The sequence below is a fragment of the Tauraco erythrolophus genome, chromosome Z (genome assembly GCF_009769465.1).
Source record: "Tauraco erythrolophus isolate bTauEry1 chromosome Z, bTauEry1.pri, whole genome shotgun sequence".
In the NCBI taxonomy this organism is placed as follows: Eukaryota; Metazoa; Chordata; class Aves; order Musophagiformes; family Musophagidae; genus Tauraco; species Tauraco erythrolophus.
The window spans coordinates 15,027,334-15,171,512 of NC_141496.1; the positions used below are offsets into that span (position 1 = coordinate 15,027,334).

A 144,179-nucleotide genomic window follows, 5' to 3' on the forward strand; every position below is an offset into this window, starting at 1 on the left:
TAACTGGGGAAACTAGGGTCTCCTTGTTTAGAGATAAATCCACATCATTCCCCAGGTTTTGTATTTAGATGATGTCTCACTCTGTTTTAGCCATCAGTCAAAGAACAATAAATGTATTTGTTTCCACATTTTGACTTAGTGCACAGCAGCTAACATACCTATGAGCTTGGGTGAAGTCCGTAAACGTCCCTAGATCAAAGACACAGTTACTAGCAACCCTTCAACAACTGGCACAACACGCTATACTTTTGCACTAATGAACTACAAGTAAAATCCCATCTGCATATTTGACTGTGTTGGAAAACATAAAAGTCCCAAGAAATACCTGGCAGAAATGCAGACTCCAGCTGCTGTAACTAATTAAACTGCTTGCCCAGCCAAAAGAACTTGCTGCGAGACAGAGAGACCCAGAGGGGCACAGAACACCTGGCAGAAAATCACTGACCACTGAAACAGAAGCTCCAGTCTGTTCAGGTCTGTTTGATACCAAACTGACATTTGAGACTGAACTGACATCACAGAGATTAAATGAGCTCAGATACCACAGCACGTTAGCCACGGACATGTTGTTGGTTTTTAACAAGTGCCACAACTTGCCAGTGGTGCAGCAGCCACAGCGCAGCCCAGCAGAGAAGCTGTGCTCGTCAGCATAATGGTTTCTCGTGCAGCCTTCCAGTCCCTCAGCAGGGCACAGCGTGATCCGGGTGAAAAGCCCAGGTGGGCTGGATTCACCCGAGGGCCACCTAGTTAGAGGGGAAAATGTGAGTGATCGTGGGGACACTGGGGCTTGTGCTTTTTTGCTCACAGGCTTCCTTTAAGGAGTGCAGATCCTCTGTGGCACTGAGGCTACGTTCATGGGTTCGGATTATCTTAGCAAATTACTGCCCGTTGTCTGACCCATGCGCCCGACTGCTGCGTTTCAAACTGGTTTGTAACTTGTTTAGTAATATTTACCACAATTTAAAAAACAGAATAACAGCATTATGGTATGCAGTGTATTGTGGACGAGATGGCCTGAGATCCACCTGAACATTTTTTTCCATATTTGAGTCATTTTCAATGATGCTGTTACACTTTTTAGATAATATTTGGTATTTCTGTATAAAGTATGATAATTACTTCAAAGTAAGCTACAAAACACCCAGTAATAAATCGCAATTCCTGCCATAGGAAGGTGAACAGAAAGCTTTCGGACCAAGACTCAAAGCCAGACACTGTACTTCCTGTCTTTTAGATCTTCTAACATGTAAATCAATCGTTACAAAGAGGATTAACTACTAGTAGTGTACCGCTGAAGCCCAACATTCAGCCCAGCTCTTTATTCATCACCAGAGCAGACCAGGTGTCCAGAATCCTAATGCTCAGCTCTGCAGTTAGGGTTTATATGATCTGCATACTAAGCACAAGTCACCATTGTTTTCCAGCTTTAATTTATTGGTGGCCTTAACAACTGGCTATTTTACTGCTAATTGTACTTTAAATTGCTGGTACAAAATCAAACAGCAATTGGTACTCTAAACACGCACTTTCATGATGCATGATGATTTTAAAAACCTGTTTATTTTATCAGAGAACTAGATTTATGCCCAGAACCGTCAAACTTTCTCACAGAAAATTACCTTTCGTGGTATTTTAGATATGTTAATGGCTTAAGCTTGTCATTATTTCTTAGGTAAGCTTTATAGTATGTACTAGAAATGGGATGATGGTGTAAGAAAGCGTTTTCAAAGGTTGTAGTAATTTAATCACAGGCGTACCTGTGTCATTGCAAAATGAAACCTCAGGCATTTGAGAATCTTCCCTCTCAGCACTTCTTGCAAAACCAAGCTAAGTATGTCAACAAATTCCATTTTGGAAAATCTGTCTTATTTACCAAAAGTCACCACATGGCTTCAGTTTGTAGTTCAAAATATTTCTTGTCCTGGTGGTTGTGGGCCAGAGCTGAGGGCTGGCAGGGAACATGAAGTCCACCATGCCTGACCACAGATCTGGATGTTCTTCTGGTACAGTCTAGTCTGTATCTTCTAAGAAGTAATTTCCACTTGGAGGAAGTGAATTTAAACTATATGGCTTGCCAAGTATTTTGGGATCTGTCTTGCTGAAAACCCCCGTGAAATAATAATAGCTAGCTTCTCTCCCTGGAGCTTAGAGCATTTTACAGATCTAGAAAGAGGTGTCTCTTATTAGCCTTTTTCAGTAAAGGAAAAAACCCTCAGGTTTAAAGATAGTAAGTAAGTACCTTATCCTGGGTCACACTAAGCACCCCTTGCAAAGCTGGAGGGACTCAATCTCTCATTTCTATCCTGTGCTCCAATAACAAGAACATTATTTTGCAGTAAAAACTGAGGGTCATCTTGACCCAAACAAAATACAGGGGTTGGCACATAACACCAAAACAAGATCCACCCTACAGAATGCTAGCCTGCATGCCTACTTTTCAGGACCTGGCTTCATTTCTCCACTTCAAAATACTATCCAGGCAGATTTGACAGAGATTTTGTATTTCATAGAATCATAGAATGGTTTGGGTTGGAAGGGACCTCAAAGATCATCTAGTTCCAACCCCAGGCCATGGGCAGGGACACCTTCCACTAGACCAAGTTACCCAAAGCCTCATTCAACCTGGCCTGTACAACTTCTCTGGGCAACCTGTTCCAGTGCATCGTCACCATCAAAGTGAAAAATTTCTTTCTTATATCTAATCTAAATCTACCCTCTTTCAGTTTAAATCCATTGCTCTATGTTTACCAAATGGGCAGTTGCCGTGATGAAAGTAAAATCTCTAATGTTACGGGACTGCAAGGTAAGAAAAAAATGTAGCAAGAACTATGGCAGCCGCATAGTCAACTCTTGTTTTGTGAGAGTAGTTACCTGGGTTGCTCTGTACTCAACCTTGTCAAGTGAGCTTGAGTCCTTCTGCTATCAGAATGTCAAACAGATGTGTTTCCATCCTGTGAAATATGGTCCTCGTGTTGGCAGCCATGGAATAGCCTGTGATGCTTCTAACAGCAATTAAGTGGCTTAAAGTGCTTGGAATAGAAGAATGTTCAAAATAAAAATATAAACAAAATGTAACACCGAGTTAAAAAAAAATACTAAAACCAAATTGTATCTCAAACTCACATAATAAAAGTAAATTCCTGGTTGCAAATAACACTTGTAAAATTATAAATTCCTTACAAAATATTTTAGAAGGATATTTTAGTGAAATTCTTAAAACATTAAACATGGGTTGAAATCTGTAAACTTTTGATGGTTTTTAATATGTGATAAGCAGTAGACATAAAATTCTCTGGGGAATATGTAAGCTCAAGTATACACTGCTTTTTAACTCCCAGAACTGGAATCCTCCCCAACCACGTTGGAATCTGTAATTTACTTGAATGAACACACCCACTGCTGAAATGCAGACTTCTCTCCTCAGCCCCCATCCTGTGAAGAGGCACACAGTAGTTTCTTCATGCTGTGCAGCAACTCAGCAGAGAGGGGAAAAAAATGTAGGGTTGCTTCAACAGATAGTAACTAGGCTGGATTTTCTTTTCTTTTTTTTTTTTTTTTCCTTTTAACCTTGGCAAAGACACAAAGGTAATAACCATACTTTTAAGAAGAGTGCTGTAAATATTTTCACTATTCATATGAGGGCAAGGGCTTGATTTCATACTTCATTCAAGTGGTACCAGCAGCTAGTGTGCTATAACATTGCTGAGACAGTATATAAGATAATAACTAGCACAGAGAAACTACTATGATCTGAAATGCTAATGTGGTAAAAACAGAAGCAATGCTTTTTTTCAAGCTATAACATACAACTATTGAACCTATCAGAATAATTTGAGACACCTGTTTAGATTACAAACTGACATAGGATTTGGTTGGTCTATGTAATGCCTACAGCATTTTCTCCAATGAGAAAGGGTTGAGCAGCTGCAAGGTGATGCTTTAAACTGTGCTATTGGAAAATCAGCATTAGGCTTGAAAAGAGTTACTAATCATTCTTGCTGCTGTTCCACTTTCAAAGCAAGAATTAAACCATCATTATTTATAAATCCTAACAAATGTAAACAAAGTACTGAAACTTTACTGAACTTTTAAGTTTTTAATATTCTTGGTTATTTTTCTTCAGAAATGTGATACAGTCATGTGACAGAGGCTTGGCAGAGCTCTACTTTCCACAGTCATTCTTTTGTTGAATATCTAGAGCTGATTTAAGTTGTAAACACCATCCTATGATTCTTTCTGATATGTTTGGAGTGTGTTGTGTGTAAATTGAAATCAGGAAAAAGGCCTGCACCATGGATACAGTGATTCAACCTGCTAAGATTAAAAGACACATTTATTTTGCAAGTGCTTAACTTTAAAGGTCATATCCATATATCATATCTGTACATTATATGTCAAGAATTGTACTCTTTGTCAGCCTGTTCTACAGATTTGGGAAAAAAAGGCTAGATTGTCACTCTGACAGATATACATACACTTGTTTCTATTTTGACTGTCTTGTCACTTTTCCTGTTCTGTGTTCCTTACTTTCACTCTGAAAACCTTATAAGTAACTCAGCTAGTGTTTGGATTACTTGCTAATAATTCATGCGTCTCCCTTATGTAGAAGATACTTCTGTCTTTATAATTTAGAGTAATACATATCTATGTGGCACTTCCCACTGGAGAAGAACTCAGTGCTTTTCAAAGATTTGAGAGCCAAGGTGAAAAGACTTTTCACTTTCATTTTGTTAAAGGATACAGTACAGAAAGAGTGTATTTTCAAAACTTTCCCCAAAAGCTGTGATGGTTCATTTTACCGAAAAACTCACTTGAAATATTTATAGTGAGACCTTGATGCTGAGACTCTGTCTCATTGCTTTGTTTGGGCGATAACTATAGACGCTTCGTCCTTTTGAAAATCAGAGAAACAGCTCTCTCAAACAATCTACAAAAATGGTGGGCACTTTTGAAAATTTTGAGCTACATGGTATCTCAAAAAATACACAGGAGTTCTGTGAAATATTCAGGATCAGTACATAACTATTCTGAGTATGACTCCAGCCCCAGAATTATCCTCTACTGCCTGTTGATTGCTGTCAAGGAGCTTTTAAATTTGCTCTGTGGTGGTTAACAACACACTTGGCATATGCAGCCCAGCTGCTTTAGCAGACGGAGTAACTCCTTTCCATTGTGACTTAGGCATTTTACTGCTGAATGGGTTGGGTGAAGGACTTTTTCATGAAAAGCTATTTAGCTAAAGGAGTCAAACGAAAGAACAGGAAGTATATTTTTCTGAATCTCTAGATGCACTTTTGAAGTTCTAGTGCTTAATAGTCATTTACTAAATGATATTCTTTCATATCTCCTTTTTCAAGCCTGGCAAAAAAAAACAAGTCTATGAATATGGGAATTTTATTAGCACGTTTGATAGTGGTCTGAAATAACTTCATTAGGAAAGCGTCTAACTCCTGTTTATGTTAGTGAGACCCATATGCATGTCCCAAGTGATTTATATTGTTTGGCTTGCTTCATATCTCAAAGAAAAAATAAAGAGATTCTCACTGAGTAAGAGACTTTTACAATGGAAAATTTACTCTCTACTCAACCAACACTGACAGATTTCAGTGGGAATCATGCATTCATCCTGTGACCACATGCACCTCCCCGCGGTTCCCCCATCATAGAATCATAGAATCATAGAATGGTTTGGGTTGGAAGGGGCCTCAAAGATCATCTAGTTCCAATCCCCCTGTCACGGGCAGGGAAATCCTCCACTACACCAGGTTGCCCAAAGCCTCATCCAGCCTGGTCTTGAGCACTTCCAGGGATGGGGCATTTACAACTTCTCTGAACAACTGTTCCACTGCGTCACCACCCTCACAGTGAAAAATTTCTTCCTTATATCCAGTCTAAATCTCCCCTCTTTCAGTTTAAATCCATTGCCCCTTGTCCTATCACTACATGTCCTTGTCAAAAGTCCCTCCCCAGCTTTCCTGTAGGCCCCCTTTAAGTACTGGAAGGCTGCAATAAGACCCCGGAGCCTTCTCTTCTGCAGGCTGAACAGCCCCAACTCTCTCAGACTGTCTTCATAGCAGAGGTGTTCCAGCCCTTGGAGCATCTTTGTGGCCCTCTTCTGACCCACTGCAGCAGCTCCATGTCCCTCTTGTGTTGGGGACTGCAGACCTGAATGCAGTATTCCAGGTGGAGTCTCATGAGAGCTGAGTAGCGGGGCAGAATCCCCTCCCTCAACCTGCTGGCCAATTGATCCTGTTTGGGTTGTGGCTACCAATAGGGGTTGTGATGGCTGTGTCCCCCTTCTGCTGGACTTTGGGGACAAATGGCAAGGGCTGTCTGGATCGGTGATCCAGATGTCCTGCTGGTATGCAAATATAACTATAAGTCAATCATCTTACTCTATGAGCAGTGGACAGCCCAGGGCCCGTTGAGCTCTGCTTGCACAGCAGCAGCCTGCACACCAGGATCTCCTCTTGAGTGGGGACGCTTCTCAAGGTTACTCCTCAGGGTTGAGACATTCCTTACTGAAACAGATCCTTGATAAGTGACTAACAGCATGCTAAACTGAAGTCTTAGCTAACTGATATAAAGGACTGATTGCACATATATAACCCTTTATACATAAGCCGTTGACCAAGTCTGAGACTAGGATTGGATCCAGCCGCACCTAGACTCCTCCCTGAGAAGTTTAGAAAGCAAAGGGGTCCTTTCTAAACCTTGTGACTCAATAGGACAGGTCTCCCCAACAGTTTTGTCTGATCCTGTCCTCTATACAGTAAGTAATCCAGTGTTTCTTGCCATCAAATCTTATTAAATCACTGTTGCATTTACCATTGAACTTCGTTAACTGTTTTATATCAATAAAGTTTATTGCTGCTTCTCTCTCTCTCTCTGCGACACATCCACACATGGAAGAGTGAGAAATGGAGAAGAAAGCCCAGAAACATAAACACTCACTCTATGGGTCTCTGTTTACTTAAGTACAAAGAATTCTATTAGATACTGGTCATCTAACTAGAACACTGGAGTGAGGAATAACTTTATATAATTGATAAGCAAATTAGAAATAAATAAAATTAAGATTGCAGCGATTAAATTTAATTTTGTTATGGCCCTGTTGGATCCTAAGCTATGTACTGATTTGTATTATAGCCATAGCTTCTATTTCAGAACAAACTAAGCTGCTTATAGACGTGCAAGAATGTTATACTTTAAAAATTATGAAACACTCAGTTTCTCCTATTTAAAAGCCTGTACCTCAGTACTAGAACTCTGAAAATCTGTAGCGGTGTCTTTACTTAGGAGGAATAACTCGAAGAAGATTCATTCAAAAAAATCCACAAAGTTCTGGGTTACGACATCTGTAGGGGCTAAAAATGCCGCAGATTATCTAGTCCCTTCTGTACCCTGGTGGTTCTTTAGATTATTCTGCTTAAATGGCTGCAACTCAAGCAAACCACCTTTATTTAACAAAAAATTAAGTTTTTAATTTTGGTTAGACCACATATTCAAAATCTTTGCCGTCTTGGGATTTTACATCTGTTCATTATCAGTCCAGAGATCCTCAAAATGTTCGTGGTTTAACTCGGATAAATACAGCTTACAAAGAAACAAGAAGACAGCTATGCTCTGTCAAGATACTCTGTTTTAATCCTGCCCATTCCCTACTCTACCCATACATTTAGCTTTTTACTTAATTTAGCACCAAAGTTAGCTTACCAGCACTGTACACCCCGTTATGCTCTATTTACTGAAGTCATAATTTTGAAAGGGGAATTCCTCAATTCCCTCATGTAAATACTGTTTGGGATAGGTTATTCATTAAGTTGAAACACGTTCTTCTGTTTACACAGGAAAAACGGCGTTTGTGGCATAAAATAATTGAAGCCACCTATGCTAGAGAACATAAAGAAATGCTAAGAAATAATTGTCCCCACGTCCTTTCTCCTCTCTTCACTATGGTTTATCCAGCTCTAAAATGAGTAAAAGATACTGAGTTGTTTGTGAAATTCTTCAAATCTACAGATGGGAAGCATGACATAAGAACTAGGTATTACTTTTTATTATAACTAATCTTAGTAATATTGAGTAAAATCTGTGGTTTGGGACACTAGCTTACACAAAAAAGTTCTGCTAATTTAGACACCGTACAGAGATCCAGGTAGCTGTAAATATATATTTACTTTAATGTCTCCTTTCACATATAACCTGTTCAAACAACTTTACAGTAAGTGAGTATTTGACAAACTGAGCTTACAGCAGCATTCTTTCAAACTCCAATAAGAGACAGAATTCTGGATGTGTGATTAAAGACATTAGACAGACTGAAAAGACATACTTGAAAATTTGAAACCTGAGGAAAATATTTACAATAATCTGAATAATAACATGCAATACACATATCCTTTTTCACTGCACACGTATCCCCCGATGTCACTCTTTGCCTTAAGAATTGAAAATGAATGCCTAACAAAAGATTCCAGATTTCCATATATAGTGACACCTTCCACTAGACATGGGTTTTACAGTACTTACAACATGCCATGAAAACTATTTTTCTGCTTTTTTCCTTTGTTTAGATATTAAAACTCTTTATTTAGTCCAACCTACCTTTCACTAGAAGCAATTTGTGGTTTTGTGTCTGACCTGTGAAATAAAATACATGCTATAGCAGTGAAATGAGTAATACTGACCTCTACAGCAGAATATAAAACAAAATCATAGAATCATAGAATCATAGAATCATAGAATGGTTAGGGTTAGAAGGAACCTCAAAGATCATCTAGTTCCAACCCCTCAGCCATGGACAGGGAAACCGTCCACCGCACCAGGTTGCCCAAAGCCGTATCCCACCTGGCCTTGAACACCTCCAGGAATGGGGCATCCACAACTTCGCTGGGCAATCTGTTCCACTGCCTCACCACCCTCAATGTAAAGAATTTCTTTCTTATATCTAACCTAAATCTGCCCTCTTTCAGTTTAAATCCATTGCCCCTTGTCCTATCACTACACGCCCTTGTAAAAAGTCCCTCTCCAGCATTCCTGTAGGCCCCCTTTAGGTAGTGGAAAGCTGCTATAAGATCACCCCGGAGCCTTCTCTTCTCCAGGCTGAACAGCCCCATCTCTCTCAGACTGCCTTCATAGCAGAGGTGCTCCAGGTCTCTGATCATCTTCGTGGCCCTCCTCTGGACTCGTTCCAGTAGCTCCATGTCCTTCTTGTGCTGGGGACTCCAGAGCTGAACACAGTATTCCAGGTGGGGTCTCATGAGAGCTGACTAGAGGGGCAGAATCACTTCCCTCAACCTGCTGGCTGTGCTCCTTTTGATGCAGCCCAGGATACAGTTGGCTTTCTGGGCTGCCAGCGCACATTTCCGGCTCATTTTGAGCTTCTCATCCACCAACCCTCCCAAGTCCTTTTCCTCAGGGCTGCTCTCAATCCATTCTCCGCCCAGCCAGTACTTGTGCTTGGGATTGCCCTGACCCACGTGCAGGACCTTGCACTTGGCCTTGTTGAACTTCATGAGGTTCTCACAGGCCCATCTCTCCAGCCTCTCAAGGTCCGTCTGGATGGCATCCCTTCCCTCCAGTGTGTCCACAACACCACACAACTTGGTGTCATCTGCAAACTTGCTGAGGGTTCACTCAATCCCACTGTCCATGTCTCCAACAAAGATGTTAAATAGCACTGGTCCCTGTACCGACCTCTGAGGAACACCACTCGTAATTGTTCATTTACTCGTAAAACTGTAATATCTCTTCATATGAATGTTAATTTATGAAGATTAACTAATTTTAAAATATCATCATTCTTCAAGTTGTAAATATCTTCCATAATACATTTTCCTAGGGGGTTAATTTTTTTGTTTTGATGTCTTACTTTTACGTATTTGGGCAAAAGAAATGTAGTAATCACTGGAGTCGTAAGTGATGTGCAGTCCATTCTCTTGCCTAATTCCACCAGGATGACACTAATCCATAGATTTCATAAATTTCATAGATTTCATAGATTTCTAGGTTGGAAAAGACCTTAGAGATCATCGAGTCCAACCGTCCATAATCCCCATTAAACCATATCCCTAAGTAGATCATCCACCCTTTTCTTAAACACATCCAGGGATGGGGACTCAACCACCTCCCTGGGCAGCCTATTCCGGTGGCTGACAACCCTTTCAGAGAAGAAATACTTCCTAACATCCAACCTGAATCTCCCCTGACTAAGCTTATACCCATTTCCTCTTGTTCTATCACCCATCACTAATGTAAAGAGCCCTTGCCCCACCTCCCCACAATCCCTTCTCAAGTATTCATAGGCTGTAATCAGGTCTTCCCTCAGCCTCCTCTTCTCCAGGCTAAACAGCCCCAACTCCCTCAGCCGCTCCTCATAAGTTTTATTTTCCAGCCCCTTGACCAGTTTAGTTGCCCTTCTTTGGACTCGCTCCAGGAGCTCAATATCTCTCTTAAAGCAAGGGGCCCAAAACTGGACACAATATTCCAGGTGCGGCCTCACCAGTGCCGAGTACAGGGGCAGGATCACTTTCCTGTTCCTGCTGGTCACACTATTCTTGATACATGCCAGTATCCCATTGGTCTTTTTGGCCACCTGGGCACACTGCTGGCTCATATCAAGCCGGTACCCCCAGGTCCTTCTCTGCCAGGCAGCTCTCCAGCCACTCTTCCCCGAGCCTATAGCGATGCTTGGGGTTTTTATACCCCAAGTGAAGGACTCTGCACTTGGCCTTATTAAAGCTCACGCCATTGGCCTCAGCCCAACGATCCAGTCTGTTCAAATCCCTCTGAAGGGCCTCCCTACCCTCAAGCAGATCGACACAGCCTCCCAGCTTGGTGTCGTCCGCAAATTTGCTGAGGGTACATTCAATCCCCTCATCCAGGTCATTGATAAAGATGTTGAACAGAACCGGACCCAGCACTGAGCCCTGGGGAACCCCACTGGTGACCAGCCTCCAGCCGGATTTTGTCCCATTTACCACCACTCTTTGGGCCCGGCCATCCAGCCAGTTTTTAAGCCAAAGGAGGGTGTGCCTATCCAGGCCAGCAGTTATTAGTTTCTCAACCAGAACACTATGAGAAACTGTATCAAAGGCTTTACTGAGGTCAAGGAAAACTACATCCACAGCCCTTCCCTCCTCAACCAGGTGGGTCACCCTGTCATAGAAGGTGATCAGGTTTGATTGGCAAGACCTGCCTTTCATAAACCCATGTTGACTGGGCCTGATCACTCGGTTAACCTGTATGTGCTCATTAATCGCACGTTAGACAGTGCACGGGAAAATGTAGCCCATCAACGTGATGAATAAAACAGAAACCAAACTGTACCCCTTACTGGAACTGGAAACTACAAATTTCTGTGAAGACTCAATTGTGACTTTGTAATATGTTTCAAATAGTTGGCTACTGTGCAGGTATACTGCCTCAGGATCACATCTGAAACCAAAATATAAATCAAAATGTTGTAAGTCAATCACTAGGTTTCCTCCCTTCCATCTCTTTACAGATGTTAAAACCACTACCCTTGCCTTAAGCATTTTTTGAGCCATTCTATAAATTTGCTGAACATACTTTTGTCTGAATGCACATGAACTGTTCTCTCTAAATTAAATGAGAAACTATAAATAACATACACCTCATCCTAGATTCAGATTTAATTGCAGATTCAGATTGCAATTAAATTTAGATTTACTTCATCACACGTTTTTGATTAACATAACAGTTTGTGCTTTGTTCTTTCTAAAGATCAGGAAGATTTTTTCCATTTGAGAAGGCAATATTTCTGACTGGCTAGGTGAAGAACCTACAGCAAAAACCACAATGCAATTCAGACATTTCCTGCTAAGAATTATCTGTGAATGATAAGATATTAACAGATTTGTCTGTTGTTTCTGATTTTAGTTGCTTAGTTATTCGTAAAATTACAGATTTCAAACTGATCTTCCACATGCTTCTAGTATTTCTTCAGTAGAATGATTTTTATTATTGACTGGTACACAAACTCACAGTTAATCATTTCTGGATAGATACCTATTCTACAGAAATGCCTTTAGCAAGCTTCATTAATATTCTGGGGAAAAAATAAACTGATCTGAGTCTTCACATTACTGTCTTTTCTTCAGAAATTTTCTGATGAACAAAGCAAAAATGTATTTCATGTGCCCGTCCATGTAAACAGTATTTTGTGACAGATACAAAAAAGTACCTTCAGTATATTACGTGGTATTTGCTTCATACCAGGCTTCACAGAAATATAGAACTTCCCTGCCATCTAGTCTACTAGTAGATCGTGCTGCTAAATAATGGAAGTAAACCTAAACAGACCACAGGAACATACTGTCTGAAGCTGCCCTAGAGCAAACCAACATATGTAATATAAAATTACTTCAGGAATTCAGCCAATGGAGCTGGGTTGCCTGCAGCTTCTAAAAATGCCTGGAAAACCATAAAAAGTATGCAGAATTAAAGAGGAAAATGAGACAGGTATGTAACTTCCTTATGTGCTCTGAAGTACAACAAATATCAGCAGAAGGGTGGGGATGCCCTCTAGTAAACATTGCTACACTAACATTTTAGTAAATGAACAATAGTGACAATCCCTTCTATGATGGGAAGGGAAGGGAAGGGAAGGGAAGGGAAGGGAAGGGAAGGGAAGGGAAGGGAAGGGAAGGGAAGGGAAGGGAAGGGAAGGGAAGGGAAGGGAAGGGAAGGGAAGGGAAGGGAAGGGAAGGGAAGGGAAGGGAAGGGAAGGGAAGGGAAGGGAAGGGAAGGGAAGGGAAGGGAAGGGAAGGGAAGGGAAGGGAAGGGAAGGGAAGGGAAGGGAAGGGAAGGGAAGGGAAGGGAAGGGAAGGGAAGGGAAGGGAAGGGAATCACATCTTTAGTGCAAACACATCTTGCACTAAACTGCAGGAAAAGAAAACATTTTTCTTGTCGGCTCACTAGCTGCAGGACGAGATTCTGTTCCCCTTTCTCACTCAGTGAGTTAAGGCACTTGACTGATTATGGAGAAAAAACCTAGCAGAAAGAATCAGACTACGCAAATTTACCCCGTAAGCTTAAGCTTCCTATTTCCACAGAGTTCTTTTCAACTCCAAATATACTGCTGACTGAAAAAACAGCAGTATATTCAGTATAACAACTGTTATCACTGTTTTTACAAGTTACATGCATCATACAAGTTCGTAAGTACCAGACAATTCTTAGTGTATTTAGTTTCACAAAACTCCTATATGAACACTCCAGTGAGCTGGGCAAGCGTTTTGCAGAGGGAAGACTGAGATACAGAAAGAGTAAAGTATCAGACACTTGGCAGAGTGCATACAGTGTAATGAATTGCAGTCAACAGCAGAGGCACAATACTATTTCATGCATGCTCCTAGCCATGGCAAATGTGAGTTAAATGCATTACCTTATAGTTCAGAAATGCTGTATGAGAGTGTCATCATGGTATCTTAAAGCCTAAGTTAAAAGTCGTGGAACTCAGATCTATTACAGGAATACTTCACCACTACTGTATTCAGTCTCAGAAGACTTAAAACCAACTGTATGTGTTACTTTTGTTCATATAATAAACAGTTAGCAGCATGGCCATATTTATAAAAATTCTAAGTTTCAATTTAAACTTTAAGTTTCAAATTAAACTCCAGGTCATAGGACGGAAAACACTCTTTTCCTCATTAAAAAAATCTATAGTTCTTAACAGGTTTTGTCTGTTGCTTGGATATAAGGCTTTTCAACCTAATTAGACCTTGCTGCCTTTAGGTTTTTTATACATTATGTAGAAGTAGTAAACCCTCCAAAAAAAGGTCGACATCCTTATAAAGTTATGTTCAGAGAAATCCTAATTGAAGAAGAGAACTGTGCAGATTAAGTCTGAGTAAGAAGGCAATTTGAGGACAGGGCTCCACATTCTTATGAGCTTTGAAAACTGGAAGGCAGGACCGTTCTGAGAGCACCTAATATCTCAGTGAAAATCTTAAGGTTAAGGTGTCCAGGATGTAACAAGATACTGGAGCTTCCTGCATGGGCAAGTCTGGAGGCTGTAATACGTGAAAGGGAGAGCTTCAAGTGGGTAGAGTAGAGGTTCTTTGATGTCAGTGTGACAGCAGGGAAAGTACCTAAACTCTGAAAGTCTCTCCCAGAGAGTTTGCAATGAATGATCTCTCATGGATATGAACGAATGATCTCTCATGGATACTGCGGTTTTTGATCTGCCAAACAGAAAAGCAAGAAATGGCAACTTTTTTTCTTCTCAAAACCGTTTTCAAGAAATCTTTATCTGACTTGCAGAATAAGCAGCACAGGAGGATCACACAAAGCGATTTCTAGAAGTAGCGTATGCAAGCATGAAGAACACCTGTTTTTAGTGTATTGTTTAGTAGGTCTCAGTCATCAGTCTTAGAAAGAGGATACAAGTATAAATTAAAGAAAGAATGTAATTTTACAACTCACAACCACAATTAACAATAGCAATGGAATTATAAAATATAAGGAGTCGCAATGTTGCTTGCAAATGCAGTACTTTCTGAGTTCTCCAATATTTCTTCAGGAAGTCAAATCGCACAGCCCAAACAAATGTTTACTTCATGATCTATTTTGTCTAGAGGAACTAATGTATGCCATACAGAAGTCTAAAGAGAAGCTTGCTTTCTGTAGCATTTTAAATCCTCTAATATAGATTGTCATTACACATAAAAAATGTAAATTAAAACCTGTGTGAACATGAAACAATTTTACTGTCACTAATACATACTCAACGCTCAAAAACTAGTGGAATCTAGTTAGACAAGATCAACAGAAGAATAAAGACATCCATGGGAGTGCTGAGATAAAATCTACAGTCTAATGTATGATGACTAAGTAACGGCTGGATAGTGAAATTAGAGAGACTTAAGGCACAGAATTATGAAGGAGACATTATTTTATGGTCATGAAAGGACATTATGTTGAAAAAGTTTCATGAAAGTAACTTCGCTATGGTCTCTTGTGGAAAACATCTCAAAGTAGCTGAAACAAAATATTAAATAATACATTGTAGGAGACTGAGCTAGATCCTTCCCTCTGCCCGCTCAGTATATGTGAGAGAGCAGTAAAAGGGCAGAACAAAGAAAAAGAAGTAAGTGAAATCCACATCATCTCTTTCTGTCTCATAGAGAATTTCTAAAGCTGTAAAAGTCGGGGTCCTTTGCAGAGCAGACCTACCAGTTAGAATGACTCCTGAGCCTGTTGTGCTCTCTGGAACTCAACTGGAGGCGGGGGGAGAACAGAGTCATGCAATCTCCATTGAGTCTTCTGTCTGTTCTTGGATATCTGTCACGTTTGGATAATAGGCATTGTTCTCAGTTTTGTCTACTAAGAAGCATCCCTCTCCTACAATCCCCAAAGAAGGATTGTCCACCTATGTGCATCCTGGCTCAGATTCTCCTATTCTGCCACCTTCTTTTGTAAGAGGCTCATTTAGGCAAAAAGTCTCTCTTCTACATCCCAATTTTTAGAGTTGTTTCTAGCTGTTCTCCCCGGCTTGCACACCATGCCTCATTCATAGCTAGATCCTATCAAAATCTTTAAATGCTTTATGTTAATCACTTGCTGAAACTAAGGCATACTACTTGCTAGCTGCATTAGTAGGATAACCACCACCACTGAACACTCCAATGTTCTCGAAGGAAAGCTAGTGTCTTTCCAACATAATGCCAGGTACTTTCTGCCTTTTAGAAGCTCTTGTAAAATAAAAGGACATGTTGTTAGGTAATACTTGACATTTACCTCACAAAAATAACACATCAGAGGGCAAACAATAACTGAAATTGGGAAAGTACCTCTGGCAGAATTGATTCCAAGGCAGCGTAAGAGGCAGAGAGAGAAGAAAGTTGTTACTTGGCACCTTCTGCTTCTGAGCAGTTGTTATGCCTATATTGTTTCATATCAATAACTATTAATGGCAAATACAGTAGCAAAGCTTTCATCTTCACATTAAAAAGAGATCTTTCCAAGAGGTACTGGTATGTGAGGGAAAATCCAGCTCTTTATACCCAGGTTTTCAGAATGTTTAATTTACTTGCAATGCAGGTGCAAGTTAATTAATTACATAAAATTAACATCATTTTCAAAGCATTGTGACCAAGATGGTAAGTTTTATGTTAGTATCTTTGTGAACAGGAGTCTGATTTCAGAATTTACGTATAAGGCTCAGGGAAGCAATTTATTCCACATGCATTTATATGCTGTTAGCAAACAAACAAACCAACCAAAACCTAGCTGAGAAAGTAATATATTCAGTAAGGAAAATCAGATGATGTTATAGTTTTTATGTATTATATATAATTACTGTATTGTATCAGATGATGCCACATACTGGTATCAGTTAGCGTTGTTACAACCCATAGGCTTATTTCAAGTACTATTCTCTGAAAAACATCTTTAAATGATATTAGATCTGAGCTGACATGATACAAATTATCTGAACTTCTTTACACACAAAAATAATAACACAGAAATATACAATATCTTTTCTCCACCCACCTCCCCCAATAAAGTTAGTCACTAAAGCTTTGAAATACTTTCTATAATCTTTCCTTAGCTGTCCTCTGATCTCCTTCACTGGGCAAGATCCAAAAAATGAGTTTGGTATTTTGATGCTTGATGCTACAGTGCCTAAAAGTTAAAATCCAAGGTCCTAATAGATTCCTCATATAGCGACTGGGAGGGAGTTATACACCTAAGCAGCAGCCGGTGTAAGTAGGGGGCAACATTTAATCCACATGGCAGGAAATGCTAAGGAAAACAGTGGCCTTGAATTCTGTCCCTTGCCTCTCTGAAAGCTGCAGTTGTGAAACTTCAGTTCAGAGCACAGAGCATTGAACACCTTACTGCTGGCACTTCTGCATTTGCCTGGCGAGCTACTTCCAAATCAAGGAAGTGATTGAGCTGAAAACTTGTGGGTGTGTTATTAATGCCACAAAGTTAATTCTCAGCTAAATCAATCCCCAAAACTGGCCAACTGTATAGATTGGCTAGAATACATTCTGGCAAATTAGACTTTGGGCAGCAGCTTAAGCAAAGGCTTAAAAAAATCGAGAAATTGCAGCTCAAGGATACGGTATAATGGTATGGCTAAGTGCATCTAATTCATGAACACTGCAATGGGCAGAACAGCTCTCCCTTTGGTCCTTGTTGGCATGTTTCTACTCCTTCCTTTGCATTAGCGATGGTGATTCTTTGACATATCAGTGATCTGGGTGAGGAAGTTGAAGTGACTTAAACTAACATTATCGGGGGAAAAAAGTTGCATTCCCATCAGATCTTACCACTGCCTCCCCATCCACTTAGATACTGTGCAAAACGCTGAGGAGTGCGATGCGGGTCAGAGAGGCGAGATGCGGGCAGGACACCCAGGGAACAATGTGGAGCCAGGCTGCACTAACTGCTACAGCAGTCAGAACTTTTGAATGTAGATGTTAGATCGCTGCAGCTGTTAACAGCAAAATGCAAAGTCATGCATTTTTGCTCCTAACAACGTAAAAGAATGTAAGTAGGGACTAGTAGTTTTAGCCTTTAACATAGCAGTCTAGTGATCTGAGCATTTTCTTTGTCATTAGAAATGTTGGCTTATGTTCAGTCTCCCCCCATGGGATTTTCAGTGACTGCGGGGTTTTTTTACTTTGGTTTTACATCACACATGAAAGACAAATGTGAAACAAGAGCACATGAAATGTTTGGTTTGGAGTATTTTGTTTTTCGTAGAGTTGTAAAGGTATCTGAGTAAAACATTCTACTGTTCATAAGAAGGTAAATGAGATAACTACAGAATCATGTGGGAACCAGAAATGAGATTTTTTTAATGTACATGCAGTTAATTCTGTAAAGATTAAAGCTCCCTCTATAAAATGAATTCACTTTGGATTATGCTTTCTATATGCTTATTCTGTCTAGAAGTACAGTCTGTCTCAACACAAGAACAGATACGTTTAAAGATTTTTATTTTTTTTTTTAATCTGTCCACTTTATGCAATACAACTATGACCTTATCTTCCTGTTCTTTGGGCTCTTGCTTTAGTTTAGATACACAGATCCCTGAATAGTGAATACAAAATAGCATCTCGTTTTTCACTTTCCCTCAGTTTTGCAACTTAATATGCAACATTAGTTAGCGCTGAAAACGTTTCTCCAGGTCTTAAGGCATTCAGCCCATTGCCTACTTATTGTTAGGAGTTTTTACAGACATCCAAGCGCTAACAAATGCAAAACAAAAGAACCTGTTTTTCGTGTTGCCAGAGGAAAACTTTAGACCAAAGGAAAAGCAAGAAATATTTGTTTAAGATTCTCTAAACTTGAGAACGTGAGTTCTAGTAAATGAGTTCTCGTAATGGCATTTCCTGCGTTTTCACACACGTCCTTCAACTGAAACAATTTATGTGTAAGTAAAAATTTAGTGTGTAGTCATTGCTAATGCTTCAATCACATTATGCAAATACCAAAGACACAGCTCCTAGAATGTCTCATTTTAGCCCTTCAGAACAACAATCAGAGCAGGAATACATTTCAAACATTAATCAAATAAGCCCAGTTTTCTTTTTTGCGTCTCTCACGACTCTAAGTGTGGTTACAGAAAAAGAATTGTAGACTTAACAATGCTGAGAAGGGCTAGTAAAACATATTTAAACCTCTTCCTTTCTTAGTTCCCATCTTTGGAAAATCAAAAGTAGAATTTAGACACTCAAAGTACAATTTGTGCAGAATTTAAAAGCTTACATTTGTGACACGCAGTATCTGCAGTATCAAATGTTTTAAGTCAAAACTTTTGACCTGTCTAAACTTGACATACTCTGTGTTCCAGACACACTGTCAGCTATCCAGCTCTCACCTGAGGCCACCTGGAATCCACAGCAGGACATCTCTGTGTCCTCATGGAAAATAAATAAATAAATAAATAAATAAATAAAATAAAAGCTCTGTAGTACAGAAAATGAAGTTAATAATTGCCCTGAGATGGAAATTGTGAGTGAAGAAAAGAATTTGTCCTGAGGGTTTATGCAGCACAGAAGTAGGTGTAAATTATCTCATTCTTCTCCAAATTTGCCCCAGTAATTGGAATTCCTTCTAGACCACTAGACTAGGATATCTTTGCACTAAATAATTCCTATAGCTAGCATGACTAGTTTCCTAGCTTCTTTTGTCACAAGACTAGACTTTCGTTAAGTTATTCCATGATAAAATACAGATTTACAAAAATACAAAGACGAAACAAAACATTCTCTCTGATTCTGTGTCCTAAAGATTAATATTCTCCAGCAACTTTAAAGGAAATACAGCATCAAAAATTTTCTAATTAAATCCTGTTGAAACTTGGTTTGTTCAGGGCATCAATTTTATATATATTTAGATCTGTCTCTGTTCTTGAAACTGAACAGGTAACCTGTTAAACAACATGTAACTGCACAGTTTAATATAACTCATGAAAAGACAGGAGAGTATAGATTTATACCTGTTCAGAACTTCTTAGTGTACAGACAGCTAGCAGAAGTCTATAGCAAATTCTGTAGGAGGAAAGTAGCCAGCACATTCCCTCATTCCAGGCTCTGCAAAAATCTTGTGTGAACTGCCAACGGAGGAGAGACAAAGAGACACAGTCTTATTTGCTGTATAGTGGCAGACCCAGTAAAGGCCAATGTTATCGCACTGCTGTCTCCATTGACTCCCTACTTTGACAAATGCAGTTTTTCATTACCATCCTAAAATTTTACCCTGGTTTTGTTTCATTTTCCCAGAGCTTATGATAATGTAAAAACTCTGGAAAACTGCATGGAGCTTGGTAAAGAGAAAGAAGGGGAAAATGTGGCATAAAGTCTATATGGTGTCACAGCACAACTCTCATCTACTTGACTAAATGTCCATCCCTCCCAAAACAGGCCACTCTTAACAGTGCCTGGCAAGTTTTACATCCTTATCTGTGCCCAACCACAATATGTGGAAAAGCATGAGCTGGCCCATGGCCAAAACAACACCAGGTAGCATGTTTCAGTTAAGCAGAATGAACTGCTATAGATCAGTGCTGCAACTCGTACTGTGTCCCTTCTACATTTATTAAAACAGACGTTGTGATACCAATGCAGTAATTTCTATTATTATATTCTAGGCAAAAGTAGAAAACCAAATTTGGGGACATGTTCCTAGCACTTAAAGACTGCATTCATGTTGTCTTGACTTAATGTATCAATCATGAAAACTTGTTATTGCAAATTTAAGTGGCCTCTGTTGCACTATGACAATAAGACGCAGAAAGTAATTTAATATTTTCTGTTGAGGAAAAAACAGAAATCTATAAAATAATTCCTAGTGTCATTCATGATGGCATCACAACCAGTACCAGAGAAATTTTCTTCCACATATGATGCTCCCCTAACGTTCTCTGCAAGTAAATAGAGAAAAACCTCTATAACTACCCACTTCAACTGTCACCTTGTACTTCAGTTTAATTTTTGTATGGACAAATTTTTCTGGGAAAAACCTTTGCTGGTCAGTTTAAATCTATGCAACTGAGATGACCACTAAAGGCAGATTTTACTGGATGTATTGTATCTCTCCTATTAAATCTTTTTTGTTATTTCAAAACCAAACCAACTCACACTTTTTCTTCATCACATGCTTACATTGGTTTAAGTTTACTAGCACCGTGAATAGATAGTTATATTGACAGAGAAATGAACATCTGAAATGCAAGAAGCAAAACACCAGAGCTCCACAAGATCTGAGTATTTTTTCTCCCTGTGTTAATAATGAAGGCTTTTCTTTGTGTATTCCTTGTACGTAACTCTACATTTTCCAACAGGACTGTGTGACACTGTGAGAAATTCACTTCCAGCACAAATACATCCCCTGTGGGCTACACGCAGTTTACCCTGCTGGAATTCAAGAGCAAGAGAATGGAACACAACTTTGAGTCTTTTTTATGGCGATGCACATCTCGGGCCAAGTTTAAATAACATTACGTTCACTTCAGCAAAACACAAATGAATACAGTATCTCAAGACAGTTGTGAATCTGTTACTTTTTTGAGCTGGCTTATAGTCTTTATCTGCAGTATGGTGTTAACTAAATTACATCCTACTATGTCTTTCAGAGTAATGCCCTCAAGACACGATGACACTGTGCAAGGTCAACAGTATGTCAACGGAATGACAGAGTTGTGTGATTTAAGGCCTTGCTGCTCAGGGCCTGGTCCAGTTGTGTTTTGAATATTTCCACTGATGGAGAGTCCACCACCTCTCTGGTCTCCTGTTCCAAAGTCTATGACCTTTGTAGTAGAAGAAAATACTCTCACAGGAAGTGAGAATTTCCCTTGTTCCAACTTGTGTCCATTGGCCTTCTGAATTCCAGCTTGTCCATTGTGCACCTCTGAGAAGATTCTGCATCCATCTTCTCTGCACTCTCCCATATTTGAAGTGTTTGAAGACAGCAGGAAGATCTGTCCCCTTTTGTCTTCTCTTTTAAAGGCAGAACATCCCAGTTCTCTCCTCATACATCATATGCTCTGATCCCATGACCAGCTTCACAGCTCTCTGCTGGACTCACTCCAGTATGTCAATGCCTTTCCTGTACTGGGGAACTCAAGACTTGATCTAGTGCTATAGTATAGTACAGTACAGTACAGTACAGTATAGTATAGTATAGTATAGTATAGTATAGTATAGTATAGTATAGTATAGTATAGTATAGTATAGTATAGTGTGAATAAGGTATCGCTACTGCCAAGTAGAAGGGAAAAGCAAGTTCCCTTGACCTACCTGCTGGCTACATTCTGAAAGTCATCTTGTTAACGTGGTTGCCGTTCTACAAGGGCACATTAACACATCTGTGAAGATACATTGCTTCCAACAGAGGTGAAGTTACATGTGCACTGATGCTGAGTTACATGGCCAGGAGAAACAAAGGTTTTAATTATATGCTTAAAGGTATCATCAGGTCTTTCTTATTCAAATTTCAAACAAAACAATTATGCATCTCTTTTACTTCACTGTCCAGCTTAGGAAACATTCTCCATTCAAGAAAGCAACTTACTCTTTAGCCCTTAAGGGAAAAATAATACAAATGGCATTTGATCTCAATGACTAAATAGTGCAATAGGAAGAAATAGTTCGGGGTAGAGATGTAATGAGAAGCAACAAGGAGCAGTAATGGCATGGGAAGAAAGGAAGAGGGAATAATGAAAGGGCAAAATGGGAAAAGGTAGGGGAAATGGCAAGAGAATTATCGTAGAGGTGAAAGGTAAGGAAGAAATAGTTGTTAGTCTTTGTAAGCATCTGGAAAGTTTGGCAACACTAGCAAAGGCCTCTTCTCAAGCTCTAGAGCCTACTGCAAAAACAGACCCTGCTGACCTCCTCTTTCAAACCATTTTAAAGTTCTGAACACTGTAAAATCTATCCTACTGTTTCAAATAAACTCAGTGACTGCTTGCAGCGCGTGAATCCTTCATCGGTCTTTTGGCTCTGTATAATCAACTTTCTGCAGTACACTGAGACTCTGGCATTGCTTTTCAGTGGCCAGTGCCAGCAGCAACCTGAGTTTCAACCATTTTAAGTTTGGAAGGATTAAGAATTTAAATCTAAATCCAGTGGCTTGTTTGGCCGAAAGGGACATTATATGCTTCAATTTTATTTTTAACGAAAACATTCAACAAGTCTAGCAGTTGTCCCTAAACCAGCTGATTTTCGCTTTTCAGCTTTCAAACTTTGTGTTCAAACTACCCTCATTTTTTAGCCATTTGCCCCAACAGGATCAAACAGGGCATTTTTGTGTAATGAACTCCTTTCTCCATGACCACAGCTTTCACTGTGGACAACAAGAATGTTGCAAATAGAGCTTTATTTATTTATTGTATTTGTTATATAACACCCATCCCCATGTATCTGGCTGCTCTACAAAAGTTAAAGACAAGAATAAATAAAATAAGGCTATACCCAGTGGCCAGAGGGAAGCAGCTGTCCTGCCAAGAGAAGAGCCAAGAAAAAACAACTCAAGAGAAAAAGACCTGTTGAGAAAATCAAGATTAAATGATCAAAGATGCACTGTCCAGAAAGGTCAGTGGAGTTTATTAACAAGACTTTTGCTTGCCTTGTCTGCTGATTGCCATATATAAGCATTTTACAGTCAGCCCTGGAGGCTAACGCAGGTGGAGATGCTGTGCAAACCTATCAGTGGGAACAAAACATGTTCTGCAGCTGTCCAAAAGTCACAGTGGTGTGAAAAAAACAAATAATTGTGATGCTGAACTGTAGCTGCTTAACAAAGATGAGGACAGTTAACATTCATTTATTAGAGTTGCCACCATAAACAGCCATGTAAAAGTTACTGTGATTGCAGAGCAGGAACCAAACAAAAGGAAATTAAATTATCTTTACTACTAAAAATAAAAGTCAATATGAAAAGTACTTTAGAAAATTAAGTTTTCCATGTCACAAAAAAGACATTGCAATTCCAGAGAATTAAAAAATAGTTAGCACTCCATTTATTTCCAACTCCATTGAGTTTCTTATACAGTCATTAGTAAACTGTATTTGAAACTTGGCACTCCACAAAACAATGAGGGCTGTTTGTTTAACATAGCAGAATCCAGAAAGTGATTAATTTTGAACCCCAGCAGTACAGCCACACATGGTCTTAAATTCTCAGGTAGTACAAATGCCAGCCAGATCCTCACAGCTCTTTAGTCAGTATGACGATATGGAGATGTTGAACGCTGCCTGTAAGACATACAGACAAGATCAGTTTCATCTGAGCTGAATCATATCATTCATACTACTGTTCTGCTCTTTTGCTACTGCTTTTTCCTCACGTCATTTGCTGACCTAGCATGTTCCACTGGAGATACCTAATTGTACAGCAGCAGAATATGAGTATTCTAGGGCACACGTAGGGTATGCGTCCTTTCTGGCTGCAACTGTGCCAGCTCAAGCACGTATAACTCCTGTTCATCCTTTGCTACTCCCTGGTGCACCCCTTGCAGTGTTTACCATGCTCTCTACCTGCCAGCAGAGCTTCTCTGCAAGCATCTCCTAAAATATTTCAAGCAAACTGAGACAAATTCGCAGGATTCGGTGGGAATCTTACATATATGTCTAGTTCCTAAGTAAATCCTAACAGTTCAAAGCAGCATGGGTTCAGGCTAATTTATAGTAAATAGAATACACAAAGTCATGACACCATAACTAATACCTGTTGTTATAAGAACATTACATTCTCTTCTTTTCTCCTTTATCACCAAAATCCTAAGCACGATTAAAATTCTTTCCATCATGATATTGTGGTTTGGAAAACCTTCCTCTCAAAATCCCAATAAATAATTGGAAGTTACTTTGTCTTCCACCAAATCCCTCCCTACTGCCTCAAGCTCCTGGCAAATTTCCAACTATAAAGATTTTGTGGCTGTTTCCCATCCCCCTATTCCTCCTAATGGTCCTTCCTTCCCAATCTCCAGACTCAGAAGAAAAACAAAAGAAACAGAGTACATTCCATAGAACTCTTACAGCAAGGCCAGTTCTCCAACAAATCCATTTGTTTGGTACAACCTACCCTTATTCTGTGTCTTCAGACAGAAAGCCCTCAGGGCACAGTCTGTCTCTTTTCTGTTTTTAAGGGACACAAAAGGCACAACCCTCTCTGGGAACCTGGACGCTATCTGGATTCTAGCAGATGCTTTGATCTCCCTCCATTATCAGGCCATCCCTACAAGACACCAGCTCAGACTGCTGAAGCTCTTCTACATTTGTCATCAGACATGAAATCCATGTACAAATGAATTTACGTTTCTTCCTTTGAGAAGATTCCTTTTCCTTTTTCTCCCTGTATGTTGGCTGAATCTGTGCTCACAATTACCGCGCACAGGCCCCAGTAGTTGCATGCAGCCTAATGTAAGCTGCAACAGTCACAAACTGCCCAACAGTCACAAACCAAACCTCCCGATACACACATTCAAATACGGATTTTTGAACACGCAAAGATCGCAGATACAATGGTCAGACTGGTAAGTACGTGGAACACAGTTCACTGTGAGCGTTCCGACTCCTCTGCCTTTATGCAGTTACGAAATCACTATCACTGTGCAAACACAAGAGGTGTTTTCTCAACGGCGAACACCACGCGCAGAGGCTGAATTGCCTCTCGCCCATGAAGAAAATATTGCAGGGTTGCAGTTTTTGGCGGGGTGCCAGGGAGCCCCCAATGTGGCTGCCTGTATCACACAGAGCTGTACACGGCTAGAGGGCAAACATAAGATTCCCACTATGCCAACATATCAACCTATGTAAACACAAATATGGAATGAAAAATAAGAAGCGGTAAGACTATACCATGCCAGCAGTACATGCCTTATTTATTATTCTAGTGCATATGCTCTGAATAAAAAGATCTTTGCGGGGGTTCCACTGCTATTCTCCTTCAAAATTAGGCATTTCTAAATGCACAACAGCTGATGAGGCTACTTTTCAACTTGAAAAAGGTCATATGCAGAGAAACGTATTTTAAGAATGTCTATTTTTTTCTCACAGCCTTTTCAGTTTTTATTTTCTCACTATAGCATATCTCAAATCACTGTCAGTCAATGAATTGTATCCAAAGGGTACTCTTGCAATGGGCTGTTTAAGGACAACAGCTCTCCCAGTCTCTTCAGTCACCAACTTCCTGCTGTTGAGCATGTTATGGAGAAGGTGCATACTGTAGGAATAGAATTTCACATAAACCATCTGCAACAAAAGAAATTTTAATCACAGTTATAATTTAATTAGAACTTTAATTTGAAACATATCTGAGGCAAAGAAACAGTTTTCTAAAGTTGTTTTGAGTGTTCCATTTAGAAGTTTTGATAGAAGATATAATGATGGGAAATAATGGGATAACCGTTTCAATTCAGTTTCACTCTTTCAGTTAATGTACATCTAAGTTTTATATGAAATTTATTCACAGTAGCCCTGGGAAGGAATTCATACCTCTTACTGTAAGTTATGTGGAATGTCATATTTTTACTCTGAGTTTGGCCACAGACTGCGTGTTTTTCTGAAAACGAAACAGCAAATTTCTATACTTCATCTGAATCACATCTCTCACATTCTCATGTGCTTGGAGACTCTACTTTTTACTTTTCATTCACAAAGAATCCACAGGTGCCACCGGAACAAGAGCTGTGCCAGGGGTAAGGCAGCTTCAAGATCAAAGTGCAGATTTATCAAGAAAACAATGAAGAATAGGAAAACAAAACCACTTTAACTACACAAAGTCATTGTATATTCATATCAAGAAGATTTCACTCATTACCACATTTGTGAACAAAAGGGAGAGGCAGCCATAAAGAGGAAAGGCAGAATGACATTAATGATGTTGCAAAAATGTAGCTGAGAGATTTATCCCTCAAGTTTCATATGTATGTAATATAATCACTGACGGATTAACATGCCGGAAGTGAGATGCTTGGAAGCTTTTCTGAACCCAGAAGAATGTCTGATTTAAAAGTGGTGCTGTAGCTATGTGCAATAGTCTCCCCTAGAATTTTCTGAGTGTACCTATGGCAAAAATGTTGCAATATTTAACTTTTGTAATAACATTCTTGTCTTAATCTTGGTAGAATTTACAATGAGAAAATGCAGGAGTACCTACAGGGAAAAGGAAATTAATGTTTTCCTATCTGCGAGACTCGTGTTCATAAATACTACAGAATGCTATACTGATGGCCTCTAAGTAGTGTAAAAAAACATTTTCCAAATGACATGATCAAGGCAGTTTAACATAATAAGATATAGTGGCAGTAAAACTAGAGAAATAGCATGTAAAGGTGGTCCTAACACATTTATGCTTTGAGGAACCCTTTTATAACCTTGTCTGTCCCAAATCCATCAGTCCAAACTTTTCTATTTGCATACTTGCTGGTGAGTTGTGTGGCTTGCACAGAACTCTTGTGGTTCAAAAGTCAGTGCACGTACTGATTTTCACATGTACAAGTACAGAAAAAAGCCAGGCAATTATCTTACAAATATTGTTAGAAAAGGAGAAAGTCTTATTGGTAAGGTGGAGGCTCTTTTTGCTTGTTTGTTTGGGAAAGGTCAGGCTGTTTGCATTCAAAGTCAGGAAGAGAAGGTTATTATTATGATAGCAAGGTAGGCAGGATGTAAACTACTAAGGTCTGGCTGCTCTCATTAATTCCAAGTAAAACTGTGTCTAGTTTCCCTAGAACTAATATTCCTGTCCAGAGTGAAAGACTTCAAAGATCTTAGCATGAGAAGAATAATTTTTAGAGTAACTCGTACAGCTTATCAAAATATTAAAGCCTAGCCTCACTGAGTTTTAATCTCACTCAAGAACCGTTTGATAATGGTAAAGAGGGGCAAGTAAAGATGTACAGCCCTGGCATTTAGACAATGTCAGGAGCAGAAACAGATTATTGACTAGAAAGAAGATAGCCAGATACCTCTTATTTTCAAAAATGTGCACAAGATCCTGCTTCACTAAGTATTAAGCATATGAGCTAAGAGGTCATTTCCAAGTTCACAAAAATATTTCTAGTGATAACCATTTTCCAAAGAAGCTCTGATTCTCAGCTGCCTAATAGGACTGTGCTCACCACTGCTATTTGTGCTTTCTCCTGCTCTCTGCTTCTGCCAAACACATGCATCAACATTACAGCCTGTCCATCCTGTAGCCTTGTGTTTGTAAAGTGCCAGCCTGTTCGATGTAGCTTCTCATTGGGGCTTCCACCTCAGCTAACACTTTGGGCTGCAGTTCCTGTGGGATCATAAAGGAGAAACTGACTATTCCTGCATTTACCATCTTGTTTAAAACAAGAATCTATAGCATTAGAATATTCTATTATGATCATAGCAAACACATACATTATCTTGTCTATGACAAAAAAAAAAAAAAAAAGAGCAGCACTTGGCATTTGCAAGCATTGTAGTTTCAGCCCAAATGGCAAAAACCTGTACTAGCTAAGGATATTAAATAATGAATTAATAGACTTATATGTGTAATTAACTGTTCGCAGCTTTCTGAAATATATATTGAATTTGATTTATGCATGACACCAAAGCTGGTTTTGAAATGAAGTTCATCCAAAAGGCATTTCAAAAATTACATGAATGACATTTGAGATCTGTTAAGACTAAGCCTTTGACATGAAAGCATTTAGTATTGTAGTCAAGGACTGAAACACACATAAACAATGAATAAACAATGGAAAAACAGTGCTGTGTGTCAGTAAATGCAACAAACATATGCTTAAACATTCTCCTTTGCTTCCCTGGAAATATTTCATAAGATGAGTGAGACCATCAAAGTCCACAGCTCTTCTAAATAGTCATCTTCCCTCAACTCTGCCAACCTTTCTACTTCCAGCTGCACTCTCCTGTCTTTTATTCTTACCTGGCTGATGCTTGTTGAATCCTTTTGTGATTTGATTCAAGTAACAAAGCAACAAGGAGTTTTCAAGTCGGAAACTTCCTAAAAAGATTGTCGATGACTTTGTAGCCCAGGTTATGTTCCACTAATCTCACTTGTTGGCCAAGAGTTCATTCGAAAGGCACATGTAGCTCTTAATACAAAATTACAAATTTTACAGGCTCATAAAAGCCAATTACAGATGTCAGAAAAGTCTCCTCTTCTGTGGACTGTTTCTAGCAAGTAATGTGATCAAATGGCCACCTACTGAATATTCATGAGGGTAATGGTCTTTTTTAAAGATCTTTTCTTAAGAAATATCCAAAGCAATTAGTGGGTACCTCAACACTTTATCGCAGATTGAAGAGTATCTTCTGAACAAGATAAAAATCAGCTACTAAACAGAAGTTTCACAGGATCCTCCACAGTGACACCTTTTCAAAACTTCTAGCTTTCAACAGTCAAAGATACTGGCTTATACTAATGCCTACTAAAATCATAAGCTTTTATCTACAAGACATCTTAGCATCACAGTGTAGGAAGATGTTGATTCATCTATATCAGGAAGAATGGATAGTTTCTGCTGGTTTTTATGATGCCTAAAAATTACCTCAACATCTGCTAAGTCTCATAGTTAATTTAGACTCTGGTGGAAGTCACTAGAATAATTTATTTCATTTTACATTTAAAAAGGAATAGTTGTTGTTCAACCATGTAAGGGTTGAATAATTTACATTCAAATAGTTTAAATTGTTTTAATAGATAGCCCTCTGGTTGAATATGTCTCGTGTCTTCCTGTTCAGAAACTTGTCAAAATAGTGGTATACATGGATAACTTTGAATTGTCAGACTGAGCATGATTATTCAGACAGAATTAAACTTACATGGTTGATTCATACAACGTTTTCCATGTAAAGAACAGAAGTTGCATCATATATAGAATACCATTGCCAATATTCCAGACTAAGTTGAGGTTTCATCTTACTGTTTGATTTTAATCAAATTGTGTGGAAATTTTATACTGGTTTTCTTTTTTAGCAGTTACTCTGAAAGTCATTATTTTATTATACTAGTTACTCTAAAAGTCGTTATTTTATTAAACTCAAAGTGCTGCAATCTACTATGGGTTTTAAGGTTCAAATCTGAAAAAACACTGAGAAACACAGTTCACTGTGATTTTAATAGCACTTTCACAGATCTGTTTCACAAAATACCAACCAAAACAGAACTTATTTTCTGATGTTGGGTTCCTTTTGTGGCAATAATATTTACTTACATATATTATAAGACCTAAAACCTACTGAGTATTACTCTGTCTTTGGCAACTACATGAAAATGTACCTGACTTTACAGACAACTTTACTATGGATAGCTATGAAGGGTACATGCTGTTTTGCTTAGAGTGAAAGAGTCCAACATGCCATAAAGGTCAATTTCATTTTTTAATTTAAAAATAACTTAATAAAATATTATTACTGTTGATGTAAACGTCTGTAGCAAATAAAAATAAAAAATCATGAAAAAATAACTGAAAATTTATGTCCACTTTGTCATACTCTGGTGTACCATAATATGCAATAACATTTATATTCTGTTACAAACAATATTTTCAAAATGACTGCTGGGATTCTACTTTACACATATACTATACACAGTCATACTCTTACTTCCAAAGAAGTTTTATATATGTTTATTTGTTTATTTTCAGAGAGCATGAGTGTGTCAAGGAAACCAAACAAATTTAATGTGCTCTAAACCCAATTTTCTTTATAGAGCTGTTCTTCTGAATAAGAACCGAAGTGCGCAACTTAAAAAAAAAAAGAGGGGGGGAGGGGAAGGTGGAAAGAGAAAGACAAGCGAAAGACAGATTATAATGTAAATAAGTGATGTGTGAGGACTTTGAAAATCCTGTTATATTGTACTGTGTTAAAAATCCCAGAATGAAGATAATAGTTCTGAGATCTTGAGACTAGGAGAGGCTATTATCGTGTACTGATGCCCTGCTACCAGAACTGAGTATGTCCCTTCTCCAGGGCTCTTATCTGAAGCACTCAGAACACGAATAGAACTGCACATTGTTCTAACAGTGCTTAGAAGCCCAGAGCTGAAACCTCTCTCTGGAGACCAGTTTAGTTATAAGCTTTCAAAAAATTCAAAAATCAAGAGGAAGCTATAAAATCTCTTGTAAGCCTCTCCAAGCATCTTTCTTGTTGTAATCTACCTAATCATCATCATCATAAATAAATAAATAAATAAATAATAATAAATAATTCAAAGGTTGGAAAGTACTGATAACTTATGAGAGGAGATATGATAGGTCCTTTTACATTTACCAATGTGATTTCAGAGGAAAACATTTCAGGAAACAGTCTGATGCAGAAGAAAAAAAAATTGTTTATATTTACCTTTGAAGATAGTACAAAAAATTGGGATTTTATAGAGTTTCTGATGTTTACTGGAAGAATCTTGAGAAACTCAGTACATAGGATGGGAAGAAAGCCCATGATTATCCTGTATCAACCACAATAGCCGATATTGTAATCTAGTAGGGAAAGGTTACCTCTACAGAAAAATAAAGCACCTCAGAAACACATTAAAAGTAAGTAAAAACCCTACAAGGGAAAGAATCATCAGCAGAGAGCTTTCTCTTGAAGGATAAGTGTTGGAATATTCTGTATGAATGCTCTGTCCAAAAATTATCTTATATCAGAGTATGATAGTATGCCTAATGGGGAAAAGGAAAGGCCAGAATTTCAGTGAAAGCAAAATCCTAATTGATTACTGGGTATGGAAATCTGATACCTAGCTGATCTCCATCCTAGAATACTGGATGAAATGCCTTTCCAGGGTTATCTAAATATTCCTATTTAATAAATTCCCCACTAGTACATTCATCTGATACACATACAATGTGCTTCGTAACTCCTACATTATGCCATCATTTTTAAGGCTTTGAGGGGCTTGTAGTAAACATCTACATTTTTAATGTAATCCAGGGGAAGTTCTTTGGTAGGCAAAGAGATGCGCTTTCTGGATCGTTGCATCCATATCTCACAGAGCACTGAGTTATCTGTGGAAGATGGAACTCAATGTTAAAGATGGATCCTGGAGTTTCGGGTAATGCAAATTAAATATATAAAGGGTTATGCTTTGTATCTACTTAAAGTATAATTTTGTAGTACATTGCAGATGTGTAATACTAGTCTCTTATCATAACGTTTACAGAATAAGCATTAAACAAACACAAGCTACACAAGCATTCACATCAGCGGAATTAGTGGGAAGTGAAATTAGTAGCATTTTACACCTCTTTTGCCCTACATTTAGTGAACCTTTAGGCATCAGAGGAAAAAAAGGAACAAGTCTGTTCACACATGACTAATAAAATGAGGGAAATACAACATAAAAAATTATAATCTGAGGCAAAGCATATTTGGTTTTCATGGTTTTCACATAGGTCCATCAAAGTAAAATATTATTCCTACTGCTCTAAGTACATTTTGTGTGCAAACAGGAATTCTGAGTTTCATTTGTTACTGAACCATTGTAGACTTCAATAGCTTGTGATTATACAAAGTTCACATAACTTGTTTTAGGCTGTTTGAATGCAACATGACAAAAGCAGCTGAATGTGATCGTCTCATTTCATTCATCTCTTATTTTATTCTCCTATTCTCACTGGATCACTGGGATTCTCTTCTTAACGACTCATCAAGAACTTGATCAAAAAATTAAATGCTTTTATATTCCTGGGCTTAGAGGAAGTCAAGAAGCAAACACTTTTCAAGAAGTATTCAGATCTCAGAGAAAATATTGCTTTAGATATACTTTTCCCGAGATGACACACTCTTGTAGGTGATGTGTTTTTAATGTTTAGGTTAAAACAAAATTCCTGGCTAATTCTACAAAGAATTCGCAGTGATTTTACGGAATTAATGAATCATCAGGAAATTAATATCAAAGCACAGCTGAGTGGGTTCCTATTCAGCACTTCTGAATCACTGCTCATTGAGGAAAGCAATCACTGGACAATGGGGGTTTTGCCTGAGCAAAATGTGAGTCAGGAGACCTGGACTCCCTTTGTCTTCACTGGGAGTTTTGCCTGCATATGGAGTGAGCTGGGACTTCTGGTGAATGGGATCCATTCACAGAGTAGCTAAGTAAAGCACCCGATACATCACCATTTTGAAGTTAACACTAGGTGGTAGACATAACTGGAAGAAATACAGACAGTTTTGGAGCCATGTGAAAGACCTGTATAAAGCAGCACTTCAAACGTATTGTCTCTAATTTCTCTCTATTTTGGCCTAAATGTTTTCGTTTTGAAAGATATCTGGCTGTTAACTCTGACATTCCCTTTGGTTTAACGAATTAATTGAAATAATTTCCCTTTTGCATGCAATCTGCAGGCGGAAGACACATCCCCGTTTGGAGGGGAAAAGCTGACATCCTTGCAGCTGAAAACAGAAATCTGTTCCACTGTCCATACCCTCTATCTTTGTTTAGTTGGAGAAGGGAGAAATTTCTAACTAACCAGTTCTCAGCATGCTGCTATGTAAGTGCATATCCACTGATCTATAGAGACATCTCGGCTATACATTTGTGATACAAACTCCTCCATGAACACATGTCATGATGAGTAAGACCTTCAATCCCATTTCCCAGCCCAACTGAAAGTTGGTATAATCAGAACCCAGGGGAAAACTAAAGGTGAAAAAGGAGAGGGAGTGAAGTAAAAAAGAAAAAAAAAAAAATAAGCAGAACAAGAAAGTCTAGAGGGAAAAGAGAACATGAGAGAACAAAGAGAAAAGGAATACTACAGACTTCACACAGAAGGATGTGTATAAAATAAGGGATGGTTTGGAATAAGTGTCTAAGAACCAAATGGCCAAGATGCAAACTTCTCTCAGAACTTGGATTGACTGATGCAAATGAAAACAAGACCTGTCCTTAATCATTTTTCCCTGTCTGAAAGAAAAGTAGTGGTGGGCTAAGGAATAAAATGGGAGATAGACTTAATGGAAGTAAAGTGAGAAGGAGAGCTGGAAAAAAAAAAAAAAACAAAACACCAAAAAAACCCACAAAAACATGAGGACTAGTTCTTTTTCCAAGGAAAAGAGGACAAGGCGGGAAAGTACTGCTCTCTTGGGGTAGAAGCTCAGAAGGGAGCAGATGGGATAGTGTAAGTAACTGCATGAAAAAGCAAACCTGATATGTATTATGTAGTGAATCTGTAAATGTAGGATAGGATACTATACTACGGCTGAAATATTTGATTTACATTTTTCTTTTAACAATTTCTGATCTGAAAGAAAATACTACTGTTTCTATTCTTTCTACAGATGCATTTATAATGTATGTCAGAAGAGCTTTCATTGTACACCAAATAAATCTAAATAAAAACAATGTACAGTGTATCAATCGTTTGTGTTGTTACAGAAGATATAATTTTAAAATGTGGACTTAGTACATTTCTATTTCTTAATTTTTCTCAATTTTTAATTGCAATTTTCTGAATTTGTTTTGTACAGTAGTAATATTCATATCCTCTGAAACAGAGTAAAGAACCTAGTCCTTCTGAACAGAACAAATTGAGCTAATATATCACACCAGTGATATGTCATCTTTCCTTTGAACATACTTGTTCACCGTGCTATCTAACGCTTAATATTTCTATAGATCTGATGACAGGCATTTGCTCATATTTCAAGAAGAACAGTGAGTAATAAATACTAATGGAATGTTCCTATTTTCTTTGAAGTAAATCACAGATTACCAATGAGTTCTGTGGGCCCTGAATCCCAACAGAGAATGGAATTTCAGAATGAAAAACACAGCAAGAAAATAAATGCTGACCACCACACAGCCTGAGTGTCTGGATGCCAGGGATACTATGAAACAGAGATATTTTGAGACCTTCCATGGTATATTAAACAAAGATTATCCAGAAGAACCTAATGGCTTTAAATCATCTCAGTCTCTCTGGACTGGAAAGATAGAAGCAAAGAAGACTTTCTGGCATTCTGTTTTCCAAAATTGATGCTGCTTTTTCCCTTGCTGAAAATTTGCATGTTTTCTCAGAGCCTGTTTCTTTCTCACAATAAACAATGCAAAGCCCTCTTGCCAAAAAAATGTCCAAATGCTAAGTAGTTGCTATTATAGTCATTATTATAACAGCAACTTTGAGCTGTGTGCTTTTAAATTGTAATTATTTTTACAAAAGATTTTTATGCCTTGATTGCAGTAATTATGATTCCATAGTAGTAAATGTGTATTTAAAAAGTCACGTTAGTTTACTGCTCCAAATAAATGAGTTTCCTTAAATGAACTTCATACAAATGAGTGGTTTTCTTTGTATTTATCTTACTTGCTATGCAAAAAACACACTAGAATGTGTTACAGAGCTGATAAGCCATTGTTTATAAAAATACAAAAATTATTTTAAAAAATGTAAAGATAACTATGGACGAAGATATCAAATGAAAAACAATGTTGCATATGAAATGTGTTTCACACAGACAATACCAGATTCTGATTCAGAAATGCACATCTTTAGTCTTGCATCTCACCTATCTGCCCTTGCTTTGTTTAAGGAGATAATGTCAAGAAAATAAAGCGATGAAAAAGGAAAAAGGAATCTGAGATCATGTCGGTTGTACAGGCTAGCACATGTACTAGTGATAAACCTGTACCCTGTGTAAGGAACATCCAGTATAAAGAGCATCACAGGATGCAAGAAACGAGCTTTTTCAACAATCAGTCTGGTAGGGAATAGAGACAGGAAACAGTTCAGCCAGTGGGACACCCACCAATGGTGCTGTTATCCCAAAATAGGACCTATGTGGGATTGTTACTCTGTTGCTACCATGACCAGCAGGGCTTGGAGGTCACGATTTAACATACACATGACAGCGGGTACTTCCAGCCAGAGCTTCCCCAGAGGACTCAGTATCTCAGTGGATTCACAAGATACTGAAGTTTACAGCTGATCAGAGAACAGGTTTAAAAAATAAGAAATAAGGAAGAGGAGACAGAGAGGGACCTAAGAACGGGTGTAGCGAGTTTCCGACTCCAATGCCATGCTCTTTTGTAACCAGCCACAATGCTGTATTAACTATTCAAATGAACCCGTCTGTCCCTCAGTGCCCGTTTAAGTGGTTGCCACTAGCTGTGGGAAAGCCAGTGAAGGCTTACTATACAGCAGTTTGGATCTGAAACGCTATCGGCTATCAATACGATCCCATTAGATTCTTACAATAGCACAATCCCATCCTATCTCCCATCCGTCCTAGACAACCTTGCCTGTTCTTTGGTGAGAATTGCTCCATTGTACATACAGACATTCACATTCTGGATAAGACAGTCAGGGGAAAAGTTCACGAGCCACGTCCTCTGCTGGTATAACTTCATTTCCCTTCCCCCTTCTCCCAAGAGTGAGTGGGTGATCTGACTCCCTGTGTTGAAAGGAAACAAGGTTGTCTATTCAGCTGCAGTCAGACATACAGTATGTGTTAAGGCCCAGGCAGCCCAGGATGCTGAATGAAGATACTAGAGGTTCATGTTTCTCTGCTGGGAATTTTCACAGAGCAGAAAAGGAATGCCATGTTTTTGTTGTACAACTTCTGACTGACAACTGACAGAGCTCGAAAGCATATAAGCACAATTATTCTTATGGCACGAGACCTCAAAATATAAGAAAAAAAAATTACTAAGAAGATTTGTTGGCTAGTTTGAGTGAGCAAAGTTAAGACTGTAATAGGACACTAAACAGAAATGTAGAAACAGATCACTGAAAATCTGAGGCCTGATTAGATTGGTCATTACTGCTAATGATTCTGTCTAATCTCAGGCAAAACACTTTGCTTTTGATATGTTCTTCTGACAGAATAGTAGCATTTTGTAGGAATCATTTCATCTTTACCATCAACAGAACATTTTGCAACATAATTTTTATTGACAAGTGATCTTGACCAATGATTTGCAATGTATCAAAGATAAACTCAAGTTCAGCATAACCAATAGAGGAAGTTTCCTACTGAAAGTGATGAAGAGCAGCATGCTTTGATTCATATAATGGAGTGGTCTTAGGAGATGTGAACTGGATTCCTTTAGGAGAAACAAAACCAAATGATACAGTCCGAGCACTAGTGGGTGTTTGGGCAACAAAACAAGGTCAGAATTAGTCCAAAGTAACACTCCTGCATTGCCTACACTGCAAATGTCAGGTCCTCAATACCAACCATGGATCTCCAGATCTTTTCCTGCAGCTCTTCATATTTGCTAACAGAACATAGCCTATGTCTTTTTTGATATGTGTACAGCACATGCAAGTCTATAAATTATGGCACACTGTCTCTTCCCACTCTCTTCAATAAAGCCATCTGTTAACTTTCATTGCATCAGATCTTAATAAAAAATAAAGTATATTTTTCACATTTGACTGGCCCAAACTGAGGTATTTGTCAAATCCCATGGTGATAAACAGATTTAAAAGGAAACAAACACCAAACCTCAATTTCTTATATGCATTTTAGCATGCTCAAAAAAGCAAGGGCCAATCAAGTATCTCAGGAAAAAATACCATGCCATGGTCCTGTGGAAATATTCAGGAGCCTAAGGCTGTGTCTTAGCTCTGTCAACAATTTGCTAACTTGCATGGATTATATTTGACCTTTTAGAGACTCAGTTTCTTTATTGGTAGAATAAGGTATAATGGTAATTAACAGTTCTAAGCTGTATTGGAGTTTCCAAGAGAGTCATATATATTCTTATTTTGTCCAACTTAATTAAGACTGGGGACATACTGACATACAATTTACCATGAATCAACATATTTTTTCCAATTTTGCCATTGTGGTTTCAACAACACATCAGTTAGCTTCTACCTAAAACTGAGAAACTTCAAAGATTCAGCCAGTATTAATTTATAGTACTAATTTGTTAATGTGAAGACTAGGTTACTTAGAATGTTAAAAACCTTATTTCAGTTGAGATTCATGCACTCTCATACAAGCTTTATTACTATCTGGGAAATGAAATGGTTGTACAATTTGTTGCTTCATTTCCACTTCTTGCATTTTCTGCAACTGACTTCCCTGGGTTTTTGTTTGATAGCTCTGGTCAGCTGAAAATAACAATACTTTAGCTGAAAATAACAATACTTTATGTCTGAAAAGCGGCTTCCACTCTAATACCTTTACTTATTTTACAAAAGCACTCAGATACTTTACCGACATGTAAAGTACATTTACTGACTGATTTTGTCAGCCACAACCAAAAGGGGCTTGAATTTACCAGGACATGTGATTTCAGCTGACTGAACCCACGCTGCCTGTGAGGATGAAGTTCAAGTTAAATCCAGTCCCTACCCTATATTTGCATTTCCCTGCTTGGCAAGTCACCTAGTGCACTGTCAAAGAAGGGCTGAAACTGAAACTCAAAGCATAAATTAGAGTGCTGAGCTAATATGATAACACAGACTCATCAAGGCCTTAGGTTGTTCCTTGTCAATTCAAAAAAACAAACAAACAAACAAAAAAACCAAACAAACAAACAAAAAAAAACCCTGAAGCATGTAGAAATTATTTTCTCAGTGTGAAATTCATGGTAAAGTCAATGGCTGCTGCTCTGTGTTACTCTACAGAACATTCTGATGCTTTTGTATATTCTTATTGTTGGTTGATCCAATCTAAAGTCTACAATGTTTCTAGTAACTTTTATGTTTGAAGTTGCTCTTCCTAGAAACTAATAATACTACTGAAAATTACAGATCAAAGCACTTAACCAGTAACATTTTAAATTTGTCCTAGTCCTAGTATGAAATACTGTATATTAAATCTGTTAAATCCATTGTGTATGCAAAAGGAAATTCCATTGCAATTTCATGTATTGCAGGGTAACACTGTACTATGAACTGTGACTTATTTATTGCTATCAAAGTATATCTAAAAGACGTTTGCTGAAATACAAAGCATAATACTCTTTATACTGTATTGTTTCCTTATTTCACCATCAAAGTTAACATCAATAAAAGAAATAGATTACAGGAATGCAAAAGAGAGGAAAAAAGACAGAAAGAAATTTTTGAACAAGAACTTGCTGCCTAAAAGCTCTTAATATTAGTTGTTTCTAAGCACTGTGTAATGATGTCTGTTGCTCACTGAGAGCTAATAAAAGTATCACTGCTGAAGTTAAGCTAAGCAGTGCAACTGCATATTTTCTATTTTGTTTTTTTTTCACAATGAATAGCTGATTTTCTCACAGGATTATCCTGATTTCTCATAGACTCAGACATTAATGTAAGCATTAAATGAAAACATACTTTTGGATCACCTCATTTAGGGTCTGACCCCTGTCCCATTAAGGCAACTGGAACATTGCTATTCATATGAACAGAGGGCAGAACGAAGTCCTTATCTGGGAGGTTTCACAGAAAGCATGCCATACTCCAAAAAGAAAGATCAAACAAGCAGATCACTAAACGCCAAAGGTCAGGTAAGAGGTCAGTTCCCATCTCCAGGCAAAATGATGAAAATATTTTAAAACTGCACCACAAAACATAAGAATAAGACAGACAGTTAAGCTGCCAGGTATAAGAAAATGCAGCATGTGTTTTTATCTTTGTAACACAAGCTGTTAACATTTTTTCTTGATTTTTTTTAAGCCAGTTAATGACTCAGTTTAGATGCTTACTTTCTTCCTTAAGTTACATTCCTAAGATCAAGATTCCATGGTACACAGTTCAATCTCAAACCTGTATTAATCATGAGCAAGTTTGCATTACACTGTAAGATTACTTTTTTTCTACATTATACATCATTATTTGAAGCACATTTAAACCAGAGGACACTTCAGCAAAACCATTACTGTGACTGCCTGGAAGTAACACAGCTCTTGATTTTATTTTGTGCCTATTTTTTGCACGTCTAGTATATAAGATTATTTCTGTACACTTAAAATGACATCGAAAGCCACATCATCTATGAACAAACTGCTTAAATTGTATGTTTAGCATAAATTTATGTAAATACCCATTTACGGCATTTGTTCATCTTATAAGAAAGCACACTTCAAAATCTCATGAATGATGCATTGAAATATAATTATTGAATATTTTAAACTGACTTTAGCAACATTTAAAAGGAAAGTGTTCCTCTAAAAAGTGAAAGAAGGTCTTTGGGAATTCCGCTGACTCTCCTCTGCAAATACATTTTCAACACTGAAAAAACTGAAGGCCACTTATTTCTCAAAAGTAGATGTTTTATGCTTTTCACTTCGTCATTCATTCTATGCTATTGAAACAGGCTGAATGGGGCTTAGTACCAGTGAGTTTAAATTGCTGAACAAGCGGCAAGTCTCATCATGTGTTTTGAATATCTACAAGAAACATACAAAGAATTTCAGATTATTATGTTTTTCTCTGTTCTTCATAATGCTCCGGTTGCTTGTGAAAGCTATGTCTGGTTTCCCCATCCTGGCAAGAGTAGATCATGAAAAACTGTCTTTAAGAATTAGAAAATATGTGAGAGCCCCACACCATATCTCTTTTTAGAACAAACTATCATGCTCACATATTTTACCATTTATTTAAAAACGCACAGGAATAGTGTTATATAATTATGTTTAGGCTTTTCAGATTCCCAGTCTGGAATATCTAATGAAGAAGCAGTCCATCCTCCCCTCCGCTGTGTGTGTGTGTGTGTGTGTGTGTGTGTGTGTGATCCTTCAATTCTTCCTGGGTTCTGATTTTGCATTTCTAACGAAGCTGAACTGACAAAGCGTGAAAGTGGTCTAAAAGGAAAAAACAAAGAAAGTGACCCTGCTTTCACTGTGCCAAGACTAATCAATATTCTAGAAGCTCAGCTTTCCTCTCCCTTCTGGTGTGTTTTTATTTTTTTCAGAGCTGGGCTGACAGTCTCCTCCCCTTTCCTTAAGTTACAGTGATAGTAAGCTGCTGTATGCCAGAGCACATGCAGATTGTCAGTTTTCCCTGTCTCCCGCTCGCTCGGCTCTGCAGCTCCGTTGTGTTTGCTGGGAAACCCCTACCTTGTCCGCCACCACCCTTAGAGTACTGAAGATCTGAAAAGGTGAGCCGATTGTTTCGTTTTGCGGGTTTTGAGTACAAAGTCTTAATTTTTCGCTCTCTGCCTTGGCATGTTGCTGAATGTAACGATCCTGTTGGCTGTACCCATGTTCTTTCCTAACGTAAATTCTAAAGGGGTGATTAGTTGCATTAATCATCTTGGAAAGAAAAGCCACTGTGAGTAAATCTAGTGTTTTTTACAAAACACTGAAATTAATTGTTCTGAAAAAAAAAAATCCTGCTGCGCACAGTAGTCGTGTCCAAGTGAGAATACTTACTCATTTAAATATCTAGCTCAGAGTCAGAGTGTTTCCACTCTCTAAAGAAGCAAAGCATATAGATTTGTCCTATTCTGTTAAATTTCAGAGAGGATATTGCACTAAAGTGCCAATCTTGAAACACATGGTAAAAGCAGCGATAAACTCCCAACAAAATACATTTGTTACAACACGGTATTTCCTGTAAAACGTGCTGTTCAAAAACCCTATGTATTCATATTCTAAGTGCTTCCTAAAAAAAGGTATTTAGGCACTAGATTTATTAAAAGTAAATTGTTACAGTTGCACTGTGTATAAAGTGAGAGAGATTTCAGCAGAAGCAACTAACTCTAACCATTTATTAATTTCTATTTTCTTCAGAAAAACATGCCAGCGTATTAACTAAGACTTCAGAAAATGGGATTCTCGGTCTGGAAAAACATCTTTGTGCAGGCTCCATCATTAAATTGATTCATACCAAATAGCCACTAAAAAAAAAAAAAAAAAACACAAAATCATTTTTAAAAAAATAACAATGTCCTAATGAAGGATTTTCAATGTTAAAACATTTTAAGGTTGATTCAGTCTGTGATTTCTTAAAATGAAATTGCATCCCCATAATTGCTGTCAGGCCAAGCTAAGCATTACTTTGCAATGTGAACTTGTATTACAATCTGAAGCAACAAGCTAAGTGGGATATAACTTCTGATGTTTTACAGATGTGCTCTGAATAGTTTATACACTTCAAAGATGAATGTTATCAACATTAAACTGTCAAAGGCATATCTTCTAAATAGTGGTTGAGGGATAAATAAACTATTCCTGCTGCGTTTTGCCATGTGAAAAGGAGGAATTCAGCCAATGCATTCAACTGTTTAAAAACATCTGAAATGCAGAAATTTTTAAACGTACCAGTTTAAACAAAATATTTCTCTTCAGTGGTTAATGTGAAAGGTGAGCTAGAATATTTTTCAGATAATATGGGCCTGCTAAACAGGTGAAAAGCGAGCCTGACAGTTTTGAACATTATAGCACATTACGCTTCTACGGATTGTACTAATTTCACATTAGCGTATCTCTAGCAGCTGAAAAAAAAAAAAGTTACTCCTGGGTTTTACAGCATGACAGCAATTCAGATTAATTTCTGAAGACACAAGGTACATATCTGCTCCGTCCATATAATCCTTCTTTCAAAGAATTCTTTAGCAGTCATTGAGGTTATTTATCAAAAAATGCAATCAACAACTTAGATACTACAAAAAAGTAAGTTTTACTGAAACATGAAGAATATTTGCTTCCAATAAAACATATGCCTAACGATTCCTCTAAAATCTTCTTTCAATATTTGATATTTCTTCTCTTGCAGGTTTTTCCAGTACCTCCCACGGAAAAGAGTCTTCCACTTTTCTGAAGGGATATTGACAGAAGTTAGTTGTAAAAGAAAACTTTCTGCAAGATAGATGACTAAAGGTAACGGAGAAGATCCAAAAACTGGAAGTAGGATGGAACGCATTCAACAAGGAGTCCGGAAACGTACACTTTTGGCAAAAAAAAAAGTGCAGAGCATAACAAAGGATGATGTTAAAAGTTATTTATTGAGGAATGCCTTTGTGCTCTTCACCATCGTTGCTGTGATTCTTGGTGAGTAATTTGCTCAATAGGAATAGTTCTTTTCTCCAGTGCATTTGACAATGACGATTTGCTTGCGCTATTTGCATTACAAATGAGATCCCAAATTCTTCTGCACTGATAAGAATGTTCTGGCTTGGAGAGTTTTGGCTTTGACAGCTGCATGTTGAAGTTTAGGGAAGAGCTTTTTTAATTATTTTAGTATTCCTAAAGAGAATTTTGCTGAAAAAAAAAAATTGTTTTATGGATTCTTCTCTTAAAGAATCAGCTACAAGAACTGAATTGCATGTTTTCAATGAAATCTTTTTCTACCAAAGCCAGCTGCAGTAAAACACTCAGGACGCAACTTTTATTTACCTAATCTATCAAGAAATAACACCTTGCAATGACAAACAGAAGCCCTCAATGAATGAAATGAAGTGACATTTCTAAGCAAAGGTATATATTAGAGCCTCAATCATTTCATTTTTGCCTTGATAAATGCAACGCAATCAAACCTAAGTACAAGCTTATGTTCTCTTAGTCACTCACAATCTTACACATGCATCTTTCAGGTGCAATTGAGGCAACAATGGCAGTGCTACTTATTGAAAGGTCTGCAAGATAGCACCTGTTTAAATGCCTTTTTAGAGTGTATGGAGAGGAATCCAGAACATCAAACAGCATTCAGATTTGGAATGCATGAAAATGTAAATTTAAAATATTGCTACACGTTTTGAATTTACGTTAGAAAGAGAATCTTCTGAGAAAAACAAACATTTTTAAGAGACATTTTCTTTTGTATGATTATGTGATCACTTTTGGTAATTTTCCTTTAGCTTCAGATTTTCTGAATGATACCATACCTTTCATGAAATACCATTCTTTATTTTGTGTGCAAGAATATTATGGTTTCACTGTATTGCTTTCATTTTTATTTTCTAATTAGTGTAAAATATAAAACTATGAATCCGCTCATGGAAACCCAAATGTTAGCATCTAAAATAAGGGTATATATGCTACCCCTACATAGGCCCTAATGTCTTTGATAATGTTGTTTCGTATAAATGCGCTTACTATGTTTCTACAACTTTTTTAGGAATTAAAATTTAAGGACTTTACCATTATTGTTGCTTGATACCACATCTGCAGGGTTATTTTAAATTAATTTCAAGTTCGATGGTCATTTTCTGGGAAACAATTATATTAACTGGCATATTGGTAAAATAAAGTACTTCGTTGCTATAACAGAAATGTCAGTCTCTCATATTTATCAACAGTATTTGATCACACATGCTTTTAATTCCTCAACAAGAATTTGTTCAATGCAAAAAGCCAATTAATATCAGAGGTGAAAAATTTAGGCATTTTATCTACAATGGTCAGGAAAGGCAGAACAATTTAAGCAGGTTTTGAAACACTGTCCAACCTCAAAGGAATGCAATTCGGAGATTGTCACCTGTCTGAACTGTACAAGACCAATCCGCTTTTGCAATTTTTTCACTGTCGTCTAGCTCCCATGTGAATTCCATTAATCTGGCAATGTGGGAACAAAAATGTAGGCTGGACAAGTGATTTTACTGTTATTGCATATTCCAATTAGCTTTAGATGATTAGTGACAAATGTCTGCCCACAGCTCCTCTACCACCTACAGCAATGGCACAGTGCCAGTAAGGCTGGAACGCAGATTGGAGAACTACTGAAAACGTGCAGTCTAGGATGAGCTGGCTGCTCCAATTCTGCTCATGAACCTATAGACATGTCTGATCTAATATGTGGAAAAAAGTTTTCTCACCACTATGACAGAATACTCGACAGTTTTCTCACATTTGTTATTTGTGGTGTAATTTTACAGTACATGCAGGATTAGAACAGTAAGTTCACACTTGGTAGCTCATAAAAAGGTAAGATTTGTTTTTTTGGAGAGGTTTTTGCTTTTGTGGAAATATTCAGAAGTAGGGAACTGTTGGCTAAAAAGTTTGGAAAACACTCAGTGCTGGAACTCCATCTGTCTAGTTTGGCAAGGACTAAATCAGTTGTGTGGAGATCTATGGAAAATCAGATGGTGGGCTTGATCCCTTTCCTAGCAGACAGTAATCCACATTGCAAAATTAATCCACCAATTAGCACCACTGGCTGTGTCATCAGAGATGCTTGGATATGAGTGTAGGTGGAAGCCAAACTATACTCAGTCCAGGGTTGAATCATTTACAAGAAATGATGCTTAATGTTTTCTGTAATCCAAATAGGCAGATGATATTAGTTTTTAGGGCTGTCAGTCCAGCAATTTTCATACAGACTAAATTTAGGAAAACTAAAAATTTAAGTTTAAGGAGAGCAAAATTTCTTCGGAAACATTTCTTTCAGGCCTCTTTTGTCAAGGGACTGACATGAAAAAGCCTATTTAATAAAGCATTTCCAATTCCTTTACTGAGTAGAGTTGATGCTGGTGGAGGTTAAGTGGATAGAGGCCTATGTCTTAGCCTAGTTTCAGGAGTGTAGTTTATAGTAGGCACTTCAGTTTATGTCTGTGGAGACATGCACTTCGTTATGAAGCGGGTAGCTGCAACATGCATTTGTTTGTGTTGCAAACATATTTTGCAGACAGAGTAGAGATTTTCTGGCATTCACATGATAAGAAGAAATACGGCCATTTACCCTAACTTCTGCTGTTACTCTGATCCTGAACTGAATTTTAAACCGAATTCATTAGCTGCTACAACACAAAACCAATTGATCTTTAAAAATCTAATGATAAAGATACAAGAAGTTATAATTCATGTCAAGTATTACTTAGCACTATTCTCCATTTCCCAAAAACCTCATGAAAGATCCTTCTAACTTCACATTCTGCATAGGTAGGATCTGTATAGCATGTCATCATTATCATTGTTGGTGCTATTTTTAGTGAAATTTAAACTGCTTTCAAGACCTTTGAGAAACTTCGAGAAAAGCATGGTCAGTAAGTGAATTACGATGCAATTTTTCAGATTCTTCTGGTACATCTAGAAATATTAAATTAGTTTTCTGCAGTGGATCTTGGCAAGAGCCAATAGCTAAGAATAATTATAGGAGGTGAACTCGGGAAGCTGCCCACTGTTAAATTCAGAGTGTCATGATGACCAGGAGCAATTTAAGGTAGGCTAGGGGTCATGGTGGCTCATGGAAAATCTGCAGGAAGTCTTATAGACTTTGAAGTGCTAGCCAAATTACTGGCAAAACCTCAGGCAGTGCCCTCTCTCCCACGCTACTTAGCTCCATCATCCTGTGCTCAGAATGCCATCCTTTCAGATACCCTTCCTTTAGCATACTGACTTGATTCTCTTCTGCTTACCTCCCATTTTTCAAAAATGCCACTGGAGTACAGATTTTACTCTGGCAGAACTCCTAAACGTCAAAGAATCTCCTGTGGATTCTGAGCTTGTACTGAAGAAAAGATCAAGAAATAGAGCTGCTGAGCAGAGATCCTGAGAAGCTGTTCACAGAGAAATACTGTATTAACAGAGAGGCTCAGTGAAGTAGAGGGAGGTTGTGGAGCAAGTACTATAAAAAGCAACTTCTGCATAGTTATGAGGCCATTATAGCTCTAAAACATCAGCCAAGATCCTCTTTACACTGCCAAAGTTATATGCTGCAGTTATCCACTGGGACATTCAAGAGGGATGGAGTTGGATCCAGATGTGTTTTCTGGCTACCTGTTAACTGAAGGAAGTACAGGACTGGCTGCATCATTGAACCTAGTCTTCTGAAATTGCAGGCAATCTCACAATAGATGTGAAATGTAGGCAGACCCATACAGCATCTGTTCTACAACAGCATGCACCACATATATAAGATTCCAAAACTTTCCAACATATTTATAAAAAAAATAGTTAAAAGTACAGGAAGAAGACAGGAGAAATGAAGGCATTGCCAATGTCCCTGTGTCCCTGAGAAAAGCAGGGTTAAATAAAGCCTGCGGATGATCCTTCATAATATAGAAAAAAAAAAAGTAATCCCAAAACATATACCTCTTAGAATATCTGAAAAGATATTGAAAAGCAGATACTCCTATCTCAACACACTCCTGGTCTGAACCATAGTTAAAAATGATTCCTAAGAAGTACAAGTCTGTAACTCACAGGTAGCCAGAATCCTGGATAACGCCCACAAAAAAAGACAGTCTTTTATGTGTTGAAGCGACATCTTTTCTGCTACTGGCATATCCTCTGTATCCACTGAAGACTGAGGCTGACATACCCAGAGAAGGGTATTTGACCCCATTACACACTGACAATGAACATGGTGACAGTGCCTAAGGCAGCCTTGGTAAAATGTGCATAACTAAGCAAAGATCCATCACTATAGCAGAAACAGCTGTGGGAAGTGAGTACTAGGGGAGCGAATACCTTAAAATATATAGAGAGAAATGTGATACCCGAAAAAAGACTAAGATATTTATAACAAAATCAAGACTGTTTGGGGACAGCTAAGGAGAAACTAATTCTATTTATGACAAACTCAGAGGCTGCCTCTGTCCCAATGCTCTCCTAAAGAATCTGCCTTGCACAATTGCTTTCTCACTGATGACAAAACCTTCCTAAGTAGTGTTCTGAAAAAAATTACTGAGTGAAACCTTAATTCATTTTGAAGTTAAGAAATAGTTATAATTTGGGGAAAAATACATAAACAGACACCATAAGATCCAGAGTGACACTTAAAAATTCAAAGGAGACGACCCTTTTCAAAAAGAACAAAAAGTATAGAAATACAAAGAACATTAATTCTGCTATTAAGTAGCCAGTAATAGAAGTCAGACTGCAAAATATGAACTGTATGTTAGTTTAGCAGTTACTTGTAAAATGAAATTATGTTAATTTATTATCATGATCTTAATTTCTCACCATACACTGGTGTTAACTGAAATGAAACAGCACTGGTCATGGAACCGCTTTACGCTGCACAGAGTAACAAAAGTAAACTTGGCTACTCTGTGAATCACAATTGTGTATTCTGAAGACAGCAGCTGTGCATATATACACAGTAAAGATACAAAATGTGCTAAATGTAGACTTACTACCTTCTTATTTGCTCTACATTTTCAAATCAGTAGACTTGCAAACTGGTGCTCAAATGTAGTATGTCTGAGTGATCATAAAACAGTACAGAGAAACATACATTCACTGCACTCTTCATACAACTTGTGAAAAGGAAGGTGAGATTCTCAAATTCTCTCTAGAAATTAAAGCTAAATTTATTTATGTAATAGCACTTCTTACAAAGCAGATTTCAAGTCTATCCTGGGTGGAGTGCAGGATAGGAACTGCTTGAGACATTTAGGATGTTTATGTTTCTCAAGAGATTTTACAAGAAAATTCCTTGAATGCCAATAGAATATGGCAATCATGCTATCAAAAGATATGTCACAACAGAAAGTGTGGTCATCTCAAAAACTGTCAAAACATGGTGAGCATCAAAGGGGACTAAAACGACATTTAAGCATCAAGTGAACTAGTGTCAGGGCCTGACTGTCCTTTCTGCTTTTCAGTAGGCATGCAATGTAGTCACTATGGTGACTACAGTACCAAATCTAAGCAAGGTGCCAGTGATTTGTATGCTGAGTAAACGTTTAGCATTGTTAGATCCTTATTATAAACCTAGCTATTGTAAAGCTAGAATGAGTTGTCATCCGCACTGGAATGCTTTTGAGTTGGACACGATGAAGGTGTAGCTGAAGATGGCATGTTCAGTAGTTTATGAATAGCTGAAACTTTCATTTCATGTGGCTTAAATTTCTCTCACAAATTCTTGAAATATCCAGGCATCTAAAAGTTTCCAGGGATTTTATGATAACAAAGAAAAATATTTTTCTAAAATAGTTATCTTTTTAGGTGAATCAAGATAAAGTTCATTTGAAAAACTATGCAAAGAAATCCACTATTAAAGAGAGGTAAACAAAGAAATTAGATCTTCTGGATGTTAATAAGTAAGGACTAATAAGTAAGTTTTGGGATGCTGAAAAAGTAAGATATAAATGCAGGCATTGTGATAATTTGTACTGTAGCACTGACTTATAGATCAGTAGCTGAGGGATATTGACTTTTTTTATTTTTTCATGCCTTGTTAAAAAAAATAGGTGTTCTGGAACCACTAACTGCATAAAAAAATCCATGCAGTCTCATTAGTTGTGTATATCTTCTGTCCATCCTCCCAATTCCTTCCCTGTACTGTGCATTCCCTTCAGATTTTATATTTCAGTTTCAGATTACAACTCAGTAATCCCCTCACTACAAGAAAGACATTGAGGTACTGGAGTGTGTCCAAAGAAGAGCACTGAAGCTGGTGAAGGGTCTAGAGCTTAGGTCTTCTGAGGAGTGGCCGAGGGAACTGGAGTTGTTTAATCTGGAAAAAAGAAGGCTGAGGGGAAACCTTATCACTCTGTACAACTACATGAAATGAGGTTGGAGCGAGGTGGGTGTCAGTCTCTTCTCCCAAGTAATAAGCAACAGGACAAAAGGAAATGGCTTCAAGTTGCACAAGGGAAGGTTTAGACTGGATAGGAGGTAAAATTTCATCACTGAAAGGGTTGTCAAGCATTGAAACAGTCTTCCCAGGGAAGTGGTGGAATCACCATCCCTGGAGGTATTTAAAAGATATGTAGATGTGGTGCTTCAGGACATAGTTTAATGGTGTACTAGGCAGTGTTAGGTTTACGGTTGGACTTGATGATCTTGTAGGTCTTTTCCAACCTAAATGCTTCTATGATTCTATGAGTCTTTGGGATTTAGAATATTTTGTATTATTTCTGTTTTTCAGCATACTACAACTCAGTTCATAGATTCATAGATAGATTCATAGATTTCTAGGTTGGAAAAGACCTTAGAGATCATCGAGTCCAACCATCCCTAATCCCAATTAAACCATATCCTCAAGTAGATCATCCACCCTATTCTTAAACACATCCAGGGATGGGGACTCAACCACCTCCCTGGGCAGCCTATTCCAGTGGCTGACAACCCTTTCAGAGAAGAAATACTTCCTAACATCCAACCTGAATCTCCCCTGACTAAGCTTATACCCATTTCCTCTTGTTCTATCACCCATCACTAATGTAAAGAGTCCTTCCCCTACCTCCCCACCATCTTTTCTCAAGTATTTATAGGCCGTAATCAGGTCTCCCCTCAGCCTCCTCTTCTCCAGGCTAAACAGCCCCAACTCCCTCAGCCGCTCCTCATAAGTTTTATTTTCCAGCCCCTTGACCAGTTTAGTCGCCCTTCTTTGGACTCGCTCCAGGAGCTCAATATCTCTCTTAAAGCGAAGGGCCCAAAACTGGACACAATATTCCAGGTGCGGCCTCACCAGTGCCCAGTACAGGGGCAGGATCACTTCCCTGCTCCTGCTGGTCACACTATTCTTGATACACGCCAGTATCCCATTGGCCTTTTTGGCCACCTGGGCACGCTGCTGGCTCATATCAAGCCGGTAGTCAACCAACACCCCCAGGTCCTTCTCCGCCAGGCAGCTCTCCAGCCACCCTTCCCCGAGCCTATAGCGATGCTTGGGGTTTTTATACCCCAAGTGAAGGACTCTGCACTTGGCCTTATTAAAGCTCATGCCATTGGCCTCAGCCCAACGATCCAGTCTGTTCAAATCCCTCTGAAGGGCCTCCCTACCCTCGAGCAGATCGACACAGCCTCCCAGCTTGGTGTCGTCCGCAAATTTACTGAGGGTACATTCAATTCCCTCATCCAGGTCATTGATAAAGATGTTAAACAGAACTGGACCCAAACATGGGTTCATGTTCAACATGGAGCTCTGGAGCAATAAGGAAATGCAAGTGATAAAAAAAAAAAAAATAGTAAGGAGTTAAGAGATTTCTTCCTCCCATACTAACATCTCCAATGTTGTTCATAGAATATGTTATGGTCTCTACAATGTCTATTAGAAAACAACTAGGCTACTGACTGAAGAGTTTTGTATTAGCCATTGATACAACAAAAGCAGACAGGGAATAGGGAAGAAACTATGGGTAATAGGGAAGGAACAAATGGAAATTATTCCAGAGAAATTTTACTAAGAGCTGAATTATTCCATTTATTGTGACATCCTATCAGACTTGAAGTTGTACTGACAGTGTTTTTACTTTTAATCAACAGGATGGAACCATGGGGTGTGTAACTTTTTTAAATCCATACCACAGAAATCCATTTTGATGATAGATTTTGCAAGGCATTTTTTAACAAAAAGAGGAAAATAACAGATCCAGTGAACTGTACAATACTGAAAAGGGAAGCAGTTAAAAGCAGGAAAAGGGGCAAGATCAGAAGGATAACAGGAGAATCTGGAGGATAACAAAGTGTTACTGTTACTCATATTATGCGGTTGTTCTTCCATGTCCTTTCTTTTAGCAGCAGCTATGTTCATGTTTTGAATTCTTGTTCAACTCTGTATGTTAAAGAAATACATTTTCTTGCTTGATATTTGACATATCTGTATTTTCTATTGACATGAACAGAAGATCATAAATGGAAATCAGCTTGACAGTTACAAATTCGTAGAATCATAGAATCATAGAATGGCATAGGCTGGAAGGGACCTTAGAGATCATCTAATCCAACCTCCCTGTCATGGGCAGGGACGCCTCTCAACATAGAATCCCAGAATGGCATAGGCTGGAAGGGAAGAATGGCATAGGCTGGAAGGGATTTGGTTTGGGTGCTTGGTTTTCACCATTCGTGGTAACTTGGCATAACTGAAAATTTGTTTATTCAAAAAAAGTACAGAAAAGATGGCCTTAAGTGTTAAGCATTATTTACACAGAAACATAAGCTGGTCCCTCAAACTGGCTCTAATAAACACTCTGGATTTATTATTTACAAAGACTAAATGAAAAAAGGAATAAAATTGCCATTGTACAAATACAGCAGGACTGTTAATCAGGGAATTCCTGGGAGTACTAAGCAAAGGCAGTTGATAAGGCTACTGTATATATTTTGGTGTCTTTTAAAATAATTTTCACTTGGGAGTACATACATTAAAAAAACATGGGTGTACAATCTAGTCCTTTGAAGCCTAAAATGTAAGCAAGGGAAGCTGCATATGGAATCCAAATCTCAGAGCTGGGTGTCTTCTAGTGCATGAGAGAGCTAGGAGACTGAAAAGGCTAACCCCACAAGTCCATAAGCTAAGCATATAACTGCCTAAAACTCGCCAGGAGAAAAATAAACAAACAAACAGGTTTGCATTCCTACTCCCACTCCGTTCTGAGTGAGTAAGGACCATGCCGGATATTTTCACCTGGTCAAGATCTAGAAGCACAAAGGCCTTCACTTTGGGAATGGTGTCAGCAGTGCTTGAGGAATTGTCATACATTTTCCTTTCAAAAGGCAAGTTACAGAAGGGTACAATTCCACCACTGTTTTCGAGGTGGTGTCATCAGGCAGAAGGAAATGCAAGACTTCTAAAAGCAAATACATATGCCACGACAGCAAAAGGCAGCATGACATTTTAACCTAATGGCTAAAACACTCACCAGAATCAGAGAGCCCCAGGCTGTGAAGTAATCTGTTGAGCAAGAATATGAACACAGGGCATCCCAGATCCAGCCGATTCTCTGCATGCATGTGCAAGTCTCGTTCAGTGTCTAGATCCCCAGGACTTAGCCCGGAATTAAGCAATTAGATGTTCAGGTCAGCAATTCTGAGAAAAACAAGCAAAAAAAAGTTAGGGGTCTTTCAAAACAAACGGAGAAGTGCCCATTAACTTTATAGATTTCCAGAACTAAGTTTTTTTATCTAGAGGGACACTAAAGGTCACAATTTGGACTCAAGTACTTACTATGTAATTAAGTATCGTTCTAGGTGCCAGTTTCCCTTTGCCGTTTTTGCTACTTTTAAGATAGGGAAAATCTGCCATTCTGAATAACACCTAACAGTGAGAAGAGAGGTATCATAACCTATATGACTGCTACATCTAAACTAAATCCCTATGATACAACATATCCTTCAGATGAGTTAACTCACAAGAAGTTAGGCGTAAGACCTCTTTTTAATTAACTGAAATAAAACACTTTGGGAAATTCATGTGTTGAAAGAGGCTATTGACCAGTAAACTAAATAGACAGAAGGTTCTAATTATGAATAGTTTCATAGTCATATTGAAGTTTTTAGGGATGAAGTGGCTCAAGTAACAAAATCAAACAGCTAGGGACTGAAAGCATCCTAGCTATCTTTTAAAAAAGATGGTAACATGACTTCATGAATTTCAGTCATGAACGTGATTTCCTTACTGAAAGAATTCATTGAATGATAAATCAAACACAAATAAAGGATTTCAGTAATAGTTACACCTGGTATGGTAGAAGTCTTGTATTCTGCAGCATGAAATGCTTCTTCTCAGTCTCTCCAGGTTGTTTGCATGTGTCAGCAAAATGCTGGATAAAAAAGATTCTTTAAAATCTTTTAACAAAGTCTGCCACATGACTTATATTCCATGACCCAAACAGTTCTGGCATAGGCTTATCTTGATTCAACAAAATACTTAATCCTCAGTGGCAAACATCTCAGTCACAGATTTACATTATCAGCGCAAAGCTAAATTAACAGGTGGTTTTGTAGGAATGAAAAGTTGGGCTAGCTCCATAGAGGTATGAGTGCATAATTTGAATGTCCCACAAGTGATGGTGTAAAACTGCTATGAAGGAAGCCAAGCCTATAACGACCTGTTATACAGTGCATGTCTAAGGTGGAATTAAAAAAACAAAGGCAACTATTAAGGTGTAACCTCAGGCTCTCTCTTAAACCACACTGGAAGTTCTTCAGAGTAGATCTCTGTTTTCTGAGCATGTTTGCACAAAGTTCTTGGCGCTGAGGGATCTCTGTCTCATTGACTGTGATTCCTCAGTGTTATTATACTGTGAAAAAGATAAAATAATATGGATAGGCAGCTGAAAGCATAGTAGACAAAAACAGAATTTGGTGCTATTAAGGATTATATCAGCTTCCATTTGAGGAAAAACAGGAAAGAAAGCAATGTAAAGGCAAGAAAGGAACTATGTCAACTTTCAGAGAGCAGCTTTCTTATCTGTTGGGAGCTATTCTTTATGGGAGTAAAAACATTAACTTTAGTCAAGAAGGTGAAGCAACACAGGCATGAAAAGAACAGTTATTACAGTAACTTTGTGAAGCACTGAGTAGTAGCGTAATTTTAAATAATACTTCATAAAATACAATCTGGCATATATTGTGAACGCCTGATCTTTTTTATACGCATAGTAAGAGAGAATTCCTGAGTTTTGATGGAATTATTTGGGTTTTTTTGCTTCTAAAGTATTTTTTCTATAGCTTCTAGAATAATAAGAATACGTAGACTAGGAATAGTTTGTCTTTCAATAAAGTCTTTTGTCTGAGGATGAAATCAGGAATAATGTCCCTATTCCATAAAGAACAGTCTGCTTCAGTGCTAGCAGTGAAAACTTCTCTTCATTCCAAATCCTCTACAAATGTCCTGCAATTGCTGGCTTTATAAATAACGACAGAAGAGAAATCAAAGAAAGATGAGAAATAAATACAGAAACAGTTCAAGGAATACATGGGGAAAAAAAAAAAGAAAAAATTTGAAGGCATAGAGAGGAGCAGAAGTTGGGTAAAAAGAGAGCAATCTTTTGGACATGTTTGCAAAGGAAGAAAATTACCTCCTAATTGGGGAAGAAGGGCAAATGAACAAAATAACTAGAGAGAGAAGGGAAAAAATGTATGAGTGTGACACTGGAGCCAAGAAGTAGGAAAGGACAGGTTTCAGTGATTTTTTAAAAAACTTTTTAACAGCACTGAGATGCTGTTACACCCTCAGATTTGGTATAAGAAGTATCCTGGTTTAGGCAGTACCTCCTACAACAGTGTCTTTACTCACTCCTTAGTTACATCAATTCTTCCTTACAGCTTCGGACTCCCTATTCCAATTGTATGCCTTCTGTTCACAAAATCCAAGGAGGAGCTACTGTGTCTGCAAGTAAAGACAGTGTGCAAGTGCCCAGCCATAGCTGTAAAGGTGTTTCAGGAGCTCAGGCACCACTACAGTTAGGCAGAGGTTTTGAGTGTCTTAATTTTGAGCTGCAAAGTGTCTATGTATCTATGTCAATCTAGCTCTAAATGACCATAAAATACGTTAATATTATAAAATAACGCTGCATCTTTGCAAATTGTAACTGAATAGTGATGTTAGAAATCTGGTGTGATTTTTTTTGAAGGTTGTAACTCTCACTGCGTAAAGCAAATCCTCAGGGTCAGGTTCAGGAGGCAGGTGTTCCTGATGCCCACAGTGACTGCAGCTCTGTCTCTCTTCAGTAATGCTCAGAGAGAGCACTGTGGCACTCTTGTGATGCCTTAGCAAACATAACACACCCACTTCTGATGCAGGGAACAACTCTTTGACATCTGTATAACTCTTACTTCACTATACATTCGCTTTTCTCTGGATGTATCTCTTTTTACAGCCCTAGAATTCCGTCCAGGTGGAATTAGAGGCTTTTTACCTGATCTTTTCAGATCTTTCACAGCTTAATTGAGGCAGGAGTTTCAGCTAAATTGCTTGGTGTCTGGAAGTCTCAGAGAACCCCAGGGTGCATATATGCGCGCCCAGTAGACTCTGTAGCATGTGGGTAATGACTTTAGCACTCCCAGAAAGCATCAGGCCTGCCACAAATCAGTACATGCCATCCAGAACTTCTATGGGTAGTCCATTTATGCACAGTAAGTATAATGCAATCTGACTAAAGTAGGTATGTGTTTTATATACAGTTAAATGAGGTAGTTAATTCTTGCCAACAGAGTTAAGTCAATAAATTGTAAGGTATCACCAGAACCATCCCATACCACAATATATTCTATCATTGAGATCTTCTGGATCATGTCTAGGATATCTAGCTCTTTTACAGTACTTCTCTCATGAGTCCCCTCATGATACCTCTCAAGCAGAGGAAAGGTATCTATTTGTGTCCAAATTAATCCATATTCCATTTCAATATAGCCACCTATAAGATCTATTTGGAGCACAGGTCCTTAAGCTCTCTACTGCACTGGCACCATCCAGTTAAAAGAGAGGGAACATATCACACAAAAATACGTACACCTATACATGTGAGATTCTCTGCTGAGTTAGCACCACTGTAATCTAACACAGCAGCAAACGTGTCCGGAGAACTAATCTGACAGAAAACTAACCCAGTGAAAAACAGTTCCTCCCTGTTTTAGCCTCCAAATGACCTCTACTCAGTATCTGACAAGTACAAGTGCATTGAACTAACAAATCTGGGTTTGTCTAGTTTGGAGAAAAGGAGGCTGAGAGGTGACCTCATGGCTCTCTACGGCTTCCTGAGGAGGGGACGTGGGGAGTGAGGTGCTGAGCTCTTCTCCCTGGTACCCAGTGACAGGATGCGAGGGAGGGGTTCAAAGCTGAGCCAGGGGAGGTTTACACTGGACATTAAGAAACATTTCTTTACCAAGAGGATGGTCAAGCCCTGGAACAGGCTTCCCAGAGAGGTGGTCGATGCTCCAAACCTGTCAGTTTTTAAGAGGGATTTGGACAATGTCCTTAATAACATGCTTTAACTTTTGGTCAGCCCTGAAGAGGTCAGACAGGTGATCGTTGTAGGTCTCTTCCAACTGAAAATATTCTGTTCTGTTCTGTTCTGTTCTGTTTTATTCTATTCTATTCTATAAAAAAGATGAGCATAAACTGTAGTGTCTTCCTGGCTGTAGCAATTTGGTACTCTCCACAGCACTATGCCCCTCAATTTGACGCCATAATATTCCCTTCCTTACCTTAGTTATTTGCCTATTACAGGACCTGGACAAAAGAACCTGTGAATGTCTCTCCTAAACCAAGGGCATTTCTCCTTTTTGGGAATGAAGACTCATGAAGCACTTTTTAAGTTATCCTATCAAAACTACTTTGTGTGAAGGACCTTTAAAGAGGCTCATAATCTTAAACCATTAGGATAAAAAAAGGTCAAAGAGACGCAATATGGCTGACTGTACAATACAAGAAGCAGTTCTCAAATGCTTAAGAGCAGTAACTCTGCTGCAGTCCTAAATTGAATGGATTGAATAAAAAAGTAACTAGTTAGCTAATTAGTTAATAAGAGCTAATCTTTAACATAAAATTAGTAAAAGTAACAAAACAATCATAAAAAAAAGTCTGCTGCAGTATTTAGGTATTGAATATTCTGGTTTTGTACCCAATATTTAGTTTCAACAAAATGATTTCAAAGGTAATGTATCTCCCTACCTACATAAGGAAAACCAGAAAGTAAGGAAGGAGCAGGTGACATATAAGGGGGGAGTGAGGGTGAAGCAATATGGAAAAAAAAACCCACATGAAAATCAAAAGCTTGCAAGAGAATTGGTGAGTCTGTGATTCTTGTGGCAAGCAAAGAAAGAGATTAAGAATGAGTGTGATTTCGTCGGCAACTTGAAGTATTTCTTATCACTAGAGAAGTTATTTACCTGTTTGTCTCAAGTAAATACAGTTGTGGCCTTATCTGAAACTGGTTCTTAGAAGAAAAGGTGTCAGAACAAAATGGTAAATTAAGCAGAAACAAATGACCCAAAGAACAAAAGCATTCATTCCAGAGCTCTGCAGGAACATAAGAATGAAATGGCTGTTCAGCTAACAAAAATATGCAATGTCCCATTAAACTGGTAGGAGCTTGATTCTCTCACTGGCTCTAGCCCAGTTTCTAAATGTTATTTGCTTGCTGGTTACAAGGTTTTCAGGAAGGTTTTCACTATTAGCAGCTGTTACTTTAGTGCACAGTTCTACTCAGTTTAAGGTATTCTTTTCCAGTTGTTACGAAGTTTTGTATTTCCTGTTGGAAAAGAAAAAGTCTCTACCTCATCTACTAAAGAAAAAGATGTTCATACAAACCTCATTTAACAGTATTTTGAGATTTACTGGTAAAAAGCAGAAGTTTATGTAACTCTCGTTGGTGTTTCCTGTTTGAACTGGCAAGGACCAATACAGAAAAGGCAGCCCTTGCACTGTCATTAATATACCACCTAGTAATTTCCTCCTGAAATATGCTCAAGTGATTTCTGATGTATTAAAAAGGAAAACTGCTATATTTTATACTTTCTGCATGAAAATACAGTGGAGAGCATGGACATTAAAAAAAATATTAACTCCAAATAATGTTACGGTCTTAATTCCTGTGTGTTTCTGAAATAAAATAAGACACCAGGAGCCTGTAAGGATTAATTTTAAAAACTGAGACTTCACTTATTTAACAAAATTGCTGTTGTTTTTCATTTAAGAACATCATGCTAATTAGGAGCTTCCTTCTTCTCTTAAAATTATGAACTCTTTGAAGTAGTGAAAAAAACAATCCACTATTAAATTTTTATTTAATAAAATTAATATTAAAGGAGGCAAAGGAGGAGGATAGCCGTAAACTTGACTAAAGTTCATGAATGAGCATTTAGATCTGGGTAAGGCCTATTTCTCATCTTCTAAGATTTATGATTCTTTTTTTTTTGTACTCATGTGGCGTTTTAAACCCATATGTAGGTATGCAACCTATTTCATCTACGCAACACAAAGAATCGTGTGAAACAGCTCTCTATCATTGTGAGACGATGGCATGTTGTAATACAACTAAGAACTTAATTTTCTCCATGAAGGATTTTAAAGTTCATTTTCAAACTCAATTTAGGAGACTATATGTAAGTTGATGATACTCTGGCAGATCACTACAACAATATTTAAAAAAAAAAAAAAGAAAAAAAAAAACAAACAAACAAGCAAGGAAAATATAAGAACCATCTCCATAATGAATAATCTATTCCTAAAAATCAAAGTATTACAAAAGTATTAATTTTTGTCTTGCTGCTTCAGATGCTGATTTTAACACTCATTTTATGACATTTGATGTGTATTCCATTTAAGAAATTTTATATAGAAGATAGTGTGTTTCTTAGCAATTACAGGTATCCCCATAGTGTTTAAAGCCTGACATGAAGACTTCGCTGTTTCCTTTCTGGTGCTGCAGTCTCTAGAAGTTAAAAATCTAGGCCATTCGTGAATGTCTTCCTGTCTTGGGAATAAGCAATTCCAAATCATATCTGCCCTTTTTGCCATTTCCATCCCATTCCCATCACTGTCAGAATTATCTTCATCTTCTGCTAATTTCAAGTTTTAAATCCTTCTTCATTGTATTGATACAGATTGAATTTTATTTTGAAAATCTACATTGGTATAGAAACGGAATAAAATGGTTTAGTTCAAGGATTGTTCTGATTGTCGTCAGGATTATCTGCAAATCAAATTTTCCATAAATTTGACTGTATCACTGAGAAGAACACCCCAAAAATATTTTTATAACTCTTATTTGATTTGCTTCTTCACTATGAACTGTACAAATTATTCAGCAATATAGTTCAGCTATACAACTGTACACTTATATAGAATTCAGCTCCTTAACTTAAACAAGCACTACTGACTTTTGTCCAGAAAAAGCCTAAAAAATTCCATAGAGAAATCTGCTCTTCCCTGCACTGCAGAAGTAGTGCAACATTTGCCGTTTGAGAAGCCAGGCTCTGATAGTGTTGATTGGGTGTTCTTTTCTGTTACAAAGGGTAGAGAGAAACCGGCACAACAGGTTGTGGGAGCTTGTTTCACACAAGGCTTTGTTTCATTACAATTTTCAGAATTAATCAGAAACATGAAACTTTTATTGAGAAAGGCCAGCTCCAGTATTGAATCTTCTCAGTTTTGATCGTGGAGGCCGCTAAGCACTACAACTCTTACCACACATGCAGACATGGATGGTTGTTGAAATGCTGCACACCTTCCAAAAGTCTTCTAATTCCTACCAGGTCTTAATGCCTTTTTTTTTTTTTTTAATTACCTTGTCATTGTGCCTATCTTTAAATCATCATTGTATGCTGTTATCTCACTATTTAAACCTGTGAATGTTGGTTCGGAGAAGCAAATTCGAAGAAGTCAAAGCTACCTTGCCAAGTCTGACTTTTCTGTTTCAAGTTCATAATTTTTGTTAATAAAACTTTGTCAGACAGGATGTAATACCCAGTATCTAGGTATTTAAACTCAGAACAGAAAATAAAGCTTCATCTCCACATATTCTAAAATCAGGAGAGACTGGTAAAATCATGCTGTTGGCTTTAATTATAACAGACTACAATGAGGAAATTATTTGCTTAAATTCCTTCTTGCACAGCTAAGATCATTATATGAATATAATTAATTTTCAGAAACATCTTTGAAGAAACTACTACTATACCTATTTTACAAGTAGTGGGACTGAGTCAGAGAATGGTTCTTATGCATATAAATCATTAACAGTGCTAAGAGTAAGACTGACAAATTAGTAACTATTGGGTGTTGACCCAGTTCACCAGAATACACTACCAGTGCACATTTTTTCCACATCGCAGAAATTCTTTTTGTAAACAGCAGTGCTGGACAACCCTGTAATTACGCACAGAGCACCTTAGGACAAAAAAACCCCATAATTTTTGGCTCAACAGATTTACATTGAGCTTCAGAAACTTACCCTCACTACCAATAACATTCATTTCAACAGTGATCTAATTCTCTCTTAGGCCATTTTGTACTGCTTGGACAGTAGTGGACCAGATAATACAGCCCTTATAGTATAGCATAAGGACTAGTTCTTATAGCAGCCTCAAAAACCCTTACAAAATTCAGTGGGGCTTTGTGCTAGTGCAGAGGTTAATTCATGCGGAACTAATTGCAGGACTGTGGCCGAAGTAAGAAACTGGTCTAGCTCTATTTGCTTGTTATCCAGTTGTCAAAATGTAGTGCTCATTAAGTGCAGAAACAAAGGGTCCGGATGGATTCTTTATATCTAAGAAATGTGTTTCCCATATAAAAAGAAAATAATCAGTAACATGGCAGTGGAATTTAAAACCTTATTGAAAAGAAGGGAAATTCTAAGGCAGGTCTTTTAATCAAGAATAATTCAGAGGTACTTCTTCTTTGCACTTTATGATCTACTTTCACTTTAAAAAAACATTTATGCAAAATGCACTTTGACTGCTTGAATCTATAGAACATGAATGAGACTAAACCAATGAGACTAAACCCAACGCCTTCTCTTCCCACCACTCTCTTCTATAGTGTGAACTGCATGCTTGGTTCCAATTGCACATTTTTCTCCCATCCTGTAACACTGAGATTTTCTGTCACACACAAGACATTTCCCAACTCCTCTAACTTAACCAACCTGCTGAAGTCCCTAACAGCATGATCAGACAGACAGGAGTCACTAACATGAGAGTTATAGCTGTTTCCTTAACATCAGCAGATGGCAATAAGCTAGTGTAGGAGGCATAACAGCATATTTTAGCTAGTAAAAATTGGCATGAAGATATTATCTGCTGTATGGATGTATCAATCTAAAATCTGATTTGATTAAGAATTGGAACTAGCAGTTTTCAAAAGTGTTCAATGTTAGAGCATTTTCAGAACACACCCAAGTTCTAACACAACCTAGAAGTGAGTTTTAATGCTCTGCTGCTTAACATCACCGAAAATGCAGTTTCATGAAACGTTTTAGAAAACATAAGTCTACCTAATTGCCAAAAAGGGCAGTCCCACTCTTTTCCAAGGCACATTTCTACCTATTCCCTTGTGAAGGTACTAATACTTGTAGAGCCATGCAAGCAAACTGCCTCAAGGAATTGACCTGGCTGAAAACTAACCCAGCAAAATAAACTATTTTTTGCAGCAGGGTCAATTCTCTGATCCAGCTTTCTATACAGCCAAAATTAGCACAAAAGCCAGCACCAGATAGTGGAGAAGAACATGGAGTCAGGAATGGAAAGGCGAGACAGTTGAATTTCACCATCTGTATGGTTAAGGAGTGTTCCTGATCCTGGCTGGATATAGTAGACCTACATCACATAGGCACATATAGCAAATAAAGCAGTTGGTACAAAGTACAAGACAACATCTACAAAGTTCTAGCTGAGAAGTTTAGGTTGCCACACATCAGCCTGTCTATGGCATCCGTTTGTAAATATATCTCAAGCACCGTTTATCTGTTCCCAGCAAGACAAATGGATTCAGGCATTCCCTTACCCCACTCCCTCAGGCATTGAAACCCACCACTTAAATCATCCAGTAAAACCTTCCAACCACAATTAGCAGCTTCTTTGCAAGCACCTGTTTTTCTGAAGGTAGGCATGTGTAAAGTTACTTACCTCCTGATGCCGTTTTGTTGTGTAAAGACCCAACAACAAGGGGATGATTCTCAAATCAGATTTGCCCTGGTTATCTCATCCAATCTGAAGCACATCTACAGGATGAGGCCCTACAGAGTACGCAGGCACGGATAAGACTTCTGAAGGTTGGTAGCTATTATGTATATGCATTGATTACATAGGTATATGATTACACCGAAAATCCCAGAAGTCAAAGCGCTTGGCTGCAGTAGGAGGGACTGTTTCCTTTTCATTAATGCTGAAGATGTACCTTTTACTTTAACTCAAATTTAAAAAAATAGTAACATGAATAACGTTCTGAATCCGTTACAATGAAAAATAATTTAATGGCTTCAGTAGGAGTACTCATAACAGTAGCTGGTGTTTGAGAAAGCGAATCAGGAGTTCCGATCAGATATGTCAAGTAAATACTATACAAATATTCATGTTCAGAGGTTACTACTACTTTAGAAGAGTAAGTCATTACGTCTTTTCCCTCTTTTCAGGTGTAATCCTTGGATTTTCTCTCCGATCATATAAGATGAGCTATCGAGAAGTCAAGTACTTTTCATTTCCAGGAGAACTACTCATGAGAATGCTGCAAATGCTAGTCCTGCCACTAATTGTATCCAGTTTAGTCACAGGTAAAAAAAGCCAATTTTATTTTTCTTTTAAATAATTCGATAAAGATGCACACACAAAATCATAGGAAATGAACATTCCGTGTCCTAGAAGTCTTATAACCTGCAGAATAGATACCTTTGCTATGGCTGTTTTAGAGACAATATAACAAAAGGTTTGAATTAATATACAAAGAAACCAAAAGATGCTTTTCTCATTTCCAAGACAATCTAACTGTACAAGTTATTATATGTAGCTGCTATGAAGCTGACTCTGTACTCTATTTTCTTCTCCACAATGTCCTATTGTGAGGAAAGATAATGTATCTCAGAAAAATAGTTCAAAGACCCAAGGAAGTTCAACTATTGATCGTGGACAATAACCCATGCCTGTAAACCCAGATCTGTGAGATGTCTGTCTACCTCCTAATCTTTTAGCAACAGATTAGAAAGAATAGGTGATAGATGGGATAGTTTGGAAGAAAATTCATTCCCTCAGTTCTGGTTTCCTGTTTTCTGTACAGTAACTCTACTAAGCTTCAAGACCTCTTTACTAAATTGTTCCTTGAGCTAGAGACATAATAATTAATTTCTTGTGATGACATATGTCTTGTCATTCCACCTAAGTTTCATGGAAGAGCCCTCAGATCTTTTATGAATGTTCAGGATGTACCTGTGATGTATTTATCCTATTAATTGTCTGAAGAAAAGAAAGCATGGACTTTAATCTGTCAGGAAAGTGGTACGGCTTGGAGAACTTAATCAAAATTGCCCACTGTGCAGTCTTAGGATCTAAACACCTAATACACTACCTTAATTGCCAGAGGATCCAGAGGCCATAAACTGGTCTCTACTTCATTGACTTTCAAATATTTTAGTATTAAGATATCCTCTTACAAATGCAAATAGCATAGACCCCATCTTCACAGATAACAAAGGCAATATGTATGTATACAAGCTGTTAATACCACGACAGAAAACTAGGGTATTCACAATTACAAAATCTATTGCTTTCACATATTTCAAGGAGAAATTATAGCTTGTTTCTATACACACATATTACATGTATACTGAAAGCTTAATGCACACTGAAACAAGAAAGGAATTTATACATCGTGTAGGGGAAACAATGAGACGTTTTATTCCCAACAAGTGTATAATTGTTACACATTATATCCCCTTGCTGTCTTCTTCCTTTCACCTGAAGAACCCCACAGATTGGTGGGACACTGATAGAAAAACCATTACAATTAGACAGGAGAGACATTTACTTGTCTTCAGTGTCAGCTCAGACTAGCACTGCTGCTCCGTTTTGTAGGATGAGTTATTGCAGGAGAGATTACCTGCTCAGTTCCTTGTAACTCTGCAGCCACACTGGTTGTAAACAGGAAATATGTAGATCATCCCATACAAGGATTTGGTTTCACTTTCAAACTTCTAAGTAGAAATACTTTGTTCAGGTAAAGATCAGCAAATTGACCTCAGAGTCACAAGTGTCACAAGAAGCTGGCCTTGTGATAAAACAAGCTCATTTATTGTATCTCCAGGTCTCAGTAGAGATTTTGTGAAGTACCAGAACAATGAGTTTCCAACTAATTCTCTTCTGAAAAGAATCTTCCATCTCTGATTTCAAACAATACCCTTCTTTTTGTTGACTTTTTTTTTTTATTTTAAATTCTTTGAAGCTTTTTATCTTTTTTATGTCCTTTTCTCATAACAGTGATTTCCTTTATTATATGAATGCTTTTGGCAAAGAAAAATCTTATCTGTCTGTAAGATTTGTCTTATTATCATACAAGTGCCTTGCAATATTAAATGGATTATTCTTAGAGTTTCCCTTTGAAATAGAGACGGTAATTTTCAACGTGAGTGACAACATTTTAAACCACTTTAGTCAGGCAGGGAACAATCAGAGAAAACTCAATGCAATTCACTGATGTCAGATTTCACTCTTCTAAAAAAAATGTTAAATATAACAGGACTATATCTTTTTTCATGAGATTAAAAGACATTTCCCAGTTTATTGCTAAAAACTATGGAAATGCTGTTTTTTACATTGAACACTATTTTGTTTAGCATACAAATTGTATTTTTTAAAAAAGATTCTTTTACATATTTGCTGCAGAACTCTCATACTCAAGTAAATATACAGGTATTACTGAATATCTAAATAATAATGAACTACAACTTTTACATGTGTACTGCTGTGCAATTTTATAGATGCCATTGGTTTCTTTTTTTTTTACACATTATAGGGTAATTCATTGAATAAAAGTCTTATGCTTCTCAAGTCAGTCTTAAGACCAGTCTCAGCATCCATGAGCCAAAGCTCTTATTTCCTGTATTTTGTCTGGTGAAGGAAAGTGGATGTCTCTTAATTGACCTCAGAAAGATTCCTCCAGGGTCTTACATGCTGATAATATAATTGCTTCTTCTGATTGTGAATCATCTGAATAAGTATTTTTGCTGTTCGCAGGCATGACAACATCTCCCAGATATGATGTTCTGTGTTTCCATTTGTACTTATGTAAATGTGCTCAATATAACTGGTTATGACAATATCAGAACATATGGTCTCTGAGATATTAGAAATAGGCTGGGGATGATTACATTCCTTCACAATTTTTGTGAATGTCAGACAAATTAGAATATAAAAATAAAGTCATAATTATAGAAGTTATGGGCTGTTATGCAAGTGAAAGATAAATTGAGAAACTGAAGACTTCTGCTATACAGGTAAACAGTTCTCATGGTTATCCACAGACTCTTGGGAAAATAAATCATGAAAAATGAAGTTAAAACAGTTACATTTTTCTATAGTCTGTTTTGGTACTTTCATGAAAGAAAGAATGCAGAGTCACATTCAGAGGTTTTTACTCACATTTGGACTTACCATTATTGCATGTGGCTCAAACAGGTACGCAGTTTTCTCCATGAGTTTCTATGTTCTGATGTGTATGATACCAGACATGTACTAACATGTGCTTGGGAGAAAATAGAGGTTATATGCATACCTTTCACCATCTTCTACTGTTTATAGGAAAATATAAAATATATCTACAAATATCTGTATTCTTCATCATCTGTGATTTAAACACAAATCCAACTGCATGCTCTATGCTGGTCTTTATTCTCTACAGCCTTTCAAATGGGACAACTCCTAAGTCAATGTTCCTAATCAGTATCTCTTCTAAAAAAGTCAAAGGCAAAAATAAAGCACAGTATATGGGAGGCGGCACAAAACCGCAAAGAAATAGGTGAAATTTGCATTTGGATTATTTTATGGCCAGATCTGGCCTGAATTCTTATACAAACGCAGGGCTGACAATTTTTCTCCATTTTGAATTTGCTGCAATTACAGGAGTTTAAAATATTTAATACCTTCTTACTTCATTATAACTTGAAACATTTGACATAAACAAATAGCTTGACATAATTATTTTTAAATTTACGCTGTCCCTAAAAAGTATATAAAATAATTATGTACACATACAATAACAGTTCAACTCATCATAAAATAGGCAAGACTGCAAGATTTGCACCAGCTTTAAGAACACTACACATTAACATTTTTTGAGCTATTACAGCAAAATCATTATAAAATTAAAATTCCGGCCCATCGAACTGGTCCACAAGGTCTGTCTTCATGTTTCAGTTATTCACTGAATATAAGGGCACCAGAGTAATGCACTTTTTCTTAATCAAATCGTATGTTTCCTGAAATCATGTTCACAAAAATGATTCATGACCAGTCTTTATAAAAAGCATATTTGGAACATAACATTTGTGACAAATCTTAAAGCTAGAGAAATTTTATAAGGATTATTTGCAAATATTTTGCGCAAGTCTGGTCATAGCTCAGTTTAATAGTTCTCCTTCTCTAAAATTATGGAAGCTTGGAATTTAGTTGTACAGAGACCACTACTTTTAAATGCAAATAAAATAGGATTAAATTCTGTTCATTTATTGCATATATCTTTGTTTGGTAAGGTATAGTAAAGTGTAAAAAGTTCTAAGACTAATTTTTGCTGCACATTGCAGAAATAGTAAGAAAATAGTTTATTTACTAACATAAATCAAACTGTGGAAAGAGAAAGGGAATGTAAAAACAGTGAAACAGCGAGGTCCATTGTTTGGCCAAAGATTACACAGCAGGTCAGCAATAACAGAATCAAGCAAACCAATCATGAACACCAGTCCAACGCACTGTGTGTTAAATGATGATGCTTTTCCAAACTGTTAATGAGAGCAACACTATTACGGTACAAATGAATCTTAATCACAGACCAAGATTTTGTGTGCAAGATTCTGTACAAATGCAAAGAAAAAGACTGAATCTTCTAACACAAAAGAAGACTATATAGTAAAATAGTTTAGAAGACTGAGTATGGAAGGTTTACCTTAAAGAAGAAAAACATCTTAGCATGTAGTTTGCAGTATGTCTTTGTTTAAAATCACTCCTCTTTCTAGTTCTAACAATGATATGACTGCCTTTCATGGATTCTGGAAGATACAGAAATTTCCTGGCCTCTGATGCAGCTTTTCAAAAACAGACTACAACATTGACAACTGCAAGTGACTTTCCTTTGGGCAGACTCAAGAGACACAGGATTTTGTCACCAGACCTTTTCAACATGTTCGTAGTATTTACCACTACAAAAACTACAGAAAGTGTTGACAAAGTGCAGAAAGCTGGAATTTCCATGTGTGGATGCCTCTTAACTAACCTCAGATGTACATATGAAGCTTTTGATTTCAGCTATCAAAGCAGTGCAATGAAAGTGACAATGTTAAAAACAAGTAGTAAGAAACATGGTCTACCCCCTCACTGGGATAAAAACAAAGGCACACAAAAAGACTCAAGTAATAAAACAAAACACAAATAGAGATCACAATTAGCAGCCAAGTTGCAGCTGTAGTTGCTTGAAATTACCTATAATGAAACAAGAATAACATTCAAAGAAACAACTGAACTTGAAATAGCCTCCAAGCCACTCACTTACGTAAGTCAGGAAAAATGCAGCATCTGGATACGAACATATTCAAGTGCCGAAAAGCCAAATTTTGCCCAAAGCGGCTTATGGATGTAAAACGTGGAAAATTAATGCTGTGACATGTTGTATGACCTTAGGCAAATCATATTTCCCTTGTGTATCTCTGCTTTCTTTCTCGTTTCAGATGTAGTGCTGGTAAAGTTTTTTTACAGCTACTAGGCAGAAAAGAAGATGACTATATAGGATGGAAATTTTAGTGCAGACATGTAGATTAAGCTGTCACAGCTCAGCAAATGTAAAGTATACAGCTATTCTAGTTATATCACTGTAGAGATGGAAAGAAACTCAGGAAAATCATTACAGTGAAAATGGTATATGGGGCCATCACTGAGAAAGTTCTTATAGAAATATTACACCCAAAGTTACCTAGTGACTGCTTGCATCTAGCTGTGGTGATATCACCAATAATAACATATACATAAATGCACCATATTTTTAACTAGATACCACTTTTTGAATGTGTTAGCCATGAAGTTAAAAAAATAAATTATCCTGAAGTTAGCACATGGTATGATGGACCTAAACTAGGTTGTATGACAGGGAACTGTGATACAGTGGCACAGCCTTTCACATCCAGATAGCAGCTGTACCCAGACTTCTGCAAAAACATCATTCTAGCAAAAACTACAATCTCATGTTATTAAATTTAAGGAATTAAGGTTTATATTTGCCTTTTCAATATTTGAAACGAGGCAGTAAATGACCCATCAAGTGTAACTGGATACAAATGCTATTAAATCTTATCAAAACATCTATCCTCTGGTAAATTATTAACATTTTTCATTTTGACAATTGTGATGTCTTTTATTAACATGAAATTAATAGCAGTAAATATAAAGGGCCAGAATTTTGAATTTGCTTATTCTAAACCCTCACATCAAAGTACACAATAGCAAGGTCTCATAAAGAGATCTGTGCATCACCTCTTCAAAAAAAAGAGGCTGGAAATCCATTCTGCGTCTAGGTTTGTGGAAGCAGAAGGCATACCACATGAAGTCTCTATGTAGTTCCAGTGTTGTCCTGTGTGCTCGCTGAGAAGTCTATTGTGGAAGAAAGGCTATCACTCACTACAAGGTCCCAGGTGCTGTCTCATATCAGCCACAAATGTTTATGGTAATTTCAACAGATGGAAAGTCTCTCATTCAGCAAGATTCCAGAGAGGGGAACAAATGATGTGCAGCCAGCATTATCCTTCTCCCAGGGCGAAGGAAGGGCCTAGCGGTAATTCCTTTTAATTTATTATGGCAGAACAGACCTGTAACTGGTGCCTGTGCAACATCTTGGGTACTCACAGCAAAGCTGGAAGCCAAAAATATTAACAGAAGTCAGTCTTACTCTTTGTGCTTCAGTTTAAGAAATACAGCATTCCTGAGTCAGTTCACACAGTTCATACCTGAAAAATTAGAAACAATTAGGCAGTGTTTGCTCAATTTAGCTGGTCACCAGAGGAAAGAACTCATTTCCCAAACTCTAAAAACTGGAAATTTTCTCATTTTCCCAGAATTCTCTGGGTTTTGCATGTCCTAAAGAAATTATTTCAGAAATCAAAATAATCAAAACCCACTAGATCAAAGAAAAGTTTTATACTGATCTCAGTCGACTCTAGTTCTGGGCAAAACAAGAGAAATGACGGATTCTCTATGAGTGAAGCACCTTTTGGATTGCCAGTGAGTGTATTTGAGCTGCCTGTATATTTGTATTGAAAGCTTTCTACAGAGGAACTCTGTACATATCTCCCACAATAGTAAGCCTGCTATGAGTAATCAATTCATGAACATCCTAGGAGCGTGTTGGTTTTTTTACTCATGCCTTTCTTTCAATATATAAAATATTATTTAAGAAATAATCTACCTTCTTTCTCACGCAACTCTTCTCTCTTTCTCCTCCACTTAATACTATATAAGTATGTCATAGAATCATGGAATCACAGAATCGTAGAATGGTTAGAGTTGGAAGGGACCTCAAAGATCATCTGGTTCCAACCTCCCTGCCATGGTCAGGGAAACCCTCCACTACACCAGGTTGCTCAAAGCCTCATCCAACCTGGCCTTGAACACTTCCAGGGATGGGGCATCCACAACTTCTCTGGGCAACCTGTTCCACTGCCTCACCACCCTCTGAGTGAAAAATTTCTTTCCTATATCTAATCTAAATCTACCCTCTTTCAGTTTAAAGCCATAACCCCTTGTCCTGTCATTACACGCCCTTCTCAAAAGTCCCTCTCCAGCTTTCCTGTAGGCCCCCTTTAAGTACTGGAAGGCTGCAATAAGATCAGCCCGGAGCCTTTTCTTCTCCAGGCTGAACAGCCCCAACTCTCTCAGCCTGTCTTCATAGGAGAGGTGCTCCAGCCCTCTGATCATCTTCGTGGCCCTCCTCTGGACTCACTCAAACAGCTCCATGTCCTTCTTGTGTTGGGGACTCCAGAGCCAAATGCAGTATTCCAGGTGGGGTCTCATGAGAGCAGAGTAGAGGGGCAGAATCACCTCCCTCGATCTGCTGGCCACACTTCTTTGGATGCAGCCCAGGATACGGTTGGCTTTCTGGGCTGCCAGCGCACATTGCCGGCTCATGTTGAGCTTCTCATCCACCAGCACTCCCAAGTCCATCTCCTCAGGGCTGCTCTCAATCCATTTTCCACCAGCCTGTACTTGTGGGATTGCCCCGACCCACATGCAGAACCTTGCACTTGGCCTTGTTGAACTTCATGAGGTTCTCACAGGCCCACCTCTCCAGCCTGTCAAGGTCCCTCTGGATGGCATCCATTCCCTCCAGCATGTCCACAGCACCACACAGCTTGATGTCATCAGCAAACTTGCTGAGGTGCACTTGATCACATTGTAAAAGCTGAACTGCATGCAAGGTTTAATTTTATGCACTTTTACATTTCACACATACATCAGTTTATGCATCCATATAGGTATTTACATATGCAATTTTCATAACTGGGCAACAGTGCTATTTAATTTGAACATCCAAAGAGTTTTTACCAAAAATAAAGAAAATCTTATGCTTTCATTTGTGTGTCTGCAAAATCAAGACTGGCTGAAAATGTGGGCATGCATTTTACTAAGTTTGTAAAGATCTGGTCATCTTGCAAAGAGATTTCCTGTAGAGATAAAGAAACAATTGACGAAATATTACCAGTTTTGATCCATGTCCTGTAACAATTGCGCCTCAAGCTAGCGTCTTTATGGTGGATTTGGGTCAACAGCAGCTAAAAATATACAAATATGAAAATTTATACACATAATTACTTTAAACACCTGCTCTTCAGTACCTGTATTACTGTTAAAACAGATGTTTATCAAGTCTGGCATATAGCCTCTATAAAACCATGATTTAGACAGGCACTCAAAGATTAAAAATTTGAATTTCTTGTACTGTTCCCCACCACAGTCTTTAAGGGAATGTGGGCAGGATAAGTTTAATAGTTATAAAATTCCAAAGTATTTTTGACAAAAGGTTTTAAAAGTTTTTAAAAAAAAAAGAGTTTAAGTAGCAGGCAGCTACATTTTGGAAAATCAACAAGAAAAAAAAAGTAGGTTGGAAATTATTCAACACCTAGAAAGACCAATTTACAGGTCGAAACCCAAAAAGAACTATGTGCAGATTCAATATGTATTGGCAATCAGTTTAACAATGATTTCCTGAATATGTTTCCTGAACGAGTTTTTGCACAGAAAGTGCTCCAGGAGGAAATAAACTATAACCAGCTGGAAGTCAGAAAGCATTGTTCAAGGCATAGACGTTAGAAAATCATAATGAAATGTCATACATATTTGTACAATACATATGTCATACATATTTGTACAATAAATACAGCTTTGGGTGGAACCTTTTACTGAGAAAGTGCTATATATCTTAATCTGTGAATACTAAAAGCAAGGAGCTACAGAAGGGATCATAAAACGAAAATATAACTCACTTCTGAACGATTTCTGAAACAATTTTGCAATCGGAAATACACAGCAATCTATCATCAAAAAGCCCGAGAGAACAATTCTAAGTGAACCCAGACCTCATTAAAAATTAAAATGATGTAAGAGCAGAGAGGAAATTTCTGCATATAATGACACTCTGTATAAAATAAAATTTGATTATATCTTAAAGAAAAACCCACCTAAGCATGTTATATAGTATCCAAAAGCAGAAAGTACGCAGCAGTGTAGTTTTTGAAGTCTTACGCTCTCCAAGTAGTAATGCACAAACAGGAAGAGTGTTCAAGAACAAAGTCTGTATTAAGCCAGCAAAACTAAAAAAAAACCTTCTGAAATCATTCAAGTTTGCTAGAAGCCCTTAATTAAAGAAGTATTTAAATTTCATTGCAAAATATAGCTTTTCTTAGTGGACCGCTACTTTCTAGATGTTTCACAAAGTATTTAATAACAGGTCATTACGTATTTTTATTCAGTTTATATTTTGCGTGGAATTCAAAATGGGTTGAGAACAGGTAACAACCTCCCATTCACAAAGACTTAGTTTTGATTTTTTATCTTAGTTCGAATGTGTAACATGAAGACTTTGCTGGCAAAGACTCCGGCAAAACAAAAAGCAAAAACTACTTGGAAGAACACGTAAGAATTGAAGCATCTTGCCTGAGTATTGATGGACCATTTTGAATCCACTTTGTCTATTGACATTTCTGTTTCAATCAAAGGCAGAAGGACTAAAAATATCTTAGGGACAGCTCAAAACAATCTTTACAGTTTAATGCAAACAACTATGAATTGGTTACAGAGAAACAGCATACCTGAAAATTAAAAAAACTCAAAAATACTGCAAAATGTAAAATTAGCCACATTAGAATGTAAATGGAGAAGATTTGATTTTGTATTTTGCACAGCAAAATGTCCAAAATGCAAAAACCAAGTCTGCTCAGCATTTTGGGAATTAGGACACTGAAAGCAAGCATTTTATTCAATATATTGAAGACTGAAGCTGTGGAGAATGATGTTCTCAAGAACGAATGACTGTGGTAACATGACAGATGAACTAGAATGGTGCCAAGTGTAAAGTAATCCACCTGGCAAAGGGGAACATGCTACACCTACACTACACCTAATGACAAGCTCTCAGTTGGCTATTAACACACAGGCAAAGGTTCTGTTAGGACCTACTAACAGTCCAGAGAAGGCGAAAGGGCTTATTAGTGGAATGGAATTCCAGTGAAATGCAAGAAAGGATTAAAAGACAACTTTTTGACTTTGAAGAGATACAACTGTAGATCACCATAAAAGTCCACAGAAATCATGAATAATTTCTAGAGGCTTAGACAGAGTAAGTATTTATTATTATATAACATAATTATTTTCCATAATAAAAGAAATATGGAGTATACAATGAAATCACTAGGGACTGCATTTATCATAATAAAAATAAGTACTTTTCCACACAGCACACAATTAAATTGTGTTGTGCATTGCCACAAGACAGAAGTTCTGGCTCTAGACTCTAGAGAGTTCACAGATACAGCCATCATTAACTATTAAATTTGTGCAACTAGCAATTTAGGAAGGCCCCAGTCCCCACTGGTGGCAAGATGCAAGGAGGGCAAGCAAGGGTGGTGAACACGATCTTTTTGTGTTTCTCATAGTCTTTCAGTAAAAATCTGTTGTCAGGTAGAGCTGAAGACAAAGAAATTACTTGGCTGATCATCAGACTAACTCATTTCCCACAGGTTTATGTTATTGCATAACAATAAATTCTGTAGTTGTTGCACTCCATAGAATTTCATATCAGATTGAAGGGGGGTGTCTGTTTTCACCTGTTAAGATTTCACCTAGAAATTGCCTTAAGGCAATGACTGCTGTCAATAGTTCCAGCTTTCTGACACCCATTTCGAGAGTTGATTTAAAACCACGGAAAAACTCTTCCAGGATCTGAGAATCATCTCACCTTCAACAAATGTAAACTCATTCCACTGACATGAAATTAGGCTTAAAAATAAGAGAGGTAAGGCAAACCATACATCAAGAGAGAAGGAAAGAACTATGGGCAACAATATGAGCAGCTTTTAATTATGTCATTCTTGGGAAGCTGACAAATAACAACAATGTAAGAACCATTATCAAGTATGACAAAAACCAGCCTGATAACTTGTGAAGAGTTACACCCAGAGATATTTAGGTACATGGAGACTTCATTAAGGCTTTAACATCTTTCACTTTCCTATTTCTTTGATGAAAGGGAAGTTACCTTTAGGTAACTTTCAGGCTTTACCTCTAGTCTGAACACTGTGATCTGCATCCCCATTTCCTACACGTGAGTGTAGGGCAACTCCATTGTATTTGGTTCCTTGTCAGTTTGCCCTTGCTATAACTCTCATGAAGGCCAGAAGAATCTAATCAAGAAAGTTCCTGAGGCTGAATTTTGGGGACACCAGGAAATTACTGGGAGTACTTGCACACCAACAGAAGTAAGCATATCATACTTTCATCAATGCTGTAAAATCTGACAGACACAAAGTACTTTCTGAATCACTGCATCAGCTACACAGACCATTGCAGAAGGACCAACTGCAAACCAAACCACACACAGAAAGTTGTCATCTTTCAGAAACAGGAGACAGTAATGCTCTCATTAGGTCCTCTACCCTTGTTTTCATCCCTGTTTTTTTTCCATGTTTTGATAATGAGCAGTTGTTACTCTATAATATATTATTTTTATTTAATTCTCAAAATTAATTGCTGGATCTCTTACATGCTGTCTTTTAGCCATGCATTTGGATTATAAACTTCTATAAGGCAGATCCATTGTTATCATTACTGGAGCAGAGATTCTGAATAGTTGTATCTTGATAGCATTTCTGGATGCCCACTTGAGTTCTGAGAAATGGACAAGGAAAGTTGCTGTGCACCACAAGAGTTACAGGACTCAAGCCTTGGGTCTGTGTTCCAGTAAGACGATGGCTTGTCTGGAAGAGGAGGAAGGGTGCCCAGCTAATGGTTCATCCTGGTATCGAGCTGCATGACACAGCTCTCACTGGTGATGGAGGATAAGAAGGAGAAAACAGAGACACTCAGGACAGAAATCTCTAGTGATTTGTGGAGACTACAGATATAACTAAGGATCAGCAACATCTGGGATTTGCACCACATGTTAAAGAGTCACAAAGCAGATCCTGCATCAACTACAATTCCTTTCATCCAGGCACTTCTGTTAGTGCATGTTTTTTCTTTACCTTCTCTTCCAAGGTGTTTCTGAATATATTCTATAGCCTCCTGTTCAGACCTTAAGAAACGAATGCAACAAAATATAAACAATGCTGCTGTATACAACATGAAGAGTATCTCAAACGATATCATTGCAAATATTTAAGAGCTTGCCTGATGGCTAGGAATTGCTTTCCGGTTGTGTCATAGTTCCTTTTCATAGCTGATAACTTTTTGCAGAAATGTGGCTGGCACAGGGTAAAACACATTTTCCTTATTCCTTTGTTGCGATGTTTTCTCCAGATGAGTGGCTGAGGCAGCCTTGAACACAGTAAAATGTTTGCTGAAACCTAGAATCTCCTTACAGAATTGCCATCCTTTTTTAATTGGGTGGAAAGCCTCTCAGTGTGAACTTTTTCAGGCTCACACAGTCAGATCTGGTTTTCTTCACGCAGGTGAGTCCAGGGTGCTGTTATACTGCTGAAGTTTGATGCAAAACTCTTGTAACATACCGCCAGTCCCAGAAACGACTGGTTTTTGTGGTGATGGCTTATTCTAGAAAGCATCAGTTTTGGCTAGGTCTGGATGTACTCTCTCACTTCTATGCACTGCCTCAGATATTCTACTTGGACCACCCTGATGACACTTCCCCATTTACACAAAGCCTTTTTCCTCTGATTCTCTCTAAGATTTGACCTTCTCAATTTGGCTGAATGATGCCACTGATACACACCACAGAAAAGTTAATTCAATTTACTTAAAAGCCCATCTATGTGTCTGGAAGGTAACAAGTGCTATCTGAATTCCAGAAATGGGGAAAAAGAAATGCAATTCTTTTCCAACCTAGAAAAATATGAAATTCTTACAGGCTCTTACCTGTTTTCAAGGTTGGCCTTTCTCGAGTCTCCTGTCTCAGTGTTTTTCAGGTCAACAAATTTCATATATTTAGCTATTTAGATCTTGGCCTAGTGTTCAACACTGTAAAGCATGGCATTACCATCTGAAAGAGGGACACAGATTCCTCAGAGGTTTTACTTAGAGAAACAGAGCAGTGTAGTACACCGCAAACTTTCAGTTCCTGCTACTGAGAAGAGAGTTACATCTAGCAAAACAGCAAGAAAAGCACCTTGGATGGCTAGCTCTTAAATTTTGGTTCCTTGGCTCACCAGACAAAAAAGTTCCCTGTATTCCTTCTATTCTTAGTATCTTGAAAGGACATTTTTCTCTGCAGGAGTCTACCAAAACCAGGTATACTGAAACTGATCTACAAAGAGAAGTAAAAACTACTAGGATAGAGAAAGACTTGTGTAAAAAGAAGTCTCCTTATTTATCAGGCCATATTATGTGGGAATGAAAAGATAAAATTCTTTACAGTTTCACACAACTGAATAGCAATTCAGTTCTAATACTGAGTGAGAAGCATACAAATAAAGAAAACAGTTGAGTGCTCAAGTCTCATGCCAACACAAGCTTTCAGATCTTAATGTTATTCTTTAAAGACCCATCATCTCTGAAAGTCAAGTATCAAAGCAAATGAAATTCCTGGGCCCCTGGTTGTGAAGAAAAGCTCAAAAATAGTTCCTGACGATATTCCAAAACCTCAAAAGTCACACAACAAAGAGCACTTATTTGAAAAAATGTTGGGGTTTAGGGTATTCCAGTACTTGGAGAGCATGACTTGTTCCTTTATAATTAGAGTTATCAAATCTGGTACTAATCTTTAAGCAATATGCATCTTCTCTACTGAAGAGTTCGAAGGGCTTCAAACGTATCAGAAGTTATGAAGAGTGTTTTGAACTAAGTACATTATCACAAACATATATTTAGATACATCTGTTAAGCACGTTTTCAGGATGAGGCTTGGTTTGTAATAATTATATACTTGAACAGAATTAACTTTTCAGAGAATTACAGCTTTTCATCCTCTGACAACTATACTGCTAAGCTCCTTACTGGTGGTAGACAAGAAAATGAAAAGTACAGGATAGAACTAGAAGTAGACTATTTGCACTAGAGTTAACATACTGATGCTGACTCTTTCCTCCGTAAACAGCTCCATTATTTTCTCTCTACTTGAATGCAAAGCTAAATACTTACTTTATTCTGATATTTCACCACCCACTTCTAACTTAGATCTGAATACTTAGATAGTATCAGAGATTCTCCAGTGAATATAGTTCCTTTTCAGAGCTAGAGAAAAAATAGGTTTTGGTCAAGAGTTCACTTAATGAATGGCTATTTCATTAATGAATACATTCTTGCATTGAAAATCAGCTTTGTCCAGTATTTACAATTGCAGTATGTCTTAACTCCCTGAACCCTGAAAATAAAGTTAGAGCACATTAGTTTATTAAACCTGGTTAATATCTGCCTCAAGGCTAATGAAGCTGTGCAAAGGGCCCACATTCATGAATAAAATAAAGCTTTCAAATTCAAGATAGGATGTTTCATAGTTTGTTAAAAAGTAAATAGTCTTCTTTTCTGTTCTGCAGATCATCGCAGTCCAATAATAACAGTGACCTAAAAAAAAACCCTCTTCTCTTTCATCTGTTTAGTTTAAAATTAGCTGATTTTTCTTTGGTACCTCAGACCTTTTGTACAAATTCGTATCTTCAGCCCTGCCTGTAAGCAAATGATGCCCAGATGGCAACTGTGTAACACTTGAATTGTGGAAGCCCAAACGTATTTTTCAGCTGTACTTAGCACTGTAACATCCTGGAAAAGAGCTGAATAACATTATTAAAAAACACTGATTGCTACTGTCAGGCATTCCTGAGGAAGTCTCAACTTCTTTCCATTGCCTCCTGCAAGTCTGTAAGGTGGAGAAAGACAAAGCAAAAATGCGGGCTTTGATGTTGCAAGGCTGTAACTGAATCAGTGACCCAAAGTTCAAAAGGTCACTGAAACAAAGGAAAGAAAAGAAGGAAAACAAAAGCCTGTTCACATGAAACTCCAAGTCCACACTTTCGTAATGAGTTGTCAGAACAGCCTTAACATCATTACTGAATAGTGGAAAAAAAAAAAAAAAAATTATAATGACAATTTAAAATGTAATAGACTAATTGCAGCTAAAGTAATGCCTCCTTAGTATTCATATGGCATATTACCAGAGGACCTTGAATTCACAAATAGGAAGTATTTTTTTCCCAAAGTTGATTTGACTGTTACCCCTTAAATTACTTGGGGGGGATGTAGGGTGTAATTAAATTACAATGTAATCCTATAGACCATGAAAAATATTGAAAAATACTTATGATGTTATGCATTAGGATGTTCTTGCGCTCCATCCCTGGAAGTGTTCAAGGCCAGGTTGGATGAGGCTTTGGTCAACCTGGTGTAGTGGAGGGTTTCCCTGCCCATGGCAGGGGGTTGGAACTATATGATCTTTGAGGTCCCTTCCAACCCTAACCATTCTATGATTCTATGATTCTATTTATTATTAAGGTATTAACTTATGAATTATAAGCGGTGTTTTAAAATGCTGTTAGTTCATAAATTTAAAAATGTCTATAAAAATTTGTTCAAATTATGTGTGCATCATATCCCATACCCTTTAAATAGACTTTACTATGCTTGATAAAGGAAGTCTCAGACTGTTTCTGGATACTTTATTAATCCAAGATGCATTTTTTTGATGTCATATAAAACTTGAAATGCAGAGTTTTTCTTATCCAATCAAAGTTAATGTGATTCTTTGAAAAATGACAATCTAAAAGTACTCTGTGTTGTCAAATTAGTTACTGTTCCGCATTTTCTAAAGCAAATAATAACTTAGAAACATGAAAGAGCTCCATGAATTTCGTTTTGACACGGATAGATAATATTATGTAGTGATGCATCTTAATTGTACATGAACTATCACTGGATTAGGTCCTGCACCAAAGTCAATACAGTGCTGGGGGCAATCTCTTTCAGGACAAACTCTCCAGACTGAGAAGATGTTACATCAACATTGGTGACTTCACTGTCATAGATAGAAAACTGAGCTAAATTTATATCAATACCAGGATAGCAACAGCATCATGGAGCTCCATTCAAAGTGATTTCTATTGCTTCATATGAACGCAGATAACACTACAACTTGGCAGAAATTAAAATTGTACTTGAAGTGTGAGAGGAGAAAAGTCAGCAAACAAAGTGTGAAACTGTCAAGAACAGCCCATGGAAGCATACATACTGTTGCGAAATAGTACAAACTGAAAAAATGTGTGGCAAATGAGAAAGAATGTAATAAACTAAAGGATTACAAGAACATGTAAACACTAGCAGGGTGTGTATAACATAGAGAAAAAGGAAAGCGTCATCTCCATGAGCAGCTCAGATAAATTCTCTGGAATAGAAATGGATAAAACAGCAGCAGATGAGTGAACTGTTAGCTTGAAAGCAAAATGAAAATTTATCACTTTTAAGTTGGACACAGATGCATCAATCAGTGTTGTGCCACTGACAAGATTTCTGGAAGAAAAAAAAAAAAGACAGAGCAATTTTGATTATTCATACATGGTACCAGGATAGATAGTAGCTACTGCAACAACAAAAAATACGCAGGATTCTTCAGTCAGTGGGCAGTTACTAGAGTAACTTCAGATTGCTCAAAAAATTCAAGTCTTGTTGAACATATCTAAAGGTCACACCGTTCTTTTCCAAATTACCTTAATATTGTTGAATTAGCAAAGAAAGGTGATCTCAGGGTTTTAAAAACTGTGCTAAAATTAAAATTGCAAGCAGAAATCCAATGGCCAGGTTGTTACCAGGTGCATTAGTAACACACTGCCATTGGTTCAAATCTTAGTTGAGTCACATCCAACTGGGCAAGACTTCTTTGCAAATGACGGCTGCTGCATGCACTCTATAAAATTAACTAATGTCAAATCCTAGTGGACATTCATCCAAATAAAAGACACTATTACTGCAATACAGTCTATTATTGGAAGTTTTAGTGAAGAAGCCAGGAACTGGCTGGCCAACAATACTGGATTACATTTGAGTGAGAAGGTGATACCTCCAGCATAGAGCTGTGACAAGTTATAGATCAGTAAAATCTCGTACCCCAAATCCTATGTCATTTTGCACACTTTTTTCAGACAGGTAACCTTAATTTTGTATTTTTTAAATCTTGTACCTCTCTGACTAGAATTATGTTCACTGAATTTTTCTAGCAATTCAGCAGAAGTGTCTCTTTAGACATCTGTTATATACCAAAGATGTAATACCAAATGCATTTTTGCATTAGACTGAATTACTAGCTACTGTGCCTTCATGGATACCTCTAATCTCACATCTGTATTCTCAAGTATGTCATATTATTTTTTCAGTAGTAGCTAAAGTAGATCAGGAGTTATTAAGCATAGTAAATAGTTTACAGCTTCATCACATGATATACAGCCAGTCAGGTAACAGAACTGTACATTTGTGGAACGTTGTTTAATAAGCATTGCGCATACAAAATATGTCTGTGAAGGACTCCAGGCACAGTCTGCCAAAACTCAGACCAGCATTTTAGCAAATTAAAAGCTTCCACATGTATTTTAAGAAATTGCATTAAGGATTTTTATGGAGCACTAAATAATGTGCTTAACACCATCCAGAAGGCAGTTATCTTTATCAGTAGTATCTTGCCAGGATGCAGTGTGTTTCATGTTTAAAGTAGATATTTTTGGCAATATGTTCAGAATAAGTGAAAATTAATATTTTCATCCTTACGGAATAGGGTAGAAGTCTTACAACTACTAGCATATTTATTTCAGTCTTGTAACAACATGTCTTATAGTATTCAAGCTAACATAATGTGCTTTGGCTTATCAGCTACCACAGTTAACTTTATTCCTAATTAAACTGAAATAATTTACCATGTTACATTATGCATTTTCTTACGCAAATGTGCTCATTTTTTCACTCCTGATACAGAAAATAGGCAGCTTTGTGCCCAATAGAAGAATCTCATTTCCAGGAAATCTTAGTCCAAACGTCTGGACATAAAAGGATGTCTTTTTAGAATTGCACTGTGCAGGTAGCAGCAGTGTTTTATTACCAAAAAAATTGTGAGCTGCTATTTTCTGTGTTCCTAGGTCTCTGATTCTTGGCTTGAAGACAGTCAGTCCTTTGTACTCTGTTATTACAATGAGGTAACCAAAGAAAGAGAGTCTTGGTTTGAGACTGTCAGCTGTTACTAATCACTGCTCCATGGCTTGCTGTGAATCCCTGCTTGCCTCTCCCTCCTGCTCTGCTTAGCACACATAAAGAAGATAAATCACTCCCTAGTTTCCCTTCAAAAAGCATATTGTTTGGCACATTCCAAAACTGTGAGCAAAAGATGGAATAATGTGAAGAGTTAAATGGGTATCTAAACAGCCCCACAGCAGGGTCCTTCTCAGGCAGATGTGAGTTTCAGGAAATGTACTTTCCTACTGGTTCTCCAAATGTATTCTGTTATACTGCAAACTCAAAAAGTAAATTAACTATACTTTTCAGAATAGTAGTGCATATTCTTGCAAGAGGTTTCTTGTAGTAGTGTAAATATCACAGACACTCAATAAATGCAGAACCTAAGTGTACCATATTTACATATTTCATTTTACTGGAAGGGATAATACTTTGGTGTCTATAAATTATTTAGCAAAGTCAAGCACAGTCTGGGAAGGTTTATGGAATTCTTCCCTCACTGACTGACAATGTACTGATGAGAAGAATTTTAAAGGAAGAATCATAGAATCATAGAATCATAGAATCATAGAATGCTTTGGGTTGGAAGGGACCTTTCAAGTTCATTTAGTCCAACCTCTCCTGTAATAAGCAAGGACATCTTCAACTAGACCAGATTGCTGAGAGCCCTGTTCAATCTGACCTCAAATGTTTCCAGGGATGGAGTAGCTACCACCTCTCTGGGCAACCTCTTCCAGTGCTTCACCACCCTATCACAAAAAATTTCTTCCTTATATCTAGTCTGAATCTACTGTCTTTTAGTTTAAAACCATTACCCCTTGTCCTATTGCTGCAGGCCCTGCTAAAAACTCTGTCCCCATCTGTTTCATAAGCCTCCTTTAAGTATTGAAAGGCTGCAATAAGGTCTCCCCTCTTCAGCCTTCTCTTGTCCACACTGAACAACCCAAACTCTCTCAGCCTTTCCTCATAGAAAGAGAGGTGTTCCATCCCTCATATTATTTTTGTGGCCTTCCTCTGAACCTGCTCCAACAGCTCTATGTCTTTCCTGTGCTGAGAACTCCAAAGCTGGATGCAGTACTCCAGGTGGGGTCTTACGAGAGCAGAGTAGAGGGGCAGAATCACCTCCCTTGACCTGCTGACCACACTTCTTTGGATGCAGCCCAGGATACAGTTGGCTTTCTGGGCTGTAAGTGCACATTGCCGGCTCATGTTCAGCTTTTCATGCAGCAATACCCTCAAGTCCATCTCCTCAGGGCTGCTCTCAATCCCTTCATCCCTCAACCTGCATTGGTACTGGAGTTGCCTCGACCCATGTGCAGGACCTTGCACTTGTCCTTGCCGAACCTCATGAGGTTCACACGGGCCCACTTCTTGAGCTTGTCTACATCTCTTTCGATGGCATCCCATCCCTCAGGTGTGTCAACTGCACCACACACCCTGATGTCATCTGCAAACTTGCTGAGAATGCACTTGATCCCGCTGTCTATGTCATTGATGAAGATTAAACAGTACTGGTCCCAGTACAGACCCCTGAGAGTCACCACTCCTCACTGATCTCCATCTGGACGTTGAGCTGTTGACCAACCAACATGCATTATTTGTGCATGGAAACACACAAATTAAGAAGTGAGCAAGGCTGTGGAATGCCCTACCATGAAAACAGGGTGAAAATAGCAACTAATTTGAACCTCAAGCTCAATAAATTTCTAACCAAGACTGTGTAATACATTTACCTGGTCTATCAGAATGCTATACTTGATGGCTCAGGAAATATTTTCCAGCATAGATTACTGTCATCTTTTTTATAGCAACTAAACTTGATGCATTGAAAACAAGAAGATTTTCATGAAGTTACTCCACTGAAAGAGCAGTATCAATGATGATAAATAATAACAAAATGGGCTTTCTTGATTCATGGTTAACTGAAAGGTAAAAAGCCACTAGAGATTATGTAGGCCTCTACCATTTACAGCAGTCAGTGATGTTCTGACATTATCTTACCACGGTTTCACAAACATTTTCCCTCTAATGAATAAGCTGTTGCTAGAAGAGCATGTGTTTACAGCCAAGAGGATGAAGGATGAAAAAACATGGTCAGTTACAAAGTATTTTGACCTAATAAGAGTTAGAAAGGGATGAAGGAAATATATTTGAAGTTAGCACACATTATGCCTATTTGCTAACATATTTTTATGGTGTTTCCATTGAGAAGTATGGGACTAAGAGAAAGATTGCAATGTTCAGTTTGGATTACTTTTGCATGTGCAAAAGCTTTCAGAATCACTGAGAGGTATCCAGCATCCACGTTAAGGTATATTTCAAAACAAGCACTCCATGAATATCAGATAAAGTATGCATGGCAGCTTAGGTTAGCATCCTCTAGAAAAGGTCTTTTTTAACTATGAACAACCTTCCTCCTCACTGTGGTACTGGACAATCTACGAAGAAAGGTGATGAGACACTGGAACAAGTTGCCCAGAGAGGTTGTGGATGCCTCATCCCTGGAGGTGTTCAAGGCCAGGTGGGATGAGGTTTTGGGCAACCTGGTGTAGTGGAGGGTGTCCCTGCCCATGGCAGGGGGATTGAAACTAGATCATCTTCGAGGTCCCTTCCAACTGTAACCATTCTATGATTCTATAATTCTGATTCTATGGCCTTCCAGAACTCTCCTGAGCCCAGGTGCACTTTCACACACCCTGTTGTCTCCTTGTCATCAAATGGTGGATGGTGTTTGCTCAGCTACCTGGTGAGAATAAAACAAGCTTAAAGATAAGCAGGGAGATGTAAGAAATGCTTAACTTGCTTTAGCAGCACTGCCACTGAAGAGCAAAGCATGCAGTTTAACAACACAGCAAACCCGAAGTAATGGTAAACTGCTGCCAAAATGCTCGTTTTCTGCCCCCAGACACGCTCTTCTTCTGCTTCCCTTGTACAAGTTCTGGTGTTCATGTGACACAATTCTGATACTGACGGAAGAACTAACCCTACAAAACCCATAGTTTTCTGGTGGCAAGGGATGGGACAGGACTACAAAGCTGTGGGGCAGTTCTAGTCCTTTAGGAGCCACTCTTAGCCATATAATTGGCTCACTGAATTGCATTACTATATCCCAGCCATGAGTTTCATTAGTTAGCTTGGCTCAATTATGGGCACCTAATTTTGGATCAAATACAACTGCTAATTTTCCTGTGAAATATTTGCCCAGTGTTCTTAATGGACATGAAAAAAATACTAATAAAATATCTAATTTCATTATTTAAATTTCCCTTTCAAATAAGGATGAGTTAAACTGAGCTTTAGGGGCTGTTTATCCCATCAGTTCATGCAAAAAGGCATAGAGAGCTATTTCAGACATGTATTTTGTGTGGCTTCAGGAAGTCATTAGCTGTATTGATTTAATATTAATTAACTTCACCAATCCATATAGTTCTTTGAAAATGTTATTTAGCTTTTTTTCTTTGCAATTTTATTCTTCTACTGTTATTAAAAGTAATAATCTTGAGTTTGGAGTAATTTTGGACCTGATCTTGTGAAGGGCTCAATTGTCAAAGCTCTAAATATTATTTAACTTTTGTTTTCTGCTGTTTCTCAGCACCGCTCAGGACATGCTCAGCAGGAACCAGAATAAAGCTCTAGACCTTAATCTTGTTAATTAAACTCAGGCAATACTCCCACTGTCTTTACCTAACTATTGCTATTCCTTACAATTATTCTGTCAGCATATTTTACCATGACCTTGCACAGTATTATTCATTTCCACAAATCCTCATCAACATACACAAAAGGGATTGTTCTCTTGGTCTCACACTGAGAGTTTACTCATCACACAGTGCTTAGTGGATGTAGGGGGTCGGGAGTAGCCCATTTAAGACTGCTTCATTAGGAGAGTGAAAGACAACTTTAAAGAAACAAAATTAGGGCAACACTCCTGAGTCAACAGTTGCCATTATTGATGTTCCACCATAGGAGTCCTTAACAAGCAACTGCAATTTCCTAATGAAGAGACCATAAAAGAAAAACAAACAGAAAAATAATTAGCAATAATAAAATGTTCTGTTCATAATATTTTGTTTTTAAAGACTGAGTCCAAAACATCTAAAGGAAATTTATATAAAAATCCACACTAGCAAGGAAGCACCATCAATTCAGCTCTAATAGGTTGAATAAGGAAAGAATTCATTATGGTCATAGAAATACTCTATTTTATTTCCAGTGGTCAATATGTATAAGAACTAGAATGCAAAGTTTCTTCTACATACTTATTCAGAACTGGTTCATCATTTTATATATTTGCAACAACATATCACTACATCTTGGCAGGGTTGTGACTTAGAGGTGTTTCGTCATATGACCACAGATGGTAGCCTCGTGACAGTGGCTTTGCAGCCAAGTGCCCACATCAGGGGTCTGAACCTGTGTTTGGACTTTTGCAAGGCGTTTGACGCTGTCCCACATGACATCCTTGTCTCTAAAATGGAGAGACACGGATTTGACAGATGGACCACTCGGTGGATAAAGAACTGGCTGGAAGGTCGCACTCAAAGGGTTGTGGTCAATGGTGCAATGTCTACATGCAGACCAGTGTCAAGCGGTGTCCCTCAGGGGTCTGTTCTGGGTCCAGTGCTGTTCAACATCTTTGTCAGCGACATGGATGACAGCATTGAGTGCACCCTCAGTAAGTTTGCCGATGACACCAAGTTGTGTGGTGCCATGGACTCACATGAGGGAAGAGATGCCATCCAGACGGACCTTGATAGGCTTGAGAATTGGGCCAGTGCAAACCACATGAGCTTCAACAAGTCAAAATGCAAGGCCCTTCACCTGGGTCGGGCCAATCCTAGGCACAAATACAAACTTGGCACAGAGTGGGTTGAGAGTAGCCCTGAAGAGAAGGATTTGGAAGTGTTTATAGATGAGAAGCTCAACATGAGCCAGCAGTGCGCTCATGCGGCCCAGAAGGCCAACCGCATCCTGGGATGTATCAAGAGAAGCGTGGTCAGCAGGTCAAGAGAGGTGATTCTCCCCCTCTACTCTGCTCTTGTGAGACCCCCACCTCGAATACTGCATCCCGTTCTGGTGTTCCCACCATAAGAGAGACATAGATTTGTTGGAGTGTGTTCAGAGGGCCACAAAGATGGTCCAGGGGCTGGAGCACCTCTGCTACGAGGACAGGTTGCGGGAGCTGGGATTGTTCAGCCTTGAAAAGAGAAGACTTTGGGGGGACCTAATAGCTGCCTTCCAATATCTCAAGGGAACTTACAGGAAGGCTAGGGAGGGACATTTTACAAGAGTATCCACTGATAGGACAAGGGGAAATGGGTTTAAGTTGAAGGAGAACAGATTTAGATTAGATTTTAGGAAGAAATTCTTCAGTACAAGGGTGGTAAGACTTTGGAATAAATTGCCCAGAGAAGTTGTGGATGCCCCCTCTCTGGAGGTGTTCAAGGCCAGGTTGGATGGAGACTTGAGTAGCCTGGTCTAGTTGAGAGGCATCCCTGCCCATGACAGCGAGGTTGGAACTAGATGATCTCTGAGGTCCCTTCCAGCCTATGCCATTCTATGATTCTATGGTTCCTCTTCCACTGAGCAGGATTATTACTATACTATGAGGAGCAGCTGAAGGCTCTGGGTTTGTCTAATTTGGAGAAAACGAGGCTGAGGGGTTACCTCATGGCTCTCTACAGCTTCCTGAGGAGGGGATGTGGAGACAGAGGTGATGAGCTCTTCACCCTGGTATCCAGTGACAGGACACGTGGGAATGGTTCAAAGCTGTGCCAGGGGAGGTTTAGACCAGACATTAGGAAGCATTTCTTTACTGAGAGGGTGGTCAAACACTGGAACAGGCTTTCTAGAGAGATGGTCAATGCCCCAAGCCTGTCAGTGTTTAAGGGGCTTTTGGACAGTGCCCTTAGTAACATGATTGATTTTTGGTCAGCCCTAAAGTGGTCAGGCAGTTGGAGTATGTGATCATTGTTGGTCCCTTCCAACTGAACTACTCTATTCTATATTTAAAATCTTCCTCATTATGCACCAAAAGTAATTTTAAATAAATCAAATGTTAAAAATACTGTAGGCAAAATGTCAGATTCTCTTGTTACGAACACAAGAATTTCAGGAAAGCAACACATAAACTTTTCACTTTTTCCAAAAATTTTTAAAAAGACTCAAAAAGATTTCAGAAACAGGGACTTTCAATATGAAAAGCAGTAGCTGAGCATTTTGACTGTTTTCAGACTGAAATTATACACATGCATCTATGCATACTCTCACATGCACACCCCCCAGTGACAGAGTCTCACTTAATCTGACAGAAAAATAAAATCACTGAAGGTACTAGGATCAGTCCTAAGTAGTGACGGATTTTTTAAAGAAAAGCAAAAGAAAATGAATCTTGCTACTTGCCCAGTTTCCCAGTGGCATACTACTTACTACTAAGCATAAAGAAAAAGATCCCATTAAAAAAATGCTGGTTATGGGCCCTGATTCAGCAGACCACTTTAGTTAGTGATTAACATTAAGGACAAATGTAAGTCGAAGAATGCTTTGTTGACAGGAGTTTACACACAGAAATAGGGCCTCAGCCATACCAGCTGCCAATCAGTTATGATTGTGGTAAATATACATATTCCATCTAATTGTGTAAATATGTATATTCCTTCTTTCTAAAAAAAAAAAAAAAAAAAACCCAAAAAACATACAGACATAAACTCTTAGGTACTGTAATAGGAAAATTAGGTATGTGCTTGAACTCAAATCTCAGACTGAAATAGCTTATAGCTTATGACTTGAGGATGTTGGACTATTCTGCAAAAAATCAGTCAATGCAGTTGTGCTAGTTAAAGAGAAAAAGTGTTCTGAAGTTGTAAGACGTTTTAGCAAAGGCTCTGCCTTTTGGCTTTTAAAATAATTTCTTGGAATTTATTTTTTAACAAGCAGATCCAAAGCTATTATTGGCTTAAACGTTATCTAAAGAAAACGTGCTCAGTATATTTTACCTTTGATCTTACTGAGGAGTGCAGTACCATCCCTCCGCGTTAGTATGCCCTAGTATAATCCAAGATTACACATAGATTATGTACGGCATGCTCTCAACGTCGAGAAAATTATAAACAATAGCAGCAACTCTGGATTTGTAAATTCTAGAATTCTGTATAATCTAGGATCATAAGTACAATATAAAAAAATAAAATTGACAAAACAGTCATAGTATAGTAGCTATTCAGGAAAGTTGCTGTATCACTAGTTCATGCTAATTTGCAGAACAATGATCAAGTCAGATGAACAATCATAGAATCATAGAAGCATAGAATGGTTAGGGTTGGAAGGGACCTTAAAGATTTTCTAGTTCCAACCCCCCTGCCACGGGCAGGGACACCCTCCACTACACCAGGTTGCCCAGAACTGTCAGCTTAACAATTCAAAATTTTTAAGAAGTTGCCCTAACTAGATTTTTTTCTCCTTTTCCCTGCATCTCTTCTCTTTCTGCTTCCCTTGCAATTACACACTTACTTGTTTGCTGCCTTTCCTACATCCTAAAATATTTTCATATCTTCTCTAACACTTCTGTTAAAAACCAATGCAGTGCTTTGCTTTTTGCCCTGACACTCTGGAGAACTCCTTGTCATGTCTTTATCTCACCCACAGCGTGACTGATTCCTTACTTACTTCTCCTTACTTTCCCTCAAGAGGGGGAAAGAGTAGGTGAAGGGAGAGGACGGGGTAAGGGCTTGAGTTTGTTTGCAGTTTTACAGACTTAGGCCTGCCTCCTTCTTTCTTCTTTTCCCTTCCTCCCTCACAGCCTCCCTCCCTCCCCATCAATACTTAAAAAATCATTCCCATTCATATTGTGTGTGCCCACACACTGGGAGAAATTACAAGCGCTCTGCTCCAGGTTGCCTTGACAACTTCAAGGCATCCCTGTGCGTGGGGACCGGTGGCACAGCAAAGTTTCCCAGGCCTCCTGGGGAAGGGGAGGGGAGAGGAAGAGAGGAGGCAGAGGTGCTGGAGCCAGCAGCAGCATGGAGGAGAGAGCAGCAAGCAGGATGAAAGGGGCACATACGTCTCCGGTGGGACAATGGGAGTTTTGCTGGCTGGCTGTGAAAGGACACACTGAGGATACAATGGTCTGTGACACATGAAAGCTTTGGAGCAAACTTTATTGCTTCTCCGTTAAGGACTCTTCCAGAGTCCCATTCAGCTCTAAGAAACCTTGTTGACATGTTAAAATGTAAAGAAAACAAACCCCATCGTTTTCTTATGTTCTAAAAACAATTTTTAGATATTATTTTTAGATAGTTCTTGTTGATATGCTGGCAGCTTTTGCAGTTTCGGCCCTGGATGGTATTGAATATCCCTCTTGTGAGTTCCCTGAGTTCCCATTAACTTCAGCAGGAGGGAAGGCTGCCCAGCAGCTCCTCAGTAAGGGCTCTATGAGGTGAGAACTTGCTTCCTCCTCATATATCTTCTGTTCGTACTTCGGCCTGTCTTCTCTCTACTTTGAATCCTTGCTTCTATGCATGCCACAAGTGGTTACAGCTCAAGAAGAGAGGAATTGCTGCTCCCCACTTTCAAGCTGAGAAGTCATTTATATGATAAGAAAGAGCAGGGATGAGACTGAGCAATGTAAAATGAGGAGCCGTGTAGTCACAGCCAGAGTGCATAACAGGAAACCAAGCTGGAAAGTAGCTTATAAAGAAAAAAGCATGACTCTTGCTCCCTGACATACCCCTTGCACATGGGTCACCACTCAATCCCAGAATCAGTCCAAAAAAGAAACAGGATCACAAGCTGTAATCCTTCAACACAGCAATCTTCACTCGTAAGATATGCCCTATACTGACTGCAAGTGACATTAAGAGTGCAGGAGACAGCCTCGTGTCAAGAGTGTGCTACAAAGAAAGATCAGGCGTGGTTAAAGCAGTAAGCATGTATGCCTGTGAACCCTCTGGAGCAACAGTGCTCAGCATCTGGTCTTGATTCTGTGACCTGGCAAGGGCAGGATACTGAGAGCTGCCTGATTTAACATCCCTTCGTTTCCAGACCTTCCTACCAAACTAGATGGGTTAACCCACTCATGCTCGGGAGTTAAACCAAGTTTAAAGCTGATCTTATCTAAAATGAAAAAATATACAGTCCATTGCTCCTACTTTAAAAATAGCAAGTAAGAACATAACACAGCAATTAAAGTACATAAAGTTGACTGGACTAGTGTTCAGCCATTCATTTTTCACTTTTTAAATTACACACTGTAATTAGTTAAATTAAGATTAGTTTAAAGCATCAGTTAAATACTCATGCTTTAAAAAAACTTCATAACAAACGCTTTCTGATATAAACATTGTGCAACTCAGTAGCAGATCTGAAATTCTCAAAAAATTACTAACTTTATTTTTTTTATATTTATGTTATTTATATTTGCATTATTTTGCATTTGCATTATTTTGAGGACTCTAAAAAAATAATTGATCCCCCATTCACCGACAAGAGGGCTATAGGACTAACTTCCTGTTTGTAAGGATAAGAAAACTATGTATTATTTGGTAGCATTTACCATTTTTCTCTCAGAATTTCAAAACATAAATGTAAACATACCGCAAGTATTATCATCCAGTTTTACCACTGAAAAAGCTGAGTAGAGAAATGAAGGATCAAGTGCTTCAAATGTTGGATTTCCATTTTCAGTTCCTTACCATGTTTTTAGCACTTGTTCTTCCACTAAAATGGCACATGTAATTCAAGCAATTCAGCACGAAAACCTAGTGATCTCCCCTTACAATTCATTTTTGGGGTCCAAATCTTACTGGCTTTAATGGCTTCTGCTGAAAGGACAGGCAAACACTAGCTGAAATGGAAGGGTAAGTATGAAGAACGTGATTGGTTTTATACTTTGAAGATTTAATCAGAGTCTGGAACAAAGCCTTGGTCTCAGTTACATCAGTGGCTAGGGCGCTTTCACTGTAATTCCAGTAGCATGTATTTCCTCCTTTAGAAGAACAATATATCTACAGGATTCGAGGAAACATTTAGTTTTGCCAGGTCATGATTCTGGTTTTGTATTTCCATATTATTTCTGTTCATGCAGTCCTGTTGCCTTATTTTAAACACTTTCTCCTCTGAGATAGGTACACAGAGCAGAAGGTGGTCAACTTTCATTGTATCTTTACGTTCAAATATGGCCTCTTGATAAATGTGTGGGCAGTGTGCAGAAGTCTGGATTCGACAGTGCCATATAGGGATCCATAGGAAGAGGTACTAAAGCAGAGAGGTCCTTTCCTCACCTCTTTCTTTATCCTGCACTTTGAATGCTTGATTCTAACAAGAAGCATCAGCACTGTTTTGAGATAGATGGTGTAGCCCTCCAGATGCAGTATGGGGTAGTTATGGACTAACTGAAATTTTAAGGAGAAGGATAAAAGGGGCATTTTAAGGAGAAGAACATGAACTGCACCTGCTTGGCAAAAGAAAGAGCATTTCCATTTCTGACAGTCCTCATGAGACACTGCTTCTCAGAGATTCAGAGCTCATTCCCTGGCAGAACTGCACCTTCATTTAAAAAACACGGTGCGACACTGCTGGTACAATCTGATGAACAAATGCTTTAGCAGATGCCACAGTGAGCACCCTAGTATTCACATTGTATCAGATGCATTAACACAAGCCAAGAATTAGGATTAATGTTGCAAGTTTTGCGAAGTTTATAAAAGACTCTAAATGCTTATTCATACAATAGTACGGATTTTCTAAAACAAGTTAATGACATTTAATCTGTTTTAAAATCCCATGGCTTGAGACAGAGGTAAACTGAGGTCATTCCATTAGGGATTGAAGAAAACTCTTCACACACGTTAATTGTTGCGAACATTACCAACATTACTTGAGAGTACTCTGTTTTCTTCCTTACTATCAGAAAGTAGGTGCAGCACATTTCTAAGGCACATTCTTCAGACTATGGTAACTATGGTAATCAAAACCCATAAACTGGCTCACTGGAATAGAAGGAGTGCCACACTGCATCAGACCAATAATCTTTGCTTTTCACGAAGTGTTAACAAAGCACAGAAAGCTGTAACTCTTGTAATAGAAAATTATGTAATAACAAGCATTAGGGGTGGGATGTGAAGACAGTGGCAGTATGAGCTGCAAAAGAGGGCCAACTTACCTTGAGTAGCTTTAAATGTACTGGTCATCAAAACTCTTGCCACAAAACCATTTTCATTGTGTTGAGTTTCTGCTCTTTACTCACAACTGTATGAGGTGAATGTCCTTGTGCTTAAATTTACTAGGAATTGCTGCCCTGGATAGTAAAGCATCAGGGAAGATGGGAGTCCGAGCAGTAGTCTACTACATGAGCACTACAATCATTGCTGTACTGATCGGTATAATCATTGTGGTCATCATCCACCCTGGGAAAGGTACTAAAGAAAACATGCACAGAGAAGGCAAAATTGTGCAAGTGACAGCAGCAGATGCCTTTCTTGATTTAATCAGGTATGGCTATGATATTGCGCATTTTCTGTACCAATAGTAACAACAGTAATATTTAGGTTCCTACAAGAACAAAAGCAGAGAATTTTAGCCAGTGACTGCATAGACTAGCCAAATTTCTTTAAACTTTGTGGTACGGTATCTCTAACCCCTGCTACACCACAAAAGAATACATGGATTTATTTTCAAATCAAGCTGTTGCAAGGGAAGAAACTGCTTCTTATATTCAGAGAAAGATTCTTTCTTTCACACAGAAAAGAAAGACTTCTGTTCTGCTATCTGCATGAGTCTTTTCCCCTCCTTCCATAGTACAATCCTTATTGCCAAATTCCTCTGCTGTCCTTTACTTCCAACTTTCAACAGTTTTCTCGCTTCACTTGAATCCTTGATTTAGCTATTCATCTTAATTTTGAATTGTAGCGGCCAATCTGGGTGCATCTACTCAACTTGTTAAATTGTATGGATGAGAAATAAATTCCAGGAAGAGGCAAGTAAAATGCTTGAAATAGAGGGGCACAGATATAAAATCTTGTTTTCTCCTTGCTCAGAGACTCTGCAATGCCTCTTTTATAGAGCTAATATGTCACAGATGTATTCCAGGGAGTAGGGAAGCTGAGGTTTTGAACTCGGGAGCTTTTCCACAGGTAAAGCCACCAAAATTTTGTGTTCCACTAACCCATTTGGAGAAGCCAGAGACATGGAGAAAGGCCTCCAAGAGTCATGCTGCCAGGAAGGGGGACTTCAGAAAGACCCATGAAGAGGTTTGCACTCAGATTCCTCAAGATTTATTCAGCTAGGCTGCTTCTAATTCCCTCAGAAATGTCACCATTCTGGAAAGCAAACAAACAAACCCCCCATATGTAACAAGTATACACACATAGATAATTACATATGTATGTGTTATTATTAAAAAATACTCAAACTTCAGAAATACTTATTTCTTAACCACGACAAGACTCTAAATCCAGTGATAAATGTCATGATATACTAGGCTACATGACTGCAAAAATTATCTGAGAATTAGAAATGCATTAGTAACATTTTTATTAATCCAGATTTGGAAAGCATTAATAAATGCAAAATCAAAAGTCAGCACTGACCCACAGAGCTTTGTTCATTTGGTAATTTTGCCAATATTCTGCTCCATAACCAGATCTATTATACAATATTTTTCACAGAGATTGCAATTGCAAGGATCTATCAAACCCTACCACATTTCGTCCCGATAAAGCTAACCAGGCCAATGCCATATGCAAAGCTCTACTCACTGTACACCTAAAGACATATTTGTCTTAGGATTCCTTTGAAAATTAACTGGTCAATTATTTTACTAGCTGTGCCCCTACTTAATATATTACTAGAGTCTTTTTACTTCTCATGTTATTTTCTTTGTTTTTCACAGGAATATGTTCCCTCCAAATCTGGTGGAAGCTTGCTTTAAACAGGTAAAACCATTTTGTTATTTCCAATGAAAACATAACAAAGTTAGAAATTGAAAGGTAATAGCATTTTCTTTAGGAATATCACGTAGTTGTACTTACAGTAGAAACAAATCCTATGTATGCTGCCAGCTGCCAAAAAAAACCCAAACCAACCAAATCTGTGCTTTGTTTTCAATCATATTGTCTCAGTATTTGCTATGCGAAGTGAATCATAAAATGATAGAATGGTTAGAGTTGGAAGGAACATTAAAGATCATCTAGTTCCAACTCCCCTGCCATGGGCAGGGAAACCCTCCACTACATCAGATTGCCCAAAGCCTCATCCAACCTGGCCTTGAACACCTCCAGGGATGGGGCATCCACAACTTCGCTGGGCAACCTGTTCCAGTGTTTCGCCATCCTCATTGTAAAAAATTTCTTCCTTCTATCTAATTGAAATCTACTCTTTCAGTTTAAAGCCATTGTCCCTTGTCTTATCACTACATGCCATTGTAAAAAGTCCCTCCCCAGCTTTCCTGTAGGCCTCCTTTAAGTACTGGAAGGCTGCAATAAGATCACCCCAGAGTCTTCTCTTCTCCAGGCTGAACAGCCCCAACTATCTCAGCCTGTCTTCATAGCAGAGGTGCTCCAGCCCTTGGATCATCTTCATGGCCCTCCTCTGGACTTGCTCCAGCAGCTCCATGTCCTTCTTGTGTTGGGGACTCCAGAGCTGAACACAGTATTCCAGGTGGGGTCTCACGAGAGCTGACTAGAGGGGCAGAATCACTTCCCTCGACCTGCTGGCCACGCTTCTTTAGATGAAGCCCAGAATACGGTTGGCTTTCTGGGCTGCCAGTGCACATTGCTGACTCATGTTGAGCTTCTCATCCACCAGCACTCCCAAATCCTTTTCCTCAGGGCTGCTCTCAATCCATCCTCCACCAGCCTGTACTTGTGAACTTGCTCCGACCCGCGTGCAGGACCTTGCACTTGGCCTTGTTGAACTTCATGAGGTTCTCACAGGCCCACCTCTCCAGCCTGTTAAGGTCTCTCTGGATGGTATCCCTTCCCTCCAGGGCATCAACCACACCACACAGCTTGGTGTCTTCAGCAAACTTGCTGACAGTTGCTGACACTTTTCTTTGAGAAGAAAACACAACTGGCACAGCAAATAAAAAAATAAGTTTTTTTCAAATGTCAAATTTTTAAGTCTATAGCAAACGTCATTATAGTCAATACAGAATTTACTTTTCAAAAACGATGTTATGTTAAATTGGAAAATACTGAGATATGCACCATCTGTACAAAGACTGAAAGATGTTCAAGAATGTCATGTGAGAAATTTGCATATGTTTAAAACAGAGGCAGCAATTTTGTGAACACCAATAACAAATCAAACCAGGAGACTTTCTATCACCTATGACAGGAATGCATAGGAATGCTCTTTCTATCTTTCTTCCCAAACTCCTCTATCATTAGCCTGGTCTTAATCTTAACTGTTCTCAGGAGAAAATAATAGTAAATACTTGCATTGCTTTTTTAAAAGGAGAACGTTATAGATGCAGTGAAACCTGTAACATGTATTTCCATAACCTAATTGCTTCATATTGACCACACAGACAATCTTGAACTGAAATTATTTACCAGTTATTGCTGTAGTAATAAAAAGATGTTGAAACGTGGAGGTCAAGAAGCAAGAGAACAAAGTAGAAATTTTCCAAAGTCCAGCTGAGTTACATCTTGCAGAAGAACTGAAAAGAAACAGTAACATTTTCTTTAGTTATATAAACAGAGACCAATAAAAAGCAGTGGCTTTCTAGATTAAAGATTTAGTGAAGATTAAAGATAAATTAGACCCAGGTCCAAAAGCAACAAACGCTATGCCTCTGTTTTCAATAAGGATGGTAATGAACTCAGGACAGCAATGCAGAAGAGCAGTATGGAAATACAAAAGTCTGTATCTAAACTAGAAAAAAAATTCAAAGAATTTAATGTAATAAAATCAGGGAATTATATCATCTTTATCTCAAAATAGTGGAAGAATTAGGACATAAAGTTACCGATCTAGCAGGAAGTATTTTTAATAAATCTCTCAATTTGGGAAGTTATTATCTATAACTGGTGAAAGCAATCTCTTTCAAATTTCAATTTCAAAAAGATTTGGGAATTTATTTAAGCAGTTAATGACCCATTAGGTAATCTCAGTCGTATCGAAGGATATGAGTACCTTGAAGGAAAGAGTAAAGACTTTGTAATAAATGAGAATGAAAAATACATTTTTTTTAAAAAAAGATAAAGAATAACACAGGTTTCTGAAACATAGGTTGTACCAGAATAATCTTCCATCTTTCTTCCATAAGATTGATCATTTTTTTATTTCTGGTTTGTTTTTTTTTTTTCTGGTGCCACAGAAGCACACAGGATCTAATCTCTTCAGACTTCTATAAAACAAAGTTTTTAATACGAGGGAGGTGAAATAGTTGTGCAGGGGATAAACTGTCATGGCTCAAATATAAGATTATTGTAAAAATTGTAAAATTTGTGGAGATAGCAATGGAAGTTGCTGAAGGACAGGCGTATCTCAATTGATTTTTTTATGATTGACATTGCCATGAGATATACACAATGAAACTTACAGATGACAAAAAAGTCCAAGCACTTTGTATCGCTATACATGACAACTGCCAAAGAAGGTGGAATGTCCCTGGCACACTGCAATACTATAAAGTCACAACAACAAAGTGAATTGCCTCTTGCAGACATTGGCATGTTTGGTTATCTCCTTATAGCTCTTCATCACATGTGAAATAAAAGTTTAGAAACTAACAGTAGTTTCTGCTTTGAGATGGGAAATGATCATCAGAAAGAGAAAACAAAACCCCTCTAATTCAGCCCTAGGATATATTAGGTGACATAATTCCAAGAGAGGAAATAAAGCCAGAGGAATGGAACTGCCTGGAATACTAAGCATATTCTGGTCATTACATTCGTGGAAAGATTCATGCAAATTGAGCACAATGGAGAGAGGGGTTGCTAGGATTATCGAAACAACACAGCGTATAAAGCAAAAAGAAGCTTGATTCAAAAACTGTTCAGGTACAAAAAACCCAAGTAGGAACAGAGCTGTATAAGATAAAGAAAAATGTTTATACAAGAAGAAATAGAAATCACTGTGACTGAATTTAAGGTGGGAATTAGTACGGCTTTTAACCTTCACTACCTAAAATGTGAGGTCCTGGAAAAATCTTCAATTAGAAACTGTGGGAACAAATCACCTCATCAGTTTTAAGACACAGCTTGAACAATTCTTTCAATAAAGTATCCTACACCAACAGAAAACTTGACTCAGTGACTAGCAGTCCTAAATCTATGTTCTTAATTAAAGATGTCCTGTAGATTCAGTTTACATTAAGTATATTATGTTTCCCATGTGCTTTACAGCTTAAACAGATATCCAAAAAATGGTTCAAAACACAGGAAATGTTTCTTGAAGGATTTTTCTTACTTGCAGCAGCAGCTATGCTTACTGAAGCATCAAGATTTTCAATCTGTCACACTGATACTATTACCTTTTGAATCAGGTACCAAAACCTACCTTTTTAGGTACAAGTTTTTTTGCTGTAGCAGATTTGTTAAACTAAAAACATTTTACAGGAGAAACAAGTATGTGTAAGATTCATAGGTCTACAGATGACTTTATACATCTGACTCCATAACTTTCTTTTCAAAATTTTACATCAGGTTTTTCATATGTTTCACAGAAGATTTATGAAGAAGGATGATCCATCTGGCACTAAACTGGTTCTGTAACCCCGTGTTTGCTGGCCCAAATACAAAAGAGACTACTACTCATAGTCGTCCACACTCATAGGTGTAATACTGATTCACAGCTTTGAACATCTGGAAACCATCACCGGCATATATACTCCAGATTCAGATCACATCTTTTGATATATCAAGTGCTCCCATTGTGTCTAATAGCATCCTTAGGCAGATTTCTTTCCTGACAGAGATCTGCATTGCAACCCACTGGAAGGTTTTTCTTTCTTTCTCACTGTGGCCAGCAGACAGGTCCTCTGATGACTGTGTTAGTACTCACAGTAAGTTTTGAACCTATTACTTTCCCCATCAATAGCAAGCACTTCCCAAAGCCGCTCCACTAACACAGAGGACCAGCTATCATTTCCAAAGCTTTTAACCTCGAAATATGAACTATTTCTCAAATTTTCTAAGATCAGGACATAGAAAATTGTACTTTTGTTCGCGTAATTATTCTTAGTGAAGTAAAGTTAGTTTTCTGGATGTAGCATTGCTCTCCTGCAAAATGAAATGGAGCTGTTTGCAGAGGGTAACCAAGGTAGGGAGGGCTTCTAGATGGAGCTGGGAAAACTTTTATAGGATTGCTGATGGGAGAAGAAGAGTCATGAAGGAAGATTGGGACCTTAAGACTTATTTAGGAAGGATCTTCCTAAATTCTCTTCTGCTTCTCATTCAGTCTTCTGGTCCTTTGTATTCTCTTCCCTGCCTTTCTTTCCCAGCAAGTCTATGAGGCAAACGAAGCTGCCTCCTCTTGCTTCTTCTTTCCCTCCTCTTCCTCCTTTGCACATTTTCTTCCCCAGAAACAGGAAGAGCAGTAGAGGAAAATGCCCCTTTCCTTCCAAAAGAGAACCCCCCATTGTGGATTCCAGAAACCAGAAGGAGTTGCTGTAGGAGAGAAAGAGAGCCCATGGAAAAGCTAAGGAAATCCTTTTGTTCAAACCTTTCAGCTGAGAATCAGCAGAACCATTTTAGGCTTAGCTGGTGACATTCAGCTCCATGTCCCAAGACAGCCCACGGGGACAAAGAGCCACCCTTGCCTAGCAGGTCAAGTTAAGAAGAATAACCTGGAAAATGTTGGGCTTTAGCTTCACTCTGTTCTCTCTTTCTCTGTGAAAGACCAAAGTCCTGTTGGCACACTGTCTCTGTAAGGACCTCCTCCAAATAAATCAGAGACCGAGAGAAATAACTGAAAATAGCAGATTGTTAATCCAAACATCATGCTTTCTGATGCTGGCTATCTCTGTACGACATGTGTTGCTACCTTCGCTGTGCACTGATCATTTGGGGGCTTTTGTGATTTTTGTCTGTCACAGGAGAATCTGAAAAGTCTGACTGCACATAAATGTTCCACACTTACCTAAAACTAGATTACTTTGTTCAAAATTTTCTCTATACCACTATATTCACCTCCAGTTTAGGGGTACCTGAAAAAATGTTTGAGTTTATCTTTCAGCTCTGGCCATTATCTCTTCATTTCTCTTTCTTTGCTAAATTAAAAAATTCTATTTAGCCTGGACAAAGCAGTCTGCTTGTTAAGCAGATACTGCTTTTTAACTGCTTGTTCTTTGTGTTATGCTCTGCGGATATATCAAAAGATAAGAGAGACACAAGTGAACTTGGGACATCAAGAGAAACAGAATCAATCCATTTGGGGAGGGTCATTCTGTTGTGTCTAGGTGGAATGTGATGCTCTTAGAACTTCAAAGGTGTATCCAATAATTGCATTTCTTCTGAGGTATTTTAAATTAAATATCTTTTCATGAACTTATACTTGTCAAGGGGATTGGAAGTGTTAATCACATACCCAGACATGAATATGCTGTCTATTCCTCATTATGATTTTGGCCAGTTAAGATATATTTTAATCTGTGTGATCAGCTCTTCTGCAGGCAATTTAGAATGCTTTCACACATGTCCATATGGCTAGGAAATAAAAAATTAATTGCAAAGATGGGATATCACTGTCTTATTTTCATTTCTCTTCATTTTTTAGGTCTGCATTTAAGCAAAGTTGTTGCTTTTAAAATCATCATTTGCTAAAACTACATCATCATACAGACTTAGCACAGATAGTAGTAATTATACTATCTCAAAGAACCGACAGTAAATTATGAGTTTTCAGAGCAGCCACCTATGCAACTACCTTGTCTGCAAGTTTATCACTGGAGTATGCTATTGCCATGTTGTAACATGGCTTCTTAAAAAGTCATGCAATATATTCAAGTCAAATGACTGTGGGTATCTTGTACTACTAGTGGAAACAAAATAATAATAAAAGTGTAAACAACTAATTCATTATCTTATGCAATAAAGTCATTATATTGTCTATTTCATAATGAGATAACTTGATTAAAACTCATTTTAAAGTTGTTCATTAGCACCATGTCTTGTAAAAGAGTTCAGAAATGCCATTATTTTCATATTTTACTTGCAGATAAGGTTGTTCATAGAAAGCTATTAGTACTAATATGTTCCAAATAATATTGTCTTGCTCTTAATTTGTTACCTACACATGAACTTCAGGAAAACATAGGAATATTTTGCATCTAAAATCTTACCAGGCAAATATACCTCTGCCTGGAGACAAAATGCACCGAACATCCTCAGAAATTACAGGACTTCAGTGATGTTGTCTAGCCCATCACAGATTATCAGTGTAGGTGTGTGAACTTCTAGTAAAACATAACCAGCTCTTCTGAGACCCTTAAGCCTGCTATCTGTTACATAAACAGTTTTCCCTTGTCTAAATTCTTCCACAACTGAATGTTGAAAAAAATGAGGATCTTTAGAATCACAGTGTGATATTAAAATGTCCGTTTGAGCTACATGAATAGCTGATAACTCTGATTCCCACTAAGACAGAAATCTGTTTAAAAGTAGGAATCTCATAAAAGCTTACAAAATGATCTCTTATCACCAGTTTCAGTGCAGAACAGTAATAGCCAACTCTTCTGTTACCTCATCTACTTCAAATCCTTTGACGTTTTCCATCATCTTGAAGGTGGTCTTTCATCCTGTCATTTCCTATGAACAGTTGGCTTTTTCACCATTCTACACACAGAAAACTTGTTTTGTGGTGGTCAAGCAATATCGTATTTTATCTTCAGTGTCTTAAAAAGCACTAAGAATAAAGCTTGTTACACTTTTTCCTTAGTAGGCATATCCTTTGCATTTCCCCTATTTAGTTTTCCTTAACTTCTTTTGCTCCATCAGGAACCTCTTCATTACTTTTGAAAGACAACTTTGGGTATAAGAAGACAGGCACATCCATAGAGTTGTCCTTAACTTCATTTAGCAATAATGAAAGAAAGGCTAGCTCAAGGGACTGTCCCAGAGCAAATAAAGTTGCTCAAACTCCTGTTTTGAATCTAACTTCAAATAAACTATTTCTCCACTGCTCTGGAAGGGATTCTCAAAAGCCTATTCTCCCTAGTAACGTTTCTGAATACTTAAGTCTGACCAACAGGGTCAGTCAACAGATAAGATCATATGTCTGTGCACCAGTTTAGTAGCTGAAAGGGAATGGACTTTATTAAGTGAGGTCCTAAAATTTATATTATATCCATAAAGAGACTAAACTAACACAGAATTAAAGGCATCTTCCTGTGAGGACAGAATTCCAGAACCAGCACAAAAAGAAGCAATATGCTTATTACATCCTAAAATGATTTCTAACTGGCGTTTTTGAAGACAAAAAGCTTCAAGTGATTGTGCTTTCTCCCCTGTACCTGCCCAGGTTCTTCTCAGTTCCTTGTCATAATTTTTGAGCTCAACCAGTTCCAACCTAATTTGACATAAAGGGAGTAATTCTCAGACAAATCAAGCCTGTGCCACTGAAAGAAAACTGGTTTACGACTTTGCGGGTGGCCTGTTCCAAGAGGCAGCAGCCAATCAGCCAAGCAGCAGACATCTATCACTGTCTAACAGCCATATCGTGTGTTGCTTTTGACCTAGTCAAATAGGTTGGAATGAGAAAAGGACCTGAGGGTAATGGAGGAGAATCAAGACAAAGTCAGTTACGACGTGTCTAGGAAAAGTAGGAAATGAATAGGAAATCTGGTAGGAAATTGGGCTTTAATTCCAGTACTTATCAAGCAGCTTGCTTTTTTGTGTTTGTCTAATCTATATGCCCACAAGTCCAGCATAATTACACCCTTCAGATATTTGCATTACCAGATTTTTATCTAAGATTTTTTTCTACTGAAAAACAGTAACATAAATATACATATAATACAATTACCATACCTGTACACATTTGAAAAGTAAAAAAAAACCCACACCAAACAAAACAAAACAAAAAAGGAGAATTAGAAATGTTTGATGTACAGTGTTAGGCAGTACTTTAACATTCCTGTCAGGACTGAATTAAAAACCCTTTAGTGAGAACTTCTAGAAAATTTCTATTTCCACTCTGATGCCACTCTGTCACTTAAAGAGGTAATCCCATCCCTCCTTCCCTGGCTGTGTAGTTCCAGTCTCCATGTTTTGCCCTCTCTGGCATTCATCAGTCACTGAGCTTATTTACCTCCATAGCCTTTATCCAAAAATGGCTACTTTTTGTCCCAGTAATTTTTCTGCCAATCTAAAAAGTAGAATTGGATCACTGAGAGATCAAACTAGTACTGACACGGAGGAGAAATTATCACAGGTTGGATGTGAGTGGGTGAGGGAGTGGAACTGGGCTTTTCCGTGTCAGCCAACTGTTCGAACAGCTCAGCTGTCTCCTCTAACTACAGTCCAAATCTTAAAATGTTTTAGCAAATTTAATTTAAAACTCAAGAATATGTGACCGCCATGGAGATTTATTCTGCTGCATCTTATTCAGAAACTTTCCATAAGTCTCCTGTAAGCAATTTTAATTTGAAATTCTGAAAGATTTAAAGTCTTCAGGACGATACAGCAAGTATGTAGGAGTGCATCAAAACTATTCAGGTGTGGAAAATAACAGAAAATTAGCTCATTGTTGAGAGATGCTGGTATTCAAGTTTCCCATCTGAGTCATAAGTACTCACTCAAATACTTCTGGAGTGTGCAACAGTCTCCGGATATTACTAATAAAAGAGCTCCTGGACTTAATATTTGTCTTTTGTTGGCAGGCCCAAAGGAATAAACATCTAAAGTTACTCAATAACCTTGACACTAGCATCCCATTGCTTTAATAGGGTATTTAGCAACCTGAGATATATCAGAAACATTTTGCTAGTAATATTTAGCATTCTTTGTGTTCAACAGAATTTAATCAGGACAGGGCTGAAGTGTTTTTTGAGCCCAGACAGAAATATTTAGGATGCACATTTCTCTTTGGAAAAGCATTACGTGCTGAAAGGCTGGTTTTTGAAGCAGACGTTTAGGACCATATTAAGATTTTGAAATTGATTTGCCAATTCCATAATGAAATCATATCTTATTTAAGAAAAGTGTTGGTTTGTTACTGCAAAGCATAGAAAACTAAGGGCTTTGTAATAGCAAAGGAAAAAGCAGGTGTGTCATATTTAAGTTACTTTCAGTTTGATTTTTTATAATTCAAGAAGATGAAAAAGCAAGGAAACTCCAGAGCACATGATAATATTTTCACTAGCCAAAAAAAAACAACCCTATTTATTTAACAGTTGGAAATACATTGTAGGGAAAAATAGCAATGTATAAAAATTCAAACTAAGAGTCAATGGTTTTGTTACAAAACTCATGAGCATGACAAATCCGTGTCTTTCATTTTGACATATTTATGAGAAAATTAATTCTGGAAGCTGAAGGTGAAGATTTAGCTTCAGCTTGAAGTGAATATGGAATTTTGTTTCTTTCAGGAAGCCAGGTTTTCATCAGAGTACATTTTACCAAGAAATATCACACAAAGAATTCAAATGTCCTACAATAATAATTGATAATCTAAAGTGTGATTTTTACCTTTGTTTGCTATAATTCACAGCATTCTTATCTTTCTTTTATTCTTGTGTTAACAGTTCAAAACTAACTACGAAAAGAGAATGTTTAAAGTAGTTATTCCATCCAATGACACATCCACAGTGGCTTCAATAATAAGCAATGTGTCAGAAGCAATGGAAACCCTCAGCCGAATGAGAGAGGAAATAGTTCCTGTCCCAGGTTCTGTAAACGGAGTGAATGCCCTTGGCTTGGTGGTTTTCTCAATAAGCTTTGGCCTGGTGATTGGAAGCATGAAGGAGCAAGGCCAGGCATTAAAAGACTTCTTCGATAGCCTTAACGAGGCTATCATGAGATTGGTAGCTCTAATCATGTGGTAAGTGCCTCTTTGATAAATTCCTTTATGAGTTGCTAACATTTTTTCATCACAGTCAGGCACTGGATAGCAAGAGACTGTTTGGCAGGAGGTCAGACAGTAAGATCTTAAATGTCTTGTAGCTTTTTTCATAAATGAACTCAAGAACAGTGATTCTCTATGTCAATGATCTGCCCAAACGTACCTACTCTTTCAGTGTGTTTAGCTTTTGACATGAGAAAAATCAGGGTCTATGACAGAACTTGCTAAGCTTGTACAGAGCCATTCTGTGTCTTCATAAAAACAGCAATCACAACAGTACGTTATCAGTTTCCTTATATCCTAATCTAACTTCACTCAAGGAAACCGACGAACCTCTCCCATAATCTTATTTCTACACAGCAAGACTTTGTTATCACCAGTTTCCAACACAACTGGTTCCTGCAGTTGTGTAGTGTATATGTCCTTGCTTTGTAGCTGCACTGCTTACACATAGACGCAATTTTCCTAGTTTCTTTATTGTATTCAATAGGTAAATAAAACCAATATCTTTTCCCTCAAACATTAGATATGAAGCCTTTTCAACAATGGAGATTTGTTATTTGTCAGGTAGATGGTTAATTATGAGAATAAATTATGTCTTGTTGCCTTCTTTACTATAGAAAACAAACAAATAAACATAAACAAACAAATCAACTCCAAAAACCTACCCAAGAGCACATATGCATATGTTGCAGTACTAGATACAAAACTGAAAATAAGTGTATTTTTTCCAGAAATTAAATTCTATTCTGCCAGGAAACATCTATACAAAGCAAAAATCTTTTCTCCTCCTTTACAAGCACACTTCACATGATAAAAAGTGGATAAGAATTATTACTTCTGATAAATTTCTACATGTATTTGATGGCTTAAAGTGCAATTGAGATATGCTGGATAAATTTTGTTCTATGGTAACTTAGTGTAAAAAGACAAGTGGACATTCACAGAAATAAGGCTGTACTAAAAGTCAAGCTGCAGCAGAAGCATGTTAAAGAGTTTTATGCTCAGCACTAGCTTCTTCTTCATCTGTAGCTGTGCTTGCCAATATGAAAAAGGAGATAATTCCACATTTGTTGCTGCCCCATAGTGCAGCTAACCTCTATCATGCAGAAGGCTTCATGCTAAAGTATTTATCCAGTGCTCCACTGGATAAAATGGGGCATGGCCAAAAGCAGCTTGAAACCATCAGGAGTTACCAGCATTCTGTGTGAGTTCCTTCCCCAACAACATGGGAAACAACACTGGCAAGATAATAGAACTGGGAACGTGGCATAGTCTATAACTACATCCGTTAAGCCTTCATTCATACAGACAGAATTACAACAGAATGGGCTAAATTAGCTTTAAATGACACTCAAATTCCAAAGGGAGCTCATCTCCCTACATGTCTGAAACGCATGCTATACATCTTGAAATCCTTACTAGATCCTGAATCCAATGGAGCCTATTGGAAACACTCACTGCTGCGGTTTAATCCAGGTTGAACTGTTAAGAGTTAAAGAGTTAAACTCTGTGACTGCTTCTGAATCATTGCAATCATCCTAACAGCGAAATCCTACATTCATGCATGCATATAAACACAAAAGGTATGGATGGGGAAGTGAATTTCTACTTTGTTCAATACAATACTCATTTCATTTCTTATTTGCAGGTATGCTCCACTTGGAATCCTCTTCTTGATTGCTGGAAAAATTGTTGAGATGGAAGATATGGGAGTGATCGGTGGTCAGCTTGCCATGTATACTGTAACAGTTATCATCGGTTTGCTAATTCATGCTGTCATTGTCCTACCTCTTCTCTACTTCCTGATCACTCGTAAGAACCCTTGGGTATTTATTGCAGGCTTAATCCAGGCATTAGTCACAGCTTTGGGAACGTCTTCCAGGTATAATACAATATTTTAAGGTCATATTGTTTTTATAACATTACTGGTTTGAGAATCAGTTTTCCCTAATGTAATTGGTTAACTGTATTTAAGTAGACACTTGGGCACTTTATTTCAGTTCCACTGCTCTCCTATAGAGGTAATTGCTATCATTAAATTGACTTGAACTCTATTTTCTGTAAGAACCCCTGAACAGAGAAGAAATTAGTCTGTTTGGTGATGCAGACTGTATGGCCAGAACTCTTGTGACTTCGGTTAGACTTGGTGTTTGGTATTAAGTAGTTTGTAACAGCTTGCTGGTAAAGGATGCAGATGGCAAAGGATGTGTATGGCAAAACGGACCAGCAAACAGGAAAGTTCGGAGGGGACTCTGAGCCAACTTGAGAGCCTTTTTTGGGCTCTGACGCTCTGTGCTCAAAATACTGACAGCCAATGATGGATATATAACCTGCAACAGAAATGCCACTTTTGCTCTTTGTTGATGAAGTCATAGGTATGTTATATGAAGAAAAAAACTCTGTCTGCATTTGTGATGAAAGGAAACATTATTGTAATTAAATATACATTTCTATACCATATGACCTTTCATAAAACACCTTTCATTTTAATTGATTTTAGAAGTGTCTCCTAAAGACAGATGTTTTAAGTCAGACATTCTGTATTACCAAATTTAAGTCCCTAGTGTTTGGGATTATTTTGAAGACCTGGATGAAAAGCTATCATGACCATTAATGGAGAAGCTGATTAAGTTTTGTATTACTAAAAAAGCTCTTGAGGACTTAAAATAATTATGACAGTATACTATTGAGTAAAGAGAGACACAATTACTAATCTCACATTTGACATTTTTATGTGAATCATTGTAAATTTGTGGAATGCCTAAAAAGGAATTTGATTAATAATGATTTTTAAGAGAAGATAATAAAACTAATGCCAGTTATCATAGTTTAAGAGAAAATAAAACGACACTACAACTTTGGTGGGTAACAGTAACAGTGTTAAGGGGATATGTTTCAGCTTCTAGAAAACATTCCACTTGGTGCTGCTCAAGATTCTGAGTAAGAACCTAAATCGATGCAAGAGAGCATACTATACTGTGAGTGGACATGAAAGTTGTTTAAAAGTCTAATGTAAGTTGACTGTCATCAAAGAGATTTTCTAGCAGTCTTCCACAGCTCTTCTTTACTTTACATTCTATCAGGATTTTATTTTGTCAATATTGATAAAGTTTTCAAAGATATGAAAGTCTGTTAAGTATTTAGCAATGAAGAGGTCTCTGAGACAGAGTAACCTGAATTGCTGGGTCTTCAAAAATCTCTTTACTTTGGTGTGATGAGAGGTAGGAACACATCTTTAAGAATAAAGAGCCCAGGCAGCTCTTAGAAAATGGCCACCTTTTCCTTCCTTCTGAGGCAGTGTCTCTCAAAAGGAGCTGGGCATCATGTGGGCTGAATGGGTGCTCCTGTAGCAAATGAAGCCAGAATGTTCAATTGGGTTGTTTTTTTAAATGAAGTTATCATTTATATCATATTTGGGTGTAGCAGCAGGGGAACAAGTTTAAGCCGTGTACTGGGCCTGGCTGAGGCAGAGTTAATTTCCTTCATAGCGGCTTGTATGGTCCCATGTTTTAGATTTGTGACCAAAAAACCACTGACCACGTGCTGATGTTCTGGCTACTGCTGAACAGTATTTGCACAGCATTAGGTCCTTCTCTGTTTCTCACTCTGCCCCTGCAGTGAGTATATTGAGAGGTGCAGAATAGGTTAGGAAGGCACACAACGGGGCAGATGATCTGAACTAACCGAAGAGATATTCCATGTCATATAACATCATGCTCAGCAATAAAAAGGGAAAAGAGAGGATTCTGGGGAGGCTAGCCATCTTTTACTCGGAAACTGGCTGGGCTTTGGTCAGCCTGTGGGAAACGGTCAGTGATTGCCTTTACATCGCTTGCTATGTTTTGTTTTGTTTTCTCTCTCTTCTTCCACTTCACTTAAACTCTTTTTTTTTTTTACTCTCAACCCCTACATTTTCTTCCTTTTACTGTTCTTCTCCTCTTTGCCTGTCCCACTCAGATTGTGGGGCCAAGTAAGTGAGTGGCTGTGTGGTGCTTAACTGCCTGCTGGTGTTACCTCACAAGTGATAAAGTAGTGTAATCATCCATCAAAATGCCCTTTCCAGGGAAACCAGCAAATAAATAAGAGAAAATACGCTGTTTACTAAGGCTTGAATAGCTCAATTTGTATATCTTTAGAAAAGCAACGAGTAGAGAAGATTCAGTCATAACTCCGTGATATAAAAAAACGAGAAGTGAGAATTTTTAAATGGATTCTTCTGCCTAGCAGCTTCTGCCTAGCAGAAGAATCTCGTGACATATACAGAAGTTAAAAATATTCAGACTAGGGATTACAGAGAGAGTGACAGTAATTAAGCATTGGAAACACTTTTCAAGAGCATTAGGAGAACCTCCGTCATTAGAACCGTTTAAATTCAGCTTCGTATTTAAAAAAAAAAATATTCTGGCAGATCACATAAAAATTAAGACAGAACAATCTCTCTTGTCATAACAACTTGTGACACTCTCTTCATTCCCTCTTTTTAGAATTTATATAATATATTACCTTATTTTTTTTGTTTGTTTCAGTTCTGCAACACTACCTGTTACATTTAAGTGTCTAGAAGAAATAAATGGAGTGGACAAACGAGTTACAAGATTTGTACTCCCAGTTGGTGCTACAATTAATATGGACGGAACTGCTTTATACGAGGCTTTGGCTGCAATTTTCATTGCACAGGTTAACAACTTTGATCTGAACTTTGGGCAGATTATCACAATCAGGTACAGAAGCCTTTATTACCTACATCTAATAAAAGCACCTTTGTGATGACTCCTTCTAGCTGTTATATGTGGGATAAAAAAAAAAGCATCTAGAGCTAAAAAAAAAGAATGGCTACAGTAGCTGAATAACTGTAATGATTTACATGTTCTGCACAGAAGAAACCCACCAACACATATTCTCCATTAGGTGAACCTTTAAAAAACTGTAAGATGACACACCTATTACTGCGCTTAGCAGAGTCAAAAGAAGTTTTTAATGACTTTAAAATTTTCTTTCTTAAGAGCTCATGCAGCTGTTGGGACCTACACTTACAATCAGTAGCTGGTAGTTGATAATGTGTGTACAAAGCAGTAGCATAAAAGCATCACAGTGCTAATGCTAGGAGGGGTAGTGTTTTCCTAATCCTGATGGTGTCAGGATACAAGTAGAGCAAGGAGCAGTAATATTTTTATTACACCAGCTCATAGAGGTGAAGAAGATAAGTATGTTTTCAACATAAGAACAGAAGTTCTTAATATAAGTTCGTAACATAACATAAGACACAAGTCTTCACATTTGAAATACAACAGCAAACAATCCACTACGTAGCACTCAATGATAACTGATCTGCATTAAGTGAATTATGTTACTCAAACAGTTTAATGACTAGGAAATGTCAGCAAGGGGAGAGAGGGAGGCTGTAGGACAGAGACACACGTATTTATCAATCAATTCAGATATGGTGAACAGGGAATGTAGAAGATTTTCAAGCAGAAGTGTTTCTCCATAAAAACCACCAGCTTAATCCAATATTCATCAACAGAAGACAAAACTCTGCCTTCACACTCTGAGGCAATAGTTGTGCATTCATTAGAACTAGAGGTGCTACCTGACAAATCACCTGACAAAATTCTTCCTAAACTAGGTGTGAAAAAGCTTATTTCTATCAAGTTACTAAACTGTATGATTCAGGGTTTCTGGTGGCTTTCTGTTTTCTGATGGCAGAATGCCAACTACTTGACAGATACTTCAGCTAGCATGAAGTTATAGTGAGATGATAGAGAATAAAATTTCTTGCATTGGATCTGCCACGACAAAATTACCTACCTCCTCAGCTTTTCTTTAAAGATGTTTGAGTTTGTGGAGTGAGTTTGTTCAACGTGTAAGGGCGTCTGACTATAATATTTTTGTCTGGCCCTTGGCATCTAGTAGATGATTTACCACCTAATAAATTAATTGCTCTTCTCATCTCTTTGCACAGCATCACAGCTACAGCTGCCAGTATTGGGGCTGCAGGCATTCCTCAAGCTGGACTAGTCACCATGGTCATTGTGCTTACATCAGTAGGTTTGCCTACAGATGATATCACTCTTATCATTGCAGTGGACTGGTTCTTGTAAGTATTTTTATGGAGTCACTAAGGACTTAGCTCATATTTAGAAGTGTAATAGGCAGGGACATTCTGGCAATACTGCAATCAGTGGTGTACTTCTTTTGCTGTGGAAGGCAGTTGGAAAGAAGTGTTAAAAAGAATTACAATTTCTTGTGATTAACATATTTTCTTAGAGCAGATGGTGAGGGGTGTTACTTAATGATGGTTCCTCTTGCATGTAAAAAGGTTTCTTAGAGATCTGGATCCTTAGAGTACTAAGAAAACTTCTGGACACGCTGCAATTAAATTAGCAAAGAGTTGCTATAGTCTTTTATTTTTATGTGGGATGGCAGTGAAAACCTCTCCATCAATCAGGCTCAGAGTTGGTTCAGATTCAACCTAGTTCATTGCAGCCCCGCTGACTATCTAGTTTAGGGAAGGTTCATATGTCTACCCCATGGACACAGAAATGAATAACAGTTGTGTAACTCTCTTATCCAGCCACCACAATGCATTGACCCTCAGTTTTTCCATTCCTCTGCCTGTAGAAGACTACCTGACACCTGTAGGTATATGGGGAAATTCCTTAGGTTCAGGAACTAAATAAAAGGCAGAAGGTTTACTCGGACCTCTATTTCATCTAACCCCTGTTAGTTATAGTTTCCAGAGGCTTTTACCCTTCAGTCTTCTCAAGTGACCCCTGCAAGTCGCCCACGTTGTTATCAGAACATAATGTCTTCTAATGATAATCTAACCACATGCTCATAGCCTTATGTAGGTGGACTCTTATCGAGTAACAGTGCCAGTCACTCCTTGGCAAGCTGCCTCCTACACCTTCTGGGCAGAGCCTTCTAAAAGGGCTGAATTGTTGTAGCTTAATTTGAATTATTTCAGCAGAATTCCACCCTGAATTATTGACCATAGTTTATGGTCAGGAGGGAAATGACCCTAACAAGGTAGATTCTGATTGACTTATATGTTCAGAGGATATAAAGCTGAATGACCAGAGTACAGAAATGCCTTTGAGAAACATCTGCCATATGGGCCCTTTGTTTTCCTCATCACATAGCTGGTTCTTGCTGTGAAGTTGCTGAGTAATAACATATTTCATGACTCCAAATCGTAGTATATTTATTGATTTCTGTAGAACTAATAATGACATTAACAGTTCAAATAAATGAATATACATAAAATCACTGAATCATCTGGTAGCTATTTAAAGGCCATTTTAACAGCTAGCCTGCATGTTTCCCTGAGTGTGAAATCAAGGCTAACTTACCATTTCTCCTTAGGGATCGTCTCCGTACCACTACCAATGTCTTAGGGGACTCTATTGGAGCCGGGATTGTTGAACATTTGTCACGGCATGAGCTGAAGAACAGGGATGCCGAAATGGGTAATTCTGTGATAGAGGAGAACGAAATGAAGAAACCATATCAACTGATCTCACAAGAAAATGAGAGTGAGAAACCATTGGATAGCGAAACCAAGATGTAGGGTAAAGAAAGCATGACTCCTACACTACTAGTGTGGAAAACACACACTTTTTCCAGCAATTTGTATCTTGCATTCACCAAGTTCACTTATTCCTTGTTTTCTCCCTTCATGCTAGCACTGGAAAGAATTAATGAAAATATATTCCAAATTAGCAGTGATGGCAGTGTATGTTGGCTTCCCGCTTAAAAAAAAAAATTAACAAGCAACAACACTGGTCCTGCTAGATATGTGCTAACTGAGGATAAAAAAGAGAAATGGTAAATTAAATAAAAACAAAAATCAGTGTATATGTTACTCAGTCCTGCGAACCTATTCTTTTTTTTTTCATTTATGAACTGGAAAGTAAAAACAGATAACAGAGCCTGGAAATGGTTTTATTTTTTTAAATATCTACTGCAAAATTCCTAACATCTATAAACACACAATCAGTACTTCTAGCTTGATAATTGCATCCAGCTAAGTAAATTAACAGGATTTTTGCTTTTATATCTGATTTTTTTTTTCTCTACTGTTATATTGTTGTTAAATAATAGCAGGACAATAAAAAGAAGGATCTTAATTCAAAGGATAAAAAGGGGAAAGATACATAAATAAAGGAAAATAATACCCAAAATCAGCACTTTTATCAGCTGAGTTGAAATGTTTCTGAGAAAGTTATTTTATTTAAACATAACTTTTCAGATTAGCTTCAGCTGATCTTGACAAAACTTAGTCTAGTCAGCCTCTACCAACTTGCAAACATTTTCGTATGTATATCTATATGTCGTACCTCCAATCTGGATTTGCCCCTTAATTTCAACTTCACAACCCAGTTGAACAATCTATGTGTGTAAGTGTTTGTAGGAGCAAGGCCCTAGGCTGTATTGACACTAAGACAGGAAACATGCCTTCATCTCTGTTTGGAAAAAAAACATAACATGCCTTGGGTGTGCTAATTATTTCCTTAATAAGCAATAATAAGAATAGAAGGCAGTGCCAGCCTTTTGCAGAAGGTGCAGAAGGGTGAGATGCTCAGATCCTAAAGAGACTGGATTCTACATCTGAATCCCTGAGACCAACCGTAGGTTTTCTGATTGGAAGGCTCCCAAATGCTTGGTTGTCCCACTGACAAGTTATAGAGCTATTAGCAGGATTTACATTTTTCCATCTAGAGAAGAAGGCTCTCTATCTCAATGTGAAATTTCAAAATCCATGTGTGTTTATCTATAGCATCTCGAAAAGAAAAAATAACCCTTTAGAACGTAAAACTAATGGGTGCTTTTTCACTTTTTACAAGGAAAAATACATAAACTGCAAAACAGTGAATAGTACAATAAATGTTGGAATTTTAATTAGAAATTATTTTAAAGCGCAATATTGTAGGTTTCTTTCAGGGAATAGATAAGGAAAGAAGGAAAAAGGGGAGACAATGCACTTGTAATCCAGTGGCTTTTTTTGTTCGTTTCAAGATTATTCCCTGATGAAGCCCATTTCTAGAAATATAAATTATGTATTTTTTCCCTTTTGCCTTGTATTATTACAGAGTTAAACTGGAAAGTTTTATAATGCGGTTACATTTGGGGGAACGAAAAAATATTAATTGACAGGCACAACGGTGCTGAGTGATCTTTTTCATCAAAATGTTTGGTTGTTTTCCTTCTCTCACCCCCTACCAAAAAATTCTGATGACAGAAACGAAGGATTCCCTTGCAATGTCCCACTTGCCACTCAAAAAAACGTTCAATATGTTGCTTCTGTCACTAAAAGAACATAAATACAGTGTACGAGTAACTGCAGTGAAACCATCAGCATGCTGGTTGAAGGCAAACCTTTTCCCAGGCAAGCCTGTTCTTTTAAGGACTTAAAACTCCTGCCCATCTTCTTCAGCTGAGTAACCAAGACAATACGAGCAGGAACTCTTCAGTGAATGAAGTGAGCAGGGTTTAATACAGAGTATTGAGCAGTCAAACCAACAAACTCTAAATGAATCTCTGACTGCAAGAAAATAAACATGGGGGATTTTTTTGCTAACAGAATGCAAATCTAGAATATAGATAGGCATTTTCTGATATGTAATTAGAGATATTTTTATATAGATACTGTATTCAGAATGTGTGTATAAACATTAACTGTAGAATTTATGGCATAACAATTTAATTTTTGTTACGATTGTGTTTGGAAATGCATTGCAAAGACAATGTAAATGGCTGTCTTTCTATGACATGAGATGAGAAAAATGAATTGTGTCACAAAGAATGTGATCTTTTTTTATACTAACTTTGTTTCTTATGGAAATCAGGTACTATAGAAAGATTCCCTTCCCCATCCCTGACTGGTTCTGCATTGGTATGCACCCAGAGTGGATTGAGAAACATTACTTTGTAGATGTATTTTCAATAAAAAATAGTTTTACATTACCACTTTTTTGTGATTTAGAATTTCTTTCAAAGGCTCTGTAATAGAAGCTTTGGACAAACTGATAATACGGGATCTCAGGAATTCCAGGCCATTTTATACAGCAGGGCTTTGATACAGCAGAGCTTCCTCACTTCAAATACCTGCTTACAGTTTCGTGATCAAAAAGAAATAAGTAAAGGTGGGGAAGGAAGAACATTAAAAATTAAAAGAACTAATGTTCATCCTACTTCATTCAAATTCAAGTAAATAAATTCATATTGATACCTGCAAAATACTAGTAAGTATTTACATTTTCATTGATTCAGTTACTGCAAAGCTGCCAGACCATTTTGGGTGTACAGTTAGATGGTTTGAAACACCTATTGACTGGAATATTATAGCGTTGTAACATTACAGTCATTCTAGACAATCCACTGTTTTTCTCACAGAAGTGGTTTGTGATGGTGCTAAGGTTCATTCAGTAACGACTTCAGCTGGCAGTTATCATCTAATGGAAGTGAATGTCTTGTCAGAAGGACTGGGAATGTATAAAAGACATGACCTGAACCACTTGCATCTTGAAAGCTGTGCTGGTTCGAGCAGATGGAGTCAGCAGGGAAAAGTCCTACCTTCCTGAACATACACCAACAAACCACTGGACAATGACCTCTGTGAATTTGTCTGTGGTATTTTGAGTGAATTTTTTCACTCAATTTTTACTCAATTGTTTTTTCTAATTATCTATACAGTCACTCACTCAATCCAGGTAAGTATCTTTTTGTTTCTGGAATTATCGTCATGATGGGAAGAGCTAAATAAAGAGGGTTAGTGTAACACTTGCAGATTATTACTGGCACAGTGGCCTTGCCTACTCTTCTGTGCCCCCATGCAGAACAAAGATCTCTGGTAGTCCATAATTTTTCACCAGTGGTTTCATTCGAAAGTTGAGGTACAAAACATCCATGCCGTTCTTAGGCAAGAATTTATGTCCTTGTAACAGTGTGTGGCCAGTATAAAGCAAAGTGATCATGCATGTGGAAAATCAGCTCCTGGCACAGGACAGTATTTGTGTCTTCTCTTCTGAAAGACTGGATTTGCACAAGTGATGTTTGTGTTCCAATGCAGGCACAACTGATAAGAAATTTAGGGTACTTTTTTTCAACTAACCCTGTAACTCACCCTAGTTACAATAGAAATGGTAGAGAAGAGCTGCTTCTAGTGTGATCAACAGCGTGCTAGTTGTGCTAGTTGTGAAGTGTGTGATAAACTTGTGTGATTTCCCGGAACAGGATAAAAAAATCTGAGATTAACTGATAGATCACTCCCTGTCTGGATTTATGTGTCATCTTTCTAAAGAGATTGACTTACCCTGGAAGCATGGAGTAAGATGGAAAAAGACTCTTGGAAAATGGAGAAAGACTTATGCACCTTCATGCCAAACTGACAACCCAGAGTTGCAACACCAGTGAAGCAGCAAGATTCCTTATGATAACAGAGAGCTGTAGTCAGATGATATAATCCTGTATGGTGAGCCCCTTCCTCTTTCCTTTCCGTCCAATGTCTCTAAGATACCCTGATGTGTCTAAAATTTCAGAATTTTAGTACATGAACACTTGTATCTCTAACAAAAGTTTTTCTTCGACATGCCTCATTACACAACTAGGGCTGCACAAATAAACGATTTTTCACTTCAGTGAGAGAATTGAAAAACTAGGGAGAAAAATTCTTCCAGGCCGTTATGAAAAAATTTTTTGTTGCTTAGATAAAGCATAACAGTCTCTTTCAGGTATAACAAAACATTTCATTCTCCACTTCTTGAAACATCCTATCTCACCTTTGAATCACATTTACTCTATTTTGAATTAAAACAAACACAGCTGTAAACTGAACTGTATCTCAGAAATAAAATATTGAACCATTTTGCTAGGAAAATGTCAAAATGAAATATTTCAACTTTTCTTTATATCTCCTCATTTTAAAGTCAATTGTATTTACAGAAGTTGGCACAGCTTCAGAAGTATTTGCCTCAAAGCTTCATTTTTCAGCGGTATATTTTACATTAGTGCTTTTTCTTTGCTCTTTACAACTTCCTTTTTCCAGACATTGCACATTCTTCTGCTTTTCCTTATTGCTTAGATTTTTTCTTAATTGTACTATTGGTTTTTCAAAAGCTTTTTAAAACTCCTGATATTTGATAAAAATTATAAAAACTAATTCTTTCCTGATATTTTTTCGCTACTGTTACTATTACTCTTGCTCCTAAACTCATATTCATTTCCTGCATCCTGTTTTTTTTTAACGCTTTGACTGGTTTCCTATTTTCTCCTCTCTCGATCTATCCCACTTTCTCTCTTGGCTTTACTCTTCATTTTTACAGCTTTTCCTCTAAGAACTCCACTGCAGCAGATTCAGGTCTCAACATTGCTCTCCTTCATAAACATAGACATGACTCAGCCTTTCTATGTTTTGGTTCCTGATCAATAAAATGAGGACTGTAGTGTTGCCCTAGCGCCAGGGTTGTTTCCAGAGAAATCAAGATTATTGATTATTGAAAGCCTGTACAATGGAGTTGACACATACATCTGGGTCATGTCTCATGCACCACCCAAGCCCTGAGGATTTGCCTGTAGTGCTATTGTACTATATATACCTTTGTACTATTAGCTCCTGTGCTGTAGATATTTAAGGTGTATTTAAGAATTTATACTGCCTTCTCTCCAAAACAAAACTCAACTCAAATTAATTTTTTCATCATAATTGTACATAAAACCAGGCCAAATCCTGTGGTGCTTGCTGGCTTCTTTCACTAGCAAAACTCTGATGAATAGCAATAGGGAGAAGGATAAAACAAAGATCTGACTTGGATTTCACACACAGAGAATAAACTACAATGCGAATACACTCAGAATAAAATTAATACTGATGACAGATGGTGACTGTCATTCAGCCCGAGCAGGTGCTACACAAACCTCCCACCACAGATCCGCAGGTTCACCTTGCTCGTGACCTGCAGTTCCTCTCCTATTCGAATCCCGCTCCTCTCCCAGGCAGCAACTCCTGGCCATGCCAAATTGCCTGGCGGTTTTGTGATATGCACAAATGGGGACTGGGAAGAGACCACCCAACTTGCTTTCATTTAGCAGCTAAGCCAGGATGTAAGGCCGAGTCTCCAGAAGAAAAAGACTACGGTACTAACCCACTGTGCCACTTAGCCTCCACAGTGCAAAAGAACCATTCAGATGCTGCCAACGCTTCATTTTCAGATGTACTGTGGCTCTGTAACAATCGGCCTCCCAAAAACTGCGAAGTGTTTCCCAGCAATGACAGCCAAAATTTTTATCTCCTTGGATTATGCTGCCATCGTGTGGCAAATGTTTTTTTACAAGTAGCATTTTCTCTCCAATTAAAAAAATTAAGTTAAATCCTCTGATGAACACTTGAGCACAGTGCTTAACGTTTGCTTCAGCTGCAGAATGTTGTTATTATTATTATTATTATTATTATCCGGTTTATTCACATAAAGAATATAATCATTCATCTTGTCATCTGTTCAGCACAGCCTTGAAGAGGTTCATCTGTGAACACCTTCGTTCTTACACTGATTCTTTTGTGTGTATTCATTTGTCTGTGCTTTATCTAAGCACCTTTCAGGAAAGATGAAGGTTTCTTGGTGAAAATGTGCGCCGCAGTTCCTGAAACATTCTTTTAGATATTGGGGGAATGGTGGTGTATGGGCTAATTCTCTGGCACTAATTGCTAACACAGTGGAGTGTCACACAGTTACTAATCTCTCTTCCAGTCTCAATCGTTTCTCTTTGAAGGGGCTTTCTCTTGGCACTCTGGTGTCTCCCGAGGTGCCATGAAAATGCTAGATTTCCAGACTTGGAATCTAAACCTGCCAAACCTTGTCCCCGTTTACGCATAGAGACAGTATATCAACACAATGTATTTTGAAGAGACTTGAGAGTCAGGCCAAATGTTAGTCTGTCTACAGGAACCCTCGATTAATGCCTAACTGAAAAAGTATCATCAGAGCTGTCAGCTCTGGCCAAAGAACATCTGGTATATCTGATGAAGAGAGCAACATACAGAAGTTTTTAGGTTTCCTTTCTCCTAAGACAGTCTGGCCCAGGCCAGTTCCCGGACTCAACTGTACTAACCTGTCAACAAGTTACAGAGCCACTCAGAGTACAAACAAAGCATGAGCACTGCACTTTTCCTCCTGTGTTTCCTCCTGGTGGGCTCATGATTTGCCTCGAAATCTCTGAACTACTTCAGAATTCAGATGAGTCAGGTGAGATCTTTCAGGTCCACATCCACCACCTACGTGGCTGCCCTCTGCTTGCACAAAGCAAATGTTATGTGGCATCTGGCCAGGGCCTGAGCTTTTCCTTTGCAAACCAGCAGTGCTGCCAAGTCTTGTAGTACTAAGTGTTATATTGCAAACTCGTAGAGCCAGAACTAGGAGAATTTTGCTTACACTGTCTTAAAATACATTTCCAGCCCTCATTGCTGTATAAAAAACATGATGTGACGTAAAGGACCAGAAAAAAAGAAAAAGAGCTCCAAATTATTATTTTTAAGCCAGTCTTAAAAGGATCTAACTCATGATTTTGGACGTTTGACGTCTGTTATACTGAATCTTACGTTTGTAATACTGAATCCTACTAAAATAACATCCCTCAAAAGCCACTCCAGAAAATACTGACCTTCCTGACAATTAATGTCTTTGTGAAATTGCACTAGGACTTCCACAGCTCAGCAACAATCAAACCACCATGAAATTGCAACACTATCAAAAAGTGCATCACCTGCAAAAAATATAAAGCAGAGTTTTATGATTGTGAAAATAATTCCAGGACCACAGGCAGGACTTTGTTTACTGCCAACTCAAAGTAGATCTTGTATTTCAGAGCTATAATCAACAAACTATGGAATCAAGCTTTGCTTGTTCCTTCTTTCCATTCATTTCATGACTTTTCTCAGTATACGTTAGCCTGGTGGGTAAAGCACTCTCCAGACATAAGCTCAGCTGTGAACACAAGAAAGACAGTATTGGAAGGGAACTACAGAGCAGCAATTCTGACTTCGTGCGATTGTAAGACAAACTCACTCAACACATGGACAAACATAGCGTATAGAGAAGGAGCTGACAGTTTCTGCAAAGGGAAAACATGCCTCATGGACCTGCTGGACTTCTGTTAAGTTCAATAGTAAGGGAAGCAGTGGATGCAATATATTTGGATTTTCAAAAAGCCATTGACAATATGTCCTACACCAAAGGTTAATACAGAAAATAAGTTGTCATTAACTGGAGGATAGGTCCTTTATAGATTTAAAAAAAAAAAAAATAAAAAAAAAAGAAACAAATGGTAGGGCTTAACTAACATTTCTCAGAATGAAGAAGTGTGGAAAGAGAGTCTTCCCAGAAATTGGTGCTAAAACTAGTTTTATTGAACACCTTTATCAATCTCTTGGAGAAGGAAGTTTGCAGTGAAATCTCTTTAAGTGTGTGGATGACATTATGCACTTTCAAGTAGTCAAATTCCTTGCCAATGGTGCTAAATTCCAGAAGGAGCTCACAAAACTGAATGGGTGAAAGGCTGCCAGGTAAACTTGCCTTTAGACAAATAAAAAGTAGTGCTCTTATGGAAAAAAAGTCTAAACCATGTCTACATGATGCTGAACTCAAAACTGGCAGTTACAAGCCAAAAAAGAACATCTTAGACAGTTGCCTGAAATCATTGGATCAATGTAGTGGCCTAAAAAAGAGGCAAGATGCTGGGTGTCATCAACAAAGATAGAACAAGAACAACAGAGGACCTAATTTTGCTGCTATGTAAAGGCCTTGGTGCAGCCACACCTCGAGTCCTGTAGACAATCCAGGTCAGTGCATTTCAAGGAGGTTGTACAGGAATTGAGAGAAGTACAGATAAATAAGCGTGGAAACAAAACATCTGCCTTATGAGATGATACAAAAAGGCCGGGACTCCTTACTTGGAGAGGTGGTATGATGAAGATTAACAAAACCAAGAAGGCAGTGGATAAGGTAAATGTAGAACTGCTATTTACCATGTTCAACATCACTAGACACAGGGAGAACTTGATGACACTTCTGGGAGAGTATTTTAAAATAAACAGGTTAAACTAGTTAAATAAAAGAGTACAGCTTTACAAAGTGGATAGTGAACTTTGGATATTGTTTGTCACAGGATGTGCAGGCAGACAGCATCACAGTGGAGGCAACAGCATTAACAGGTTCAAAAAGTGACCATATACATTCATGAACAGGCCTACAAGCACACACCAAAAAGAATAACGATGGACAAATGCTCCAGTGTCCTTACTACAACATCTTTGGAAGTCAAGGAAGTCACCCACCAAAATGGACAGCTCACGTGCTTTCACGACTGTCTCCACTGCAGGGCAGTGAGAAAATACTAGGTTTCACAGAACATTGGTCTGACCTAGAAGGACATTTCTAATGCATTTACTTTTTCCATCTATCCCACAGCAGCAGGTATTTCAACAACATGACATGACCCATTCTGTTATCTGCTGACAAGTATCCTATGGCACCAGTAATTCCTTCTGTGGCTTTCCACTTCACTGACTCATGCCTTGAAGTTCTGCATCTTGCATAAAGTAGTCATCCTGGCACTGCAAAGGGATGGTTAATATCTTCCAGGAAGAACTATTTTTTGCTTTCACACTTGTAATGCTGTGTGTCTTTGCAGAATGTTACAAAGTTCCCTTGTTAAACCTTTTACAAAACTGACATGACACCTAGGCACAGACCTCTCTTCTAGACCTGGAGCAGCAAGAGCTGCTTCCTAGATCTCCCAGTAAGCACCATTTTGCAGTTTGGGCAATGCAAGAAACATCAAGTGAAACAGTAAACAAAATGTCACATCTTCTTATCTCCTGTTTTTCCATTCCTTGATCAATTTCAGCAAATCCAACGTCCCTTCGGAGCAGCCTGATAAGTGTTGATACAAAGCTATACAGCTGCACTCTGCTCTTTTCCAGCCAATCTACAGCAGAGAACGCTCAAAGTCTGAAGCACAGAGGCTTTGGCTCATTTATAATCACTTTCTTGAAATACTGCTTTTGTTATTCTAACATTTCTGCCACTTTATGCAATATTCTCTTAAAGAACTTGAGGAATTATTGGTACTGTGACACGAAAACTCCAGAAAACAGACTTTTTTCCAGATTCATCCCACTCATTTGATTGGAGAGAGTCACAATAGATTAAAAAAGACAAATTGGTACAGGAATTCATGGTCTGTTAATGAAAGTGCTGTCAGTATCAATCACTGAAGAGCTCAGTTTGGAATTTCTTTAAGACAAAGCACATGAATTACAATTAATTCATTTGCTTTGTTAATACAAATTATTATTTGAATAAATTAAATTATTACTAAATTATTAATAAAAATTCTTCTTTAAAATGTTTTTATGCAAATGTTTTATAGATTTTATCTTTGGTTAGTGAATCTATGAAAGCGTTTTATTAAAAGCATGTCACTCAGAAAACCCAGCATAAGGATATTTAGAAATAGCATGCTATGAAGTTGCTAAGTTTTCTCTCTCTCCTGCAAGGTACTGGGCATTGTAAGTTTTTACTATGTTGAAAAGTAGTTCTGAAAAAAAGCATGCAGAAGGTTTGTACCATATGATTCTATATGGCTAACCAGACTTACAAGCCGATTTTGAGCCACTCCAATGCATTTACTTGAGAGAATTTACAATAGACACAAATATCATTAGTGGCAAAATCCTGGGGGCTCCAGATACAATGTGATGTCTCTATTCTAACTAGTCTGCCAAGCATGAGGGAATACAAGACTTGTGATTTCCTCCTCTTAAAAGGTCAGGGTTCTAAACAGTTATAATTCAATCACAGGGTCATCAATGGCCATCTTTTGTCAAGAATAAACATTGCTTCAGCTGAGATCACAGAATGAAACCCACATTTATAGCAAACTGTAGAGGATAGCAGCTTCGTTCATTTAATTTTTATCCCTTTTCGTCTCCTTCTTTATTCAGTTTCCCTCCTGCCTCTTGCTCTCTGGAGATAGGACTGGCATTTTTTGTACATTTATCTACATTGACTGCTAAGCAACAGGACTCCTTGAAGTCCCTCTCAGAGACTAGGTAGTGGTTATCTGCTCTCATGTCATGAAATTGGTTGAGACAAGAAGCAGCAAAAAATTTGTTAGCTCACACACACTAGAAATTTTGCATTTAAAAACTGCACTAAATTGGTGAGGTTTAAAGCCCTTTCAGCAGAGTGCTTCTGTTCAGAAGATGCACTGTACATATAACACCTCATTTCAACCTTCATAAGGGCAGAACTCACAATACAGACAAGCGCAGAGAAAGTCTGAGCAACAGACGCAACATACAGTCCTGCAGAGAAAGTCAGTCCAAGGTCTGTGAGCTTGTTTCCTCCTCCCTTCCTCAAATGGATTCATAGGCTTTGCAGTACTTCCTTACACCAGAATGAAATTCACCGTAAATCAGGCAGGGTGAATTATTCGTTCTGCCTGACATCTAGTGGTCCTAAACAGAAACGTTTTCAGCAACTCTGAATGGCTCTTTTCCTCAAGTTTCCCATTTGGATAGTACACACTCAGCCTGAACATTATGTGTAACTTTACCATTTCAGATGGAGGGCCTGTGGTCTTTTCTTGCATTTTCCCCTGAAAATTATTTAAATCAGCATTTTGATCTGAATTCTGCTCACCTTTCAAGGGAATCAAAAAACCTAAATAGGAGTATAGAAATGTCAATCAATACTCAAGAGAATCACTTGCCATAGGTCTTTCCCATGTGCACAAGCATGACATGGAAGAAGAACAGCTCTGATACATGACCAGTAAAATAACTGTACTATGCTACACAATCGCCCTATTCTTTAAAAAAGTCAAAATACAGATTTTCTGGAATAACCATGTTATTTTTAGACTTGGCACTCCATACAAGTGATACATGGAAATTCATCTTGGATTTTATATACCTTACTCATCATTTCTCGTTATTCTGATTTAAGGATTTAATGTCTCTTTCAACTACAATTTTAAAAAAAAGACACCCAAGAACTACTGGTATCAAACACACTATCAAAAAAGTCTGTAACGCAAAAGGATGGACAAAAGCAGAAAATAGTCATGTATTTTTTTTCCAGTGGGTTGAATAACAACTCCTCACTGTTCATCTTTGGCCACATCATTTCAAAAACTACTCAACAACAAATGGCATTCCAAGAAAGCCAAGAGAAATCATACTGGAGAAATGGAAAACCTTCCAGCTGAAAGGTGCATAGAAGGAGTAAAATTAGTTGGAGTGCTACTAAAGAAGACATTAAGTGGCCAATGTCTCCATTAAGTGAAAGAAGATGTGTCATTTATGCTCTCTTCAATGAAGAAGCAAAGTGGCAGTCCATGAAATGAGAAGCTGAAAATTCACTGAGTAGAATTTTCTGAAGTAGCTACTTTGGATTATACTGAGGTGAAGATTTCAGCAGAATCTAGAAGAGTTTCCATGTTTATAACGACCATCGTCATCCATACTCACATCAGATAAATTCATACACAAACTTTTAAAAGAGACAGAAATTCTCATGCCTCCGGAGAGCCCCCAGTCTCTGTGTGCCAATTAGGAGGAAAATTCCCCAGGGGCATGCTAGATCTTATGCCTTCTTTAGCAGTTTTGCACTTTCTCTGTAGCTTTGGCTTGCTGTTGTTGTCAAAATCAAATTATCAAATGAAATGAACTGGAAGTCTGATCCAGGATGGTAGTTCTCATGTCCCCAGCTACCACAGCAGCATGTGAAAGCAGAAGACCTGTATGTTTATTACTGGGGACAAGAAGCCAAGAGTTTGTGAGGCAGATGCCCTCTTAGCATTGATACCAAATCTCCTGTCATGAATTTGCTGAGCCTCATTTTAAAAGCAATTAGGATTTGACTTTTTATGTCTATCATTATAATTGGGAAGCTGTTTATTAATCTAGCCAATGGTTAGGAATTTCCTTCTAATTTCTTATTTTATAAAACTATTTTATATCCTTTTGTTCTTATTCCAGAAACTTTCTGGCACATAAGTAGCTCTTCTCACTCCATATGTTGAGTTACAGTATTCCCTCTCAGACTTCTTTTGGCTGAAATAAGAGTAAATTTTTTCAAGTCTACTCTCATGTGTCTCTGCTCCCTTGATTGTGCTACCAGTCCTCTTCAACATTTGAATCCTTACCCGTCTTGCAAATAAGTGGCCAGAATTGCTAATGGTATATCAGATGAAGTTAGGGATGCACAAAAACATTAAATAGCTACCAAATATTTCACTGATACATCCCAAGATCTCATTTACTGCTTTACTACCATCTCATTCTCTCCACATGCAGTCATCCTTTAAACATTTTCAACTAATCATCTCCCAGTTTATAGGAAAAATTCTCGTTGTTAGTTCTTAAGTGCAATGACTTTGCACTTTGCATAAATTAATTTAATAGCATTCAATCAGTACTTGACTTCTTTTTATATCAAAGTCATCAATAGAATTATTAAGACTTGTCTCAAGTGGGGAACTTTACTAGTAATCCCCCTTCAATGTTACTCCTCTTTTTCTCTTTTAACCAGTGTCTCAAACTCCTGAGCAGTTCTATACAAGCCAATCATCTTCAATTCAGTTAATAATTTTCTTCAAGACATCATACTAAACACTAGGTTGAATACCAAACAAATGAGATCTAGTAAATTGTTTTTGTCAAGAAAATTAGCTATATTTAGAAAGAAAATGATACAGCAAGTTTAGCTTGATCTATGTCTCATGAATCCACACTGCATTTTATCCTGTTTCATTTAGTCCCCACATCTCCACTTCTGTCTGATTTTTGCCAAGTCTTTAAATTCTCCTAAGCCCAGGTTAGACTGGTATCACAGCAACAGGGGCTTCAGAGAGATCCGTCCAGCCTAAGTGCCTGTGCAGAGGCAAGATCAGGTACAACCAACATTCCTTTTGACAGATGCTTGTCCAACCTGCTCTCGAAAACAACCATGGCTGTGAAAATCTTCAATTAATCTAGTTAGAAGTATCTCCTACTATTCACTTCAAGCCCTCTCTTCAACAAAATATGAAGGTTTTTTCACGTTCTTTTCCCACCCAGAGCAGAAAGCTATTGATCACCTTTTTTGCAATAGCCTTGCTATATGGATAGACTGTGGCTGCTGCTTCAGTCTTCTTTCTTGCAGTTTAAACAAACCCCTTTCTCTCAGTCTCTCTTAATAACGTGTTTCACAAACCTTTTACATTTATTCACATTTTCTCTGCGACTTTCTCTAGTTTATTTAATAATATTTAAACTCTTACATGTTCTAATATATTCATTATAATTTACAGTATAATTTCCCTACAATCCTCAATTCAATTCCTCTTTCAAGCACGAATGAAACTTGGTAACCAGTACAACAAGTATTAGTTGTGCAACACGTACACAGGGACACGTGCCTGTACAGACAAATGTACACAAGATCCACCTGAGCCTGGTAACCAGTGAAGCAAATGTTTTACCATGTTTCAGCCAAATAGATGCACCTGCTGCCCCTTTGAAGTATTTTACTTTTTCCTCTCCACTACATATCTGAAGCCCTGATCCTACAGACATAAAAACTTGTCACTTCACTCTACAGAGTTCATGCCTACTGTCTTTGATTCCTGCTTCAAAATAATATTAACATATACAAATCTGCATTTTGTAAATAGTACCTAAGACAGCTAATAGACTCATTACATCTATGAATAGTACTAGATTTCTACCCATTTCTACAGTATTGAAAACTATTCAAAGAATATCCAAATGAAATTTCAGTCAATATGTAATTTTCCACTTCCAGTCTTCCTACAAGAACGCATCTCAGGGTAACCCAGTACCAATTTGTAAATGGCTGCCTGCCTGGCCACAAAGCACTCTGTTATCTCTGGAAGGGACAGATCTTTGTAAATGATTGCTGTTTCACCACACTCATTTTGCCAGCAAAAGTGTGCTACTCTCCCCTTCACTAATTCTTGGATAAAGCAGAAGTACCTTTCATTGCACAGTTGCAGAGGGTGCACCTGCCCCTGAGGTAAGAACTAGCCTTGTAAAAAGCTCTCAGGATGGGGGCAGATGGGGACAGTACGGTCTCTTCCTTTGCTGAAAGTTGTACCACTAGATGCAAAAGAATTTACCATGCTGAGCTGGAAATACCATGATTCTATTGTTTGATGATTTGGAAATGCAGCTGTGTTTTGGCCTCTACTTCAATTTACACTTAAATATTTGTATTAGTCAATTAACACAAACACATAAGCACAGTTTGAAGCAGAAACTGAAATCTAGAGACTTTCTCTGTTAAGTAGACGAACAGTCATGTAACATTGCCTGCCCACAACATCATCAAGTTCTGTTCAAAAGAAGGTAGGTATTTTGATCCCATAGTTTCATATGCGCTGATCAAAAGAGATGTCCAAGAGACAGAACGTATAAATACAGACATACAAAGTCATTAGAATACAGACTCTTGAAGACTTATCTTGGAAATGTGAGCCTTGCTACGCTCCAAGATCTCCCATCCTATGCTGCAAGGGATTCCTAAGGCTTTTCCCATGGAGCCTTTCCCAATGTAGAAGCCTTAGTAAAGTACTAGCACTTTCTAGATTTTATTCTTTTTTCAAATTCAATTTATCATTTTGACAGTAGATATAATTTCGTCTATATCTCACACACTTTTTCTGCAGCACTGATTTATTTTGGAAGTCCTCCTTTGCATTCTAATTCAGAGCCTAAACTACATGTTTAGGAGTTTTTCTTTCACTCCTTTCCATCACGGAGGTAACTAATCCCTTGCTGTCAGCTCTGTAAGTGCTGTTGCATCAGTTTACAGGATTGAATTCCAGTCTTCTTGTCAGAACAACCACGATGAAAGTACCTGAAAATCTGATGCAAGAGCACAGTCCCCAAGTGGCAGCTGTACCTTATTAAGCACATCTTAACATGAACCCCTCTGTTTATCTGTCTCAAAGAATGCTGCAGCCCCCTCCCCTAGTCTCCTCTGCTGCTCACTATGCTTATTTTGGCAGTAGGACTTTCAGTGACTTGCTCTCATCTCACCTTCTGCTGCACTGTGCTTAAATGAAATGAGCTAGAAAAGATGTTCCTGCAGCAATCATAGGTTTTATAAGGAGAGTGTGTTCTAGTCCCAGGTAGCTTTCCAAGTTTCCAGCTTTCTAATGCTCTACATTAATCAGTGACAGGATGTCTTCAGGGGTTCTAGAAGCTTGGGCTTGCACAGCAACAGGGAAGGAAAACTCCTGTCTTCTGCAGTTTAGAAGGCTACGGAAACTCTATCTCTGTTACTTGAGATTATTTCAGAATCAGTTCTACTTGAAAGAATCTTCTTGCAAATAGTCAACTCTCAACTGGGCTTTCAGGCTCCTTTTATCCACTCATCTTCTGAGTATGATTGCTGGGTTTGATCATTACTATGGGTCACACTCTTCCCTTACCTACTTATACAACCACTCATTTCAGGAACAATGAAAAGCTCAGTGTGGAATTTAGTAGTTTTCCTTCCCTTCCCTTCCCTTCCCTTCCCTTCCCAGGGGGAACAGGAGAGGTGGATGCAGGTCAAAACAGAGCCCTGTGATGGAGGAAGCCATACTATGGGAGTGAGGTCTAGGCCTTCCTTACAGCATCAAACACAGGTACTGCAGTATATTTTCCTCTTGGAGCCTTGTGCTCTGGTTTCCCAGTGATCATGCTATAAATCCCTTTCTCTTTGGAAAGGAAAATAAGAAAATGGGCCTGAAAGGCCCTTTGAGTATATCTCTTGAGGGAAGGAGATGACCCTGTCCCAGATAAAAACGTTACATTGATAGCAGTCACTCGAGTTACTTCATTTTTTTTTTCCTAACTACAAGGGCCATAATATTTAGCATAAACATCCCACTATCTGTCTTCCCTGTATCTCCATATTTATTCTTGTTTATGCTTCACTCAGAGAGTAAGCTTGATGTCTTCCCTCCCAGGAAGCAAGCAGTTAAAATTCAATTCAAAATAACAGTTCCCAGAAGTTTCATTTACCTCAGTAATTACTGCTTAGGGAGAGAGGAAAAAAAAAAAAGACCCCAAATCCCATAGTTTGCTGGTAGTTCTTCTTTGCAGCTGACATTGTATTTACTGATATATTTTAATTCAAGCATGAAAAATTAGTCAAATACCAATAACTTTGTTATCCAGAGTGCTGACAAAGGAAATAATGGAGCAATTAAACAACACATTGGAACGGGCTCATTAAACAAATATAGCCACCGTTTTACTGGCAGCAGCATCTTCATTAAAACCGGGTTTAATATCAGGCAGAGGGAGAGGATGAAAAGGAAGGGGGCCTGGGAAATTGAGAAAGGGAATGCAATAATATTTTGCAGGACATTTTCCAACATGGGAAAGAACAAGGTACAAAATCACGTTTGTTTATCTTCTGTCAGGGAGTCAGTGCCAGCAGTGAACTATGTTGAATTCCCCTCACATGATCAAGGACCTTCTCAGTGCACATTTGAGTATCTTTGTAAGGGAAATGAATCATCCTGATTCAGCAACAGAGTAACTCCTGCAAAGTGCTTAGTGGACAATGTATTGTGCTCCCACCTAGGCAGGATCATAGATGTTGCTGCAGAATCTACCTGTAAGTCTCCAAAAGCCACAGGAACTAGTCAACTGCTCACCGTCAGGCATTTACCTTAGCACATCAGCAAACTGGAAAGGAATGAGCCCAGACACAGACCCTCTGCCAGATGCATCAGCATCCTTTCTTGAACTAGCACAGTGAGCTCCGCTTTCTGCAGGGATCTCAGGATTTTCAATGAAATATTGATCGTCCTCTTGTGCTGTAAGTAACTAGTTATTTGAACAGGTCGTTTGCTCATTTCAGAGCTCTTCTGTTTTCCTGCTTGAAGTAAGTGGCATTTATAGCTGGAGAGATCAGGTGGAGAAGAGTTCTCTAGGCTCAGAATATGCCCTGTCTGAACCTGCAAGCAGATGTCTTGAAATGACTAAATCCTCCTGGGAAATCCATTTCTGTCAGAAACAGCAAATCTGACTCTGTCTGAGCCTTTCGAGCTCGCTCAAGTAAATATTTCACTGTCTTTGTAGGTTATTATGCCCAAGTCGTGTTTGCACCCACAGCTCCCCCAGAGTGAAGATCTTACACTGCACCTCTAACTGGTCTGTGAAAAGCCAGTTCCTGGCACCAACTTGTTTATTAGTTTCGTATCACCCGATATGGGAAACAGATGCCACAAAGCAACCCCACCCCTCCCTTTCCAGTCTATACAGGATTCATGCATGCAGCATTTCATGTCAATTTGAAGTAAGAAATCTCTGCCATACATAGGTTGGAATCACCTTGATTTCAGAGAGCAATTATTCAGCCAGCATGAAAATGCATGAGTCAGACGCAAAAGGGCTGGCTCAGAAAGCAGTCCCAGCTGGGCAGCAGCACCCTGCACTGTCACCTGGGAGAGCCCAGAGCTGGTGGGAGCACCCTCAGAAGAGGCAGGTACTGCTTATGTCACAAATGACAGAGGTGGAAGACGCGGTTTCGGAATGGCAATAGCAGTCATGTGTTGGCATCTTTGAAATGCTTTCTGAACATCAAAGATTAATTCTGGCCTTTCTGTTCCCTTCCTCTGTGAACTGCAAAAAATGTGCAAAGCAAAATGCAAATAGGGCAACAAAAACAAAGCATGAAGCAGAGACAGGGAGTTGCCATAGAGCAACTCTTCTCGACACCACAAAAAAAAGCCTCTGGCGCTACCTTGGCACACTCAAGGCCAGCAGGAAATACACGCAGGTCTTACCAGCAAAGGGAGCAGACACATAACTTTAGCATACTTCCCTGTAGCCTTGGGGAGGTCTATGTTTCCAGCAGCACTTCCTCTCACCCTGAGGAGACAGGAAACCTATTACTGGCTTAGGATTTAAATGTTAAAAAAACTATAAATGACGCATCCATAAGAATTAGCCTCACCCCAAACATTTAACTGTTTTGCATCCCACAGATCTCTAGCTGGGAGATCCTATCAATCCTCTATTGCCAAAATTGTTCAGAAAGGCTGATAAAACTCTGCTAGTGCCTCTAAAATCCACCACTGTACAGAGCAAAAATAAGTTTTTTAGGGCAAGTGGAAATACAAGACAACAGTGAGCTGACACAATCACCTCTACGTGGAGCCAACAGAGTAGTTGCTGTGGCAAAGGGTAGGGATGACCATAGGACAGAAGTGCTATAACAGTTGGTGACATCCAAGCTATCTCTTAGGATCATTATCAGCTGGGTGGAGCCATCCCTCATTCAGGCCAGAAACAACAAGTCCTGGAAGCAGAGTAAAGGCAGTCCACATCTATGTGGATCAGCGGAAGGTTAAACAGCAGGGAGATTGTAATGCTAACTACGGGAAGCACCAATGGCTTGGGAACAGAGATAAAGAGGCTTTCGTGAGAGCATGTGAGGAATAAATTTCATAAGAAAGCAAGGAGAGAAATCAGTAGATGAAAGGAGGGTGGATCAGAAGGACTCAGGTTAGTTTGTGATCTATCAATACAAAGATAGATTTGAAGACATACCATCATCTGAGATCACCAAAAAGTGAAGTGATGGAGCTAAGAACACATCGTTAATGAAGAGATTAGAATATTGCAAACATAAAGCACCAAGTTCACCTAGAGTCTAGCTCATTTCCATTGATTTCCATGAGACTACAGTATATACACTGCCCTGAAAGATGTTTAATCAGCTCTTTTGTTCAAATAATGATTTAGGTACTATTCTATCCCTACTTGTCAACCTCTATACAGGATTAAAGACATGGTTTAAAGATGTTTAAATTTAAAGAAATTTAAAGACATGGTTTTGGTGGATGGACCACTCGGTGGATAAGGAATTGGCTGGATGGTCACACTCAAAGAGTTGTGGTCAACGGTTCAATGTCCATGTGGAGGCCTGTGACGAGTGGTGTTCCTCACAGGTCAGTACTGGGGCCACTGCTATTTAACATCTTTGTTGGTGACATGGACAGTGGGAATGAGTGCACCCTCAGCAAGTTTGCAGATGACACCAAGTTGTGTGGTGTTGTGGACATACTGGAGGGAAGGGATGCCATCCAGAGGGACCTTGACAGGCTGGAGAGGTGGGCCTGTGAGAACCTCATGAAGTTCAACAAGGCCAAGTGCAAGGTCCTGCATGTGGGTCGGGGCAATCCCAAGCACAAGTACAGGCTGGGCGGAGAATGGATTGAGAGCAGCCCTGAGGAAAAGGACTTGGGAGTGCTGGTGGATGAGAAGCTCAACATGAGCCGGCAATGTGTGCTGGCAGCCCAGAAAGCCAACCGTATCCTGGGCTGTATCAAAAGAAGCACGGCAAGCAGGTCGAGGGAAGTGATTCTGCCCCTCTAGTCAGCTCTCATGAGACCCCACCTGGAATACTGCCTTCAGCTCTGGAGTCCCCAGCACAAGAAGGACATGGAGCTGCTGTGGAGTGGGTCCAGAGGAGGGCCATGAAGATGATGCGAGGGCTGGAGCACCTCTGCTATGAAGACAGGCTGAGAGAGTTGGGGCTGTTCAGCCTGGAGAAGAGAAGGCTCCGGGGTGATCTTATAGCAGCTTTCCAGTACCTAAAGGGGGCCTACAGGAAAGCTGGAGAGGGACTTTTTACAAGGGCGTGTAGTGACAGGACAAGGGGCAATGGATTTAAATTGAAAGAGGGCAGATTTAGATTAGATATAAGGAAGAAATTTTTTACATTGAGGGTGGTGAGGCAGTGGAACAGGTTTCCCAGAGAAGCTGTGGCTGCCCCATCCCTGGAGGTGTTCGAGGCCAGGTTGGATGAGGCTTTGGGCAACCAGGTGTAGTGGAGGATTTCTCTGCCCATGGCAGGGGAGTTGGAACTAGATGATCTTTAAGGTCCCTTCCAACCCTATCCATTCTATGATTCTATGATTGATCTTATAGTCTGCTTCACATGGGAGAGAATCTTGAGGATGGAAACTACACAGACGATCATCTTGGGAGTCTGGCTTTCTTTTTTGAAAACATGAACAACAAAACTAAAATCCACGCTGGAGCCAATGAAAATCTGTAGTTATTGCTGTCCAGCTATATGCATAGCTTTTCAGGTACATGTTTCTCTTCCCGGAAAGATCCTCAGCCCAGACTTCATGCAGGAAAGCAGAATTCATACTTTGCATCTAGCTCAACATTGCAGTAACATAATTCCTGTGGCCAAACAGGTTTTTGCACACTGGATGAGCTGCAGGAAACTACCATTTGAGTGCTGCGGGTGCATATGAGTGACAAGACAATATGACTCAGCCTAACGTTCTTCCACTGCAGGCTGAGCCTATAGAGGTGTCACGAAGTTCATATGCTAGAAAAGCAAGGTCTATGAGGGTCACAAATAGCGCAACCTGAACTAGCATACAAGAGGGCAGCTAAACCCCCGCTGCTACAAAGACATACCCATAGAGCCAAAGAGCAGTTGTCATGGTTTAGCCCGGCCAGCAGCTAAGCTACCTTGCAGCTGCTCACTCAGTCCTCCCTCCCCTCCAAGTCCAGTGGGGTGGAGAGGAGAAAAATGTAACAAAAGGCTTGAGGGTTGAGATAAGAACAGGGAGGGATCACCCATCAACCATGGCCCCCGGCAAAATGGACTCGGCTTGGGGACAAATCAGTTTAATCTGTTATCAGTTTATTCAGAGAGGGTAAAGAGAAACAAAGACAGATCTTAAAAACACCTCCCCACACACCTCCCTTCTTCCCCAGCAGCAAAGGCAAGGACAGGCTTCCTGTCCTTGCTTCCACCCTCAGTAGGCTTCACTTTTGTGCTTGAGTTGGTCCAGGACCTCCTTGTTCATCCATGCCTCCTGGTGTTTCTGCCCGACTTCCTCTTTGTTGGGATGCACTCCTCCTGAGTTTGGAGGAGGTGATCCAGTTTTCTTGGGCCCCTCTTCCCTCCAGGGTTTTATTCCATTGTATTCTACCAAGCAGATCCCTGAAAAGGCCTAAGTATACTCTCCTGAAAGCCAGGGTAGTGAGCTTGCTGTGCACTCTCCTCGCTGCCCTAAGAATATTGAACTCTGCCATTTCATGGTCACTGCAGCCAAGGCTGCCCTTGAGGTTCATATCCCGCACCAGCTCCTCCTTGTCCAACATAGCAGCTCTCCTCATTGGTTCCTGTATCACTTGGAGAAGGAAGTTATCATCAATGCATTGCAGGAGCCTCCTGGATTGCCTACACCCTGCTGTGTTGTCTCTCCAACAGATATCTGGGTGGTTGAAGTCCCCCATGAGGTCCAGGGCTCGTGAACGTGAGGCTGCTCCTATCTCTCTACAGAGCGCCTTATCCATTCAGTCTTCCTGGTCAGGTGGCCTGTAGCAGACCTCCACTATAATGTCACCTATCCCTGCCCTGCCTTTAATCCTCACCTATAACCTCTCATACATCTCCAGGCAGAGCTCCACACATTCCAGCTGGTCACTGACATAGAAGGCGACACCTCGTCTTCATCTCCGCTGCTTGTCCTTCCTAAAGAGCCTGGATCCTTCCATTCTGACAATCCAGTCATAGAATTCACCCCACCACATTTCTGTGATGCCAGTAAGATCATAGTCCTGCAGGTGTGCACGCATCTCCAGCTTCTCTTGTTCATTCCCCATGCACAGAGGCATTTAAGTTGGGCCCTGGATGAATGTGACTTCCTGGGTGGAATGTCTGGAATTCCTTTCTGCTGCTCTTCAAGTGCTCTCAGCTTGTCTTGATCAAGCTTGATATTATCTCCCTTCCCCTTCAAATCTAGTTTAAATCCTCCTCAATGAGCTCTGCTAGCTGATATGCAAAGACCATCATCCCCCTTTGAGAAAGGTGAATGCCCTCTGCCACCAGCAAGTCTGGTGCTGTGTAGGCCATCCTATTATTGAAAAACTCAAAACTGCGGTGGTGACACCGGCTACAGAGCCATGTATCAATAGACTAGGCACATCTGTTTCTTCCAATGTCACTGCCCGCAACTGGAAGGAGAAAGGAAAAGATAACATGTGCTCCAGATCCCCTTACCAATTGTCCCAGAGCCCTGAAGTCGCTTTTGATTGCCCATAGACTACGCACTGCAACTTCATCTCCACACACATTGAAAACCAGTAATGAGTCACAGTCTGAGGGCTGTACCAGGCTGGGAAGTTTCCTGGTGATGTCCTTAACCTGGGCTCCAGGGAGGCAGGAGACTTTCCTAAGGGGAGGGTCTGTCTAGCATATGGGACACTGTTCCCCTCAGAGGGAACAACTACAACTACAACTATTGCCCATTTTTTCTTCCTTGTGTGGGCAGGCCTTTCTGACTCTGGCAACACCTCTGGTGTAGATGGACTGTGATCTACATCATCCATCGATGGGCCTCCCACATGCAGAGCCTCATACCTGTTGTGCAGAGGCACTTGGGAAGGTGAAGTGGGCAAGGAGGGGGTTCACCTGCGGCCCTGAGCATGGTTGTGCCTTCATTCACTCCTTTCCTTTAAGCTACTGCCTTCAGCCTGGTGGGGGAAGGACACAGGATCCCCTTTATGCCAGGTTGCCCAGAGAGGTGTTGGATGCTCCATCCCTGGAGACGTTAAAGGCCAGGTTGGACGAGGCCCTGAGCAACCTGATCTAGTTGGAGATATCCCTGTTTGTTGCAGGGGGGTTGGACTAGATGACCTTTGAAGGTCCCTTCCAGCCCTAACCATTCTATGATTCTATGATTCTATGACTCATCTTGGCTTTTTGCTGGTGACTGTTCCTGTTCTGGCTCAGGAAGGGTAGAGCGTGACACCACCAGCCTATCTCTTTCTGGGCTCATAGTCATAATCTAGTGAGTTCTGCATAAGAATGGAAATCTGTCTGCAGCAGATAGATTATTGCCGTTTCTAGCCCTTTATACAAATAGCACAAACTCTTCTCATTATATCTATTCACATTTTATTGCAATATGTTGTTTGTGCTTATCAGAAAAGATATACTATTCCTGTTATCTTGGACTTTAAAATTAAATTTTCTCTTGTAAAGCATCATACTGGAAAACTTTTAGTACAAATAGTCATACTGGAAATTTTTAGGACAGTAAAATGACTACAGCTTATTTCAAGTTTATTTTTACAATTGTTCCAACCTAACTAATTTCTATCACTCGAATGATGGTATATTGAACCAGAGCAGCAAATGCTGTTTAATTTCACATTGATATTGAACTATAATATCATTGCTGCATTAACTGAATTTCCTCTGTTTAATTCCTCAAGGCAGTTTTCCTCACGATATAAAAAGTATTTTAAACTACCAATTCATACCACCAGAGGGCAATGTAATAAGGTCGATTTTACAAGGTACATTAGGAAGAAACAGTGGCCTCGAAGAAAATTTCTTGCATATTAAAAACACTTTTACGAAACTCAAAATACATTACCTCGTTTGTTCAACATTTTCATCATTCTAAGTTTCATATAAAACAATAAACTGTATTGCACATCAACATACCAAAATAAAAATACCAAGGAGTGACCAGAATATGTGAAAGAAGGCATTCTGGAGAAAATTATAAAAATATAACAGAGTATCAGTAACAATTCTTGTTGTTCCAACTCACTGAATTTGTACTCTGAGGTGGTATGGGATGCTAGGTGTCTAGAAGGAAAAAGAACTATGATCTTTTAGTACATTTTCAGGCAGAGAAATGTATTTAACTACCTATAACTAAGGGCACACTTCAGTTAATTTTGGACATTTGTTGATGTGCAACAATCAGGTACAACAGTGCATGATGCCTTACTACTGTTGGCAAGAAATTTGTATACAGAATCACATCCAATAGTGTATATCCAAATACTGCCTTGCAGAAGCAACCCAAAACTGTGTTTATTGTAGAGCTGACTATTCAGTTAAACCTAAGGAAGCTGATATGCAACTGATTAAATTACTGATTAAAATGGGGGGGGGGAGGAGGTGGAGAGAACTACGTGGAAATTGATAGCTAAAAAAGAGTAGACAATTTTAGAGACGACATTTATTCTTAAAAAAAATGAGATGAAAGTCTTCATTTCGTGTCATTTTCCTGCAGAGTAATTGGCTTTCCACTTTAGATTTTAAATAAAACTCAGACATGAGTTACAAAGAAATGCCATTTCAAGGCATGCTTGTAAGAGGATGCTTCTAAGACACAGAAATACCATAATCCAGAAAATAGGATTTCATGCAGAACCAGTTATCTTGGCAGTCTTGACATCCATTTAAGATCATCTAGGTCAAATGAGGAAAGGAAGACATATACCTCAAGATCCATGACAGCAGGAAGTTCTAGGCTTCTTACATTGAAACCACAGGGGTACCAGCTTAGGATCAAAAGCCCCACTTAGAATTTTTCAAAGTTTAAGACTGTTTAGTTCCAAAAGGAACTGACTACTTTCTCACATATGAAAACCATTACAGAATTGAAACTCTCCTTGGATTCAGTATGGTAACATTTATACTAATACAATTAAGAAGCCCAAAGACCCGGCTGGGATCCCTTGCTGAAACTTAAGAAATTGTAACTTGTGGGTATGCAGTGCACAAATAACATTGTAAGATACAGGAATAGTACATTATCAATGTGGATGGAAGGCATATTCCATTCACAGGTTTGCAGGCTTCCCAAAGCCTGGTAAAATCAGCTACGTTTTATAAATATCAAATACGGTAACTGCTTATTTTGTACAGGCAGACAGCAGTTTCTAGAAAATGGCTTGTCAATCAAAAGACAGACAGACAGACAATGAAAATGACTGCAAGCTTTGTGCAGTGGAAGTATGTTCACCAGACAGAATCAGAAGAGAAATAGATCAGAAGACAATAGAATTGCAGCAGTGCTGATGCTTTGCTTTAGATGCTATCTTCCACCTAAGGAAAGCAGTTTCCGAAAGCAGTTTCCAAAATCTGGGAAAATATCTGAGAAAATGAAGGAGTGGGATCTGCTTTAGCCAAGGTCGCACCACGAATCAAAGGATAGGGAACAGAAATTCACATCTGTAACCTGATCTGCTCCTCAGACAATGTTTACTACCTATCTTGTTAAAAGCATTGTTTTCATATGACACTCCTACTATCCTGTCACTGAGAGAGGCTAATTCTACTCAAATCAGAGCCTACTGGACTCTCAGTTAGACTGAGAGGTGAGTTTTTTGCATGCTGCTGTGTTCAATGTGTTCCACTCTGTGATCTGAAACTGTCTTTTGTGCAAGCTGAATTCACACCCATCAGGAGGTTCTGCTTAGCCATTAGCTGGAAGATGTGCCCACTGTATATTCCAGTCATTTGTGGGGGCAGCACAGGTGTGTTCAGCTTCTAGAGGGGTCATCCAACACTCAGACTCTGCGTAGGCTTCAGCAGATTTGCACAAAGCTTGCACACACTAATACTATATTCAAGCAAGGTTTGCAATTAGCCTGCAGTGCCATGTCTGGAGAACACATCTGTCACTGAATGGCTAAGCCCAGCACAGCAAGCAAAACTTGCTGCAACTCAAAGGTGAATCTGACCTATATTCTGGGCTCCAGGCTTCTTTTGGATTTCAGTTCAATTCAGCAGAATTCAATGGCCATGAAAGAGTACGTGATGGGGAGGTGAGAAAAGAGGAAAGTTATTTGGAAACATGTGGTCTAGCTGGAATTCCACCACCATTGGATGCTTGAGTACTTAGGCCAGGGTCAAAATTGAGCCAAAATGGATCTTCAGGACACACTGCAATGAGAAACTGCTGACACATCCAACTACTTTCTCACTTTTAGTCATCAGGCACCAACCAGTGACGGCTTCACGAGCAGTGCAGTGGCACTCACAGCAACTAAGTCCTTTGTCCTGGACAAAACGCACTACTTCCAGTAATTCTCAAATGCAAAACGAAGACATTAAATGGCAATACACAGAGCAGTTATGAAAGGTCAGAGTTGTCCTAGATGGTGCTTAAAATGAGCACTGAAGGCCAAAAGGGCACTGAAGCATTATGCTTTGGTTTCTTTCATGTTAGAAAGCTCTCTTACCTCTGGGGTGCAGTATTGGACAGTTAAAGCAGATCGGAATCCTCTTATCATAGAGCAGAACAGATGCCCTTTCCAAGTGATGTTGATTTTGCATTAGTGAAGTGTGACAGGGGCTGTTTTTTATTATTTTTTTAAGTCTGTTTGGAGGAGAAAACTGTAATACTATTTACAGTTTCTTAACCTGAAGCACTCAATTTTCCTGAAGTATGTGTTAGGTTTCCTATAGCCTGGACACCTAGGGTTACACACAGTAGACTACTACTGCATAAAAGGTGTCTGGACTTTACATCATTGTCTGTTCTTTTCATGTAAACAGTCCCTCACCTGAATGGAAAACTTAATCAGAAAGCTACAGGGTTTACTAACTGTAAATATGGACATGATTCTGTCACATTTAAGAACAGTTCTACCCAAAACAGTTCAAGTCATGTCACCAGTATAGATAGATGAAAGTGTCACCAAGACAGGTTACATGTTGGTAACAGAAAAATTGTAGGGATGGCAGGAAAGGAAAATTAGCCAACACTTAGAGCCATATACAAACATTGTATATTTAAGTCTCTAAGTTTAGAAATTTCCCAGGTACTGAATCAACCGTCACGTAAACGATGCTGACCTGAGGTGAGCTATGTATGTCCCATAGCAGTTAGTACAAATGCTCAGGTAGCTCAAGCTTGAGTTTGCATACCTCTCTAGACTACACTTCAAACCAGAGAATAATTCAGAAAAAAAGAGAATAACTGAACCAGGAGTACAAATAGCAGGTCCAGGAATACACGAGGTCTCAGCTGCATTATCACTTAGGAACATAATTCTTAAAAAGACCTATGTCTAATTCTGAAATCGTGTTTTTATAATAAATAAATCAATACTAAACTAGAAGCTGTTCCCAGCTTTTTCTCTTCAAAACTAGTATATTGTATCTACAAAAATACTCTACCTGCATCCCTCAGGACTGGTTGAGGATGATTTGAACTCCTTTGCTTGAAGTACCAGCTGGTGCTTAAGTCTCTTAGTATTGCTTACCAGTCTTGATCTCTTCCTGTAAACTTGGCCAAATAGCCACATCTCTCAGGGGACTGATCCTAAAGGCTATCTGAGTAAAAGTTCAAGAACTGCACTTCTAAAGCTCTGCCATGCTGTCAATTCAGCTTGATTAAACTTGGACAACCTAACTATACCTATTCCTTCTTCTCAAATCTCTCTCCCAGTCCTAGCCTTGTAACTTCACAGAGTTGTGGCATTATAATCATGAATGATTTGTCTGAAAAGGGAACTGGAAAGAGATGATATTCAATGACCTCTAGGCAAAGACATCTTTGTGTCTGGAATCTGTCACATAGGCCTGCTCCATAGATGTCTCTGTTCAGAACTTTTCATAAATAGAAGAGTGGTGGAATGGAAAAATAATCCAGTTCACTCTTCCTTCTAAAGCTACACATTTTCTACCAGGAACTGTCTGATAAAATAGCTTTGAGCTCTGTAGTGTAATAGCATATCTGTTTGTTATTCTCATTGGCATACAACAGCAGCAAGCCTCGGCACTTGTTATTTCAGATAGTATAGCAATCTACGTGCCTGCAAGCTCAGGAGCTTTTCTTATAAAAGTTTCCAGCACTTTTACATTGCGGTAATAAAGTATAAGCAATCAGATTCTCTCTCTCCAAATTAGTTTTGCTAACATTTCAGTATTTAATATTTTTAATGAGAAATTGCTGAGCTAAATGCAGTCCCAGGTTATGGGTTTTATAAAACTTAGTATCACAAAATCTAGCAGAGCGTTTCAAAGGTATTCTTTATTCCAAATGGAATCACAGCGTGTTAAAGAAGACAAACAATCCCTGAACAGTTTGCAACCCTAAAAAAACTGCTTTTTTTTTAGGTACCTAGTTTCTGAGGAGTTAAGCTTTATCCAAAACAAAACAAGCAAGACACAAAAACCTCTTTCAGTTTTGATTTTCTACGTAACATAGTTAAAGGAATACTTTACACCTTCTAGTTTTAAAATTTCATTTGTGCCTAAGATAACTCTGAAAAGTCAATCAGTTGCAATAAAGTTGAAAACTACAAGAGTAGATGTGACCAACAGATACTTTTGCTGGTCTGGAATAAGGTGGATAAGAAACGTGGGGCTCCTATTCAGTCTGCTTGTTTCATTCTCCATCTGTTAACTTGGTGTTTTCTCAGCTTAGCCCTTAACTGGTGCTTAGACAAATTCGTCTCTAATACAGGCCTCAGGCTGTGCCACAGACATAAACAGAGTAATGAGCTTTTTGCTTAACCTCTCTACAGGAGGAACAAAGCTCTCCAGCTTCCTCTCATGAACAGATAATAGAAAATCTTCCTTGGTGTTGCAGCAAAGATTTGTGATCTGATGATTGAAAACTGAATATCCAAATTCTGTTTCTGAGCTATATGAGCTTCTAGGCTACCTAACAAAACTAGAACACCTTGGAGAACTGCTGGGGTCTTGCTACAAAACTGCTCTCCCTCCTGATCATTGTAGAACAATCTTTTAGTATCAAGGAACTATTTAATTTCTTTAACTTATCATTGAAAATGCACACTCTAGTGGTCCCTTTAAGGTTTAAACACTCAGGTCAGCATCCTAAGAACCACTGGAAAAACTTCCTAGCAACACCTCCTGTCACTATGGTAATGCGTTGCAGGAACACTGAATGGAGACCTGTCACTATGTGACAGGACAGCATTTTCAGCATTTTTTTGTAGCTGCAAGAGATTTCCTCTTCATAGCATAAAGGAAATATGTAGCTCTAACCAGAAAAAAAAAAAGACTTCTGCAAAATATAACAGAAAAGGATATACAGAGTGTACGGGAGTGAGTGAGAGGGAGAAAATATGGAAGATTTGCCTGAGGTCCCAGAATTTCTAAGGCCAATGCTGCCCGAAGACTCATGTAATGTGTGGTAGCCCATGGCTGTTTTTTTAATAGATTTTGCATTTAGAACACAGAAGAAAGAGACATTGAGCTTTAATCAGGTTCAGCCACACGGCCAAGACTACTTAGAGCATATGCTAATTTAAATGCTTGGATTTCATACAGATAGTTTCTCATTCAGAGTAATGAGATTTTGAAGCTATTAGAAAGATGTTGCAAATGCTCCACCTGCCCAACCAGTGTATATTTTCCCAGTTTTTGCATCATACACTTACGAACATTTTAATGACTATTTTTCTAGTGCCAACAAGAGCCATATGCCATTTTTAGTTGTAAATGACAGCCTTAATTTTCACCCGTGCTTGCTTAAATCCCACAAGGAAGAGGAAAGGATGGAGGGGGAATGGAAATATTTCTTCTAGAGATGATAAGTAACAAAAATTGACAACTAGATGTAGATTACAGTTAGCATTCAGAAGTCTTGACAGTATCCACTGAACAAAAGAAAGTATGTACTGGACTTTACAAGTTAACAGAGCTGAAAAGCAGCCTAAATACCAAACAGCATGGATTTGCATTTAAAGTTCAAAGTGTAGCCATGCTGTGAATCTATATTAGGGAAAGATTCTTACTAGGTGAAGAAAGGCAGATAAATTCCACCCATTTCACTTTCTTACCAGCAGGTAAGTCTGAGAGATGTGGTAAAGGAGAGCTCAGTCCTTCCTTGTTGGGTTTTTGTTTGTCACACACAGATGGATTCCACACAATAAATCACAGAATGGTTAGGGTTGGAAGGCACCTCAAAGATCACCTAGTTCAAGACACCCTGCCATGGGCAGGAACACATTCCACTACACCAGATTGCCCAGAGCCTCATACGACCTGGCCTTGAACACCTCCAGGGATGGGGCATCCACAATATCCTTGGGCAATCTGTTCCTGGGCCTCACCACCCTCAGAGTGAAGAATTTCCTCCTTAGATCTAATCTAAATCCACCCTTTTTCAGCTTAAAAAGTCTCTCCCTACTTTCTTGTAGGCTCCCTTTAGGCACTGGAAGGCTGCTATAAGATTTCCCCAGAGCCTTTTCTTCTCCAGGTTGAACAATCCCAGCCTGTCTTCATAGCAGAGGTGCTCCAGCCCTCTGACCAATTTGTGGCCCTCCTCTGGACTCACTCCAACATGTCTTTCTTATGATGGGAGGCCCCAGTGCTGAACATGATGTCTAGTACTCTGAACAGCAGTATTATATTAAAATTCTTCTATGTTAAATGCACCTAGTAGAGGCATATTTGCATTATCTCTCCCTATCAATGTCATCCTGGGATGTACTGTCTTACTGCAACTTGTTTATGTCACTGGTCAACCATTAGTAATGGAAATAATTCTGCTTTTCCAGTGCACTGGAAAGTTACACACGTTTAAATAGGTTATTTTAGATTCTATGAGTTCACCTTCATCTTAGTATGTTTTAAGATACAAGGTAAGTCTTACAAAAGTTCAGATACTGAACTTACAAATATCATAATGAATGATGCATTAGACTCACTTTCCTGACGCTGGGGTCTCTATTCACATGACCAAAGCAGGAATTTCTCTACAGTTGGAAATATATCAAGCCTGGGTTTCAACACAGTGAAGGGACCAGGATATTACAGTACTTCCAAAAGTGCTGGGACAGAAGCACTCCACAATCTGCAGTGCATAGATCCTCTAGGTACAAACCAAGTTCTACCCTTTCCCTACCCAGGCATAGCTTTTGGCTATGTAATGTTGTCAGAACTATCCAGCCTTCACTGTTTAAATGGCACCTCTTCCTTACTGAAGGACCTTCTCTCACTGAGGTATTCTTCGTTCTCTGACTGAAAAGACCCTGGATACCCAGATTCCCTAACTCACTTTGATCCTGGTAGGTCTGCTAGCTTCTCACCTTGTCTGTGGTTTACTTGCAGTCCTGCTTTTCTTCCCTCCCAATTCTTTAGATGATAAGGCTGCAATGATACCTATCAATGCTGGTGACCCAGCACAGCTACTAGAAGAATGTTGCTCTGTTTCATCAATTGCAAACAAACTAAGACAAGGCAGAGGCTGGAGAAATCAGAGCTTATTATAAAAACACACTATCAAAGTGAAAAAAATTAAATCAACAGAAGAAATCTTATTCAGAGGAATGTAAAAAGTAGTTCACCAAGGCACAGATGTGAATTCTGTTGGCCAAACTAGTATCTTAAACTAATTATCAAGTTATTTAGCAACACTGAAGCATTATAAGAGCAAGACCTTCAGAACGAGATTAGAATTAAGGGAAAAGAAACCTTAGGAAAAATTCCAAGTGTCCTATATTTCCTCTTCCTGCAGAAGAATCCTCAGAAACTGATGGCTTAGTATATTTTTTGACAGGTGTTTGAGAGAAATCAGTAGCTTTATGAACATAGCTCTTATGAACATATTCACTTGTGTTCTCATCTCAGTTTGTTCTTGCTGCTCTTACGACCATTTACATACATAAATAGAGTAACTACAAAAACATTCTTCACAGCACATGCAGATGTAACTGTATATACAGCTGTAGAACTTGCAGGCACAAATACAGACAGTGATAACACAAATGCTTTTGCATAAAGGACAAGGATCCATTTTCCAGACACTGCCTAGCCAGCAAGATCACTTCCCTTGTTTCTAATGCTTTTTCACCGGATATGGCATACATGCCCTCCCTTTCCTCTTTTGCTTTCATCGCTAAGTTAAATAATAAAAATCATGAATCTCAGTCTGAACTTGACTGTACCTCAGGTTTGACAGGACAGCTTCATTTCTGACCTTTTTGTCTATACCTTAGGGACAGTCCATCCATTACACTTCTGAGACAGTCTAACTTCTACACTAAGTCTGCAGGATGACTCTTTTATCAACCAAGTAACTCCAAAGAGCCAATTTGCTGTATGTCAGCTTGTGGATCATCTCTGCCTGCAAACGGTCTGCAACAGACCAAAGCTCAGTACTCGTGCTGCAAGCCAGGTAAAACACAGACCCTTTGCTCTGTTCAGAAAGCATAGACTGGCTGTAATTAGGCAGCTGCAAATTTCTTTGCTAAATGAGGAGGTACAACAAGGATGAAGTACAGGCCGAACAAGATTACAGTCATGCCATTAGTTTGCAGGAGAATATCCTACATTTGACAGGCACAGCTTTCTGTTCACATTAATGACTCTTTGAGTGGTGATATGCTCTTAGACGCAAGTTGTTTCTCAAATCATAAGTGGCATTAATTTTTTCCACATCTCTTGGCATCTTTTATAGGCTTCTCCTCTCATTACAGAGTTCCCTCAGCTCCCCGTGACTCTGATACCGGGACTGAATCACTTCAGGTGATTCTGTACTGAATGCATTATAAGATTGATACCTGAAAAGATTGTTGGGTAACAAGATACTAAAGAGATAAATTCACAAAGATGACTGGATGTTTACTAGGGGAGGGTTTATAAGGTGTAGAAGTTACATCAATTTTTCAACTGGTTGTGCCTGCTACAATGATCTCTTCTCTTCCACTTTGAAGTTCTGGTCTACACAGTCCTAGAGACAGCCTAAAGAGCTCACTTATCTGTCACTGACCTACA

General features: G+C 38.5%; 1 protein-coding gene across 5 annotated transcripts; it reads left to right on the forward strand.

The window, feature by feature from the left end:
• The first annotated feature begins 34,260 nt into the window (after window positions 1–34,260).
• SLC1A3 (solute carrier family 1 member 3) lies at window positions 34,261–111,148 on the forward strand. Of its 5 annotated transcripts, XM_086630030.1 has the most exons (10): window positions 34,261–34,274; window positions 42,254–42,399; window positions 62,094–62,231; window positions 91,857–92,061; window positions 93,461–93,503; window positions 103,259–103,554; window positions 105,227–105,460; window positions 108,105–108,299; window positions 109,541–109,675; window positions 110,944–111,148. In XM_086630030.1, exons 2-10 carry the CDS (start codon window positions 42,261–42,263, stop codon window positions 111,146–111,148), a joined length of 1,590 nt encoding a protein of 529 aa, XP_086486156.1. In that variant the 5' UTR covers window positions 34,261–34,274; window positions 42,254–42,260. The 5 variants fall into 5 exon arrangements, with proteins under 5 accessions (XP_086486156.1, XP_086486152.1, XP_086486153.1 ...); XM_086630026.1 differs by lacking the exon at window positions 34,261–34,274 and having other exon boundaries at window positions 42,219–42,399; XM_086630027.1 differs by lacking the exons at window positions 34,261–34,274; window positions 109,541–109,675 and having other exon boundaries at window positions 42,219–42,399.
• The last annotated feature ends 33,031 nt before the right edge of the window (window positions 111,149–144,179 follow it).

Bases quoted from the DNA above. Each gene is read 5' to 3' on its own strand.
- SLC1A3 (XM_086630026.1), top strand. From the start codon at position 42,219: ATGACTAAAGGTAACGGAGAAGATCCAAAAACTGGAAGTAGGATGGAA. The intron at 42,400-62,093 runs GTGAGTAATTTG...CCCTCTTTTCAG, and splicing joins CATCGTTGCTGTGATTCTTG to GTGTAATCCTTGGATTTTCT. The intron at 108,300-109,540 runs GTACAGAAGCCT...CTCTTTGCACAG, and splicing joins GGGCAGATTATCACAATCAG to CATCACAGCTACAGCTGCCA.